Here is a 134602-nt window from a genome sequence, read left to right on the forward strand (position 1 = left end):
ATGTTTTTGTTTATCCATAATTGTGTCCTTGTATGGACTCTTTTAATGTCTTATCCTTTAATAAACTAAAAGATTTTATATAACATGGTCTATATCCCTTTGGTACCGCAATAGTCCTAATATCCCTAGAAAAAGGTAGGACCAGATTGTAGAGGTCCTATTGGTTTTCCCTCCCCTTTTTCAACCAACATTGCCTCCTATAAAGTAAATAAAATACATTTGGGGTTGCGCATTTAATATGTTTGGAAAATGAGCAGTGTAGCCTGGCCATGAGGAAAGAGTAGAATTCTAGGGTGCATCGCTGTATGGTTCACTAGCCTGAGGAAGGAGGTCCTGATTTCTATATAGTTCTTTAGTTAGACCTCACTTAGAATACTGTGTCCAGTTCTGGAGATCTCACTTACGAAAGGATATTATGACAGAATGAGTCCAGGAATGAGCAACAAAAATGGTGAAAGAGCTGACTGATAAAATATATTAGGAGAGACTCCAGCAATTTAATATGTACAGCAGTGGTGGCTGGTGTTTTTTTTTCTTAGGGTGGGGTGGCAAACAACCCCCCATGTTGATGAGGACAAGGACCTCTTCCCAACAACCCTAGCCGGTGGTTGTCAGGGTCTGCTGGCGGGGGGCTATCGGAATCTGGAAACCCCCCATTAACCACTTGCCACCCAATGTCAAATGATGGCAGGGCGGCTCTCGTTCTGGGTGGACGTCATATGACAGCACCCAGAACAGAAACTCTCACACACCCCGGGGCGCACAACACGGCAGCAGCGGCGTGTTGTTAGGACACGGCGCAACCCTGGCCCCTGTAAAGAGCTGCGGCTATTTAACCATGTGATCGGCTGTGTCCAACCACAGCCATTCACATGTAAACACAGAGATGCCGGTAATCGGCTCTCCTCACCTCACGCTGACAGAGTGTGAGGAGAGGAGAGCCAATCAGCGGCATCTCCTCACAGAAGACATATAGGTATGTATTTAGGGCACTGATAATCAGTGCCCTGATTACAATAAAGCACCCACACCAGTGCCAGCAGTGAGTGCCCACCAGTGCCAGCAAACAGAGCCCACAAGTGCCAGCAATCAGTACCCATTAGTGATGCCAGTCAGTGCTGGCTATCACTGCTGCCCATCAATACCGATCAGTGCCGCCTATCTATGCCCACCAGTGCCACCCACCAATGTCCATAAGTGCGGCATATTTGTGCCTCCTCATCAGCACCCATCAGTGAAGGAAAAATACTTATTTACAAAATTTACTGACAGAAACTAAGAAAAACTTTTTTTTTTTTAATTTTCACTTTTTTTTTTAGGAAAGATAAAAAATCCAGAAGTGATTAAATACCACCAAAGAAATCTCTATTTGTGTGACGAAAATTATAAAAATGTCGCATGGTTACAGTGTAGCGTGACCGTGCAATTGTCATTCAAAGTGTGACAGAGTTGAAAGCTGAGAAATGGCCTGAGCAGGAAGGGAGTGTAAGTGCCCTGTATTTAAGTAGTTAAGGGGGGGGGGATCTGGGGGCCCCCCTTCTATGTGAAGTACCCCTACCCATTCACCAAAAAAAGCTGTGAAATGTAATAAAAACACAAGAGCTGTTTTTTGATAGTAGCGCTGTCTTCTTTAGCTTCTTCTCTAGCCGTCTCCTCCTCAAGCTGTCTCTTCCTGCTGTCTGCTCCTTCCCGCCATCTTCTCCTTCCCGCCGTCTTCTCCTTCCCACTGTCTTCTCCTTCCCGTCGTCTTCTCCTCGAGCTGTCTCATCCCTCTGCCACCATCTCTTCCCGCTGCTGTCTTCTTCCTCGTCGCTGGTTACCCACTAAAAAAATATAATAAAGCCGCTCTTGTTCTTGCCCGCTCTCTGGCCATTCTTATATAGCCATGGGCGTGGCCATCTGATGACATCACCCGGAGAGCCCACGCCTTGTGACAAGGGGTGGGCTCTCTCCGGGTGATGTCATCGGATGGCCACGTCCCATTGCTATATAAGAGTCATTAGAGAGTGGGCGACAACAAAACACATGAAGACATCAACAAAACAAGAGCAGCTTTTTTTAAAACCGGCGAGGAAGAAGACAGCAGTGGGAAGAGACAGCTCGAAGAGAAGACGGAGGGAAGAGACAGCTCAAGGAGGAGACGTTGGGAAGAAGAAGACGGGAAGAGACGGCTAGAGAAGCTATTAACAAAGGAATTGTCAAAAACCGGCTCTTGTATTTTTATTACATTTTATTGCTTTGTTTGGTGAATGGGTACCCGATACCCATTCACATAGGGGGGGAGATCTGGGGACCCCTTCTTAAAGGGGTGTTTCCAGATTCCGAGAAGCCCCCTGCCCGAAGACCCTGACAACCAAGGTAAATGGACTGTAGTGCATTTCTGTAAACTTCAAAAGCACTAAAAAACACATAGATGTGAACGTAGGGTAAGGCTTGGCTCACACAGATGTGACTTTTTTGATTAACATTGCAGTCTAAAGCACTCAAGTCGCACAAAAGTAGTGCAGAAACTTTTTTGTTGTTGCCGTGACTTGAGTTGCAGCAATTAGGACAGCACTCATTGAAGTGAATGTGTTTTGACTTGTCATGCGACTTTCTGTGTCGCACGTTGTGGTAGTGTGAACCAGGGCTAAGGCCTCACAGCTGAAGACCAGGAGGCAAGTTTCTTTGGCCATCTGGTTACCTTGTGTCTATGCATAACTCAGGGCTTGACAAATTTGCTTTGAATCTAGGAGCCAGGAAAAAAGTTAGGAGTTCCTTAGGTTTTTAACCTTTTTGCCTACTGGTTACTTTCACTCCCTTCCTACCCAGGCCAATTTTATGCTTTCGGCACTGTCACACTTTGAATGACAATTGCACGGCAATGCAACACTGTACCCAAACTAAATTTTTATCATTTTTTTGAGACAGATAGAACTTTCTTCTGATGGTATTTAATCACCACTGGGGGTTTTATTTTTTTCTAAATACAAGAAGACTGAAAACATTTTTTAAACTTTTCTGAATTTCTGTTATAAAAGTTTTGCACTTAAGTAATTTTTTTCCTTCTAATATGCTGTGATGAGGCTGCACTGATGAAGCTACACCGAAAGGCAGCTCTGATAAGGCAGCATTGATGGGCCCTGATAGGTGACAACACCCGCTATACAGGGGTAGTGTGCTCTTTGGCTGCCCTGAACCGACTCAGAGCCTGTCCAAGGGGGGAAGCGGGGCCAAAAGCAGGGGGATCCCCTGTGAGGTAGTGTCCAGCTCAGGGCCATTGCTGAGCCACCGGTTCCTGCTGCAGAGAGCCATCCTGGACAGCTTGCTCTAGACCTGCACCCAGCGAGAGGGAGGAGAAAGCCACACAGGGAACACTTACTGCTGGGGGCTCTGCTCCGCCCCCACCACTTCACAGCCCCACATCTTCTCTATCCCACCCTTCACAGTCCCACCCCTCTTCTCCATAAAACCCACCCTCACTGCGCTGCCCCTCCCCACCCCTGGGCATTAGAAAATACATGTCATCTGCTGGCTGGCTGGAAATGTTGCGCCTGGCTATGCCCCCCCATGCTTGTCCCTGGGGGCCAAAAACAGCACAGCCCACATTTTCTAGTTGCCATTCTTACCTGGCACCTGGGATTTGTTGAGCTCTGGCATAACTACTGGTAGTCAATGCAATATTCAGAAAACTGCACAATCACAGGGATCACTAGTCCCTAGGTCAGCTTCCACCTTTCTCCGTACACAGTCCTTCTCCAGATCAGATCCCTTGTGGTGAACTCCTGCAACCAGCTTCTAGCAAGATTCATCCAGGCCTCCAGCCCTATTTCCACTGATGCCTTAAGAACTGCTTCACAGTCCATGGGCTGCCTAACGAAGGGTTGAAACCCTCATTGGGAGAGAGAACTCAGGTCTCCAGTCAAACTATTTATCCCCTGTCAAGCCCCCTTCTGGACACTCCTCTCTGGGGATTGACTGAAGCATGATAAATATTCAGGCTGGTTATTTGAATTCTCCCTCCCTAAGCTCTGGAAGCTTTTTCCAGAGGCAGAGGGAAGCAAGTGAACTCCCAGCCTGTAAAAGCCTGAACATACCAAAACAAACAATCACTGCTCCCTTGATTACAGAAGGAGCCAGGAATAAAAATTGACCTAACATCCTATGCTAGGAGGGTGCTACATATCTCCAGCTTATCAGTCCTTAGATGTAGTGTTTTCTTTTTTTCTGGATTTTTGCCCTTTTCACCTGGTGATCCTGCCAGTAACATACATCCTGTCCTAATGTGACACTGCTTACCTTTGTATCTAAGAAAAAGCAGCGTTGTCATTCTAGGACAGAAACTATGTTAGGACTTTAAACTTCCCCTTTTCCTTGTCTCCATAATATGGGGGTTGTAGTCCTGAGAGATTTATGGGAACATTGTAACTAATAAGGATGCAGCACAGGCAGAGAGCACAGGAAGTTATCAGCTTATTGGATTTCTAACAGAATCAACAGGTATTTTTTGCACTCAAATTAATATAGTTGTAAACCCCCAAATATACCCAGTGAAGTGAACAGCCTCAAATGATACACAGAGATGAAACAAACCTCCCTACATACATTTTACTTGTTTATCTGCAGTCTTCACTCTACACAGTTTCAAAAGTGCAGATTGTGTTATAAATCTTTCTTCATCTGTAAGCAGCACAGAGGAGGTGGCAGAGAGACTGCAGTTACATTGTGTCAGAGCTGATTGGAGGAAAGTAACACACCCCCATTCATACAGAAGAACTGTGTTGTGAATAGACAGGCTCCGTTCTGAGACCCCCCACACACTGTTTTATCCCATGTGTCAGGAAAACTTCTCAGAAGTGACTCATGCTAAAAAGAGAGGAACAAAGCACCAGAGAAAAACAACATTCAGAGCTTTGGAGAGAGACAAGTAAACACTACACAGATATATGTGCTTTGCTCAAAATCCATGACTGGGGTTTACAACCACTTTAAATAATTATTATACAACATATATTACAAAACACTTTCAATACCGAAAGGGATATTAAGAAAAGGAAGTTCATTGTAATGCCCTGTACACATGGTCCGATTTTCCGATGGAAAATGTGTGATAGGACCTTGTTGTCGGATATTCCGACCGTGTGTGGGCTCCATCACACATTTTCCATCGGAATTTCCGACATACAAAGTTTTAGAGCTTGCTATTAAATTTTCCGACAACAAAATCAGTTGTCAGAAATTCCGATCGCGTGTACACAAATCTGATGGACAAAGTGCCACGCATGCTCAGAATAAATTAAGAGACGAAAGCTATTGGCTACTGCCCTGTTTATAGTCACGACGTACGTGCCTTACGTCACCGCGTTCAGAACAATTGGATTTTTAGATAGCTTTGTGTGACCGTGTGTATGCAAAACAAGTTTGAGCCAACATCCGTCGGAAAAAATCCATGGACTTTGTTGTCGGAATGTCTAATCAATGTCTGACCATGTGTACGGGGCATTAGAGTTTATATACACAATCATAGACTCAGATTTACAAAATAGTTTGCAGATATATTTTAACTATTTTAGAAAACAATACAATCGCAAATCGCAGAGTCACCTCAAAGGGGCAAGCCAATTTTATTGATAATTTAAATCTTAAAAAAAGTTACATCCCAAAATTCTATTATTTATTGACAATGTCTATAGAGTAAATACAGTCTTATTACTAACATGCCATTTGTTCTCTCATGTGCCTCATATCTTTATCTGATCATTTCAGGTCTCTGTCTGGTGATTAGGACAAATGATTTTTCTTTCAAGTGCTAGATCATTTATTCAATGTATAACTGGGCAATTAGACCACCATAATCTGATACATTACCAATTATTGGATTCCAGTTGACTGAATCACCCAACAATCTCAGGATGTGATTAAGGAGGTTTGGTATGAAGTTTTCTGCTCCCCAACTGATGTGAAGTTTATAGGAATATCATTCTTTGTTTTTATTGTATAATACCAAGAACACAATGGTAATGCTTATATAGTATCAAAAGATCTCTTTAAATTGGACTTTCAATATTGTTTTGTTACTTTTTGGTTGCCCTAAAAGTCCAATTTAAAGAGATCTTTTGATACTATATTAGAGGGATGATGGCAACCCTGACCCAGCACTGATGAATCAAATATTACATCACAATGGTAAGGCCTGATTCACACCTATGCATTTTTTAGTGTGTCTTCAGTTTTGCAGTAACACACTACAGTCCATTTAACATAGTTTCCTATGGATGTAGTTCACATCTCTGCAATTTATGGAAAGGGCCAGGAATTGTTTTCTGGGTTTTGGTTCCATAGACTTCAATGGATCAAAAATATGTATTGAAAAATGAAAAATGCACCTGCAATATGAAAACTGCAACCTGCATAGGTGTGAATCAGGCCTAATGCTAAGCCTTCTGCAGCTGGGAGGCCAGACAGAGTCAATTGAATTTCTGAAAAAAACATTTAGGGCCTATATACATTATAGATTATATTAACACAACATATTACAGTGCATTATGGTCCACTGCCCTAAAAGAGCCCATTTATTTTGAAAGTACGGATAGTGCAGCTTGACTAAAAAAATTGGATTTGCACTTTTTTTTTAAGAACAAATTTGCAACACACACCATGTGCATTGTAATGTGCTGCAGTGCATTTTCCCTACTTTGCAGAGTGTTCAAAACAAATGGCACCACAAAACACTGTGATGCATGCATTGCACTACACAATCAGTTTTTATTTGTTACTTGTATGTGGAATATACATAATTATCAATACCTTTTTCTTTTCTATAAGCAACATTAAAATAAAATAAAAAAACAAAGCATACTAACATTTTCCATCTGGATTCAAGTCATCAATAATCTCTTCTCATATTCCACTAGAATAGTCTGAGTTCATTCATTTATATGCCTGCTTTGATATTGTAACATCAGCGGGTCCATAACATGTGGGTTGTGGACTGTAAAGGCTTTTTCAGACAGGAGATGAATAGTGGTAGGACCTCTGTAAATGGCTTTTATTCTCATACAAGTCTATGGGGTTGATTTACTAAAACTGGAGTGCAAAATCTCATGCAGCTGTGTATAGTAACCAATCAGTGTGTAACTTCAGCTTGTTCAATTAGGCTTTGACAATAAAACCTGGAAGTTAGTTGGTTTCTATGCAGAGATGCACCAGTAAATCAACCCCTATGGGTATGTAAATCTTCATAAAGCAGGTCAGAGGAAAGTCAACTGCAGATCAAATGCACCTGTCAGTGAATTCTGAATGATCTCACAAGTGTCTCAAACTGAAGTCCGATGATACAGCCCTAAGGGAAACACAGCTCAGTGCTCAGCATTTTCTAACACACTTCTTTTATCCCTATGATGTCTGGAGGTTCTCTATGATGTTTGGAGGTCTCATATACACACTGAGAAGTTCAGTGCATTCTGGATATTGGCCCGCACAGTGACAGACTCCTCCAAATTAATGAAAAGGAAATGTCAATGTTGGTCTGACCTTTGCTGTTTGTAGATGACAGCACCATTTATTGTAAAGACAGCTGAAGCCGGCCAGAAACACACGGCCAGAAACACACTGACATACATGAGAAGGGCAGCGGGAGAGATGTATCTATGCCAGTGTTTCTCAACTCCAGTCCTCAAGGCGCCCCAACAGGTCATGTTTTCAGGCTTTCCATTACTCTGCACAGGTGATTTGATCAGTTTCACTGCCTTAGTAATTACCACAGCTGTTTAATCTGAGGGAAATCCTGAAAACATGACCTGTTGGGGCGCCTTGAGGACTGGAGTTGAGAAAAACTGATCTATGCAATGGGTCATCATTCATCTGAAGAAGCCCAGCAGTAAATTCCAGAATATGATAGTGATGTCCATGGTGAAATGAGATGTTAAACAGAGGCATGGTGTAATGTATTTTTAAAAAAAAAAATCAAACTATAAATATACAAATACATATAAAAAATTACAAATATAATAAAAAAGACCCTTCAACTTACTGCAAATATGTAAACCTTATCAAAATAATGCAATGCTACAAATGCAAAATTATGTATAATATGATAATTGCTGTATAAATCTTATTCCTACAGAAAACCTGTCACTGAATATGGCACATTTGGGTTAATTTACTAAAGGCAAATAGACTGTGTACATTGCAAAGTGCAGTTGCTCCAGAGCTTAGTAAATGAGGTAAAGCCTCACTTTGCAAAAAGTACCCAATCATGTGCAAGTGAAAAAAAAACTGCATTTTTGCTTGCACGTGATTGGATGATGGAAGTCAGCAGAGCTCTTTCTCATTTACTAAGCTCTAGAGCAACTGCTCTTCAACTGCAAAGAGCACCAGTCTTTTTGTCTTTAGTAAATCAGCCCCTTTGTGTTACTTCATTAGCTGTGTATCAGGATATCAATGTTCTTCTGACTAATGTACAGAATGTCCAGAGAAACTGTCCCCCTATAACAAAGGAAAGGCGGCTCCATATACATGGCTGGTAATAAATGGAACCTGTGAGGATGGAGTTATGAGAGATGTCACTGTGGATCATTTTTTAGGAGGGCAAGTTTCAAGGCTGTCATCCTGATCCTTGAATTATTACACATGATTCCTGACCTGAAACAAGCACACAGATGAGAGTTCTGACAGCATGCCTGTTCCAGGTCACCGATTCATGATGTACTGCTCCCCACATTGCTTTTATTCTGTGATCACTTTTTATGTATCTTTGGTTTTAATAAACCCAGCCATTTTGATCTGCACCATTGGAGCCTCCCCTCTTTTATTTTTACATACATTGATTACGAGGAGAGTTGCTCTAGTGCCTTCTTTTGGATAATCGTACTTCCAGCTTGGCAGAAGCTTTATGAGGTCGTTTGGACATATCCATTGAGATACTGGACTATCGTCACCAGAGTGAACCACTGACTTGATTATCCAAGCTTTTATGACCCGGTGTCACTGATATCCGGGTCCACAAACTCTGGTAAGAGTACCCCAGCTTATTTCACTTCTCTGGATTCATCACTGTTCAGACTTCATTGGGTTGTTTGCACAAATAGAAGATCTACACTTGTTTGTTGTGTTCATTTTTTGGACTTTTATTCACTTTATTTATTTTGGACTTTTGATTTGAGTATTGTAGTTACAGCTCTTTTTTTTACCTTCATTGGTTTTATTCGTTCTATTGTATTTTTTTTTTGCACTGTATCACAGGGCAGATATTATGTCAAGTTCTACATTCTTTTAAACTCTCCACATGATGTACCCAAGCCAAGATCAGGAACATAGAAATTAGTCTATACCCCTAAAAAGGTCAGCAATGGTATCTCCCAGGATTCTATACTCAAGAGTTTACTTTATAGTACATACATGTACAGGGGTCCAATGTATCTCAGATACAGGGGTCCAGATACAGGAGTCCAATATCATTACTCAGATATTACTGGAGAGACTGGGAAGTTGGATGCAGTGGAGTACTGAATAAGATGATGGTACTATTCAGAAATCCTCAGTACTAATATATACACAGCACTGATCCAATCAGTTAACTCTGCATATGAATATTTATTTTATATATTATTATTATTATACTACAATCCTTTATAGGAGCCACATTGTCAGCCATGATAATTTGATCAATATGGGGAAAATACTTTTATCAATCTTCATACAATCAGTGTACCACCCTGGTTTTACATTAAATTTTCTGCCTTTCATACACCAGTGGATTAGAATACATGACAGGTTCTCTTTAAATGACATGGCATTAGATGTATTAAAGAAATCAGACAGAAGCAAGTGTAATAGGCTGAATCTGAAAGGAAAGAAAATGCATCTCCTCCTCTTCCTGTGATGTCCTCACATAATACTCCATTGTGTACATTTAGGCTTTCGGGTTGCTGGAAGAGTCAGAACTGGCATCTGAAGCTGTAAAAGAAAGTGGAGACATTTAGTCTGTAGGAAGATCATCATAAATGAGGATTATCATATAATATTATATAGAGTACAGAGAGACACTGTGCTTTATATTACAGAGAAAGGTCTGTACAGAGAGACAATAATGGAGAACCAGTTATTTCTATTTGTATCATATAATGTAGGTAATGATAATAAAGTTACTTGTATCATAGAATAGGATTATCTGCAGGACGTCTCATCTTCTCACATATTCTACACACCGCACACTATAATAACACAGAGAACAGGACATGAGGGGATACTTACTGTTTTTTACAGGTAGCTTTGCCTTTTTTACAGGTAGCTTTGCCTCTCTGAAATATATAAATTATTGTGTTAGAAACAAGAAAACATTAAATAAAATCTCATCACAATCTGTCATAGCCAATATCCAAACTTTCAGAATTTTGAGACGAGAAACAGCCATGAGCTCACATACATGGGATATAACATGAGAAAAGACCCAAAACAGACTAATATAATTATAAATGGCAATAAAGAAAGTTACTACAAATGTTTTTTTTCACTGAAGAACTGAACCCTACTTTCTGTAAATGACACACTATGGGTGCTGATAAAAAAAATTAAAATAGAGACTATATCATGAGAGAATACTGGAGGCCGCCATTGCTGCAATCTACCTTTGAGAATGCTCATTCTCTGGCTGTCTTGCTAATGTTTGGCTTCAATGCTGTCTGAGTTGGTGACCCAGAACAGGTATAGTTATGGAATTTGACACTTTTCTGGCATTCATTTACAGCATGCTTGTTCCAGGTCTGTGACTCCCCCTGGATAACCCCTCTATTTTATACTTTATTTATTTTTTCCTTTGCTTGGGTCTTAAGGTTGGTCACATGATGTGCAGGGTCCTCTTCCTCTTCAAATGGTTTTCTGCTAGTGGGTGGTTCTTGATGATACAGATAGCAGTGCTGACATGACATCAGTGCCTCTCCCTGCCCCAATGTACTGAGTACAGGATGCCATAATGATGCCCCCTCAAAAGCAGTCCCATGACACCCTGCATTCACAGTATGTCCTCAGTCTCCCGGATTGAATAATAAGTGTGATTTCACCCAGAATACTTAGTGGGACGGAACCGCTTGGCCCTCGCTTGGGCATTTCTGTCAAACAGTGCTTCCTGCCCCCCAAACTGTTCCAGCAGACCGAGAGCTAATACCAGCCCTTTACCCCAATCACCGTACACAGACAAGATGTTGGGATAAAACCAAAGGAATGATTGTTTGTTGAACAGAAATACAGGTTTTTATATACTTCAAAAGTAGGTCAGTCACCACATGAACAATAAAACCAAACATTTAACCAAAACATCACACAATGGTTTAGATAACGAGGTATAGTTGACACAAGGCTATGGCATCATATAGGCACCTCCAAAAGTCAGCCAAATTAGCCAACAGACAGAAACAATAGGAGACTCAATTAACAATGGGAATGCACACCTAGGAGGCGCCCAATGGGAGAGACATTTAATAAACATAATAACACCTTAATAAACAGACTAGAGTAGGAGACTCTTTAGGTTGCTTAACCACTTGACAACTGGGCACTTAAACCCCCTTCCTAACCAGACCAATTTTCAGCTTTCGGTGCTCTCACATTTTGAATGACAATTACTCAGTCATGCAACACTGTACCCATATGAAATTTTTGTCCTTTTTTTCACACAAATAGAGCTTTCTTTTGGTGGTATTTAATCACCGCTGGGTTCTTTATTTTTTGCGCTATAAAAGAAAAAAGACTGAAAATTCGGTTAAAAATGAAATTTTCTTTGTTTCCGTTATAAAATTTAGCAAATTTAGTAATTTTTCTTCGTAAATTTTGGCCACAATTTATACTGCTACATATCTTTGGTAAAAATAAGTACAAATCGGTGTAAATTATTTGGTCTTTGTGAAAGTTATAGAGTCCAAAAGCTATGGTGCCAATATCTGAAAATTGATCATACCTAAATTACTGACGGACTATCTATATTCTTGAGACCCTAACATGCCAGAAAAGTACAAATACCCCCCAAATGACCCCCTTTTGGAAAGAAGACATTCCAAGGTATTTAGTAAGAGGCAGGGTGAGTTTTTTGAAGTTGGCAATTTTTCCCACGATTCTTTGCAAAATCAAGATTTTTTTTTTCTTTTTTTTTTTTTTCCACAAAAATGTCATATTAGCAGGTTATTTCTCACACACCGCATATGCATACCACAAATTACACCCCAAAACACATTCTGCTATTACTCCCGAGTATGGCAATACTACATGTGTGAGACTTTTACACAGCGTGGCCACATACAGAGGCCCAACATGCACGGAGCACCTCCAGGCGTTCTGGAGCACCCAGGCCAATTCTGACATTTCTCTCCTAAATGTAAAAATCATCATTTATTTGCTAGAAAATGACATAGAACCCCAAAACATTATATATGTTTTTTTTAGCAAAGACCCTAGAGAATACAATGGTGGTTGTTGCAACTTTTTATCTTGCACGGTATTTGCGCAGCAATTTTTTGAACGCTTTTTTTGGGGGAAAACACAGTTTTGTGCTTTAAAAAAAAACAAAAACAGTAAAGTTGGCCCAATGTTTTTGCATAATGTGAAAGATGAAGTTACGCCGAGTAAATAGATACCTAACATGTCATTCTTCAAAATTGCACACGCTCGTGGAATAGCGCCAAACTTCGCTACTTAAAAATCCCCATAGGCGACGCTTTAACATTTTTTACTGGTTACATGTTTTGAGTTACAGAGGAGGTCTAGGGCCAAAATGATTTCTCTCACTCTAACGTTCGCACCGATACCTCACATGTGTGGTTTGAACACCGTTTTCATATGTGGGCGGGACTTACGTGTGCATTCGCTTCTGCATGCGAGCACACGGACAGGGGCACTTTAAAAAATTTTTTTTTTTTTTTATTGTTCATTTTACTTTATTTATTTTAGTTTGACACTTTTAAAAAAAAAAAAAAAAAATTTGATCACTTTTATTCCTATTACAAGGAATGTAAACATCCCTTGTAATAGGAATATGGCATGACAGGTCCTCTTTACAGTGAGATATGGGGTCAATAAGACCCCACATCTCACCTCTAGGCTGGGAAGCCTGAAATAAAAAACAAAAAAAAAACAAAAAAAAAACGATCCTGGCTTCGATCGTAGTGGTGAGACGGTAGAAGCACTGGAGGGCGGCGGGAAGGGGGGGAGGTCCCCTCTCGCCTCCCATAAGAACGATCAAGCAGTGGAATAGCCGCTATGATCATTCCTATGGTGTAGGGAATCGCCGGCTGAAAAAGCTGATATCTGAATGATGCCTGTAGCTGCACCCATCATTCAGATATCCCCACACAAAGTCAAGGACGTCGTATGATGGCCGGTGGGCGGGAAGTGGTTAAAACACATTTTTTTTTTTTAACACAAAGTTGTCCATTTATACAATATTTCGAACACATAACATGTACATACCAAAAATGACACCCCGAAATAGATTCACCTACTCCCCCTGAGTACGGCGATACCACATGTGTGAGACTTCCACAGCCTGGCCACATACAGAGGCCGAGTACAGCCGAATATGGCCGAGCATGGCTGAGCATGGCTGCGCATGGCAGGGTATCACCGAGTATGACTGGGTATGGCTGGGTATTGCAGGGTGTTGCAGAGTATTGCGGGGTGTTGCAGAGTATTGCAGGGTGTTGCGGAGTAGTACAGAGTATTGCGGGGTGTTGCGGAGTAGTGCAGAGTATTGCGGGGTATTGTGGGGTGTTGCAGAGTATTGTGGGGTGTTGCGGAGTATTGTGGGGTGTTGCGGGGTATTGCAGAGTATTGTGGGGTGTTGCAGAGTAGTGTGGGGTATTGTGGGGTGTTGTGGAGTATTGTGGGGTGTTGCGGAGTATTGTGGGGTATTGCGGGGTATTGTGGAGTGTTGCGGAGTATTGTGGGGTGTTGCGGGGTATTGTGGGGTGTTGCGGAGTATTGCGGGGTATTGTGGGGTGTTGCGGAGTATTGCGGGGTATTGTGGGGTGTTGCGGAGTATTGTGGGGTATTGTGGGGTGTTGCGGAGTATTGTGGGGTATTGCTGGTTATTGTGGGGTATTGCGGGGTATTTTGGGGTGTTGCGGGGTATTGTGGGGTGTTGCAGAGTAGTGCAGGGTATTGGGGAGTAGTGCAGAGTATTGCAGAGCATTGTGGGGTGTTGCAGAGTAGTGCAGAGTATTGTGGGGTATTATAGTATGGAGGGATGGCTGAGCATGGAGGGATGGATGGCTGGATGTGACTGTATTTGTCACATAGCAGCGTTGTGGGCACTACAGATGCAGCCCACAACGCTGCTACCAACCGATCCCTCCCCCGCTCCTCCCCCTCTGTACCGATCGGTACACAGAGGGGAGGGAGGAACCGGCGTCATGACATGACGCCGGTTTGTTTACATGTGATCGCTCCGTCATTTGACGGAGCGATCACATGGTAAACGGCCGCGATTAGCGGCCGTTCACCGTGATGCGCCGGGTCCTCTGGACCCGGCGGTCACGGAAGTTCTCGGGTGCGCGCCCCAGGGGGCGCGCGAGAGCAGTATTCTGGGAGGACGTCCATGGACGTCCTCCCAGGATAAGCGGACCGCGCTGTGGCCGTCTTTCGGCTATGGCCCGGTCGGCATGTGGTTAAGCTGATTATTTTAACATCTGCTCTAAATCTCAGTCTGAAGCAGTTGCTGGTTTGGGCATAGAGACCCCAAATATATATATGGGTCCTCCAGTTCCCAGAGTCTGTGTGTTTTGGAGAGACATGGACTTGAATCGGAAGCAAGACCACTCCAAGGGTCCCCCAGGCACACACCTCCCAAAGAGTAGTGTTCCCTTAAATGTCAGGGCCCATAGACAGTGGGTAGGAGGCTTGTCCCTAGTTCCCTACAAAAGCCTCTGTTGCCGTTTCAGCCATCACACCGAGGACATCATTTGGCAGAGAAGAGGTACTGTGGGATTGAGTGACGGGCCAAGTACTGGACCCAGCTCTGAGGGGCGGGCAGCAGCAATGGCGGCTTCCATAATTGTCACTTTAAGCAGACAAATTCATCTGAGCTTCATTCATTTATATTGTGAAAGAAAGGAACATCTGAGAAAAAAAATTAAATCTGTCACTTACTTTTGTAGCAAAAGATTCCAACAAGGATGACTGCGATGATGGCAACAGCACAGGCAATGGCAATAATCATTGTAAATTGGGTGCCATTGTCAGGTTCTGAAAGAGAGAGATGCATGAGATGGTGGGAATACTGAGTGAGAAGTTCAGGTGAAGATACTTTATAATAGAAGACATTTAATAGTCAGACCTCATGTACACAGATGGGAAGAAACTGTATACAGTATATGCCCAGTATAAAATTCTGGGTGTTTTCCCACGTCATACTCTTAAAAATGTTGATGCTTCTGTGCATCACTGTGTACCCCTTCATACACGTATAACATAATTACCGTACACCGAACTTTTGTGTACCCGCATGCACATCTGTGGGTAAATGCTGATACACAGAAGCACCAGTCTTGACAAGCATAAGGCTGCATACAGCCAACCTCTAGAATAGCAGGCTGTACACAACACATGAGGCTTCCTGGGTGCGGGAAAACTCCTGGAATTTTATGCCAGGCTTGTCTTTACCATGCCAATTGAAATCAGTTGACAATTTCTTTGCAAAGGCGGTTTGAGTAGATATACTGTACATCATCTGACAGTAAGACCTTGTTTACACTTGCAGTCAGGGGTGCGGTTGAGCAGCGTTATTGCCCTCCAACTGTATCTATTAAAGCTGCCATGACAGCAAGTGGGGTGTACATTCCGCAGCCATGATGCTTTGCATCGTAGTGCAGCAAAAATGATCCCCCGTTGGGTTCACATGCGGGTCTTTAGACAATAACCCTTTCATAACTAAGCCCATTTCTGACATTTGGTGTTTACAAGTTAAAATCCGTACTTTTTGCTAGAAAATTACAGTATTTATCGGCGTATAACACGCGTCGGCATATAACACGCACCCCAAGTTTAGGAGAGAATTTAAATGGAAAAAAAATTTTAGGAGGGAAGTTTAAGGAAAAAAAAACTTACATTAAAATGCCCATCAATGCAGCCTTATCTGTCCATCTGCAGCCTTTTCAGTGTCAGTGCAGCCTTGTCAGTGCAGCTTTGCCCCAGTGCAGCCTTGTCAGTGCAGCTTTGCCCCAGTGCAGCCTTGTCAGTGCAGCCTTGTCAATGCAGCTTTGCCCCAGTGCAGCCTTGCCCCAGTGCAGCCTTGACTCAGTGCAGCCTTGCCTCAGTGCAGCCTTGCCTCAGTGCAGCCTTGCCTCAGTGCAGCTTTGCCCCAGTACAGGTCTGCCCCAGTCCAGCCATGTCAGTGCAGCTTTGTGCACTTGGTGTAGATTAAAAAAATGGCGCCGAGACTGCAGGGAGCCGAGATACACATACTCGAGTGTTCTCGGCTTTTTCCGGCGCCGCCGTCACGCCCAGTCCCGCCCCTGGACCTGTGTTATGTCCATCATAGGGCGGAACTGGGCGTGACTTTGAGCGGCACCGAAAAAAGCCGAGAACACTCGGGTATGTGTATCTCGGATCCGACAAGAGCCGAGATACACATACCCGAGTGTTCTCTGCTTTTTTCGGCGGGACTGGGCGTGACAGCGGCCCCGGAAAAAGCCGAGAACACTCGAGTATGTATATCTCAGCTCCCTGCAGTCTCGGCGCCATTTTTGAATCTACCCACGGCTGTGTATGTCGGCGGCAACCGCGGCAATTGCCGCGATCGCTCCGATGACACAGAAATCGGCAGGGATCGGCCTATAACACGCACCCACGATTTTCCCCTGATTTTCAGGGGAAAAAAGTGCGTGTTATATGCCGATAAATAGGGTACTTAGAACCCCCAAACATTATATAGATTTTTTTTAGCAGAGAATCTAGAGAATAAAATGGCGATTGTTGCAATATTTTATGTCACACGGTATTTGTGCAGCGGTGTTTTAAACGCAACTTTTTGGGAAAAGGGACACTTTCATGAATTAAAAAAAAATGAAACAGTAAAGTTAGCCCAATTTCTTTGTATAATATGAAAGATGATGTTACGCTGAGTAAATAGATACCAAACATGTCATGCTTTATAATGGCACACACTCGTGGAATGGTGACAAACTACGGTACCTAAAAATCTCCATAGGCAATGCTTTAAATTTGTTTAAGGTTACCAGGTTAGAGATACAGAGGAACTCTAGTGCTAGAATTATTGCTCTCGCTCTGACGATCGAGGCAATACCTCACATGTGTGGTTTGAACACCGTTTACATATGCGGGTGCGACTTCCGTATGCGTTTTCTTTGCTGCGCGAGCTCGCGGGGACAGGGGGCACTTTAAAAAAATGTTTTTTTGTTTCTTATTTATTTTTATATTAATAAATTGTGTTTAAACAAAAAAAAATGATCACTTTTATTGCTGTCACAAGGAATGTAAACATCCCTTGTGGCAGTAATAGGTGGTGACAGGTACTCTTTATAGAGGGATCGGGGGTGAAGACCCCCGATCCCTCCTTTGCACTTCAAAGTATTCAGATCGCCATTTTTGCCAATTCTGAATACTGTATATTTTTTTTAAAACCGGCGCCATTGGCAGCCGAGTAAACAGGAAGTAACGTTGTGAAGTCGCTTCCATGTTTACAAAGGAGACTGGAATAAAGCCATTTCTGGCTTCGTTCCAGTCTGTCACTAGCCGCCGGAAGTGGCAGATGTTCGATCGAGCCTCCAGGTGCGACGGGAGGTCCGGTTAGAGCGGCGTGAGGTGGCGGGAGGGGGGACATCCTCCAGGATAACAGCCGGGCGGCTCTTAGCCGCATTGGTTGTTATCCCTGGAAAGCCGATCGCCGGCTCTAAAAAAAAAGCAGCTGTGGGCATCATCCCGGTATGACCCCCAAAAGCCGAGGCTGCACATCTGCGTACGCTCGGCGGGAAGGGGTTAAAACAAGCAGTAAGGAGGCAGCATAATGCTTCCTCACCCCCTGTCAAATGCCCTTTATAGACTGATCCACTGCAGATCACTCTTTAGAGGGCACCGCTCACAGTCTTATTAATTAGCCACATTGCTCATGTAAAATAAGTATCAACTGATTTTTGGTATCAATCCCCACAGCTGTTTTTATTGGCCAGGCTGAGATATCGTCCCTCCCATGCATGCTCGGGTGTTCAGTCATCTCTGTACTGCTGAAATGATACCCTGAGCTGTGTGTGACTAGTTCAGTGTACAGTGCAGACAGACAGGACAGCAACTTTATTGGTGAAGAGACATAGGGGGGTTATTTACTAAAGACGACTCCACTTTGCACTACAAGTGCACTTGGAAGTGCAGTCACTGTAGATCTGAGGGGGACATGCAAGGAAAATAAACAGCATATTTGCTTGTACATGATTGGATGATAAAACCAGCAGAGCTTCCCCTCATTTCAGATCTTCCCCTCAGATCTACAGCGACTGCACTGCCAAGCGCACTTGCAGTGCAAAGTGGACTTGCCTTTAGTAAATCAACCCCATAGTCAAATAGCTTTTTCACTTTGCAAGTGCAATTGAACTCTGCAAGGACATTTACTTAAGAGCTTAGTAAAATTATTTGAAGCTTCACTATGCACAGAATACCCAATAACAGGCAAGGAAAATAAAAGGAACAGAATTTTTGCTTGCACATGATTAGATAACATAAGTCAGCAGAGCTTCCCCACATTTACTAAGGTCTGGAGTAAACTCCCTTGCAAAGTGCTTAGTCTATTTGGCTTTAGTAAATCAGCCCCAGTATGTATTTTATGTATTCAAAATTCTGCCTGTTCACATTTTTTTTTCACACTGAAGTTAAACTTGAACTTATTTACTCATGGTGGCCGGAGGTCCTGTCTGCATTTCTCCTATAGACAGGACTGTAGCTTCCCCTTGCCTTAATCACAGGGATTGGTCAGTGACTATCTTATGTTCTTTACGTAATGTAATATTTAAAAAAAATGTGACTCAGATAATAGTTCTGGATTATATGAAAAATACAGTGCTCCGCTATTATTAAAAATAGACAGAGTCTGGAAAAATGTAAGGAGAAGTGCAAAACAAATAAAATCAATAATTCACTCCTATTTAAAACCACAGAACGTCATTGCTGAAGAAACGCGTAGGACGGAGTCACAGCGGGTGACGTCATTGCACACCGAATGCAGTGGCCATCTTGAAACTTTCTAATGTGGTTTTCTATTTTTTTTAAATGTAAGGGCCTTATTTTACTTGAAAAAATTGGACTTTTTTTAACAAATACTGCAATATGAGATACCTCTGCCTTTCTTTTTGACTTCTACCCATTGGGAGTTCTGATGGTCACCAGGGTAGGAACAAGTTCTGAATATGTTTACCCAAGGGAGAAGTTGAGAGATGTTCCATTTCTGAAGGAGATGTTTGACTGTGCTTTTTGACTGCAAGGTCAAATTTATTTGGTCAGACATCCTTATGAGCACCATCTACCAGCCATTTAAGGACTTTATGGACTTACCTGATCAATTTTAATTGTTTTGCACTTCTTTGTCCATCCTTTTCCAGTCTCCGTCTATTTTTAATATTAGTGGAGCAATGCCTTTTTTATATAATTGTGTTTATATTGTAGCCTGTAATATTGTGTCAGCTGCTCGTTTCTTGGCAATTAGAGCTTTAGCGCAGGTACTATTTGTGATTTAATAGTTTTGGATTGGCAATTCTATTTTCAAGACATGTTGTGAATATGAACACAGAGGGGTTGATTTACTTAAGGCAAATAGCCTGTGCACTCCGATAGTGCAGTTGCTCGAGATATAAGTAAATGAGATGAAGCTTCACTTTACAAAGAATACCCAATCACATGCAAGGAAAATAAAAAAACAGCATTTTGCTTGCACGTGATTGGATGATGGAAGTCAGCAAAGCGTCTGCTCATTTACAAAGCTCTGGAGTAATTGCCCTTGCAGAGTGCACAGTCTATTTGTCTTTAGTAAATCAAACCCAAACTGTCCTTATCTCTCTCAGAATGTCTCCATCTATACAATGTATGACAGTTCTATTGGTGCAAATGTACAGAGCACATATCAGGAGGAAGGAAAAAAAACACATTTCATGGATATTTTAATGATTTCTCTTGAAAAGGACCTATTGCAATATATATATCTTTATATTCATGACTGCAGACCTCATGTGTATTCATGGTTAGATATTTTATCATCAAACTTTCTTCTTCTACTCACCGTATTTCTTAGTGAGAACCTCCTTCAGACTGCTGTGGTCCACATGACAGGAGTAAGTGTCTGCTTCCTTGGTTGGCACTTCCACACTGACTCTGATCTGATAGGTGCCATCAGGATGGGGGAGAATTGGACTCATTTCATCTGAAGGAAGATGGTCCTTCCCATTCCTCATCCACTTCACCTCCACAGGTCGGGGGTGAAACCCGTACACCAGACACTGAAGTCTTGTCACATCATCCGACTGACGATGACCCCACACCTTCACCTCTGGACGCACTGAGAGGGAGATAAAACAAAGAGAAATATATAAAAAACACTGATGGTATACAGGTACAATGCATCCAGAAAGTATTCATAATGCTTCACTTTTTCCAAATCTTGTTATGTTACAGCCCTATTCTAAAATTGCTTTTTGCTTTGAGGCACTAAAGGGCTAATAATAGCACCTGTAAAAGCGACTGAAAAAGCCTCTCCTGCAGCCCCAGTGTGAAAGCCCGCGTGCTTTCACACTGGATCGGTGTGCTTGTAGGACGTTAGAAAAAGGCCTTCAAGCAGCATCCTTCGGGCAGTGAGAGTGGGGAATACACCGTCCCTGCCATTGGAATCAATGCCGAAGCGCTTTGCAGGCGATTTGGCAACGATGCTTTGCGGGCGCTAACAACCCTTTATTCGGCCACAAGCGGGGGTTAAAAGCACCCTGCTAGCGTCTGAAAAGTGCCGCTATTACAGCGGTAAAGCGCCGCTAATTTTAGAGGCGCTTTACCGCTAACGCTCCTGCCCCAGTGTGAAAGTAGCCTATGTATTCACAGCTTTTGCCATGACACATAGGGGTTGATTTACTAAAGGCAAAAAGACTGTGCACTTTGGAAAGTGCAGTTGCACACGGCAAGAGCAGTTGCTCCAGAGTTTAGTAAATGAGCAGAAGCTCTGCTGACTTTCATCAACCGTTCATGTGCAAGAAAAAATGCTGTTTTTTATTTTCCTTGCATGAGATTGGGTATTCTTTGCAAAGTGAAGCTTTACCTCATTGACTAAGCTCTGGAGCAACTGCACTTGCAGAGTGCAATTGCACTTTCCAAGGTGCACAGTTTATTGGCCTTTAGTAAATCAACCCCTTAAAGTTTCCAATGATCATCCTTGAGATGTTTCTACAGCTTGATTGTAGTCCACCTGTGGTAAATTCAGTGGATTGGACAAGACTTGGAAAGGCACATGCCTGTCTATATAAAGGTCCCACAGTTAACAGTACATGTCAGTAGACCTCTGAGTTTGTATCGAGGCCAAGATCTAGGGAAGGGTATAGAAAAATGTCTGCAGCATTCAAGGTCCCAATGAGCACAGTGGCCTCTATCATCCGTGAATGGATGAAGTTTGGAACCACCAGGACTCTTCCTAGAGCGAGCCGCCCGGTCAAACTGAGTGATCGGGGGAGAAGGGTCTTAGTCAGGGAGGTGACCAAGAACCGATGGCCATTCTGACAGCGCTCCATTGTTTCTCTGTGGAGGGAGGAGAACCTTCCAGAAGAACAACCTTCTCTGCAGTGCTCCACCAATCAGGCCTGTATGGTAGAGTGGCCAGACGGAAGCCACTCCTCAGTAAAAAGTAGGGGTGCAACGGATCAAAAAACTCACGGTTCGGATCGTTCTACAGATCAGGACTCACGGATCAAAAAAAAAAAAAAATTAATTTAATTTACAAAAACCTGTGAAAATTCCACCACCATATAGTCCCCACTGTAATATCCACAATCTCACCACTGTAATATCGTCATCTCCCCTACTGTAATATCCACGTCATCTCCCCCACTGTAATATCCACATCATCTCCCCCACTGTAATATCCATGTCATCTCCCCCACTGTAATGGACATCTCCCCCACTGTAATATCCACATCTCCCCCCACTGTAATATCCACATCTCCCCCACTAATATCCACATCTCCCCACATCTCCCCTACTAATATCCACATCTCCCCCACTAAATATCCACATCTCCCCCACTAATATCCACATCTCCTCACATCTCCCCCACTAATATCCACATCTCCCCCACTAATTTCCACATCTCCCCTACAATTGATTGGAGCTTGCTTGCTTGCAGTTGAGGCGGCTGATGATGACGTCAGTGTGCCGCTCACCTAGGCCGCCGCTGGGTGTACCAAGATGGCCAGCGCTCCAGAGCTAGGCCGAAGCCGCGGCCTTTCCTAAGGCCGAGGTGGCGGAGCGCTCCGCGGATCGCGTGTGTGCCGATCCGAACAGGCTGAACCGCTCGGATCACGGATCGGTGATGATCCGTTGCACCCCTAGTAAAAAGGCACATGACAGCCTGCCTCGAGTTTGCCAAAAGGCACCTGAAGGACTCTCAGACCATGAGAAACAAGATTCTCTGGTATGAGGAGACAAAGATCAAACTCTTTGGCCTGAATGGCAAGCGCCATGTCTGGAGGAAACCAGGCACTGCTTGTCACCTGGCCAATGCCATCTCTACAGTGAAGCATGGTGGTGGCAGCATCATGCTATGGAGATGTTTTTCAGTGGCAGGAACTGGGGGGCTAGTCCGGATCAAGGAAAAGATGAATGCAGCAATGTATGAGATACCCTTGATGAATACAGAGGACTCTGGACCTCAGACTGGTGCGAAGGTTCATTTTCAAACAGGACAACGACCCCAAGCACACAGCTAAGATATCAAAGGAGTGGCTACAGGACAACTCTGTGACTGTCCTTGAGTGGCCCAGCCAGAGTCCAGACTGGAACCCGATTGAACATCTCTGGAGAGGTCTGAAAATGGCTGTGCACCAATGCTACCCATCCAACTGGAGCTTGAGAGGTCCTGTAAAGAAGAATGGGAGAAACTGCCCAAAAATAGGTGTGCCAAGCTTGTAGCATCATACTCCAAAAGACTTGAGGCTGTAATTGGTGCCAAAAGGTGCTTGAGGATTGAGCAAAGGCTGTGAATACTTATGTACATGTGATTTGTTTTGGTTTTTATTTAATACATTTGCAAAGATTTCAAACTTCTTTTAGGTTGTCATTATGGCATATTGTTTGTAGAATTTTAGGGAAAATAATGAATTGAATCCATTTTGGAATAAGGCTGTAACATAACAAAATGTGGAAAAAGTGAGGCGCTGTGAATACTTTCCGGATGCACATTATAAGAGGATCGTACACATACAGAGACAACTGTTCAATCATTTGTCAGGATCTTTCCCCCCTTCCTGCCCAGTCCAAATTTCAGCTTCCAGGGCTATCACATTGAATGGCAATTGCACCATTTTTCCCACAAATATAGTTTTCTTTTGGTGGTATTTGATCACCACTGGGGTTTTTTCTTTTTTTCACTACAAATAAAAAAAAGACCAACATTTTTGAAGAAAAATGGTGGTCATGGGTGGGCATCCTCCGGGGGATGCACTGATAATCAGTACAGACCCCCCTGTCAGGAGAGCAGCTGATCAGCTCTCCTCTACTCGTGTCTGTTCGTGCAAGTAGAGGAAAAGCCGAAACGTGGCTTTTCCTGTTTACACTATGATCAGTTGTGATTGGACACAGCTGATCACATGGTAAAGAGCCTACGTCATAGGGTCTTTACCTAGATTGGAGATGCGGTGTGTCAGAGTGACCCCACAGATCACAGCTAATCCTGCTGGACGTCACATGACACCCAGTCAAGATAATAGAACCACTTTTCAGCTGTCATTTTGCTATATGGCGGGCGGGAGGTGATTAAGAAAGATTACATTTTATGTCTCCAGAGTGAATGATTTTGCAATTTGGCAGATCAATGTTACCCCAAAGATCTTATTCTGGAAGCTGGACTCCAGTAAAACTATACACACAGGTGATACATTATCCATATAAGGGAAAGATTTTACCTGCTAAAGAATTTGCCTCTCTCTCCATCATCCCTGAGATTTATACGACCCCCTGCCTGGGAGATAAGGTACCTGATATTTCTCTGCTTTAGTTATATAACATTTAGGCCCCTTTTACACTGGGGCGGCGTCGGCAGGAAAATGGCGCTATTTTTAGCGCCGCTTTACCGTTGTTTTAGTGGCGGTATTCGCCCGCTAGCGGCTGAAAAAGGGTTAAAACCACTGCAAAGTGCTGCTACAGCAGCGCTATGCCAGCGGTATAGCCACGCTGTCCCATTGATTTCAATGGGCAGGAGCGGTATATACACCGCTCCTTCACTGCTCCAAAGATGCTGCTAGCAGGACTTTTTTCCCATTCTCCAGCGCACCGCTCCAGTGTGAAAGCCCTCGGGGCTTTCACATTGGAGACAAAGCAGTGGCTTTTTCAGGGCGCTTTGCAGGCGCTATTTTTAGTGCTGTAGCGCCTGCAAAGCGCCCCAGTGTGAAAGGGGTCTTGGAGGGCTGATTCCCATCCCCAGCCCAAGACTGGAAAGTGAAAGGAGAGGCAGCAAACTGATGAGCTTCATCTCTATCACTCTGCTCTCTCCTCCTACTAGCACGCTATTTGTTAACACATAAGCATTGTAGCACAGCTGACTGTCTTCTTGTGCTGCTTCTACCTCTCCCAGTCTGAGCTCTTCTTCATGAGGCTGATACCAAGTCAAATTAAGGTACTTGCACTGTTTCAATTAAAAAAACAAACATATTTTAGGTTGTAATTATGAATACATTTCCCATACAGGACAAAGAAACAGGAAACAGGTTCACTTAATCACTTGCCTAACGGGCACTTTCACCCCCTTGCTGCCCAGGCCAATTTTCAGCTTTTAGCGCTCTCACATTTTGAATGACAATTACGGACATGCAACACTGTACACAAATTATTTTTTTTAGCATTTTCTTTACACAAATAGAGCTTTCTTTTGGTGGTATTTAATCACTACTGGGTTTTATTTTTTACAAAAAAAAATAAAATAAAGACCAAACATTAAAAAAAAATATTTTTTTATAAGTTTCTGTCAGTACATTTTGTAAATAAGTAATTTTTCTCCTTAATGGATGTGCGCTGATGGGGCAGCACTGGTGGGCACTGATAGACGGCACAGATAAGCGGCACTGATTGACATCACTAATGGGCACGGATTGTTGTCATTGGTGGGCTTTACTGTAATCAGGACACAGATGACCAGTGCCCTGATTACATGCCTGGGTGTGCCCTGCGAGGAGATACCGCTGATCGGCTCACCACACACTCTGTCAGTGTGAGGCGATGAGAGTCAATCACTGGCACTTCCGTGTTTACATGTGACCACATGTATAAAGAGCTGCGTGATCGGCTCTTTACAGGAGATCGGGGGTCACACCGTGTCCTGGCAACATGGCGTGATCCTGATTGCCAGCGTTCTGGGCGCCATCATATGACGTCCACTCAGAGCGAGAGCCGCATCACTCCTCTGTCTTTTGGCGGTGGGCGGGCAGCAAGCGGTTAAAGCCCAACTCCAGGCAACTAAAAAATGACCCCTTGTGGAGGGATTGTGCCCATGCTGCAAGATTTAGTTGCTTGTTTAAGTCTAGAGGAACAATAAAATAAGATTTTCTTACCTGACCCTCCACTCCTCCCTGCTGTTAAACCAGTCCCTCCAGCGTCTTCAGTCCCATGCTCTAGCAGTCTAGAATCCTGAAGTCATCAGACCAATGCAGGGTCCATAGCTCTGCAATGGGCATGAAGACCCCGAGGTACAGTCCATCGCCAGAGCGTGGGAAAGCACAATCTTCCAGGGAAGCAAATGATTAAGTAAAAATGTTTCTCTTCTTCTCTAGATAAAGCAAGTAACCCTTGCAGATCGTCCACAGCCACACCTCAAGGGATCATTTCACATTTTCCTGGAGTTGGATTCTTTCACACCCCTCAGCCGCCCCAACCTTCTCTCCCGGTAGCAGCAGCTGTTTGCTGGTAAAACCCAATCTAGCTGGTTGTTCTCCATGAAGGAAATCGCTCACCCAGGGTAGTTGAACCTGATTTAAAATGTGTCCATCCACATAAATCTCTTCATATCTGTCAAATCTGTCTGGACTGGGCGATGATTATTTTAGGTTGATGGCACAGAGAGAAATATTGAGGTTGTTATTGCTGAACTCACTTGAAAATGCAAGTTCCCTGGCTGTCATGCTGATCTAATGTTCTAATATGTCCTGAGCTGATGACCCAGAACAATATGCAGATCAGTTTTATTTTCATTCTCACTTCACTTGCTACATGCTTCTTCTGAGTCAATGGTTCTGAAAGTATTAAATCCCAGAAAATCTGAATTTTGGAAAGAGGTCAGCAATGTCAGCCATAATAATTCTCTTACCACAGGTTTCTTTCGAGGTTGGCCATACATACTAGGATGTGATTGTACAGACTTATCCTTTAGATTTCATTAGCCAGACATGAACACTGAATACTTAATGCATGTTGGACCATTTCCCAATTACACCCCATAGAAAGCACAATGCAGCCCCATCTCTGTGGAATCATGATTATCGGGTGAGATTGTAGCACTGCTGCCCAGAGATCCCCTGTATTATACATCAATCCCTATCCATGTATATAGAGAGTAAGGACATATGTAAAATACAGCCACAATTTTCAGCATCATCGGGAGGGTTTTACAAACAATCCCAACTGCTGGAAATGTATGCAAATGTCAAAAGCTGAATGTCGGCTTAAAGACAGAAGTGATCCGGCAGCTTCTATGGACCCCCAATATGTGTGACTCCCCCCCACCATGTTTCCCAGGCTCCACTAATCCACCTCTGGACCTGGAACACACATGGGAGGTGTCACCAAGTAGAGGGGAGGGAGAAAAGAGAGCACATATTTGTTGATATCCTCTAGACAGTAAGAACCCAGAAGCAACATTTTTCACTTCCGGTTTTGGTTGTCACTTTTCCCAGCAGTTCTGGCCACAGAAAAAGCCAATGAAGCACAATATACACTCTGTTAGCTTCAGACGTGCAGGGGAAACATCAGGGGTATAAAAGACTGCTGATGTCTCATTAAAGAGATATACTATCACATAGGGGGCGACTGATTCCCTTTGTGATAGCAATAAGGTTAAGTGAAAAAAAAAAGTGTTGGCAGCCTGGGGTCTGCCAACCACGGACGGAGCCACAGGGCACACTTGGCAGTGACCGCTGAAAGCATAACCCAAGCCAGCAGGCGGATGATGTCAACGGAAGCCTCCCCCAGAAAGGCCGATGCCTGAATGGGTGAACTTCTGGCCACTTCATGTTTCTGAGAGTCTCATCGATGTCGTCCGTCCAGATCTCCATGGCTTTGGACATTGCGGCTAAGGCCAGTGCTGCCTTGCAAGCCTGTTAGGTAGAGCCGCTTAAGTTCAGAGTCGATCTGCCTCTCCAGAGGGGTCTTTAAAAAAAAAAAAAAAAAAAAAAAAGTGTCTTCCAGAGGAAGGGTCACATGCCTGATTATGGCTGCATCCACCAGAGGCGCCAACTCTAGATGCTTAACAACTTCTTCCTTAAAGGGATAAAGCTTTAATATTTTAGATAGCATGGAGTTTTTCTTCACTTTATTCCACTCATCCGAGATGACTTCACCCAATTCAGTGAGGAAAGGGAAGTTTAGACGCTCCTTATTTAGTTGTTTAAAGAATTTCCTCTGCTTAGGAGGGGACACCACCGGTTCCTCCCAATTTAGGGCTTCTCTCAGTGCCCTCACAGGGGGTTAACCAAAGCGAAGTCGAAGCCCACACAAGGATCTTCCACTTCCGACTCACTGTCCAAGGGGACAGCAGATGGGTGACTCGGCTGGGAGGACTCCCACGTGTCCTGGACTTGCGCCTCCCTCGCTGGCGAGCGTAGCAGCTTTGCAGGGGATTTGTGGGTCTGGCCAGCCTTCCTATCTTTCAGGGATTCTTTCACAACCTGCTATACTAAGTACTCTAACTGATGGTCTGTACCTGCTCTCTTACCGCTGCCTTGGTGTAACAGGGGTCACAGAGGAATCTTCCAGCCGGAACCCGGGCCCTACACTCCCAGCAAACATCCTCAGTTGACCTGCTGGGGCGAGACGTGGGGGGTCAAGTCGGGTCTTTACTGCGGTGCCTCGAACTTAGAGAGTGAACTGTGGTGACTGGATCTGGAAGAGTGCCACTGATGCGACTTAGATGAGTCTCTTCCTTTGCGTGTGCTGTGCTGAGGATCAGACCTAAAGGGGTGTATGATTGGAAGAGAGAGGGAGAGAGTGACCCCAAGGCAACATTAGGAGAGACACAAGTGCCGCTGTACCCTTTGTCCCCTTCCCGCAGGCAATACCCAGGGGAGACCCCCCATATATGTACCTGCTGCGAGAGGGTTGGCCACACGAAGGCGGTGATGCATCCATAATCCTGGAGATATCCAACAGGAGGCTGTAATTAAATAACCAGGTCAGTGCCCAAGGAACAAAACATACAGCATTGAAGGGCAGGTAACCCTACTTTGAAGCCTAGGTCCAGTAGCCGTGGATGTCCTCTGTGATGTCACCGCATGCGCGACCACCACCATTTTAATGGAAATGCGGGAACCAAGCCTCACTCTCGTTCCGTGCACCCGTGGAGATGAACCCAGCAAGAGCGGTGGCTGGAACGCAGGGAAGAGCCAGCCATAGCCGGGGGACGCTAGCACCAGGGAAAGGAAGAAAGGGAGAAAGAAACAAATATTACACATGGCTGCCATGAAACAATACTTCTCACCGCTCCTTCCCACGATAGTGCCAGGCCAGAGGTAGGTTGGCCATGCCGGACTTGGGGCAGATAGGGCCACCTGCTATTAGCTAGGCTATGTAGCTGATGAGCCGCTTGTCTGCCAATGGCCAGGCTTTTAGCTCTTCCAGCGATTGCTCTGTTTGCCTACTCCATACCCCGCTAATAGCTAGGGCTTATCAGAGTAATGAGACTCCTCTGTCAGGTCGCAGATCAGCCTGTCCTGATCGCAGGAGATTACTTCAGGTAGGAGAACCACTAACTCGGTCCTTCGGAGGACAAAAAAGGAACGCGGCTTTATTTAGATGTATGGGAGCGGGGTCCTATAGAGTAGTAGTGGAGGCGGGGCTAAACCCACACATATGCTGCCATGGAGTCTGTCAGGAAAGGGATTTTATAGCAAGTAACAAAAAATCCAATTTTCTCTTACGTTCATTGACAGCTGCTTCTTTATTATCCATGACCAAACAGGGATGTCCCCAAGCAGTGCCACAAGGGGCGGGAAAACTGGCCAACAGGGGAGAAAACCCAGGCAAAAAGCCAAACACTCTGCACCACCCCAAGGGATGGCCAAGAGTCTTAAACAGCTGGCTGCATAACCTTGCAACCAAAAGAAAGCATCAGAAGATGCCAACACATTAATACTATAGAACTTAGTAAACCTGCACACAGACGTCCAGTTCGCCACTTGAAAACTGGGAAAGACACCTGATACCGGAATGCCCAGGAGGCGAAAACCGCCCTGGTGGAGTGCACTGTAACAGGGAAGGGAGTTTCTCACCCATTAATGGCTTATGCCTGCAATATCGTCCGCTGAATCCAAATGAGAAATGGTGGAAGAGCCTCTCTTTGGACTGAGAGCATAAAGGGAAATCAGACCTCCGAAAAGCAGCCACCACAGAAGGTATAAGCGAATGCACAGCCAACGGCCAAGGAGTGCAGAGCTACCTCTTTAGGGTGCGACAGCCGAGAACACAGAGAAGGAAGGACAATGTCCTCATTCAAGTGAAAGACCAACACCACCATTGGCAGAAAGGAAGGGAAGGTCAAAGCACAACCCTGTCCTCATGAAAAAAAACAGATAAGGTGGCTTACAGGACAAGCCACCAACTCTGACACCAGCCATTTCACAGCGACAAGGCAGGCAACTGTTTGTGAAAATGTAAGCAAGGGAATATCCCGAATGCTCTCAAAGGGAGGCTGCAGAAGAGCCGACAGCACCAAAATTCAACTCCCATGGAGGTAACAGGGAGCACAGAGGGCACTACGGCATTCCGACCGGCTCACGCCGATATACATTGGCAAAGTGGCACATTCACGCAAATCGCCGTTCGGGTACATCTTTCCCTTTAAGAGCCTCCCACGCCACAGCGAGGGAACCGATGCACGTGGCCAGAGGGCGCGATCGCCCCCTGCAACCCGCGACTGCAGGATCGAGAGCTAGAATGTGGATTTGTGTGTGTAAACACACAAATCCCTGTTCTGTCAGGGGAGAGGAGACATATTGTTTGTTCCTAGTAAGTAGGAGCATTGATATGTCTTCTCCCCCAGTCAGTCTTATCCCCATACAGTTAGAAACACTAACTAGGGAACATATTTAACCCCTTGATCGCCCCCTCGTGTTAACCCCAGTGCATTTTTATAGCACGGATCGCTGTAAAATGTCAATGGTCCCAAAAATGTGTCAAAAGTGTCCGATCTGTCCGCCGCAATGTCGCAGTACCGCTAAAAATCGCAAACCACCGCCATTACTAGATGCTATAATTTTTGCGCAAACCGATCAATATACGCTTATTATTCCTCCAAAAATATGTAGAAGAATATATATCTGCATTATCTGGATAAAGAAATTGGGGATATTTATTATAGCAGAAAGTAAAAAAAATATTGTTTTTTTTTATTTATAGCGCACAAAATAAAAACCGCAGAGGTGATCAAATACCACCAAAAGAAAGCTCTATTTGTCGGAAAAAAGGACGTCAATTTTGTTTGGGTACAGCATTGCACGACTGTGCATTTGTCAGTTAAACTGATGCATTGCCGTATCGCAAAAAATGGACTGGTTAGGAGCCAAGTCTTCCAGTCTGTAAGCAGTAAATGTGGGAGTAAACTCCCATGTATAATTTACAGTGCAGACCAAAGGGACCCTAAAAGAAAACAGCCAGAGCAAAGACTTGACCCTTGATTGTGCGCAACGCAAGCTTCTGATCCATACCACGCTGGAGGAAGGCCAACGCAGGAGCCACGGAGAAGAACGAGGGTGGAACCCAAAGGCTTCACACCAAAGATATAAGCTCTCCAGGTGTGAAGATATATCATCCGGGAGGTAGATTTGCGAGTCATTAACATAGCTGGAATCACCTAGCCAGATTATCCCCATCCTTCAAAACCTGGCTTTCAATAGCAACGCCATCAAGCCAGCGACAGTAAAGCAGAGCAGAACACTGGTACCTGAGAAAGGTCCTGTTGAGGAGGCAGCCGCCAGAGGGCATCCACAACCAACCGCACCACAATGGCATACTACGGACTGCGAGGCCAGTCTGAAGTCACGAGGGTGACCTAGACTCTTCCAGCCCCTATCCTACGTAGTAGATGAGAAACCAGTCTGAGGGGCAGAAAGGTGTAGATGAGAATGCACGGGTCCCACAAAGCCACCTAGTGCATCTGTCACATCCGCCAGAGTATCCAATGAGCTTGCCATGGACCTTGGAACCTTCCCATTGATGCGGAACATCACAAAACCCACATCCAGTGTCCCCCAGCGAAAGGCAGAGCCGATAAAACACCTCCACATTGCCCTAATCCAGCAACCGACAGCTAAGATAATCTTTCAGCTCTCAGAATGTGTACGGCAGACAGAGCCAGAACAAACCTTTCCTGCCCACCGCAGGATGCGAGACACCTCCAGGACCGCTGATGCACTTCTCATGCTCCCTAATGATTGATATACACTACCACGGTGGTGTTGTCTGACTGGATTCCGCTCAGCAGACTATGTATTTGATCTGTCCAATAGGACAGTGAAAACCTGATTGTCCCAAGCTCAAGGACATTGTTAGGCAGATGAGCTTTCTCAGGCATCTAGCGACCATGAGCCTAGTCTGATCCCAAGACTCCGCCCCAGCCCAAAAGGCTGGCACCCGTTAAGACCACAGTTCATCGAAGGGGAAGGAAAGACTTTCCATTCCGTAGAGTCGGATACCGCAGCCACCAGAAAAGAAAGGTCCTCCTCACCTGTTCCAGGTAAATGCGAATTTCTAAGGAAGCAGAAGACCTGTGCTATAGGGATAGGAGTACCGTATATACTCGAGTATAAGTCGTTCCGAGTATAAGTCAAGGCCCTAATTTACCACAAAATAATGGGAAAAACGTATTGACCCGAGTATAAGACGAGGGTGAGAAATGCACATCTACTTAAGTGGAAAAGAGGGTCAACAATGCCCATTTGCAGCCTCACTGTGTCCATTTGCATGCCTCACTGTGCCCATTTTCAGCCATAGGTCCCCCGAACTTCAAACTCGGTAGTTAAGTGTTCCTAGATGCCCCCTAGCTGCAGCCAAAATTTGGGGTCTCTGAACCCAAAGTGTCCCGAAATGACATTGCTGCAGGTGGACACAGTTGACCGATTTTGCGGCCCCGTATCTCAGGGCCACTTAGTGTTAAGAACCCCAAATTTGGTGTGCAAACCCAGTGGAACTAGCACCATAAAATATCCAAAGCTGGGATTTCTAGAACCAAGTGGCCCCAAGATACAGGGCCTCAAAAATCAGTTCAGAAAATGTCAAGCACTTTTCTGCAGCAGAGAATGACAATTTCCGAACCGATTTTGGGGCCCCGTATCTCAGGGCCACTTAGTGCTAGGAACTCCAGCTTTGGATATGTTGTGGTACCAGTTCTACTGGGTTTGCACACCAAATTTGGGCTTCCTAGATCTAAGTGGCCCTGAGATACGGGGCCCCAAATTCGGTTCAGAAAATGAAATTTTTTGCTGCAGAAAAGTGCTTGACTCGAGTATAAGTCGAGGGGGGCACTTTCAGCACAAAAAAATGTGATGAAAAACTCGACTGATACTGGGGTATATATGGTACCTTCTGAAGTGTTCTTGTATGGAACTGGTAATATGAAACCACTCCGAAGGTAGCCACCATTAGACCTAAAACCTACATGCAAACTCACAAAGAGGGGCTCTTCGAAGCCAAGGTTTTGTAGTATGGAACTGAGGTTCTATAGTATGTCCAAACAGTAAAAACACCTTGGCTTGCTCCAAATCGAGGATCAGCCCCAGATACTTCAGGCACTGGGATGAGATCAATCATTTTCTGAGGTTCAGGATCCACCCGAAGTCCTGTAAAGAACGCATAGTGATCTCCACACTGTCCAGCAGGCATGAGCGGGTCTCTGAAAGCAGGAGCAAGTCGACCATGTTGCCGATCACAGCAATCCCTAGTTCCAAGAATCTGGGCCAAGACCTTGGTAAACACCCGGAGAGTGGAAGCCTGACCGAAGAGCAGCATTAAAAATTGGTGAAGCGCGTCCCTGTTAGCAAAGAGTAGGAAATGCTGATGTTTCTTGCAGATGGGAATGTGTAGATAAGTGTCCTTGATGTCTATAGACGCCAGGAAAAATAAAAAAAAAATTTTAAAAATGCCCTGGGGGAGGGGAGGCCACCACTGAACAAACTGATTCCATTTTAAATTTGTGAACTCGCACAAAGGCATTCAGGTCCTTGAGGTCCCGGATTGGACAAATCCTGTCCGTTTTGGAAACAGATTGGAGTACAATACCCGGAAACGCTTTGACTTGGGCACTGGAACAATCACTCCCCGAAGGAGCAGATCCTGCTAAGCCCCATACAGAGGCCGCAGACATGCCGGCGAGCACGACAAATTGGCAAAAAGAAAATACTTCTATTTTGTAGCCCAAAATAATGATTTTGCATGACCCACTTGTCAGGTATGAGAGTCCAAGGGCCCAGAAACCAATGAAGGTGACCCCTCACCCTGGAAATAAATTGGGCCAAATCCTCATGCTGGGGAGGAATTATTTGCGGGCTGAGGCCAGGGGCGCATGGTGCCACCGGCGGGAGTCTTGAATGGCTGGAGCTCTTAGACTAGCACCCAAGGGAACTAAATGTCCGCTTATGTGCCGTGAAGGTCGGCCCAGCCCTCCTATGCGGTTCCTTTCCCTTCTTGGTCTGAGAAAAGGAAGGTACATTTGCCACCCATAGGGTGCTTGATAATATCATCCAGCATAGCCCCAAACAGATGGTCTCCCTAAAAAAGGGCAGGTCCGACAAGGCCTCCTTCAAAGTCTGGTTTGCAGACCAACCTTAGAGCCACAAGACTCGCTGAAGAACCCTGTTGAAACGGAGAGCTTTGAAAGAAATGAAGCACCATCCAGGGAGAGGCATGAATGTATTGGAGCCCCTGGATCAACTGGTCCGCCAGGGCAACATATGCCCGGGGAACTAGACAAGACATCAGATCTGTCACAGACTTTTGGCCTTTGCTTGTGGCCAACACTGGTCACAATGGCAACCCAGCAAAAGGGAGCCTGGCACGCGCGACCAATTCAATTTTGCAGTCCACAGGATCCTTAAAGGATGGACAATTCCTCTCCCAGAATCACCGGGGCTTTATTATACAACGAAACGTGTGGATCCCTCACTGAAGGAGAAATGCACTTACTCAGAAGGGGCTCCTAAAAAGGGAAGAACTGCAAGCTCCTGAGAAGTACCAATGGACGCCCTGGACACTCCCACCCCTTTAGACAGGTCTGTCACAATGTTCGGGGTACGGAAAGATCTCATTAGACCTGTGTCTAAGAGGGACAAGCACCTCATCTGATACCCCACCCAGAGTCTCCAATTTGAAGCATTGGCTGCGATGACAGCACCCACCAAGGGCCCCTCCTGTGCCAAGACAGAGAAAGAGGACCAGTCCACCACAGACCGCAGAACAGTATAATGGCCCTTCAGCTCCAGCCAAGTGTAGTGGACAGCACACCAAGGGTCAGCAGGGGTAAAGCCTATAGGCAAACAGCTGAGCAGCAGCCAGCAATGCAGTGAATAAGCAGTCCGACACCCAGGTAAATCTGCGGTGGTACATCGTGCCCAGCACACCACCCCTACATGGGGCAGAGACTGGGCTGCGGGTAGCATGGCAAGGAAGGCTATGCAGCCAGTAATGTCCCAGATGTTGGCTGGGCTCCAGTAAAATGTCCGCCAGTCATGCCACACAAAAAGGGTGTCACGCAATTGGATCCACCACCAGAAGCCACATCAAGAGGAAGGCGAGTGCTTCCAGCCAATTTACCTCCCCCCAGGAAGCGGCGCTGTGCTGCCCCAGGCAATGTGAGCGGGTGCCCAAAATGAAGATTGTGGGCGATGGAGCCAGCCGAGTAGGGCGCAGCCTAAATTTTTGGAAAGCCTGCCACGGGGGGGCCCAATTTGGAACTCCAGCCCCTGAATCAGGCAAGCTGGGACTCAAACCTGCTACATGCAGGTCGCCAGGAGCTCCAGGCAGCATACAGCATGCTGTCAGGGACCAAGCAAGCCTACACCTTACCCTGCCCCCCCCACAGGACCAGAGGACTCAGACCACCCCACACCTGCAGATTGCCAGGAGACTGCAAGCCCATAGAGGGATCCAGGTAGGACATGCAATACCCATTGTAGGCAGGCAAGGTAGAAGGGGTCTGGGAGGGGAAGGAGTGTGAGACAGACCAGGGCAGAGGGGGAGGAGGTAACTCGAAGGACCGACCATCCCAGGGAGTACCCGCGCCCCACACCGCATCCCCGGAGGGGGCATCTACTTACCATTCCAACTGGAAAGTGGGGGTAAGGCTCCCAAGAAAGATCCTCCTCTCCACTGAAGTGGGGGCTGTTGTCCAGGGGTAACACTGACAAGGGTTATAGGCGCCCGGTCATATGTGTTAAAACACATAGGAGGGAATTCAATAAAGCTGCTGTGCTACTTTACTGGCGTTAATTCCTCTTGTTATTGTATTGCACCAAATTCATGCAGTATTTTGTGATACTTTTGGTTCTGACAGCGACTCATACACCAAATTCAGGTAGTTCTAAAATGTGCCACTTTTACATTGTGTCACATTAAATGTGCCAAATGTAAAAGTGGAGCTAATTAAAACCAACTCTCTTTTGATGTGCAGAGAGAAAAACTGTCTCAGACATATTTTGCGAAAGTGTCTCTTATGCATTCTAAAAGTGGTGCAGCATAAGCCGAATTCAAGTACAAGTTCCAAACAGGTACATGAATTCAGCACATTCTTTACCTCTTGCAGGAGAGACACTTTTGCTAAATCTGTCTGCCCCAGTCTTTATGAATTCCAGGAATAGATTTTAACGGATGCGTCTTAATTGCCATATCTTGAGTCACTGCGACAGAAAACAAAACAAAAGGAAACTTTTGGGTGATTCTTGTTGGCAATCTTACATTGAAGTCTATGGGAGTAGTGTCTCACAAGTCGTACATTTGTCTTAACTACTTGCCGACCGGCTCACGCCGATATACATTGGCTAAGTGGCACATTCCCGTGAATTGCCGTTCGGGTAAGTCTTCCCCTTTAAGAGCTGCCCGCACCACGTGGGGGAACCGATGCGCAAGGCCAGCGGGCGCGATCGCCCTCCAGCCACCCGCGATTGCAGGAACGAGCTAGAATGGGGATTTGTGTGTGTAAACACACAAATCCCTGTTCTGTCAGGGGAGAGGAGACATATTGTTTGTTCCTAGTAAGTAGGAACATTGATATGTCTTCTCCCCCAGTCAGTCTTATCCCCATACAGTTAGAAACACTAACAAGGGAACACATTTAACCCCTTGATCGCCCCCTACTGTTAAACCCAGTGCATTTTTATAGCACTGATCGCTGTATAAATGTCAATGGTCCCAAAAATGTGTCAAAAGTGTCCGATCTGTCCACCGCAATGTTGCAGTACCGCTAAAAATCACAAATCACCGCCATTACTAGTACAAAAAATTAAAAAAAAAATAAAAAGCCATAAAACATTCCCATAGTTTGTAGATGCTATAATTTTTGTGCAAACCAATCAATAAACACCTATTGCGATTTTTTTTTTTACGTATGTAAGAATATGTAGAAGAATATATATCTGCATTATCTGGATAAAGAAATTTGTTTTTTAAAAACATTTTGGGGATATTTATTATAGCAGAAAGTAAAAAAAAAAAATTGTTTTTCTTTTGTTTATAGCACACAAAATAAAAACCGCAGAGGTGATCAAATACCACCAAAAGAAAGCTCTATTTATGGGAAAAAAAGGACGTCAATTTTGTTCGGGTACAGCGTTGCATGACCGCGCATTTGTCAGTTAAACTGATGCATTGCCGTATCGCAAAAAATGGACTGGTTAGGAGCCAAATCTTCCAGTCTGTAAGCGGTAAATGTGGGAGTAAACTCCCATGTATAATTTTTACCTATAGGAAAGCCTTATTATAGACTTACTTGTAGGTACTATAAATATATCTCCTAAATGAGAACTGTTTAGGAGATATTACATTTAGATGCAGCTTTGTTTTCAAGTAAGTCCTGCAAAATGTGCTAATATGTGATGCATTATGCGGTTCTAAAGGCATACCGCTTTTTATTTTAAGGCATTCTGTGTGCAGCAGTCCCCCTAATATTTACCTGAGCCCCATCTCAATCCAGCGATGTTGTACGAGAGACTTGGCTGTCCGGGACTCTCCTGCCAATCAAAGTCAGTGAGCCAATGAGGAGAGAGGGGGTGGGGCCGAGCTGCCGCTCCGTGTCTGAATGGACACACAAAGCGGCTCAGCTTAGGTGCCCCCATAGCAAGCTGCTTGCTGTGGGGAGCAGGAGGGAGGGGCCAGGAACATCGAAGAGGGAACTGAGAAGTGGAGGATCTGAGTTGCTCTGTGCAAAACCATTACACAGAGCGGGTGTGATGGAAATATTGGATATCATATTTATATCAATGAGATTCAAGTGGACCATTGCAAGGACTCCAATTTAAACTGCCTTGCCCCATAGGATGTGTGTGTATATGTATGTATGTATATATATATATATATATCTACGTGTATATGTGGGTATCTATGTGTGGGTATATATATATATATATATATTTTATATATGGGAATATGTTTCTTAATATCATGATAGAACAAAGCTCACCTTAGGAATGTAGTTACCTTGATGTGAACCCGAGAAGCCCTAGAGGTGTTGATTAGATCAAAGGGTATTGACAGACCTTAAGGCATTCATTCTTCAGGGGGCCATTAACATGCTTCCAATACACTGATGGGAATCAGGAAAGGTCCCCTAGGTGGTAATCAACTCACCAGGGGACATTAACATACTACTGTCGGGACTGTTTGGGCTGGGAGATCAAAGGAGATTGTTCATTAATTCATAGACTGGTAGGTACCGAGGGGGTCGCACTGTAACAGCAATGTCCGAGCATGAATTTTGAGACATCTCTTTCATTTGTGGCATCTTCTGATTGGTGGAGAATGCATATAAAAGGAAGTGGGCTAAATGGTTACAGGCAGTCCAGCCCGAGAACATCTGAGGGATATGCTGTCTGTGTAAAGTATCTATGTCTATCTTTCTTTCTAACCTTTTTTAATCCTAGGATTTATCTTATGACTCTGTATATCTTGTATATGTCCATTGAAAACATTTATGAGTTTATGCCTGAATTAACTTTGAATTAACTTTGCAGCCTAGAGCCAACACTATAGAGATATATGATAAATTCTAATCATTCTAACCTTCTTTTTCCTGTGTAAATAAATGTAATTTTTATCTTTTTTCCCTGTTATCACTCGTTTTTATTTTTATATAGACAAAGGTTTAATCAATTATATTTGTATCGTTAATCGTTTAAGTGAGGTATAAATATTTCCGTAACAAATGGTGCCCCGTGTGAGGAAGCTTCACGTTTGAGTGATTTTGCGGGTGGAGGACAAGTCTAACTCCAGGAACGGTAAGCATTTTTAAGTCTCTGTTTGTATGTCTGTCTCCCCTGTATGAACACCCAAACTAGCAAGCTTCTTTGAACATTGTGTATATATATAAACTTTTGTCTGTACTAATACTTTGATGAGACTGATATGAACAGTATAAGTGAAATAAAATTGTACTGAGAGTGTATGAGAAGGCATCCTGCTCGGTTGGGCCAACAATGCAGGAGGGTGTCTGCGTGAATGATAAGGGGTTCTGATTGGACGTTTGAAGGCAGTGGAAAGAAGTAGGATCTGGGCCTTTCTGCCAACAAGCACTTCTGGTTGACCCTTGCATGAGTCTAGGTCAAGACGCTTCCCGGTCTTTAAGATCGAATTGCACCTGTGGGCCTAGTACACACTGAATGATCTTCGATGTATGTATCTATCTTTCTGTGTAAACTACTAACTGGGAATCGTAAGCTTTGTGATTAGATCTGTAATGTTGTAACTGCTACAAATCGTATTGCAATTAAGTGTGCATCAGTTAACTACCTCCTGTACTACAAGCACGCATTAGTAATAACCTTTCGTTAAGCATTTATTTTAGAGTACTTCAGAAAAGTCCACGGGGGGATTAAACTATTATTTAGTTTGGGAAATCTCCAGGCGGATTTTTTGAAGGACTATAGCCAGGACAGGGAATTGGCCTGGCAAGTAGTGAAAAAAAATCGGCAACAGTGACAGGGGCGGTACCTGTCACCCCCATTCTTGGCCAGAGAGTAGCTACCTCTGAAGTAAAGGCAACCTGTAAAAAGGTTGGGGGAATCAGTTCAAGGTCCGGAGTCCGTAAAGGATGGGTAATCTAATCGCTTCAAAGAGGGCGTCTAATCGTGGGAAACCATACCACTTGACCCCGAAGGAAGAGATGATAGATAAATATGGGTCTTGGGTTGTGAAATATTTGCAAGATTGGGATTGCTGGACTGGGAAAAAGTATTCTAAAAGAGGTACTTTCAAGTTAAAAGCTTGGGAATCCCTGTGGTACAATCACTGCGGGAAAATGACACGAACAAATGAAAGAGATGCGTGGAGCGCATGGATGATAGAATCCATGCATAGAACTGATGATATAAACATTTTTACGGTGGGAGTTAAGGAAAAAACACACCAGATGATGCTGCAGAGTAGGAACAAGCAGGGACAGCCACTAGAGCCACATCCCCAGAGTTGTGACAGTGATGAACAGGGGGACGATGAGGAATGGCCATGCTTGGGGCCTGATACAATCGCCCGGTCCTTGTTGGCAAAATACTCAGAAGCTGATAGGAATTGTCATCTATCAACAGATGACAAAAAGGGGAAGCCACAACTGGCTGCCAAGTTTAACCCCCCATTTAAAACCCCCAATGAATCACAGAAAAACTCTTTATGTGAAGAATTGAAACAAAAGGAAAGAGATAGTGCAGCAAGCCAGGGGAAGGGAATGCTGGAATCAAGGGAGAAAAGTCTCCCCATTTCCAGAGACCATATTACTGACTGTGAGCCAGCATTCTCCCCTAGACGGCAGTTAACTAGCCATTCCGCTGCTGTAGGCAATACGGACAGTTCTGCTACAGAGTACACAGCCTATGTACCTTTATACCCCCAAATATCTAGCACCCCACAGCAAGGACCTGTGTGGTGTCACTCAAATGGTGAAAGGATATCACCCAATGTGGGCACACCTGTGTACCATGGGACTGTTAATGCCACCCTTCAGGGCACTTTGCAGTTGTATAAAGTGCCCCCACCTGGCAGCAACAATCTTCCACCGTCTTATTGGGATTCTGTGACAGAATCCCAAGAGACCAATCCACAACTAATATCTTTTTCAGATGACTTATCTGTCTATCCTGTAAGGGAACAAGTGGTTTATGACAACAGTGGGAGATCCACGGGAGAGATGATACATCATGTGCCGTGGACTCCCTCCAAGATGAAGGGATTTCTGAGTGTTAGCCCCCATCCAAGGACAGATCCTATTAATTCTGCCAAAGAGCTGCTGGACATCCAGGCAAGCTACAATGCAAACTGGGGTGCAAAAGGGAAACCGGTTTGCTTCAACTGTCACAAACCCGGTCACTTAAAGAAAGAGTGTAGAGCCCCAAGACAAAGTAGGCCACCATGGCATAAGAGGGGATCTGAGAAAGACCTCAAGTGTTGGGGAGAACTCTCGGTGTTACCTGTAATCCAGGCAAAGAGCGAGGTAAGACTTACAAATACAATTAAATAATTCTGTACTCCAAGAGTTTCAACCTTACCAAACAGATGTTATGGGTTTAAGAAAAAGTACAGGTTATTATAGAAAACATGCTGATATGTGTGATGTCTAGAGGTCATCTTTAACCTAGCCAATTGTGTGTGTGTGTGGAGTATGCAATATATGTTGTGTTGTGTGATGTTTGTTCGCAGCTGCTGACAGCCCACCCAAAGGACCCCCCTTCTTTCTCACCAGGTCTGTGAAAAGGTGCAGCGAACTGTATTGACATGCAAATGACCTGAGCCAAGATAATTATCTGTACTAGTGAATTGAAAGATACATGTACTAAAATGACTTTGTTTTTCAGGAAAACAGTACTGGAGAGGTTCTTTGTGGTGAGTAGGGATGAGCCGAACACCCCCCTGTTCGGTTCGCACCAGAACATGCGAACAGGAAAAAAATTTGTTCGAACACGCGAACACCGTTAAAGTCTATGGGACACGAACATGAATAATCAAAAGTGCTAATTTTAAAGGCTAATATGCAAGTTATTGTCAATAAAAGTGTTTGGGGACCTGGGTCCTGCCCCAGGGGACATGGATCAATGCAAAAAAAAGTTTTAAAAACGGCCGTTTTTTCAGGAGCAGTGATTTTAATAATGCTTAAAGTCAAACAATAAAAGTGTAATATCCCTTTAAATTTCATACCTGGGGGGTGTCTATAGTATGCCTGTAAAGGGGCGCATGTTTCCCGTGTTTAGAACAGTCTGACAGCAAAATGACATTTTGAAGGAAAAAACTCATTTAAAACTACCGCGGCTATTGCATTGCCGACAATACACATAGAAGTTCATTGATAAAAACGGCATGGGAATTCCCCACAGGGCAACCCCGAACCAAAATTAAAAAAAAAAAATGATGTGGGAGTCCCCCTAAATTCCATACAAGGCCCTTCAGGTCTGGTATGGATATTAAGGGGAACCCCAGCCAAAATTTAAAAAAAAAATTGACGTGGGGTTCACCCTAAATTCCATACCAGACCCTTCAGGTCTGGTATGGATTTTAAGGGGAACCCCGCGCCAAAAAAAAAAAAAAAACGGCGTGGGGTCCCCCTAAAAATCCATACCAGACCCTTATCCGAGCACGCAACCTGGCAGGCCGCAGGAAAAGAGGGGGGGACGAGAGTGCGGCCCCCCCCCTCCTGAACCGTACCAGGCCACAAGCCCTCAACATTGGGAGGGTGCTTTGGGGTAGCCCCCCAAAACACCTTGTCCCCATGTTGATGAAGACAAGGGCCTCATCCCCACAACCCTGGCCGGTGGTTGTGGGGGTCTGCGGGCGGGGGGCTTATCGGAATCTGGAAGCCCCCTTTAACAAGGGGACCCCAGATCCCGGCCCCCCCTGTGTGAAATGGTAAGGGGGTACTTACCCCTACCATTTCACTAAAAAACTGTCAAAAATGTTAAAAATGACAAGAGACAGTTTTTGACAATTCCTTTATTTAAATGCTTCTTCTTTCTTCCTTCATCTTCTTCTTCTTCTGGTTCTTCTGGCTCTTCCTCCGGCGTTCTCGTCCAGCATCTCCTCCGCGGCGTCTTCTATCTTCTTCGCCTCGGGCCGCTCTGCACCCATGGCATGAGGGGGGAGGCTCCCGCTCTTCTCTTCATCTTCTTCTTCATCTTCATCTTCTTCTTCATCTTCTCTTCTTCATCTCTTCTTCCTTCTTCATTTCTTCTCCGGGCCGCTCCGCAGCCATGCTGGCATGGTGGGAGGCTCCCGCTGTGTGACGGCGTCTCTTCGTCTGACGGTTCTTAAATAACAGGGGGCGGGGCCACCCGGTGACCCCGCCCCCCTCTGACGCACGGGACATGACGGGACTTCCCTGTGGCATTCCCCGTGACGTCACAGGGAAGTCCCGTCAAGTCACCGTGCGTCAGAGGGGGGCGGGGTTACCGGATGGCCCCGCCCCCCGTTATTTAAGAACCGTCAGACGAAGAGACGCCGTCACACAGTGGGAGCCTCCCACCATGCCAGCATGGCTGCGGAGCGGCCCGGAGAAGAAATGAAGAAGGAAGAAGAGATGAAGAAGAGAAGAAGAAGAAGAAGAAGAAGAAGAAGAAGATGAAGAAGAAGATGAAGATGAAGAAGAAGATGAAGAGAAGAGCGGGAGCCTCCCCCCTCATGCCATGGGTGCGGAGCGGCCCGAGGAGAAGAAGATAGAAGACGCCGCGGAGGAGATGCTGGACGAGAACGCCGGAGGAAGAACCAGAAAAGCCAGAAGAACCAGAAGAAGATGAAGGAAGAAAGAAGAAGCATTTAAATAAAGGAATTGTCAAAAACTGTCTCTTGTCATTTTTAACATTTTTGACAGTTTTTTAGTGAAATGGTAGGGGTAAGTACCCCCTTACCATTTCACACAGGGGGGGGCCGGGATCTGGGGGTCCCCTTGTTAAAGGGGGCTTCCAGATTCCGATAAGCCCCCCGCCCGCAGACCCCCACAACCACCGGCCAGGGTTGTGGGGATGAGGCCCTTGTCTTCATCAACATGGGGACAAGGTGTTTTGGGGGGTTACCCCAAAGCACCCTCCCAATGTTGAGGGCATGTGGCCTGGTACGGTTCAGGAGGGGGGGGGGGCCGCACTCTCATCCCCCCCTCTTTTCCTGCGGCCTGCCAGGTTGCGTGCTCGGATAAGGGTCTGGTATGGATTTTTAGGGGGACCCCACGCCGTTTTTTTTTTTTTTTTTGGCGCGGGGTTCCCCTTAAAATCCATACCAGACCTGAAGGGCCTTGTATGGAATTTAGGGGGACCCCCACATCATTTTTTTTTTTTATTTTGGTTCGGGGTTGCCTTGTGGGGAATTCCCATGCCGTTTTTATCAATGAACTTCTATGTGTATTGTCGGCAATGCAATAGCCGCAGGTAGTTTTAAATGAGTTTTTTCCTTCCAAATGTCATTTTGCTGTCAGACTGTTCTAAACACAGGAAACATGCGCCCCTTTACAGGCATACTATAGACACCCCCCAGGTACGAAATTTAAAGGGATATTACACTTTTATTGTTTGACTTTAAGCATTAATAAAATCACTGCTCCTGAAAAAACGTCCGTTTTTAAAACTTTTTTTTGCATTGATCCATGTCCCCTGGGGCAGGACCCGGGTCCCCAAACACTTTTTATGACAATACCATGCATATAAGCCTTTAAAATTAGCACTTTTGATTTCTCCCATAGACTTTTAAAGGGTGTTCCGCGGCATTCGAATTTGCCGCGAACACCCCAAATTGTTCGCTGTTCGGCGAACTTGCGAACAGCCAATGTTCGAGTAGAACATGAGTTCGACTCGAACTCGAAGCTCATCCCTAGTGGTGAGGTATTATGATCTGTTGACAAATGGTACTGCTAAAAGGTTTTTTTACGGATTGCTAATTTATTTCAACCATGGTGAATACATTTTTTTTTTTTTGGAATTATTGGTATACCATAAAACAAAAAATCCACGTGGTATTAATGTGTATTAAGTAATACATATTAATGATAAGTTGAGCTCAACAATTTTTTGGTATCTTAAAAAAAGTGCACCGTTTATGTAATGTAATGTAATGTATATTTGTGTTTCATATGCTAATGTCTTGTTACAGGTATATAACCATTGGATTATTTTGTTTCCAGGAGGAAAATTGAATATTTATTACTAAATTTTATTGATGTTTTATTTCTCAGATTCGATAATTGGGTTTCCTGGCTTTAAAGGGCACATCGGTCGGCTCGTGTACCCACTACTGTTCAGTGATCCCGGCGCCTCAGTGCTACAAGGGATATTTCTTTGCCCTTTGGCCAGTTGTGTTTGGTAGCAGAAGTTCCTCGAGTTGGATACACATTATGCAATTTTTGTTTTCCAATTTCCTTCAGATTTACCTTCAGATGTGTATGAGGGCCTGCCTGATGGCATACAAGTTGATAGTGTATAGTTTTGGGAGTGCCTGGCGAAGAGTTATGCAGGAAGATTGTGTATATTGCACTCTGTGTTCTGGATGGAGAGGTCATTGCTGGGAAGGAAGCACCTGGGTATTATTTGGGACATAGACGAGTTTGTTTCTGTGTCCTAAGGAATACCAATGTAACGTTAACCAGGGAACTAGAGGGTTCCTTGAACCTAACCATAGGTAGAGGTGCATTGTATACCCTGGGCATGGTCTCTGAAATCCAGGCACAGGGATGGAGTTGTGTGGGCACGCTGTATTCTCCTCAGTGGATACCCATAGGTGTCCTTCCTGTCCTAGACTCCTTGCGTACCTTAACTAGTGGTCTGTGTCCTGCATGACAGGAAGACCAGTGCCCCATAAGGTGTGCAGCCTCTATAAAGAAACTTGTGTACCTGGTGGCAGGTGGTTTTCAATCCGGGTATTCTGACTATTTTCCATCCTTAGGAAAGAGAGGCTTAATGGAGACTGTCTTTGGAGCTGGAGGTGGGGCACTGGGTACCTTAAAACACTATGGAGCTGGAGATATTCAGGATCACATTGGGGGGGGTCTTGTGCTACATATCAGGGAAGGGGTTAGGGAAGCCAACTTGCTCTGTGCAGCATCACTTTGCAGGGACAGACAGGTGGGGGTAGTATCCAGGTTGCCTATGAGTCGTAATAGATTGGTGGATGACTCAGTTCCAGGATCGTCAAAAATATTACTTGCACTGTTCTCATCCCTAATGGCAGGGATGGAACATTGTGCAGATATCACGGTCAATCTGGGTACTATCCTATCAGACTCTACTGGATTACACCCTGGAGTCCATCTTGTTCTGATGGTTTGAGTCTGGACAGCCTCAGATGACTGGTACTGATGAGTGCTAGAGGAAGGTAAGGGTTGTGCTATGGGAAAAGGCAATAATGCTGGCACAGGGGGGGGGGGTCATGTCTAATGGATGCCGGGGTAGTGTCCCAACTGGTCCTAAACAAAGTTAAAACTACTTGAGACTGGAGACCAGGATACTGGTGCTAATATCACATGTCTAATCACGCACTGTTTTCAGTATCAGGTTAAATGGTACTCAGCAGGGTACACTACCTCGGGGGAGTCTATGGTACACCTCCTGTGGCTGGTGGCATGGATATAGCAGGAACACCAGGTTGTACCCCGATCACCCCTGAAGAAAGGTTTTATAGCAAACCTGACATTCCCTTACACCTACAGAAACTTCCTCTGGGATTTGGGGCTGAGTTAAAAGGCTGATGGATTTCAGACAACAGGATGAAATATTAAATGTACTAAGAGATGCTGAAAAACAAGCCACCATACGACTCACCCATGATCAAAATAGACTGATCCAAGTATCCCACGCTTTAGACGCAGACGCTAAGATTTCCTGGTGGGAAAGTTTATTTGGGTATAGTCCGAACGCTACAGCTCTCCTAAACATTTTGCTACACCCTGTTGTTGTCCTAACCTGTGCAGCCTTATTGCTTTTCCTGATGCAGGTAATAATGTGCGTTACTATCAGGAGAATGAATGCCAAAGCTATGAGAATGTGCACCTCAACAAGGTATCTTCTCTCAAGGAACAGAAAGGCCACTAACTCAGAAACAAATCTCTGAGGAAGCCAGATCCAATCCAGACCAGTACTTAGAAGTTGCACATGTAAGAGAGGACCCTAGAACTATATTTTTCTTGTTCCAGGGATAAGCCTCTTCAATTTTTAGTAATAAAGTGCAGTCAGGTTTACCTAAATTCCAAAAGTTTTAATCATTTTTTTATTATTTTTATTTATTTTTTTTTTTTTCTCTCCCTTTTGTTGTTAATATCTGTGTACCTGACCTGCAAAAATACTGTTAATGGGAAAGGAGGGTTTTTTTAAGAAAAACATTTGTTTTGTTTTTTATTTTTTTATTATGTTTTTTTTAACCAATGTATTCATTTTTTTATATACAGATTCAAGGCTCTTTAACAGTCTTGGTTGGAGCAGCGTTCAATCTGTAGTTTTTTTTTCGTTTTTTTTGTTCTTTTTTTCATTTCCACTATTTTTCCTGTTCATTTTCATTACTCACCTCTCTTCCATTCCTTTTTCTTCTTTAATATTATGCTCTCTGAGTTTTTTTTCCTTTGATTTCTATCATCTATCTTCTCAAGATAATGTAACTAAGACATCAGTCATATCATTTTTGTTTAAAAAAAAGACTTTGCCTGCCCGCAAGTATCATATTTTAACTAAAGTATCCCTGGACATCCAGTTTTATGTCTTAATGTAATTTCACCTCCCCTAGTCTACCTACTACTTTAACCTGAGCCCCGTGAGCAGGTGTGGTGAACCCAGGGACCTGGCAATAACAGACAGTATTGTCTATCCCTACCATCAAGGGCCATGGATGATACTGGCTGTTGCTCAGACTCTGTACCCTGTGGGAACCCACTCTACTCATCCACATTACACCCTTTATGAGTATTTAGTCTTAATGGCCAACACTCTGTTCCTGTCCAGCATTTCTCCAATATCTGTACACTAACGTTCTCCTCTCTCTTTTTGTATTCATGCATGACTGTCTGGAGGCCCGCCCGACCCCACCTGAAGAAGCAGCGACCACCAAGTTATTTCTTGAGATAAATGTGTCACGAATAAGACTTTCCTGGACTTTCCTTCACCATGCTGAAAAGTGCTGTCTCACGGTCCGATCCAATCGATGCAACCATTACATGGTCTTACAAAGATACAGGACTAGATATGCCAGGATCCCGCCATCAATGTTGGAGTTCCACTCCTCCAAGGCAGAGGAGTGATGAAACATTGCAATACAGACACTCATGGTTTGGATGTGAAGTCTCCAAAGGTCCAGGATTTCTTTGCTATCTTAAGCCTACTTTGAGGAGTTCCGGCGTGTTCAAGAGAGGAAGAGGAGGCCGCAGTGGTGGTGGGGAAGGGTCGGGGCTTCTGGGCTGTTGTGGGTGGGTGCAAGATCATTGAAGGAGGACATAAGTTCAAGAATGAACTTCAGGGGGAAATGTGATGGAAATATTGGATATCATATTTATATCAATGAGATTCAAGTGGACCATTGCAAGGACTCCAATTTAAACTGCCTTGCCCCATAGGATGTGTGTGTGTATGTATGTATGTATATACGTGTATATGTGGGTATCTATGTGTGGGTATATATATATATTTTATATATGGAAATATGTTTCTTAATATCATAATAGAACAAAGCTCACCTTAGGAATGTAGTTACCTTGATGTGAACCCGAGAAGCCCTAGAGGTGTTGATTAGATCAAAGGGTATTGACAGACCTTAAGGCATTCATCCTTCAGGGGGCCATTAACATGCTTCCAATACACTGATGGGAATCAGGAAAGGTCCCCTAGGTGGTAATCAACTCACCAGGGCCATTAACCACTTGAGCCCCGGACCATTATGCTGCCTAAGGACCAGAGGTCTTTTTCCAATTTGGCACTGCGTCGCTTTAACTGCTAATTGCGCGGTCATGCAATGCTGTACCCAAACAAAATTTGCGTCCTTTTCTTACCACAAATAGAGCTTTCTTTTGATGGTATTTGATCACCTCTGCGGTTTTTATTTTTTGCGCTATAAACGGAAAAAGACCGAAAATTTTGAAAAAAAATGATATTTTCTACTTTTTGTTATAAAAAAAAAACAATAAACTAAATTTTAGTCATACATTTAGGCCAAAATGTATTCGGCCACATGTCTTTGGTAAAAAAAATGTCAATAAGCGTATATTTATTGGTTTGCGCAAAAGTTATAGCGTCTACAAACTAGGGTACATTTTCTGTAATTTACACAGCTTTTAGTTTATGACTGCCTATGTCATTTCTTGAGGTGCTAAAATGGCAGGGCAGTACAAAACCCCCACAAATGACCCCATTTTGGAAAGTAGACACCCCAAGGAAATTGCTGAGAGGCATGTTGAACCCATTGAATATTTATTGTTTTTGTACCAAGTGATTGAAAAATGCCAAAAAAATATGGAATATTTTATATTTTGACACAAGTTGCGGGAATGTGACACTTTTTTTTTTTGCATAAAGTTGTCACTAAATGATATATTGCTCACACAGGCCATGGGCATATGTGGAATTGCACCCCAAAATACATTTAGCTGCTTCTCCTGAGTATGGGAATACCAATTGTGTGGGACTTTTTGGGAGCCTAGCCGCGTACGGGACCCCGAAAACCAATCACCGCCTTCAGGATTTCTAAGGGTGAAAATTTTTGATTTCACTCTTTACTGCCTATCACAGTTTCGGAGGCCATGGAATGCCCAGGTGGCACAAACCCCCCCAAATGACCCCATTTTGGAAAGTAGACACCCCAAGCTATTTGCTGAGAGGCATGGTGAGTATTTTGCAGCTCTCATTTGTTTTTGAAAATGAAGAAAGACAAGAAAAAACATTTTTTTTTTCTTTTTTCAATTTTCAAAACTTTGTGACAAAAAGTGAGGTCTGCAAAATACTCACTATACCTCTCATCAAATAGCTTGGGGTGTCTACTTTCCAAAATGGGGTAATTTGGGGGGGTTTGTGCCACCTGGGCATTCCATGGCCTCCGAAACTGTGATAGGCAGTGAAGAGTGAAATCAAAAATTCACGCCCTTAGAAAGCCTGAAGGCGGTGCTTGGTTTTCGGGGTCCCGTACGCGGCTAGGCTCCCAAAAAGTCTCACACATGTGGTATCCCCGTACTCAGGAGAAGCAGCAGAATGTATTTTGGGGTGTAATTTCACATATTTCCATGGCATGTTTGAGCAATATATCATTTAGTGACAACTTTGTGCAAAAAAAAAAAAAAAAATTGTCTCTTTCCCGCAACTTGTGTCGCAATATAAAATATTCCATGGACTCGACATGCCTCTCAGCAAATAGCTTGGGGTGTCTGCTTTCCAAAATGGGGTCATTTGGGGGGGTTTTGAACTGTCCTGGCATTTTATGCACAACATTTAGAAGCTTATGTCACACATCACCCACTCTTCTAACCACTTGAAGACAAAGCCCTTTCTGACACTTAATGTTTACATAAAAAAGTTATTTTTTTTTGCAAAAAAATTACTTTGAAACCCCAAACATTATATATTTTTTAAAGCAAATGCCCTACAGATTAAAATGGTGGGTGTTTCATTTTTTTTTTCACACAGTAATTGCGCAGCGATTTTTCAAACACATTTTTTGGGGAAAAAACACACTTTTTTAAATTTTAATGCACTAAAACACACTATATTGCCCAAATGTTTGAGGAAATAAAAAAGATGATCTTAGGCCGAGTACATGGATACCAAACATGACATGCTTTAAAATTGCGCACAAACGTGCAGTGGCAACAAAATAAATACATGTTTAAAAGCCTTCAAAAGCCTTTACAGGTTACCACTTTAGATTTACAGAGGAGGTCTACTGGAAAAATTACTGCCCTCGATCTGGCCTTCGCGGTGATACCTCACATGCATGGTGCAATTGCTGTTTACGTTTGACGACAGACCGCTGCTTGCGTTCGCCTTAGCGCGAGAGCAGGGGGCGACAGGGGTGCTTTTTTTTTTTTTTTCTTTATTATTTTTTTGCTTTTTTAATCTTACTTTTAAACTGTTCCATTCATATTTTTTTTTAATCATTTTTATTGTTATCTCGGGGAATTTAAATATCCCCTATGATAGCAATAGGTAGTGACAGGTACTCTTTTTTGAAAAAATTGTGGTCTATTAGACCCTAGATCTCTCCTCTGCCCTCAAAGCATCTGACCACACCAAGATCGGTGTGATAAAATGCTTCCCCAATTTCCCAATGGCGCTATTTACATCCGGCGAAATCTAAGTCATGAAATGCTCGTAGCTTCCGGTTTCTTAGGCCATAGAGATGTTTGGAGCCACTCTGGTCTCTGATCAGCTCTATGGTCAGCTGGCTGAATCACCGGCTGCATTCTCAGGTTCCCTGTTGAGACAGGAGAGCCAGAAAAAAAGGAAGACGGTGGGGGGGGGGCATTCCCTCCCACGGCTTGTAAAAGCAGTCTAGAGGCTAATTAGCCGCTAGGATTGCTTTTACATGAAAGCCGACCGCTGGCTGAAAAGAATGATACCAAGATGATACCTAAACCTGCAGGCATCATTCTGGTATAACCACTCAAAGTCGTGAATGGCGTACCTGAGGATAAAAAAATGGTTAACAATGGTTAACAATAAAGCACAGTAAACAGTAAAGTATAAATAATTACATACCTGAAAAACAAACATGATAAAACATAATAACAATAACAATAACAATAAAACATTGCAGAATAGAATACAGTAAAAAAGAGCAGAACAATAGAGAGAGAGAATAGAGAGAGAGAGAACAATAAAACGACAACTATTTTTTTTTTTTACACTTTTTTTGTAACTAACTTTTATAACTGTAACCGGTTCCAGGTTCGGGTCTCTCAAAATGCGATGGCATCTCGGGAGACCCTGTGAAAGTGTGCCTAGTCTGTGCAATGCTGTACCCTACGCTAATACTCAACTAGTGTATGGTAGCGTTCAAAACATTCACCAATGCAAAGACCAGGATTGTCAGGACAGGAGGGACAATAATAGCGGGTGTCACGCCTATATCCGCGCTTGCTGCAGACACAACATCTTTTTGGGGGGGTTCGTTGGGTAGGGGTACTCGGGAGGACATAAAAATGCCTCTCATGCAGCCGACTGCATTTGGTTGGGGATGTGAATGGGGGAAGTACGGGCGCTGCAGAAGCGGTGGGTTCCCAATTAGGATTGGCGAATGCAGCAGGAAGGGCACTATGGGCACGACGGGCCTGTGTTTGTCTTCTTGGTGGCAGGGGGACACTACTTGTGCTTGCCACCTCACCAGCTTGAACTGCACTTATGGGACTCGCCATGTTACCAAGTGTTACTGCAGTGCTGGTTTGACTATGACCGGGGTGTACTAGGCCGCTGGCGCTTGCCAGTTCCCCAAAATGCTACCAAAAAAACTGTTAGCGATTGCAGGGATCAGGCCTGACTCTGCGAACGCTGCAGTTATGCGTTTAGTGTTTTGTAAGTGACAGTGATCGATCGATACTGCACTTGGGTGGGCTGGACTGGGCTGGGCCGGGCGGAGGGGCAAAACGCAGGTGCTAGCAGGTATCTGGGCTGATCCCGCTAACACTGCGTTTGTGGGAACCCTAAACTGCTGGTGACGCTAGTATAGATCTGATCAGATCAGATATTGATCCGTTCAGATACTATACCACTAAGGGAGGTGTACGGTGCGTGCGTGGGTGTTAGCGGTACTGGCGCTAACCTGACGCTGCCTGGGGCTGGTGCTTGCCAGTTCACCAAAATGCTGCCAAAAAAACTGTTAGCGATCGCAGGGATCAGGCCTGACTCTGCGAACGCTGCAGTTATGCGTTTAGTGTTTTGTAAGTGGCAGTGATCGATTGATACTGCACTTGGGTGGGCTGGGCTCGCCTGGGCGGAGGGGCAAAACGCAGGTGCTAGCGGGTATCTGGGCTGATCCCACTAACACTGCGTTTTTGGGAACCCTAAACTGCTGGTGATGCTAGTATAGATCTGATCGGATCAGATATTGATCCGTTCAGATACTATACCACTAAGGGAGGTGTACGGTGCGTGCGTGGGTGTTAGCGGTACTGGCGCTAATCTGACGCTGCCTGGGGCTGGTGCTTGCCAGTTCACCAAAACGTTACCAAAAAAACTGTTAGCAATCGCAGGGATCAGGCCTGACTCTGCGAACGCTGCAGTTATGCATTTAGTGTTTTGTAAGTGACAGTGATCGATCGATACTGCACTTGGGTGGGCTGGGTGGAGGCGCAAAACGCAGGTGCTAGCGGGTATCTGGTCTGATCCCGCTAACACTGCGTTTTTGGGAACCCTAAACTGCTGGGGACGCTAGTATAGATCTGATCGGATCAGATATTGATCCGTACAGATACTATACCACTAAGGGAGGCGCATGCTGCGTGCGTGTGTGTTAGCGGTAATGGCGCTATTCTGACGCTGCCTGGGGCGACGCATATCACCGCCAGGCAATCGGGGGGCTAAACCTTTATTCGGTAATAAACGGCGGGTGCCCTGACACTATAAAAAATAAACGAACTAACCAGCGTCAACCGTAACACTTATACGGTGATCAGTGGTGAAAGGGTTAACTAGGGGGCAATCAAGGGGTTAAAACATTTATTAGGTAGTATATGGGGGTTCCTGTCGCTATAAAACGCTGACGGCGAACCTAAATATTTACCTCACTAACTAGAGTCACCAGCGACACTAATACAGCGATCAGAAAAATGATCGCTTAGCGACACTGGTGACGGGGGGTGATCAAGGGGTTAAAACTTTATTAGGGGGGGTTAGGGGGGTACCCTAGACCTACAGGGGGGTAACAGTAACTGTGCTAACACAGTAACTGTCACAAACTGACACCAATGCAGTAATCAGAAAAAAAAAAAAACTGCTGGTGTCAGTTTGTGACGGGGGGGGGAGGTGGTGATTGGGGGGGATCGGGGGGCGATCGGGGTGTTTTGTATGCCTGGCATGTTCTACTGTGTGTGTGTGTGTTGGTGCACTCACATACCTGTCTTCTCTCCTCGGGCCGGAATGGAAACTACCGACCCGAGGGGAGATGACATCACCTCCTCTGCTGCTGTTTAGCATACAGCAGCAAAGGAGTGTTCCCATTGGCCGGCGGCGATCGCGAGGGGGGGGCCATGAACGGATGGCCTCCCCCTTGTCTCTGATCACCGGGGGACAGAACGGGACCGCCTCGGGCGGCGGGGGGGTCCGATCGGACCCCCCACCCGTGGGAGGCAAATCACGTACATGTACGTGATTTTGCCTGCCCGTGCCGCCTTGCCGACGTACATCGGCGTGAGGCGGTCCTTAAGTGGTTAACATACTACTGTCGGGACTGTTTGGGCTGGGAGATCAAAGGAGATTGTTCATTAATTCATAGACTGGTAGGTACCGAGGGGGTCGCACTGTAACAGCAATGTCCGAGCATGAATTTGAGACATCTCTTTCATTTGTGGCATCTTCTGATTGGTGGAGAATGCATATAAAAGGAAGTGGGCTAAATGGTTACAGGCAGTCCAGCCCGAGAACATCTGAGGGATATGCTGTCTGTGTAAAGTATCTATGTCTATCTTTCTTTCTAACCTTTTTTAATCCTAGGATTTATCTTATGACTCTGTATACCTTGTATATGTCCATTGAAAACATTTATGAGTTTATGCCTGAATTAACTTTGAATTAACTTTGCAGCCTAGAGCCAACACTATAGAGATATATGATAAATTCTAATCATTCTAACCTTCTTTTTCCTGTGTAAATAAATGTAATTTTTATCTCTTTTCCCTGTTATCACTCATTTTTATTTTTATATAGACAAAGGTTTAATCAATTATATTTGTATCGTTAATCGTTTAAGTGAGGTATAAATATTTCCGTAACACGGGTAAGTATGATATAATTGGTATTTTAAACAAAAAAACCTGAGATTTTATTATCACTTTAACCGCTTCAGCCCCGGAAGATTTACCCCCTTTCTGAACAGAGCACTTTTTACGATTCGGCACTGCGTCGCTTTAACTGACAATTGTGCGGTCGTGCAACGTTGCACCCAAACAAAATTGACGTCCTTTTATTCTCACAAAAAGAGCTTTCTTTTGGTGGTATTTGATCACCTTTGTGGTTTTTATTTTTTGCGCTATAAACAAAAAAAGAGCGACAATTTTGAAAAAAAAAACCACAACATTTTGTACTTTTTGCTATAATATCCCCACTTTTCTTTTTAAAAAAACTTTTTTTTCCTCAGTTTAGGCTGATATGTATTCTTCTACATATTTTTGTTAAAAAAAATCGCAATAAGCGTATATTGATTGGTTTGCGCAAAAGTTATAGCATCTACAAAATAGGGGATAGATTTATAGCATTTTTATTATTTGTTTTTTACTACTAATGGCTGCGATCTGTGATTTTTATCATGACTGCAAAATTATGGTGGACACATCGGACAATTTTGCCAAATTTTTGGGACCATTGGCATTAATACAGAGATCAGTGCTATAAAAATGCATTGATTACTGTGAAAATGTCACTGGCAGTGAAGAGGTTAACACTAGAGGGCGATCAAGGGGTTAATTGTGTTTGCTAGTGTGTGTTCTAACTGAAGGGGGGAGGGGACTGCGTAGGGGAGATGACAGATCGCTGTTCATACTCTGTATGAAGACGATCTGTCACTTCTCCCCTCGCCGTGTTACGAGCGATCGCGGGAGCCTGTCGATCATTGAGACAGATGGGCACTCGCATCGGCTCCGGGGGCGAGCAGCGGGCGGCCTAGTGGCTGCCTTTGGAGCCGACGTAACATGACGGCGATTCGCCTGCCCGTGCCATTCTGCCGCAGTATAACTGAGGCGGCTGGTCGGCAAGCGGTTAAACTGCCCGGGACCTGATTTTTTTTCTTTTCCGATGCGGTTTATCTATCGCTTTAATTGCAGTGACTTCTTAGGCAGCATTTATTTACCCCTCACCTCCCTGGTCATTCTTGTTCCCTAAAAACTTCCTCCCTAGGACATCCCAAACAGACTTTTGCGTAGCAGAAACGCACATTCCTGCTCATGTTTTTTTTTTTTTGCCTGTTTTCCACATGTAAACACATATCACGTATAGGGCAGCTGATTTACTTGAATGGCTTCCCTACGTGCGACAAATTCCCCAAAGTAACTCAAGAACTTTTTCAGTCGTGGTACTTCGCGCATTTTAGCAGCAAAACACAAATCTGCCAACCGTGATTGTGGTGTCATTAACAGTTACCCTGAATTCACATCTGTACATTTCTGAACAGGCAGCAACCGACGTTTAGGAAACTCACAGGAAACGCACATCCCGCTTGCATTGCCATTTAGGCAGCATTACTCTGATTGCACGCAACCTGCACTGAAAATGTACGGCAGCGTCCACCAAATACATGTCATGCTTACAGTGCCATATAGGCTGCATCCACATCTGCGTGTTTCCGAACGCATGGCAACCCACATAGAAAATGCTTTGCTGTGCGTTTTGAAAACATGAGGCAAAGTGCGTTGAGCTTGCGGTAGGGTACATGCACACTGGACGCCGAGAACAGCTGCCCTGGATGTTTCTTCTGGCAGCAAAAAAATAAAAAATGCTGGTAAAGGTGTGTACCACAATTAGATGCATTTACCGTGTCAAGTACTTTGGGTGTTTATTCATTTCATTGGCCAGAATATTTATTCCATCCATTGAAATAAAAAATTGCTGAAGTGCTAAACGCTCCTAACATTTAGGTGCAATTTTGCTGCGTTTGGCATTTTTCTGTCAAAACACTCCTCTCCTGAATTTGAATTTAGTCTTTGTGTACTGCTCCTAAACGTGAGTTTTCCAAACGCACAACTCGGAAGAAAACGCACGATTTGCTGAACGTCTCTGAAACACACTGCAATGCGTGTCGCGTTACCATAAGTTTCCACCTGCACCTTTCCAAATGTGTGGCAACCCACAAGAAAACGAATGCTTTGCCCTGCGTTTCAAAAAACTCGGCAGTATCCGTCATGCTTTCGTTACCATTTAGGCTGCGTTCTCATTGTGCGTTTCCAAACTTGTCACAACCCGCACAGAAAACACGTGGCAATGCGCTTGTGTTACCAATTGTTTGCATCTGCCCAATTTTCAAGTGCATGGCAACCAGCAAGAAAACGCACGCTTTGCTGCACATTTTAAAAGCATGCGGCAACGCATGTTGCGCTTGCTTTCTGATTCTTACACACATGCGTTTCCAAATGCATGGCAACTTGGAAGAAAATGCATTTTTAAAAACGGATATCAATATGCGTCAGCTTTGCCTTACCATCTAGGCTGCATTCTCATCTGTGAATTTCCAAACCCACAGCAACCCGCACAGAAAATGTGTGCTTTGCCTTGCGTTTTGAAAACACAAAGCAATGCTCATCATGCTTGCGATACCATTTGTTCACATCTGCACATTTCTGAATGCATGACAACTCGCAAGTAAAACGCATGCTTTGCCATACATTACAAAAACACGTGACAACCCGCACAGAAAACACGCACTTTGCCTTGCATTTTAAAAACACGTGGAAATGTGTGTCATGCTTGTGTTACCATTCATTTTCTTCTGTCTGTTTATAATCGCATGACAACCCGCATGGCAATGTGTGTCACACTTGCAGTACCATTTAGGCTGCGTTCTCATCTGCGCATTTCAAAACACGTGACAACCCGCACAGAAAACACATGGCAATGCGCTTATGTTACCATTAGTTTTCATCTGTGTGTTTCCAAATGCACGGCAACCAGCCAGAAAATGCATGCTTTGCAGTGCGTTTCACATGCGTTGCACTTGTGTTATGATTTGTTTGCATCTACGTGTTTACGAATGCATGGCAACAAGAAAATACATGCTTTGCCGTTCATTTATTTTGAAAACGTGTGGTAATGTGCGTCATGCTTGCGTTACCATTTAGGCTCTACTTGTATCTGCAGAGCAACCAGCACAGAAGATGCACTTTGCAGCACATTTCGGGAAGATGCATTGCACTTGTCCTCCTATTATGGTGACACAAGCATGATGTGCGTTTGGAGGACATTCCTGGAATGTGCGGTAAATCATGCGGTTTCTGTGCGGGTTGCCACACATTGGGAAACACACAGATGTAAATACAGCCTCATTGTTAATGACACCCCAATCACGGTTATCAGATGTGCGTTTTGCTGGGTGACAAAATTTGCTACAAATGCAATAAAACATTCACTGAACAAAACCCGACACTCCAAGACTGAAATGTTCTGGAGATACTTTGGGACGTTTGTTGTGTGTGGGGCGGCCTGTTCAAGTGACTGGGAAGACCGATATGTGACGCATGTTTATGATTGAAGAATGTGACATCGATCCATCAAAGTGATAGGAATGTTGATCAGTAAAGTCTCTGATAACTTTGATGACTTTGATGAGTGGGAAGTTGCGGTCGTGTGATCCGGGGATTAGTTCTCCTTCTAGGGAGGAACAATTGATAAATCTTTTATTTTAGACACAATTCAGTGTTGGGTGGAGAGACACTTGTTGGACATTTCTAGGTTTGGATTGTTGTGTATTGTATGGTGTGTAGATCGCACACATTCCATGGTGTATTATACACTCAGTGTTGGGTGGAGAGACACTTGTTGGACATTTCTATGTGTGGATTGTTGTGTATTGTATGGTGTGTAGATCGCACACATTGTATGGTGTATTATACACTCAGTGTTGGAGGTTCTCCTATGACATGTAGAAATCCTGATAACTCTCCCAGTATGGGGGTGCAGGGAGCGGATTATACTGGGGGGATGAACACTCGGGGGGACATGTGTGATGGAAGCAGTCACAGGAAGAGAAGATGTATAGAGGTGACTGATCTCTGGGGAGATCCTGGAGGAGTCATTGTGGGGGAGGGGAGATTATTCTCACATCACCCCAATACTTACCGATGTGACCGGACAGATCCCGACATCTACAGACTGGAAGACATGAATGGACACAGACTGGGAGGGACAGACAGATCATCACTGACAGACAGACCCAGCCAGAGTCTCAGGATGAGTCCCTATTGGTGGGATGAGAAGACACGCCCACTTTATTAAACCCCACCCACTTCTGGGCCTAGGATTATCCAGGCTGTATTGGGTCTTATTTAGGAGTGGGCGTGGTTTCCGGTGTCAGCGGGTGTGGTTTATCAGAGAAGTGGGAGGAGTGTGTGATGCTGTAGGACAGGGGTGCCCAAACTTTTTTCAAAGAGGGCCAGATTTGATGAAGTGAACATGTGTGAGGGCCGACCATTTTGCCTGACATTCTTTGAACCATTAAAATTTGGTCTAAGTGTGTTCGTTCGAGCACTAATACACTGCCCAATAAGAATTCTCTTGCCTTTGTCGCGCTCGTTCCCGACACGCAGACGAATGCTCGGCTCTTTAGGGGTACCATTAATTCTTAATGGTACCCCACACATTGGAAAACGTGGGGTGCTTTTGGTGCAGTGCAATTTAAAAAAAAAAAAAAGGTCAGGGACTTCTTTCCCTGCATTTTTGTGGGTAGGGAAGCCCATTTAAATGAATGGGCTGCCCTATATGCAGCATGCAGCTACACAGATGTGAACCAAGGGCTTGTTCACATGTCAGGCTGGAGGGGCAGTAAAACCACATGGTTAAGCTGTTTTTACCACCCCCAACTTCTCCCCCTTTAGCTGCAGAGGGAGCAGCTGGGGGTGTACACATGCTGTGGCTGCAGCTGGAGGTATACCCAGGCTGAATGGGGCTGCACTGCAACTATCCCGCAACTGTGTGAATTGCATGGTTGTGGTATAGTGATGCTGCATTTACGGGCTTAAAACAGGTGGTGAGGAGGCAACATAATGCCTCTTTACCACCTGTCAAATGCCTCTGAAAAGCGACACATGTACACACACACACACATACATACAGACACACGCACATGCACACACACATACATACATACACACACATAGAGACGCAGGCACACACAGACACATGTACACACACATGTACACACACACACACAGACACATGTATAAAGCCCTTTTAAAATGACTCTAGCTTCTAGCACAGTACTGTACCTTTCCAGCTTCCTCATTCAGCCAGGTACTGCACTGTAGGGGGAAGCAGAGAGCACAGCACACTCCCCTGCACTTTACTTTCACTTTTGATGCTGCCGGAGCTTCTCACAGGTCCGATGTACAGTTCTGTAGATCGGGAGATCGGGAGATCGGGAGACCGGGCTCATCTGACAGCCCTGATCCCGCGGCACACTGGCTGAGAAAGGCTGGTTTAGATAACCAGACTTTGGACATGCCTGCTGTAGGAGGTGCTGTGTATACAGATAGAATGTATAGAGAGTATACAGAGGATGTATATAATACAATGTATATATATATAGTGTGCGCTCACCTCTCCTCTCCAGATCTTCTCTCCCGTACTCTATGTATCTCTTCAGTGCTGGAATACAGATATTCTCCAGATAATTCTTCTGTATCTCCCCCACTCTCTCCTCCGGACTGTTCCATCTCTGTGTTGTGATCTGAGCCTCATTCATGGTTGGGATATAGATCCCTCTCTGTGTGTCCAGAGATATGAATTCTCTCCCATCATATCCATACTGATCATACCCCTCAGTGGTGCCGTCATCTCTCAGCTCACAGCCGTACATATACTGGAAGGAATGGATCCCTGCAGAGAGAAGAGGAAGATGTGACCTGGGATCAGAGGAAGTGATGTGTGTAATATGTGATGGGCGGGGTGTGTGATCACATGACATGTATAGTGTATTATAGTACAGACACTGAGCATCACTCTGTATATTTCTACACTCACCATCCCCCTAATCATCTGTAGAACGGGGTGAACTACAAGTCCCAGCAATCCCCCCTCAGACACATCATGAGAAGCAGAGTAAGAGGGATCTGCCATCCTGCTCCCCCTACCGCTGTGTACAATCACCCCGGGATGGAGCGCTAATCCGCCTGAGAAAACCGGGTCACATGACTGGAAGAACCAATAGGAATGGAGACAAAACACATCATGGAAGAAATCTGTACAGCTAGGAGATCGCTGAGAAGCTGCTGATCACTGATTGGACGCTCTGAGCTGTCAATCACCCCAACATCCAATCCGATGAAAGGTCTTCATCCAGCTTATTGGCTAATGTTTCCCCTCAACCAAACAACAAGTCTGTCAGAGAGACGAGGAACGTTCCATCCTATAGGGGGGGGGGGGGATGAATCCATTGTACAACACTGAGGAATGATATTATACAGATACACCATCAGCACAGCTCTGGGGTGCATTACAGTGTGAATGAGGTTCACAGGCAACAATTGTGGTGTCTGGTATTTTACAATGCAGAAAAACGCCGATCACTGCACTGTGTGAGTTCAGCCTAAAGATCAGAAATGCCGACATATTTCTTATTGTAAATATCAGATATTGAAGCCTTAGGCTCGGGTAATAGCTGCTGATTTAACATGTGAAATCTCATGAATGTGAACCAGGACTGAAGAGCATCTAATGAATCCATCTGTGAGATGTCTGATGTCCGTCTGTCTACCTTCTCTTCATAGATCAGAATCCTGATTTCCATCCATATCATCCGGGGGGACAAGGAGGGGGAGGGGCCCGGGGAAGCTCTATTATAGGGCCCCATTCACATCTGAATTACTGGCAGTCCTACAATTCTGATACACTGGAAAATCGCACAAAAATGTGCAACATGCGTTTGGGAGCCATTATTCTTAATGACACCCCAGATACTCAACACATTGGGCATTTTATCATGTGAAATATTCTCCAAAAAAGATACAGAAGATACTTTGTCAGAACACAATAGCTCAGCGGGGAGATCACTGTACTAACATTAGATTGTTAGTACAGGATCTCCTCCTCAGCTCTTGAGGTTTTTTTTCCTTTATCCCGCTGGGTTTAACAAGAAAACTGATGGTGTGTACTTGTCTTTATACTCGATGTGAGTGATATCTCACTAATTATACCGATTTATACAGATTGAGTTTGTACTAAGTCTGGGTTCACACTATGAAATCGCACAGGAATCACCTATGAATCGCACAGGAATCATCTATGAAAACGCACAGGAATCCCCTATGAAATCGCACAGGAATCCCCTATGAATCACACAGGAATCCCCTATGAATCGCACAGGAATCACCTATGAATCGCACAGGAATCCCCTATGAATCGCACAGGAATCACCTATGAATCGCACAGGAATCCCCTATGAATCGCACAGGAATCACCTATGAATCGCACAGGAATCCCCTATGAAATCGCACAGGAATCACCTATGAATCGCACAGGAATCCCCTATGAAATCGCACAGGAATCACCTATGAATCGCACAGGAATCACCTATGAAATCGCACAGGAATCACCTATGAATCACACAGGGATGCACACTAAATTCCTGTGCAATTCACATGCGATTCAGTGCAGTGCGATTTGAGTCGATTCATTTTCAATAGGCTCAAATTTCACTACATCGCACCAAAGTACTGCATGCACTACTTCTGGAAACGCACTGCAACCGGATCACATAGTAGTTTTATTGTGTGATCTGATGCAGACAAATGCTCTGCGTTTGTGACCTGTATTTGGGGTGTCATTATCAGAGCACTGACACCCGCTGCAGATCACAAGGGCAGTGCAATCTGAACACAGTGCAGGAAACACAAACAGATTGCAGGTTTCCTGAGCCACATTGTGGTGTGAACCCGGAGCTTATCATCTCCTTACTGAAAGCTGCACTAATATTCTTCATCAACTACCAAGAAATAGTTATACATTGTCATTTCTCCAAATCCATCCATTCCCGATCCATGCACAAGAAGCTATTATACAATTAGAAGATATAGTTTTATTATTAAAAAAAATTGCTGTACGAATGTCACAACCACAACCAGCAAAGAATCCCTAATATGTGTTTTATGATCATCAGCTCCACCTAGTGGCCATAATATAGCATTTTCCTGTTTGAGGTATTTCAGGAAAATACTGCATATTATGGACACTAAATGGAGCCGATGATCATAGAAACTAAACATATTAGACACAATAATGAGGGATTATTTGTGATGGTTGTGCAAATGTTTGTGACATTTGGACAGCAGTTTAAAAAAAAATAAATGTAAATGTTTAGGAAAAACATTATAAATTACAGAATATTTTTAACCAACTCTGGAGTGTTTTGCAGATACATTTGTCACATTTGTCATATTAAGAAAAAAAAAATCCTAATGTTTTATCTTGTATGGTCCACCTTATATAAAAAGTCTGGGTTCACACTATGAAATCGCACAGGAATCCCCTATGAATCACACAGGAATCCCCTATGAATCGCACAGGAATCCCCTATGAATCGCACAGGAATCCCCTATGAATCGCACAGGAATCACCTATGAATCGCACAGGAATCCCCTATGAAATCGCACAGGAATCCCCTATGAATCGCACAGGAATCCCCTATGAATCGCACAGGAATCCCCTATGAATCGCACAGGAATCACCTATGAATCACACAGGAATCCCCTATGAATCGCACAGGAATCACCTATGAATCGCACAGGAATCCCCTATGAAATCGCACAGGAATCCCCTATGAATCGCACAGGAATCCCCTATGAAATCGCACAGGAATCCCCTATGAATCGCACAGGAATCCCCTATGAATCGCACAGGAATCCCCTATGAATCGCACAGGAATCCCCTATGAATCGCACAGGAATCCCCTATGAATCGCACAGGAATCACCTATGAAATCGCACAGGAATCACCTATGAATCACACAGGAATCCCCTATGAATCGCACAGGAATCCCCTATGAATCGCACAGGAATCCCCTATGAATCGCACAGGAATCACCTATGAATCACACAGGAATCCCCTATGAATCGCACAGGAATCACCTATGAATCGCACAGGAATCCCCTATGAAATCGCACAGGAATCACCTATGAATCGCACAGGAATCCCCTATGAAATCGCACAGGAATCCCCTATGAATCGCACAGGAATCCCCTATGAAATCGCACAGGAATCCCCTATGAATCGCACAGGAATCCCCTATGAATCGCACAGGAATCCCCTATGAATCGCACAGGAATCCCCTATGAATCGCACAGGAATCCCCTATGAATCGCACAGGAATCACCTATGAAATCGCACAGGAATCACCTATGAATCGCACAGGAATCCCCTATGAAATCGCACAGGAATCCCCTATGAATCGCACAGGAATCCCCTATGAATCGCACAGGAATCCCCTATGAATCGCACAGGAATCCCCTATGAAATCGCACAGGAATCCCCTATGAATCGCACAGGAATCCCCTATGAATCGCACAGGAATCCCCTATGAATCGCACAGGAATCACCTATGAATCGCACAGGAATCCCCTATGAAATCGCACAGGAATCACCTATGAATCGCACAGGAATCCCCTATGAAATCGCACAGGAATCACCTATGAATCGCACAGGAATCCCCTATGAAATCGCACAGGAATCACCTATGAAATCGCACAGGAATCACCTATGAATCGCACAGGAATCCCCTATGAAATCGCACAGGAATCACCTATGAATCGCACAGGAATCACCTATGAATCGCACAGGAATCCCCTATGAATCACACAGGGATGCACACTAAATTCCTGTGCAATTCACATGCGATTCAGTGCAGTGCGATTTGAGTCGATTCATTTTCAATAGGCTCAAATTTCCCTACATCGCACCAAAGTACTGCATGCACTACTTCTGGAAACACACTGCAACCGGATCACATAGTAGTCTTATATCGTGTGATCAGATGCAGGCGAATGCACTGCGTTTGTGACCTGTATTTGGGGTGTCATTATCAGAGCACTGACACCCTCTGCAGATCACAAGGGCAGTGCAATCTGAACACAGTGCAGGAAACACAAACAGATTGCAGGTTTCCTGAGCCACATTCTGGTGTGAACCCGGAGCTTATCATCTCCTTACTGAAAGCTGCACTAATATTCTTCATCAACTACCAAGAAATAGTAACATTGTCATTTCTCCAAATCCATCCATTCCCAATACATGCACAAGAAGCTATTATACAATTAGAAGATATAGTTTTATTATTAAAAAAATTGCTGTACGAATGTCACAACCACAACCAGCAAAGAATCCCTAATATGTGTGTTTTATGATCACCAGCTCCACCTGGTGGCCATAATATAGCATTTTTCTGTTTGAGGTATTTCAGGAAAATACTACATATCATGGACACTAAATGGAGCCGATGATCATAGAAACTAAACATATTAGACACAATAATGAGGGATTATTTGTGATGGTTGTGCAAATGTTTGTGACATTTGGACAGCAGTTTAAAAAAAAATAAATGTAAAGTGTGTAGGAAAAACATTATAAATTACAGAATATTTTTAACCAACTCTGGAGTGTTTTGCAGATACATTTGTCACATTTGTCATATTAAGAAAAAAAAAATCCTAATGTTTTATCTTGTATGGTCCACCTAATATAAAAAAATAAAAATAAGGCTAAACCCCCCACAGTCTTCAGATAAGAGATATTATACAATATGAAGATTCATAAGTATTATAAATCAGGATGCAGATATGATGATCATCACAAATGGGATTCTTAAAGAGGTTGTGAACAAAAAAAAAAAAATCTGCCCCCTTCAGGTTTTTTGTCATAATGCCCTAGTATGCACCACAAACGTACCTTAGAAATGACGCCCTCTGGTGGCGCTCTGTCACCACTGCAGAGGCTTCCATCTTGATCCCGTCTTTCTTCCGGGTTTGCGGGCTCCGACCATTGAATGTCTGGGCTGTGATGACGTCACTCCTGCGCATGCGTGTGGTGCTCTACATTCCGCACCAAACTGTGTGTCTGTGAATGCGGAGTGTCACTGCACATGTGTAGATGATGTCATTGTGAATTGTGAATATCTCCTAAAGGGGGAACGTTTAGGAGACATTCAATGTACCTACAGGTAAGCTTGATTGTAAGCTCTGCGCACTCACAGGGGTACCTACCACTTTATCTGTAAGTGTTCCCCTACAATATGTAGTCACCAGGTGCTGTCTCCCCTCCCCCATACTATATACTGTATATACAATGCTCATGTCACCTGAGTGCACATTACAGAGCTGGGAAAAGTATTTTCTCCTGATTTTTCATTTTTTTTTCACATATTTGTAACACTTAAATGATTGAAACAAATGTTAATAGTATACAAAGATAACCCGAGTAAATACAAAATGCAGTTTATAAATAATAATTTCATTTATTAAGGAAAAAAGCTGTTCAAACCTGCCTGGCTCTATGTGAAAAAGTAATTGCCCCCTAAACCTAATACCTGGTTGTGACACCCTTGGCGGCAACAACTGCAATCAAGCGTCTGTGATAACTGGCAATGAGTCTTTCACATCGCTGTGGAGGAATTTTGGCCGCTCTTCTTTGCAGAATTGTTTTAATCCACATTGGAGGGTTTTCCAGCATGAACGACCTGTTTAAGGTCATGTCACAGCATCTCAATGGGATTTAAGTCCGGACTTTCACTAGGCCACTCCTATACACACCTTGTCTGCGTCCAGCAGTAATCACCGCAGGTAATCGCTGGCTGTGTAGGGAGCCGGGAATAGGTGCGGCTGCCGGTGACCTTTCATTATAGTGAACGGGGTCAGCAGCCGCACCTCCCCGCTGAGAGCCGCAGGAGGAACTCCTCATCATCTCTCCTTATTGATTGTATATTTTATGTGCGGCCCGAGACTATTCCTCTTCTTCCAATGTGACCCAGGAAGGTGAAAAGGTCGGACCCCCCTGATCTACCTCTATAACACATTATTATTATTATCTGTGCTCAGAATCCACTGCAGTATTACTTCCAGATTTTATATTCTGTATTTGTATGTTTAGTATTATTTATGCTGTATACTGCCTGACTTCTTATAATAAAGAATGTATAAAAACCTCCATATACTATATAGAGGAAAGGCTGGTAATGTACACAATATGTTCTACATCACACTATGATATAAACCTGGATGATTATTTATAATCCCTCTTCATTTATACCCATAACAAGTATATAACATTCATGTGTAGATATCAGACATTTCTCCATTGATCTTCACTTGTAAACACATTTTCCTCCCCCATGGAGTATATATGAGATATAATGTACATTTTATATACTGGAGGAACTTGATGTATAGATGTGAGGACATCAGATCTTCCTTTATGAGGACATTCCTGATCTGAGTGAATAAACAGATCACATATCTCATGTATATGAGGTGCCGAGTCTTTAGAAGGACATCTACTGATTGGGAGGAATATTGGAAGCACATTTATATCTCATACAGAAATAGGAGGATATGATTTATGGAAGGCCGGGATCACACAATAACACAGAGCTGTCAGAGCGATTCACCTCTCCTGCATCTCTCCCTTCCTGTTCTGTCAAAATAGACAATTCATCAAGATCTCCAATCACATCACTTCCGGTTACTGTAAACCATCAGTAATTGGAGATTTCAATGACTTGCCGTTTTGACACAACACCGGCAATCGTATACACCCCGATACACAAAGACTTTGCTGTTTTGACACGACAACTGGTAATGAGGAAAAAGTTGTCGCCGCCAACGGCCATTTTGTTGGTTAGTATCGGAGCGGACTAACAATATCCACTCATAATACAATGTACCGGACTGTATGCGGTTGTCGGTGTTGTGTCAAAACAGCAAGTCATCAAAATCTCCAATTAGTGACGGTTTACAGTAACCGGAAGTGACGTAATTGGGAGATCTTGATGAATTGGCTATTTTGCCGGAACACCGGCTGTGGTAGGTTGCAGTGTGGTACGCGATTCAGCGCATCACACTATTGATTTTTTTTTTGTATAAACTTTATGTGAAGTGTACAAAAGGTACACTTCATTCACAGCAATGTACATAGTGTGATGCGCTGCGTTGTTGCACATTGTCGTGCGATTCAGCAAAGTGCGCTGCAATAAAATGTAGTATGTCTGCATTTATCTCCTAACACCCTGCAGTACAGTCATGTGCTGCATTGAAGTGTGAAAGAACGGAACACATAGGAAACAATGGCTTCCTGTGTGTCCTGTCACTGCATATAGTGTGAATGAGCCCTAAAATCGCACCAGAAGATGGACACGGGATCCCATGAAGTAAATCTGCCTATATGAATTTCCCTGACTTTTTTAGAATCCATATATAGAGTAATATGACATTTATAGAGGGGCCAGCATCAGATCTTACAGTATATGAGGACATCGTTATATGTCAGAATTACATCCTATGGAGCAGTGTAAAATACTCACATATTTTGTTCCTCAGGTATGACATCATATATTATAGTTACTGGCCCCATCAATAGAGTTAACCTGGGTTCACATATCTGCGGTGCGACAAATCGCATGTAATTCACACGGGAATCACACCACATTCCTGTACAAATCACATGTGATGTGTGTGCGGTGCAATTTGAGCTATTCATTTGTATGGCTCACATCACACCAAATCTGCACAAAAATAGGTGTAGGGCCCTTTTTCCCCCGCACTGAATTCGGAACGCATGGGAGTTCACATCCATGCGATCCAATTGTGTTTGCGTTTTGCAAACCATTTTAGGGTGTCATTTAATTAACATTGACACCCCCTGTTGATCGCATGAACACAGTGTAATTTCAATGCGGTGCAGAAAACACACATTTGCTGCATTTTCTTTCTGCACTGCATACATTTGAACCGAGCCTTATGGTAATTGGGATCCTTGGAGGGGTCATTTTTGGACCTTATACACACATAGCACAACCTTTTTTGCTGCTATTGCAGATACAAATCTCCTTTTTTTGAAACATGTAACAGAAGAGACGGATCTCAATCTATATAGAAGTCTGTATGGGGTAGGTAATGTCAAGTACTATGGGCAATGTTATTACCTGCCTATATACTGTATACACATGTATATATTGTATATACAGTATATTGTACTTACCTTTGTAGACGGCTTCACGAAGCTGTTGGATAACACCGGTCTACACATTTTGGAAAATTATTGACCTCTGAGATAAAATGTGTGAATTCTTACATATTTTATTCGATTAATTTTTACAACAGGTGATAAAGTTGCTGGTTTGGTAAAGTTTTTAAGATATTTCACAATAAAGATTTATAGACAGGAGAGTATATCTGTCTACAATGGAGGGAGGGGTCTGATGATCTGATGCCTCATAACGGGAGAACAATGAAAATGGAACCACATGGAAGTTTATAAATGTATCTTCACTTTGAGCCTACAGATTACCGAACTGTAATTTATTGTTCTTTTATTGCAAGGTACATTTGTCTTGGTCAGATCTACACATCATACAGTTCTATCTGGTGACTTGTGATCAGATCATTGCCCAACATATCCAAGGAACAGTTGTGTGATATTTTCTTTCAGAAGCCGAGATGTCTCAAAACTGTAAATAACTCAGATAACTTCTCCTACATTTGTGGTGAGGTCACATTTGTCTCCCCAAAGTGCAGTATGACGGTGATGGTAAAAAAAGGCAAACCACCTATATTTTGGATGCAAAATAGGGGATCAGGACAGGAGTTGGGCTCCTCATTATTGCTTTACATGTGTGACTTATCTCCATCATTGGCTAAACAAGAAGAAAAGTCCATGCCTTCCGCAGCCCCAATGGTGTGGAGGGAACCACCAATCATAGTGGTGATGGATATTTTTACACTGTTCCCTCAATTGCAAGAGAGATCTCAGGATCCTACTGCAGTTCACAGGAAGAAAGCCAAAAAGCGCAGTTTAGATACCGAATAAAAATGGAACCTTATCATTTAATCTGATAGTTTTTCATGCAAAAAGCATTAAAATTTTACATAGAAAAAACAATGAATGGAAAGTTATATTATTGGTATCAATAAAGAGATACATTTATAATGATTGGGGTGGCACCATTCTCATTGCTTTATCACATTTTACAGGAAAAGTTATGAAGTATAATCGCACATCCCCCTCGTCATTTGGAATTATTTTGTTGCAATTTTGACCTGAAGATTTATCTTAGAAAGTGGAGCCAATTCTCAGGACTTCATTTTCCTTTATTAGTGACCCAATTCTGGTAAAATTTAGTTACTTTCCTTTCCAAGGCATTCTCCTTGTATATCAGTGTAATTATTAAACACATCTTGGCAGGATTGGGGGTAATACCCCATGTGACTTGTACACAGCAGCTCCATATGAGGGATGTCCAACAATCATTTTATATGTGTGTTTGCTGGTCTTGTTGTATACGTTTGTGTAAGTAATGAATATTAATCATACATGGATTATACATTGTAATATACTTTATCATGTATTAATAGTTGTTACTAGGGATGCACCGAAATTTCGGCCACCGAAACATATCGGCTGAAAATGGCCTTTTTGGCAATTTGCCGAAAGAGAAAAACGGCTGATAATGGAGCCGAAAATGAGGCGGGGCCAGGGTGGGGCTCCGCCCCTGGTGCCACCCATCATGGGGCTGTCCTATAGCTCAGAAGAGAGGAGAGCCGCCGCTGCCTTGTTGATTTGAGCGCTGGGAACATCACAGCTTTCATTTCAATAGCTGTGTGTTCCCCGCTGCGCTGTCACATAAGCTCCTCCCCCTTGTCCAGGGAACTTTGATAGACAGATCACCTGTCCCAGGATTGGACGGGTGATCTGTCTATCAAAGTGCACGGACAAGGGGGAGGGGCTTATGTGATGGCGCGCAGCGGGGAACACACAGCTATTGAAATGAAAGCTGTGATGTTCCCGGCGCTCAAACCAACAAGGCGGTGGCAGCTCTCCTCTCCCTTCCCCTGCACAGGCAGGCTGCAATGTGGACACTGGTTGCAATGGGGACACTGGCTGGGGACACAGGCTGCAATGGGGACACTGGCTGGCTGCACTGGGGACACTGGCTGGCTGCACTGGGGACACATGCAGGCTGCATCTGACAGGCACTGGTGAGGCTGCATTGATCTCCTGTACCATGTCCCCAGTCTCTGACCATCTCCTGTACCATGTCCACAGTCTCTGACCATCTCATGCACCACGTCCCCAGTCTCTGACCATCTCCTGCACCACGTCCCCAGTCTCTGACCATCTCCTGTATAAAAATATTTTTTTTAAAATAAGTTTCATTTTCGGTATCGGTTTCGGCACCAAAAAACCCATTCGGTGCACCCCTAGTTGTTAACTGTATCATTTTAGATTCTCTGCAAATATACTCTGAAGAAGTGAACCTTGTTCATGAAACATATAGAGAGCTAACAGCAATGGGAAGATTTATGGATATCTGCGCTAACAATGTATAAACTTGTTATGGGTAGGAGTTAAATGCGATGGAAAAAAAAAGAAATCACACAGACTTGCGTCATAGTTTCATTTAGCAATCATATTGTGTATACTGTACATTACCAGCCTTCATTTGGTAGTAAACTCCGCTTTTCCACTTGTACCTACACTTACACGTCTATAATAAATCTTACCACAGTCTCTGACCATCTAGGTGATATTCACATTTGTTGCGGCCGGTGACATCTTTGCACGTGTGTGCGGTGCTGAAAATGGACAGCTGTCCCCTCAGAGCACTGTACCACAATTGTGAATCACAGGAGTGACATCATCACCGCCCAGTCATTCAAACGGCCAGAGCACGTGAACCCGGAAGGAAGACCGGGTGAAGATGGAAGCTCTGTCAGCGATGACCGTGTACTGCTGGAGGGATCTGCTTTAAAAGTACTGCAAATCTGTCATAATGTGCTATATGGTGTATACTATCACACGGACATTTATTTGCAGGGGGACCAGTTATTATACAGGATTTATATAGCGCCAACAGATTGCGCAGCGCTGTACAACATGGGGGCAGACAGTACACCTTTAATACAGGAGGAATCAGAGGGCCCTACTCATTAGAGCTTACAATCTAGTAGGGAGGGTCAAGTGGAACAAAAGGTAATAACTGTGGGGGTGAGCTGATGGAGAAAATGAAAATACAGTTGTTAGGTGTGGGTAGGATAGGCTTCTCTGAGAAGAAGGGTTTTCACGGATTGTCTAAAAGCTAATAGAGTAGGATATAATCGGACAGATTGGGGTAAGGTGTTCCATAGGATTGGAGAGGCTCTGGAAAAGTCCTGGAGGCGAGCATGGGAGGAGGTGATGAGGGAACTAGAGAGCAGGAGGTCTTGAGAAGAACGAAGAGAACGATTAGGTTGGTATTTAGAGACTAGGTCAGTGATGTATCTGGGGCCAAGTTGTGGATGGCTTTGTAAGTTGTTGTCAGTATTTTGAATTGAATTAGTTGGGTGAGTGGAAGCCAGTGGAGGGATTGACACAGAGGAGTAGCAGACACAAAGCGATTGGTAAGGTGGATGAGTCTGGCAGCAAAATGTATGATAGATTGAAGGGGTGATAGACTATGTAGAGGTAAACCAATGAGGGGAGTTGCAGTAGTCATGGCGAGAGATGACCAGCGAGTGAATTAAAGGGATTGAAAAGCTTTGTTTTTTTAAAAAATAACAAACATGTCACTTACCTCCACTGTTCAGTTTGTTTTGCACAGAGTGGCCCCGATCCTCCTCTTCTGGGGTCCCTCAGCGGCGCTCCTGGCTCCTCCCCACATTGGAGAAGCGCTCTCCTTGGTGGACACCCGTGCGGGCGCGCTCCTGAGTCCTGCATCTGTGTTCATTAACACAGAATGCAGGACTTGGCCCCGCCCCCCAGCGGTGCGTCATTGGATTTGATTGAGAGCAGCGGGAGCCAATGGCTGCGCTGCTATCAATTTATCCAATCAGGACATGAGACACCAGCTAGAGCTGGTATGCTTGTTTCCGGCCGAAGAATGACAGCGTTCAGGTAAGAAAAATGGGGGGGGGCTGCAGCACCACAGAAGGTTTTTCACCTTAATGCATAGAATGAAGGTGAACAACCATGAGGGTTTACAACCCCTTTAAGAGCTTTGTTGTGTCATTGGTTAGAAAGGGGCGTATTTTGGAGATGTTGCGGAGGTTGAAGCAGCAAGATTTGGACAGTGATTGGACGTGGGGCTTAAAGGAGAGTTCACAGTCCAGGACTATACCTAGGACCTTGGCATACGCTTATAGTTGTGCTATCAATTTTGACACAGAGATCAGGGGAAGGGGAACATGGAGGAGGAAGAATTCTAAGTTCAGTTTGAAGAAGTGGTGTGACATCCAGACTGATATGTCTGATAGTAAATTAGTGATACGTGAGGAGACGGAGGGAGTGAGCTGAGGGGTAGAGAAATAGAGTTATGCCGCGTACACACGACCGGACTTTCCAGCAGACTAGGTCTGACAGTCTTCCCGACGGACTTTCGACGGAGTTACGGTGGACTTTCTGAATTAACGGACTTCCCCACACACGTACAAGTCCGTTCATTTTGAACGTGACTCAGGTACGACGGGACTAGAAAAGGAAGTCAATCTCGCCACTTGTATCGGCAAGATTGACACCTTGCGAGCCCCGTCGTGGGGCATACCAGGCCCTTAGGTCTGGTATGTGTTTTCAGGGGAACCCCCCCATGCCGAAAAAACGGCGTGGGGTCCCCCCGAAATCCATACGAGACCCCTATCCGAGCACGCAGCCCAGCCGGTCAGAAAAAGGGGTGGGGACGAGTGAGCGCCCCCCCCCTCCTGAACCGTACCAGGCCGCATGCCCTCAACATGGGGTGGTGGGTGCTTTGGGGGAGAGGGGCGCCCTGCGGCCCCCCACCCCAAAGTACCTTGTCCCCATGTTGATGAGGACAAGGGCCTCTTCCCGACAACCCTGGCCGTTGGTTGCCAGGGTCTGTGGGCAGGGGGCTTATCGGAATCCGGGAGCCCCCTTTAATAAGAGTGCCCCCAGATCCCGGCCCCCCACCCTATGTGAATGAGTATGGGGTACATCATACCCCTACCCATTCACCTAGGGGAAAAGTGTCAATAAAAAAAACACACTACATCAGGTCCGTTGGATCAGCATACAGACGAACGGGCTATCCGTCAGGAACTGAGTCTACCAGCGAAGAGTAGAGTCAGAGACCAAAGGTGTGGAGCTTTTTTGAGGAGGAAGGCGTGGTCATTTGATGTCAAAGAGATTTTACTATCGCTTTAACTGTATAATACATGGAGTTTTTCAAGCTGGTCTCTGAAATAAATTATGTTTTTATAAGAAACATTTGTGTACTCTTAGTGCCGCTTCACACTGGGGCGGCTTCAAAGTCGTCCGACTCTGAAGCTGTCCCGCACAGCGTGACCTCATTGTGGCTCGCAAATGACTTCTTTAATAGAAGTCAATGCAAGCCGCTCCGAAGTCATCCCCAAGTAGTACAGGAACCTTTTTCTAAGTCGGAGCGACTTGAGTAGCTCCCATTAGAACAGTTCCATTGCACTGCATGAAGCGCGACTTGTCAGGCGGCTAAGTCGCCTAACATGTAATAAGAATATTCCTGCGCTACCCAATTGGAAAAAGAAAAGAAAACAAGAACTCAGAAAAATAGTAAAAACGCATGTATGCGACTGGACAGCTGCATGCACCGAAGCTAGGGTCAGACATAAGCCCAAAATCAAACTGAGGTATAGGGGGGAGGTGCTGCGCTAACCAGAAGAAAGCTGTAAATCTCTGTCTGTGGTCAATTAATAAAATGACATAAAATCGCATAATAAATCACATAAATAAGTGTTGACACTAAAAAACATTCAAGTCTTAATAATCAGCATCATGTGTATGTGAAAAAAAGTGCATAAAAAATCCTTTTCAATTGGTATATACTAAATGACAAAAAAAATCGCATGGTAAATCGCATAAATAAGTGTTGAGACTAAAAACATATAAATCTAGATAATCATGTGTTGGTGCACAAAGGGACATAAACACTACTTCATGTGAATAATTCTAAATAAAAATACATAGAATAAATCAGAAATAACCATCAAAAACATATCCTTATAAATGGTGCAAAACGTACAAAGTGCCAGTGCTTAAAGGTGATCTAGATATCGCAAATAAAACACATCAATCCAACGCATAAATAATATAAATAAATGTCCCAATAATAGTGATATAAAATATATTGTGCTGGCCTGCGAAACAAATGACCAATGACATGCCAGTAAGTGCAGCAAACTTAAAGTGCCAGTGTAAAAGTCATTGAAGGTGCAAAAGCAAGTTCTGGTGTATTCAACAAAACAACAGTGGGGTGTCTGGGATGCAATTCACTCAGTGTCCTCTTCGTGCATAAAACACTAATGTAAGCAGTGGCCCCTTACCTAGCGGTGCTAGGTCAACCGCATGAATTGTAGCTAAACGCCAGGTCCTGAGCCTCCATCGCATCCCTATATCCACGCTTGCCGGTGTTGGGTTATCCTAATGGCAGCTGATTACAAGTGGCTATGGTCCTATCAGGGGTCCTGGACCAGCGCGGATCCTAGCTCAGCCTCCACATCTCAGGTATGTATATACAGGAATATGCAGGACAAAGGTACTTGATAGTGAAGTATGTCTTAACCAGGTAATGCTTTATTAAAAATCTTTAAGTAGATGTACTCACATAAAAACAATGCAGAGGAAACCTCTCTCCTACGAGCAGCGAACTCGTTCTGTGTCTAGCAATGTGAAACAGCCTATTCTGTCCCTACGCGTGTCATCACCGATCACGTGACTTCTTCAGGGGATGAAGATCAGTGTCCGTGATGTCCGCCGGGCACTCGCGATCGCTCGTTACAGAGCAGGACCGTGGATCTGTGTGTAAACACACAGATCCACGTCCTGTCAGGGGAGAGGAGACAGATTTGTGCTCCTAGTATATAGGGACACCAATAGGTCTCCTCACCCAGGCAGTCCCCTCCCCCTACAGTTAGAATCACTCCCTAGGTAACACATATAACCCCATGATTGCCCCCTAGTGTTAAATCCTTCCCTGCCAGTGACATTTATACAGTAATCAGTGCATATTTATAGCACTGATCGCTGTATAAATGTCAATGGTGCCAAAATATTGTCAAAAGTGTCCGATATGTCTGCCGCAATGTCAGTTACAATAAAAAAAATTGCAGATTGCCACCATTACTAGTAAAAAAAAAATAATAAAAATGCCATAAATCTATCGCCTATTTTGTAGGCGCTATAACTTTTGTGCAAACCAATCAATATACGCTTATTGCAATTTTTTTTACCAAAAATATGTAGAAGAATACATATCGGCCTAAACTGAGGAAAAAATGTGTGTGTTTTTTTAAACAAATTTGGGATATTTATTATAGCAAAAAGTAAAACAGATGTGTGTTTTTTTCAAACTTGTCGCTCTTTTTTTTTTTTCAAAGCGCAAAAAATAAAAAACTACAGAGGTGATCAAATACCACCAAAAGAAAGCTCTATTTGTGGGGAAAAAGAATGATAAAAATTAATTTGTGTACAGTGTTGCATGACCGCGCAATTGTCATTCAAAATGTTACAGCGCTGAAAAATTTAAATTGGCCTGGGCAGGAAGGAGGTGAAAATGCCCGGTATTGAAGTGGTTAAATGCAAAACTGTGCTTTTTTTTGCATATCTGGTTTAGTAGACTGCAATGGAGAAGCTGCAGAAAAGCATGTAGTGTGTTTTTGCCATGATTTGCGTTTAATTTGCCCCCCCCCCAAAAAATGCATAAAACTGCAAAACACAAATTGCGGCCAAGACGTGGTAAAATTGCACGTGCAAAAATGCACAGCAAAAAGCTCTGCAGAAATGAATTAAAGGAAACTGCATAGGTGAGAACCGAGCCTAGAGCTGTAAGGCCAAATTTTCTTTTTAGCTAAACTTCAGCTTTAGTTGTGCGCAGTGATAACGGTAAACAAAGGGCGGAACCAAATATTGATTTGACGTTTTACCGTTTTTGCCCTTTGTAGGTGTGTTTGGCCCCTTTTGGACTGTTTTTCATCCATCATAGTCCTATTTTTCTTCCATTAAAAAAACGGATCAGATGAAAAACAGTTTGTAAAACGGACAAACAGTCCATTTTTGCATGAAAACATTTCTCTGGAAGACACGTGGTTAAAGTGATTGTAAAGGTTTGTTTTTTTTTTTAAACAACAAACATGTCATACTTACCTGCTCTGTACAAGGGTTTTGTGGCCCCGAGCCTCCTTTTCTGGGGTCCCCCGGTGGCGCTCCTGGCCCCTCCTCCTCATCCAGTGCCCCCACAGAGAGCCACATTCGTTAGATTAGGCGACCCGTTCAGAATGTGTAACGGAAGTGACGTTTTATCGCCGCCATCTTGATACACCCCGCACTCCTCCATAGTAAGGATACACTGAGAAGGTGGCAGGCGGACATCTTGTTACACCCACCGGAGTTTTGCATTTTACACGTATTTTTAACAGTAAAGTGAGTTCATATAGTGAAATACAGTACTTAGAACTCCGTCTGACTGGTTAGATGTTGAATTTTAAAAGCAGCACGAAGCCCGTTGATCTCACAGGTTTGCTAATCGGACATAAGTTCGCGGTTTTTAAAATTCACAAAATTTACACAAAGTTCTAAGTTCTGTATTTCACTATATAAACTCAATTTACTGGTAAAAAAGTGTACAATGCAAAACTCCGGTGGGTGTAACAAGATGTCCGCTTGCCCCCTTCTCAGTGTATCCTTATTGTGGAGGAGTGCGGGTGTAACAAGATGGCGGTGATGAAATGTCACTTCCGTTACACATTCTGACGGGTCACCTAATCTGACAAAACACCGGCACTGACTGTTGTCCCATAAAACAATGTAACAGTACAGATACTTACTGTCTCCAATCATTCTGGCAGAGGAGAATAATCCATACATTCCTCTCACCCGGTCCTACTATTGTCCTAATAATCATTACCTAGACATAGTGATGGGCCCCTGTGCTGCGGGGCCCCATGGGAGTCACATGGATTGTTATTCCTGTAGAATTATTTATATGGATTTTATACCTGGAAATGGTTTTAAAAGTGACAGCTTAAAGTAATATTAAACTCCGTTTTTTTAATGTAACAAATTGGACACAGTAAAATAAACATTCCCCAGTAAACTATTTGGTAGTATTTTCCCCCCAGTGCATGCAGGTTACAACTTTCAATGCTGCTGGCTCCTGCTCTCTTAGTGCTGCTTCCCTGAACCTCTGGTCTTTACAGGAAAGTTAGCAGTGGGCAGGGCAGTCTCCAGTCAGTCTTTTAGCTTGGAGAAGGGAGAGGGAAGGGGGCCAAGGATTCCCTTTGCCATCCTAGGATATGAGGGTGTGTGTTTATATTGATGCACACAGTGTAGGGAGACACAACTCCAATTTGACTCCATAGAATGCTGCAAGAGAAAGGAGCCACCCTGACACAGGAAACCTGGGGCAGAGGTCATGGCACCAACTTATACTGGCAGGGATTAAAGGATAAAGAAGCTGCATACACAGTAAGTGATTAAATCAGCTGCTGAAAGTGTTTAACCGGTTCCCGACCGGCACACGGCGACGTATGTTGGTAGAATGGCACGGCTGGGCAAATGGGCGTACAGGTACGTCCATTTGAACTCCCTGCCATGCCATTGCGTGCGCGCTGGCTGGGAGCTCCGTGAGTCGGGTCGCTGGTCCCGCGGACTCAATCGCTGCGGAGATACCCGCGATCGCCTCACGGAGAGGACGAACGGGGAGATGCTAATGTAAACAGCATCTCCCCGTTCTGGCTAGTGACAAGTGTCACTGATCTCTGCTCCCTGTCATCGGGAGCTGTGATCAGTCTAGTGAAAAATACAGCCCCTCCCCCTACAGTTAGAAAACACTCCCCTAGTACTGATTAACCCCTCCCCGCCCCCTAGTGGTTAACCCCTTCACTGCCAGTGTCATTTACATATTAATCAGTGCATTTTTAATCGCACTGATCGCTGTATAAATGCAATGGTCCCAAAAATGTGTCAAAAATGTCCGACATGTCCACCATAACGTCGCAGTCACAATTAAAAAAAAAAAAAAAAATCGCTGATCGCTGCCATTACTAGTAAAAAAATTATTAATAAAAATGCCATAAAACTATCCCCTATTTAGTAAACTATAACTTTTGCGCAAACCAATATTTTTATTTATTATAGCAAAATTTAAAAAATAAAATGCGTTTTTTTTTAAAATTGTCGCTCTTATTTTGTTTATAGCGCAAAAAATTAAAATCGCAGGGGTGATTAAATACCACCAAAAGAAAGCTCTATTTGTGGGGAAAAAAAGGACGACAATTTTGTTTGAGAGGCACGAAACAAGACCGCGCAATTGTCAGTTAAAGTGACACAGTGCCGAATCGCAAAAAACGCTCTGGTCAGGAAGGGGGTAAATTCTTCCGGGGCTGAAGCGGTTAAAGTGGTTGTAAACCTCAGACATGAAATATGAACAAAGCACATCCCTCTATAGTGTGTACTTGTCTAACTCAAGAGCACTAAGTGTCATTTCTGCCTGTGGTCTTCCTTCTCTGCCATCAGCATGAATCACTTCTGACAAGTTTTACTGACAGATAAAAGATAACAAAAACATACGGAATAAATTGTTTAAAAAAGGCGGACTTTACCGCCACAATATGAGGCAGAGGAGATTATATATATATATATATATATATATATATATATATATATATATATATATATATATATATATATATATATATATATATATATATATATATAAGCATAAAGTTTATTACAATCAATAAAAGAACGTCACATTTATAAAAACATAACCCCCAATAAAGGGGCTGTATATTGGCGGAATTATACACAATGGAATGGGAGTACGGCACCATTAATAATTATACAAATCTTAATCCACAATTCTTTATACTGGTGCCCAATTACTTCTCCAAATCCAGATCATCAACGCGTTTCGCAAAGGATTTCGCTTTTTCTGGACAGTTGGGTTAGTACTGTAAGAGTACTGCACCATAAGGCTTTGCTTTGAAGCTGTGAGAACCAGGAGATATGTTTTTGCAAAGGTGTATGGGGGGGGGAGGGGTTGGATAAATCTGACCAGATTGAGACCCCCCCGGGCACCACTGTAAGTAGACTTCTCTTGTATTTATCTCTATGGCCCCAGAGTCTCTCCTCTGACATGGAGCAGAAGTATCTGAGGACGGGATGTAACCATGACGGGTGCAGGAGAAGGATGTACAGGGAGGGGGGTCCGCACTTCATTGGAGGGATTTGTGGGGCATTTTTTACCTATGAGGGGAATATTATTATTGTTTTATCTTCTATTTATTAAAATATGGAGTCACTACAAAGACAATCTAGTTGTGTGGAACCTCTTTATATAGTAACAGAGCTGAGCAGATGAAGAGTTTTGTAGAAGCCGTTCTCTCAGATCACACAGATTACTATCTGATAATAATCTCCATATTGTTGCCGGTCTATGAAATATATTGGAAGTCACTTCATCTAAACTGTCAGACTTGAAGAGTCTCTGGTGGGTTAGGAGTGACAAGGAATGTGGTGAAGGAATCCGCAGCAGAGAAGCCGGACTATGAAGAGAACCTGTTACTTCATCCTGAACAAGCATAGTACAGGTAAACTTTAACCACTTCAGCTCCAGGAGATTTACCCCCTTCCTGACCAGGCCATTTTTTGTGACACAGCACTGCATTACTTTAACTGACAGTTGCGCGGTTGTGCGATGCTGTCCCAAATAAAATTGGTGTTCTTTTTTTCCCACAAATAGAGCTTTCTTTTTGGTGGTATTTGATCACCTCTGCATTTTTTGAACTACTACTAATAATAAAAGACCGACAATTTTGAAAAAAAAAAAACAATATTTTTTTGCTTTCTGCTATAAAACATACCCAATAAAAAAAAATGAATATCTAATTTCTTCATCAATTTAGGCCAATATGTATTCTGCTACATATTTTTGGTAAATAAAATCCCAATAAGCGTATATTGATTGTAAATGCTATAAATTTTACGCAAACCAAACTATGGGATATATTTATGGATTTTTTCCCCTAGTAGTAATGGCAGCGATTAGCGACTTATAGCAGGACTGCAATATTGCGGCGGACAGACACTGACACTTTTGACACCTTTTTTGGGGACCAGTGATACTAATACAGTGATCAGTGCTAAAAATATGCACTGTCACTGTACTAATGACACTAGTAGGGAAGGGGTTAACATCAGGGGCGATCAAAGGGTTAACTGTGTGCCTAGCTGGTATGTTACTACTGTGGGGGAGGAGCTTTGACTAGAAGAAGGCATAGATCTGTTTCTCTGCTTTGCAGGAACACAGGATTAATGCTTCCCTTACTGACAGAATGGCAATCTGCCCGGACCTGCTGATCAGCTCCCGCTGTGTAGAATACACACACTATACACACACTATACACACACTATATACACACACTATACACACACACTATACACACACTATACACACACTATATACACACACACATGTCTGCCCTGTAGCAGTAAAACAAATATAGGGCGGTCAGTGATTGGATAAAGCAGCCCTCCAACACTTCACATTACATTTCACACTATAGCAGCTGTGGAGTCAGGTAGCAGACCAAGGAACACATCCACTGATGGAGGACTGAAAAGACCCCAAATATACCAAAGATGCCATAAAATATGTATAAATGCCGTATTACATGGACTTCCTTCTCCCATTCCAATTCTTACCCTTTGTCTGCTGGGTGGGTAAACCACTTCAATTACTTTAATCCCCCCCAAGTAGGGATGAGCTCAGTGTTCACAAAGAGGGGAGTGAGGACCCCAAGGTGAGGGGTGTATTTACTCCCCCCTTACATCAGTGACCCCAAAACAGAGTAATGACTGCCCCACAGACTCTGGGGGAGGAGAGTAGCCACTCTGGGGGAGGTCAGTCATACAATGTGCTAACTGATCCGATGATGATAGATTTTATGGCTTATATACGATATGTTTAGGGGTGTTCATAGGACCCGTGTATGTGCTCCCATACTCGCCCAGAAGTGGTGGCCCTGATGCCCTGCCATATGCCAGCCTTGATCTGATTTCTGAGGTAAATGCTCTCATACCTTTCCAGTGTTTTCAGTATTTTTGTATTAATCATATAAAGAAGAATGTTCTCTTTCTCCGTTTACCTGTATTTAGAAAAAATGTCTTTATTATCTTTAGTGTAGGTCCTTCCCTCTATTCTGCTTGTGTTTTCCTCTCCTGAAGAAGCGGATAAATGTCAAACATGTCGAGAATGTGATATCTGTACATTGGAGGAACCCCTGAGATGAGCGACTTCCATTGAGGTGTGTTGAATACAATAGAAGAACTACCATTTATATGTCCTTTGTACACAATTTTAATTTAATACCAAATAAAAAATAGATTTTAGGGAAAATGTTGTAATGTCCTAAGACGGTACCAGTAAAATCCCACTTGCCCCAATTCTCCTTTTTCTTCAGCCAATTTGGGGATGTAGGTACCAAATATTCTATTATATATTCCTTCTGAGCAGATATACTCTTTTTCTCAATAAATTTCATTTGTGTAAAGTGTTGCATAACCGCACAATTACCAGTTAAAGTAGAACAGTGCTGAATAGCAAAAAGACTGCCTGGTCATGAAGGGGGTAAAGCCTTCCAGAGGCCAAGTGGTTAAAGAGAAGAATAGAACTTGGATTATCTGTTTATTGCGGTCCTTGGAGTTTTTCCCACACATCATGTCAAGCAGACTACAGTAACACCAGAACAGGAAGTGAGGAGAAATTTCCCCAGCAAGGCGTTAGACCCGTATTGCTCATGATCTCCCTGTAGCTGATCCTGTCCTCATTACTGACTTTCCTTGCCTTGTTCTGTGCGGGTTCTTTGTATGGAGGCAGCCTGGGATAGACAGAGCTTTGCTTTCTGATATCTGTGATCCTCCAGCAAGGAGAACAGTAAGCGGCTCATAGAGACTTTACCAAGTTTCACTCCAAATCTGGAGAAACTCACAGCCAGAGGCAGTCCATTGTCCATCTTCCAGAAGACGCATTGAAAGCGAGGCTGTAGATGTTAGACACAGGAGCGATCTCCTCCACCCCCAGCTGAGATGTATGCCGTGATTCCTGATTTCACATTCTAGTGACGGATCGGCCCCTCTGCCTCATCCCACAGCTGAGCTGTCATCTGCTGGACGTTTTAAGGCATGTAAGTCCTCTGACAATAAAAACAGTATTACACTATATTTCCGTTTTTTGGCTCATTCTTGGGAGAGCCAATCTTTACAGATCTAAGATAAGGATAAGGAGCATTTGGGATTTGCATTGAGTGTAAATCAGAGGATCACCATTCACCATCTATGATTGTATGAGGTTTGATCAATATTGGAGATGCTCGATTGAAGTTCTAATTGGCTTGGAGGATCCTGGTTTGCTGAGGAAGTTTTCCATACTTTATGCCTGGTGGTCACCTTGTGGCCAGAGACATCTGGTGAGCAGATTTATTTGTCACTTCGGGTGAAGCATTTTTTTCACAAGAAACTATCACACTGCACTTTATGAAGGCACGGTGCTGGAGATTTCACCCACACAGAAGAAATACACCCATTTATATTTGTTTCACAGATATAATTATATTTGTTTCACATTTCTCTATATTGGACTGGTTTTATATATTTTATGGTATATGTGTTGATTATTATGTCACACCTATGTGGGTCTGGTTGACATTCATATGTATATATGGTTTTGCGCCCAATTTTTCACTATTTTTATTATTCACTGCCAGAGGCAGCCGTGCCTGAGATCTCACTCTGCAGATATGAAGATGGAGAACAGAACCCCCCCAATCCACCCTCACATACCAGGTGATCTGCAATGTATGGGAAGAATATACAGTATTTCACAAAATTGAGTACACCCCTCACATAAATATTTTATTATATCTTTTCATGTGACAACACTGAAGAAATGTCACTTTGCTACAATGTAAAGTAGTGAGTGTACAGGTTGTATAACAGTGTAAATTTGCTGTCCCCTCAAAATAACTCAACACACAGCCATTAATGTCTAAACCGCTGTCAAAAGTGAGTAAACCCCTAAGTGAAAATGTCCAAATTGGGCTCAATTAGCCATTTTCCCTCCACGGTGTCATGTGATTTATTAGTGCTACAAGGTCTCAGGTGTGAATGGGGAGCAGGTGTGTTAAATTTGGTGTTATCGCTCTCACTCTCTCATACTGGTCACTGGAAGTTCAACATGGCACCTCATGGCAAAGAACTCTCTGAGGATCTGAAAAAAAAAGAATTGTTGCTCTACATAAAGATGGTCAAGGCTATAAGAAGATTGCCAAGACCCTGAAACTGAGCTGCAGCACTGTGGCCAAGACCATACAGCGGTTTAACCGGACAGGTTCCACTTAGAACAGGCCTCGCCATGGTCCACCAAAGAAGCTGATTGCACGTGCTCAGCATCATATCCAGAGGTTGTCTTTGTTAGTGCTTAGAACATACGCCTCACACCGCATCAAATTGGTCTGCATGCCTGTTGTTCCAGAAGGAAGCCTCTTCTAAAGACGATACACAAGAAAGCCTGCAAACAGTTTGCTTAAGACAAGCAGACTAAGGACATGGATTACTGGAACCATGTCCTGTGGTCTGATGAGACCAAGATAAACTTATTTGGTTCAGATGGTGTCGAGCGTGTGTGGGGGCAATCAGGTGAGGAGTACAAAGACAAGTGTGTCTTGCCTACAGTCAAGCATGGTGGTGGGAGTGTCATGGTCTGGGGCTGCATGAGTGCTTCCGGCACTGGGGAGCTACAGTTCATTGAGGGAACCATGAATGCCAACATGTACTGTGACATAATGAAGCAGAGTATGATCCCCTCCCTTCGGAGACTGGGCTGCAGGGCAGTATTTCAACATGATAACTGCCCCAAACACACCTCCAAGACGACCACTGCCTTGCTAAAGAAGCTGAGGGTAAAGATGATGGACTGGCCAAACATGTCTCCAGACCTAAACCCTATTGAGCATCTGTGGGGCATCTTCAAAGGGAAGGCGGAGCAGCGCAAGGTCTCTAACATCCACCAGCTCCGTGATGTCATCATGGAGGAGTGGAAGAGGACTACAGTGGCAACCTGTGAAGCTCTGGTGAACTCCATGCCCAAGAGGGTTAAGGCAGTGCTGGAAAATAATGGTGGCCACACAAAATATTGACACTTTGGGTCCAATATGGACATTATCACTTAGGGGTGTACTCACTTTTGTTGCCAGCAGTTTAGACATTAATGACTGTGTGTTGAGTTATTTTGAGGGGACAGCAAATTTACACTGTTATACAAGCTGTACACTCACTACTTTACATTGTAGCAAAGTGTCATTTCTTCAGTGTTGTCACATGAAAGATATAATAAAATATTTACAAAAATGTGAGGGGTGTACTCACTTTTGTGAGATACTGTATGTGTTTCTAATGGCATAGTTCACACCAGTGCGTTCAGTTCCAGGAAAAAAATAGTACATCTGCACTGAACTGGAACATGGTAAAACGCATCAAAAATGCACCGGAACGCACCTAAATACATTGAAGGTGAAGAAAAACAAGGGGGAAAAAAAATGCACTGGAACACATTAAAAATGCACATGCAGAAAAACATCCGGACTACGTTTCTATTGTGTGAACTGGCCCTTAACCACTTAAGGGGGAGTCGTTGCAATACTTTGTGCCACACCATATTTGCGCAGCGGTCTTACAAGCGCACTTTTTTTGGAAAAAAATAACATTTTTTGAATAAAAAAATAGGACAACAGTAAAGTTAGCCGTTAGTTAATGTTATGCTGAGTAAATTGATACCCAACATGTCATGCTTCAAAAATGGCACCCGCTCGTGGAATGGCGACAAACTTTTACTCTTAAAAATCTCCATAGGCGACATTTAAAAAAAATTCTACAGGTTGCATGTTTTAAGTTACAAAGGAGGTCTAGGGCTAGAATTATCGCTCTCGCTCTACCGATCACAGAAAAACCTCACATGTGTGGTTTGAACACCGTTTTCATATGCAGGCGTTTGCTTCTGCATGCGAGCTCGTCGGGGCGTGTTTAAATTTTTTTTTCTTGTTTATTTTAGCTCTTATTTTTTATTTTTACACTGTTCTTTTAAAAAAATAAAAATAAATTGTGGCACATCCTATTACAAGGGATGTAAACAGGATAACAGGACCAGCATAATAGGACTTCTTAAATATGAGATCTGGGGTCAAAAAGACCCCAGATCTCATATTTACACTAACATGCAATAAAAATAAATAATTTTGTCAAAAAAAAATGGCCCTTTAAGAGCTATGGGTGGAACGGACGTTTTGACGTCGCTTCCGCCCTGCTATGATATGGAGACGATGATATGGAGACGTCCCCTCACTGGTTTCCATGTCACACAAGGGACAACATCCGATCGCCTCCGCTGCTGCTGACGGATCCGGAGCGCGGCGGGATGGGGGCCCTCACCTGCCACTGATAAAAGTGATAATGCGGCAAATCCGCCTCAGAGACCACTTTTATCTCGAAGTGGACCGCCCACCGAAGAAGAGAATATCGGGGTTATGGCAGCTAGCTGCTACCATAATAACGATATTCCTCTTCAAAGTAGCAACATAAAACTGTGGCGGGCGGTCCGTAAGTGTTAAGTGTATCAAACCACAAACAAACACGGTTTCTACTTTTGGACAAAGTGGGAAGTATTGGTACGCCTATCATGTTTTCCTATTATACAGGCCTAATTTAGGGAGATTTATCCTCACTTTCTTTCCTTCTGACAGACAAACAGGAAGTGAAAGATAATCTGCAACAAGGACACAAATAAAAACCTGACTGGTTTACTAAAGAAAATCATGTTATTTTCAGCATTGCTTTTAGAGAGTTACTCCCACTTCCTGTCTAGTGAAACTTGTCACCAGGAAAAGAAATGAGGGGAAATCCCTCTAAGGGCCACTTCACACCACAAAAATGCACTCCAGATTTCTGCATGCGCGTTAACGTGTTTTTGATGAGTTTTTGGATGCATTCCAGATACTTTTTTCTTTTTTCCTGCTTTGTTTTTCACTGTACTGGAGTCTGGTGTGTTTTTGATGCATTCCAGTACGTTTTACCGCATTCCAGTACAGTCCAGTGGAGAAAAAATGCAGCATGTTTTACTTTTTTTCTGGAACTGGAATGCCCTGGAACAGACCACACTGGGGTGAACTATGCCATTTGAAACCATATAATCTACTATCCATGCGTTTTTGATGCAGAAAAAAATGCACTGGTCTGCATGTGGTGTGAACTGGTCCTAATATCTGTGTTCATTAGTAAGCAGCAGACCCATAGCACTTTTTTAAATAACATGTTATACTTAGGCCTCATGCACACAGGACTCTACTAGAAGCCAGCACTGTTTTTGCAGAAAAAATGGCTGACGCTGGTAAAAGTGTCTAAAGCTTTTACAGGCGTCGAGCTCTTGGACGTTAATTCATTTCATTGGCCAGAATAATAAATTTATTCTGGTCATTGAAATGAATTAATGCTCAAGCATTAACGTTTAGCAGCTGTTAGTAGCTTCAAGTGGTTTTTCTCCCCAAACTTTGCTGCTCCTGAACGCACTAGCTGTTTTTTTTTTTCCTACCTCTAAAAGCTCCTGCCACTAAACGCTGCTAAAAGCCTGTGTGTGCATGGACAGACTAACATGGAGGGGAGTTTAGAGGCAGCGAAAAAAAAAAAGTCAGACGCCCAAAGAAGCAGCTGTAAAACATCCTGTGTGCATGAGACCTTACCTGCACTGTGTAATGGTGCAGGTAAGAGCAGCCCGGATCCTCCTCTTCTGGGGTTCCCCTGCCAGCGCTCCAGGCTCGTGCCCCCATAGCAAACCCCCTCCTGAGCCGGGCTCTGGAGGGGGAGAAAGAGGAGGAACTGCTCTCATGCACAGTGTTGAATTAAGATCAGGCTCAAGTAAGTATAAAGGGGCTGGAGGGAGCTGCACACAGATTTTTGCTTTAATGCAGAGAATGTGTTCAGGTTAAGAAACTTCAGCCTTTAGAATCACTTTAAGATTGAATATTACCACAATGCATGGGTCACAGCGGGCCCTTTACCACGTGATCAACTGTCAGTCAATGACAGCTGATCACGGAAGTCAACAGAAGCCGGTTACCAGCTTTTTTTTCTCTTCACGCAGACAGCTTGAAGAAAAGAAGAAAGCTGCTAACCAGCTTCTGTTAGACCCCCTTCACACTGGGGCGGTTTGCAGGCGCTATTGCGCTAAAAATAGCGCCTGCAAACTGACCTGAAAGAGCCGCTGCTGTCTCTTCAGTGTGAAAGCCCCGAAGGCTTTCACACTGGAGCGGTGCGCTGGCAGGACGGGAAAAAAAAGTCCTGCTAGCAGCATCTTTGGAGTGGTGAAGGAGTGGAGTGTATACCGCACCTCCACCGCTCCTGCCCATTAAAATGAATGGAACACTGCGGCTATACCGCCCGCAAAGCGCGTGGTGGTTTTTAACCCTTTCTCGGCTGCTAGCAGGGGGTAAAACTGCCCCGTTAGCGGCCGAATGCCGCCGCTATATCGGCGCTTTACCGCCGACGCACCTCCTGCCCCAGTGTGAAAGGGGCCTTAGGGGGACATCAGTCCCCTTACTGTCCACCAGTGTCACCTATCAGTGAAGAAAAATGACCTGTTTGCAAAATTTTAAAATATAAAAAACATTTTGCTTCCCCCCCCCCTAAATTTTCTGTTTTTGTTTAGCAAAAAAAAAATAAACCCAGAGGTGATTAAATACCACCAAAAGAAATCTCCATTTGTGTGAAAAAAAAAAATGATAAAAATATCATATGAGTACAGTGTTGTATGACCGCGCAATTCTCATTCAAAGTGTGACAGCGCTGAAAGCTGAACATTGGCTTCGTCAGGACGGGGTATAAGTGTCTAGTAAGCAAGTGGTTAAAATATTTATTAATGCAACACAATTTTTATCTTATAGATTTAGTATGAATTTTGTAAGTTATGTTTGTGTGCACCAATAATGATTTCTATAACCATTTGTGTAACTATCATGGGGTCTAAGAATCAGTAGCCCTATTGTTTTATTCTATCAGTCCTATGCTTCCGGAAATACATGGTGGTGGGGAGGAAGGTTTAAAAGCTATGAATACTGTAATGAATAAGTGAAAGTTGCATAAATAGTTTTACCTGAGGGTAAAAGTTGAGTGCAAGGCCTGGCAGTGAAAGGGTAAAATCACACCTAAATATTAATTTACCATCTTCAGTATTCTCACCAATGTGAGCCACTGAACATGTTTTTCCAATGTACCCCCCAGGATGTCTCAGATCAGTCCGGCTCACGTTTTAATGCATTTTTTTACTTTAATTGGCCAGGCAGATGACTTGCTATGGATATTGTCAATGTTTACATATTGTTTATTCACTTTAACCACCTGGCGACCTCCCTATAGCAGATTTATTGCTACAGCAACTTGGGCTCGATTCACACTTGTGTGATGCAGGAACCAGCGCAATTCCTGTACGGGTTCCCTCATCCCACCTGAATCACCAGCGGTTCACACTGACATCTGCAAACCGCTGTGCGTGTCAATGTAAAATTAATGACACCCCCAGCTCTGATCGCAGTGCAAGAATGGTTCAGGAATAAGATTGCATAGGTGTGAACACCCATGTGATCCAATTCCAGTGCGGACCAAAAAAAAGCCTCCTGCACCATTCTGGTGCGAATGCGATGCAATTTCAGCCATACAGTTTGTGTGGCTGAATTTGCATCGCACAGACATCGCATGTAATCTGCACAGCAATGCGGTGCGAATCAATGCGATGTCTGTGATCACCCAAGTGTGAACCCAGCCTTATAGTGGGACGGCAATTTTGCATTGGACAATCTGACACTTTGTGGGAATCAGTGACAGTAATAGTGTTCAGTGTTAAAAATATGCACTGTCACTGTACTAATGACACTGGCTGGGAAGGGGTTAAACATCTAAGGCGATCAAAGGGTTAAATGTGTGTCTAACCAATGTATGTGTACTGTGAGGTGCTTTTACTAAGGGATGTGCTGTCCTCCTCCTCCCCGATCAGCGGGTGCTGGCGGTCATCCATTGGCTGACACTTGCTGATTGGCTTGTACAGTGACCAATCACAGCACAGCCTGGGTGCTGGCAGCCCAGCTCTAAGGTGGATGCAGAGGACAGAGACTCACCACACAGGGCGAGTCTCAGCCCATCTGAATGAGCCCTTAACTGACCTATCAATCAGTTTTGGGTGGGATTACACTGACCACAGACATATAATGGTGGTGAGACATCATTTCCTGCATCAACAATCCGCCATCCTGCACCCCCTGACCGCTGTGTACAATCACCCCTGGAAACTAATTCTACTGAGGAAGCCGGGTCACATGACTGGAAGACCCAATAGGAACAAAGACAATCACATGGGAGAAGTCTGTACAGCCGGCATCATCAAATGGCAAACTGAGTAACAGTTCTATCCGGACCGCAGCATCAAATACATGGCTGAGTGTCTTCTAAGTCATTCCTCCCGGTGACTCCTCTGCCATCCTGTATCATCACTGTAATTGGGCAGTTGCAAGGATGCTGGGGGAGGGGGAGAGGGGAGATGCCATATGAGCCTGTGCATGTAGCACACAGTGGGAGTGGGTGTCGGCTTGGAGTGGGAGGAGCTGAGGAGTGTACAGAAGAATCAGCAGTTACTGTATATAGCCCCATTACATTACATTATAACATCTTACCTCCGGTTTGGTTGAAACGGCTCATCGCTGTCCTGACATTGTGTCTGAATACAGGCTCATTGCCTTTTGCGCCCTGTGTCTGTCTCTCCCAGTACTCAGGTCCTTCATTCTTCTCCATCCATTGAGTCACAGGACGAAATAGATGAGAGTCGCTATTGTAATTTATGAATTCATGTTCATCTACATATCCAACGATGGAGAACTCCGGAAAATCTGATCCTTTATCTGAGACCGCCGTGTAATAATACCGCAGAGTGTGTCCATCTGTGAGAGAAATACAGATTATACATACATATACACACACATATACATCGAGAGAGACACATACAGACCTTACATATCTCCGCACAGTGTGACGGTCATAGTAAAATTCCAGATAAAGCCTAACCAGTCTTAAAAATGCCCCCCTCCCCCCCCATTACATATGTCGACTAACCTGTGTAATAAAGATGTACATACCTACCTATGTTCAGCACACTCCAGCCCAGTCTTGTGTCAGAGCCCCCCGGTAATAGCCATTTCTATGATACATAATCCTCATGTGCACAATAAAATCTTTAAAAAAAATAAAATCATTGATCAATTATTAGGGATGCGGAAATCACATCACCTGATGCCCAGGACATGCAGATCCAGGCAGGTGGAGTTATTTTTTTTTTTACATTTAGCCCAAAAGTGATCCAAGCGGCTGATTATCCGTTCAATCTATTTTAGAAGCAGTGGAGGGTCTCCCACCGCTTGCTGGTGTTTCTTGGGGTTACCGTTCTCACCGGCGAGCGCAGGAAATGATCCAAAGCTGACCATAGTGGTGAGGGGAGACCAAACATTTCCAGTTTAGACTGGATGTAAACATTTTTTATGTTGGAAAGCATCAGATCAACTTTTTTTTTTAATCTGATGCTTTCAAGGGTAGAGAAATCCAGGATCTGCCAGACCCCAGATGTCTCCATAAAGAGGACCTGTCTATGCTTTATTGCTATCGCAAGGGATGTTTACATCTTGTGACAGCAATAAAAGAGTCATCCAAAAAAAATAAATAAATGAACGGACAGTGTAAAAATATTTTTAAATAAAATATAAAAAAAAAAAAATTAAAGTGCCCCTGTCCCCGTGTGCTTATGCGTAGAGGCGAATGCATACGTAGGCTGCACACACATATGTAAACAGTGTTCATACCACACATGTGAGCTATTACCGCAAACATCATGGCGAGAGCAATACTTCTAGTACTAGACCTCCTCTGTAGTTCCAAACTGGTAACCTGAAAAAATGTTTAAAGCTTCGCCAATGGAGATTTTTAAGTATTGTAGTTTGTTGATATTCCACGAGAGTACACAATTTTGAAGCGTGATGTGTTATGCTGTGTACGCACAACCGGAGTTTGACTGAACAAATCTGTGTGGGCTTCATCGGACCTTCAGCGGACCTTTTCTGTCGAAAATCAGACAGACTTTGGATTTGGAACATGTTTCAAATCTTTCCGACGGATTCAAGTCCGGTCTAAAAATCTGTTCGTCTGTATGCTAGTCCGACGGACGAAAGACAACGCTAGGGCAGCTATTGGCTACTAGCTATGACCTTCCTTATTCTAGTCCAGTCGAAGCTCATCACGTTCGAATCTGTCGGACTTTGGTGTGATCGTGTGTAGACATGTCCGATTCGTTGGAACTCCGTCGGAACTCCGTTGAAAGTCCATCAAAAAGTCCTTCGGAGTTCAGTCCATCGAAAGTCCGGTCGTGTGTACACAGCATTAGGTGTCTATTTACTTGGTGTAACATCTTTTATACATTTTACCAGTTTTGGATATTTATTACATTTTATTCTCTAGGGCAGTGATGGAGAACGTTGGCACCCCAGATGTTTTGGAACTACATTTCCCATGATGCTCAACTACACTGCAGAGTGCATGAGCATCATGGGAAATGTAGTTTCAAAACATCTGGGGTGCCAACGTTTGCCATCACTGCCCTAGGGTCTCTGCTACAAGAACATATATAATATTTGGAGGTTTTAAGCAATATTCTAGCAAAATAAATGCTAATTTTAACTTGTAAACAAAAAATGTCAGGAGGCCTGGTCTTAAAGTTGTTAACGGAGTGGGCACCTGAGCTTTATTTGGATGCTTAGGCCCCTTTCGCACTGCCACGACTTGAAAGTCACAGCAATTTTGCAGGCACGATTTTGCTGCGATTTCAGGGAATGCCTGTGTAAACTTGAGGCCTTTGGTCCTCAACTCACATCAAAGTCGGACCAAAGTAGTACAGGGACTACTTTGAAGTCGTGCGACATTAAGTTGCAGATATAAATGGTTATCATTGGGAATCATTTGTCATGCGACTCTGATGTCCAAAGTCGCAGGAAAAGTCACACAAGCATGAAAGGGGCTTTAGCATGACTACCCAAGTGCTTTCATGTGTAAGGGTAACCTGAAGGAATAAAGTTTTTTTTCCCCTCACTGGGGCCGACGCCTCAATTTACTTACTAGGCAGATCTGCTTCTGCTGAGCATTAAAGCCTCGTACACACGATCAGATTGTTGGCCAACAAAACCGTGGACTTTTGTCTGAAGGACGTTGGCCCAAACTTGTCTTGCATACAAACGGCAAGGAATTCTCGGCCAACAAACACGAGCGTAGTGACGCACTACGTGTTTTCTCAGCTCTTTAGCGCCACGCTTTGGGTTCCTTCTGCTAATTTTGTGTTAGTAGAAGTTTGGTGAGTGTTAATTTGCGCTTTTCTTTCATGATTTTCAGTTTGTTTCTGAATGATCGTTCGTCAACCAGCCATGTTGCGGAATCGGAGGAGATAACGTGTTATTTATTATTGGCCTTGGAGTTACTGCTTTGACCCAAGTCCAGTCCAGGAACAGGAGGAGGAGGATTTCTTAGACCAAAAATTTGTTGCTTTATTAAGCGTGACCAATTATGTTACATGTCTTTGCTGCGGGAGCTCCAGGAGAATAATCCGGATGATTTTCGGAATGATCTACGGATGACGGACCCCTGCTTTCACCAACTCTTAGCATTCTTGACCCCTTATATTAAGAAGCAGGACACATGCATGAGGCTTTTATTTTATTTTTTGGTTGCATAATTATTTGATTTGGTATATTTTCTATATTTTTGGATGCATAGAATGCACTTTTTGGTTAAGTTCTATTGGAAAATAGCATGTCTAATTTTATTTGTTTTCTTTTTTTAATGCACAATAAACAAAATTGTGTAGAATAATACTTGGCTATGTGTTTTACTTCAAATGACAGTTTGGGAGTAGGCAGTTACAAAAAAATACAATATAAAATTGACAAGAAACACCAACATAGTTGTATCTTTGTTCTTAAAAACTACGGGATAATGGTGTTGTGGTAACTTGAAAAAAAAAAAAAAAATACCGTATATACTCGAGTATAAGCCGACCCGAATATAAGCCGAGGCACCTAATTTTACCACAAAAAAACTGGGAAAACTTATTGACTCGAGTATAAGCCTAGGGTGAGAAGTGCACAGCTACTGTAAGTGAAAAAGAGGGTCAACAATGCCCATTTGCAGCCTCATTGTGCCCATTTGCAGCCATAGGTCCCCCAAATGTGAAACTTGGTAGTTAAGGGTTCCTAGATGCCCCCTGGCTGCAGCCAAAATTTTGGGTCTCTGGACCCAAAGGGTCCCGAAATGACATTGCTGCAGATGGACACAGTTGACGGAATTTGGGGCCCCAAATCTCAGGGCCACTTGGTGCTAGGAACCCCAAATGTGGTGTGCAAACCCAGTGGAACTAGCACTACAATATATCCAAAGCTGGGGTTCCTAGCACCAAGTGGCCCCGAGATACGGGGCCTCAAAGTCCGTTCGGAAAATGTCAAGCACATTTCTGCAGCAGAGAATGACATTTTCCAAACCGACTTTGGGGCCCCGTATATCGGGGCCACTTGGTGCTAGGAACCCCAGCAGTGCTAGTTCCACTGGGTTTGCACACATAATTTGGGGTTCCTAGCACTAAGTGGCCCCGAGATACGGAGAAAAAATAGAAAACGTAATTCTCTGCTGCAGAAAAGTGCTTGACTCGAGTAAAGCCGAGGAGGGGGGGGGGCATTTTCAGCACAAAAAATGTGCTGAAAAATTCGGCTTATACTCGAGTATATACGGTAATATTATTCTTGATATTACTAGAAAAAAAAATGCGCTTTTAAATACGTTTGGCAGAACTCCATCAGTATCACCAGCAAAGCAGCTTCATTATTATCCTATTAAAGAAGAGAATTGTGCGCTGCATTTTGAGATTTCATAATTTACCGCGTCACGAATTTGAATTCTCCATTACGAATGCTAGTTTACAAGACCGACCGCTTACGGCTCGTCCTTGGTTCCGAGCATGCGTGTTTGTACTTTGGACTTTTGTCCGACGGACTTGTGTACACACGCTCGGAAAATCCGACAACACACATTTGTCCACGGAAAATTTTAAACCTGCCATCCAACATTTGTCCATGGAAAATTCGACAATCGGAGCATACACATGGTCGGATTTTCCGCCAACAGCCTGTCATCCAACATTTCCCGTCGGAAAATCCAATTGTGTGTATGAGGCTTAAGACAGCCCGACACCCAATCAGTGCTCGTCACACTGCAAGGTCTCACCCCTCCCTGCTAGTCCTCAGGTCAGTGCTGGAGATAGGCAGGTGAGAAAGAGATAAACAGCACATACTGTATAAAAAAAAAATAAAAAAACATAAAAACTTAGTCACCTTAAATCCCTTTTCGTTTTTAAAAGTCCCAGACAATCCGAAAAACACCTCTGCCTAATAAAAAAACAAAACATATCAACCCTTCACCCTATTTAAATACAGTCTTTGTTAAAATTTTTCACTGCAGCTGCTAATTGAATTTGCGAATATACACATTATATATTTTGTTATATCTTTGGCTATATATATATATATATATTTTTTTTTTTTTTAAGTATGGGGGGACTGCTGCACACAGGTTTTTTTTTTTTTTTTTTAATGCATAGAATGCATTATTATAAAAAAAACCTTCTGACTTTACAACCACTTTAAGTTGCCATTTAGAAGGTGTTCGCATTGTGCATTTCCCAACATGCGGAAACTCACTTAGTAAATATGTGCTGTCAGGCATTTGAAAAACATGTGTCCCTCCATTGCGTTACCATTGGTTTGTATCTGCGCCTTTCTGAACGCAAGGCAACCCATAAGAAAATGCATACTTTGCTGTGCATTTCAAAAGCGCGTGGAAATGCATGTCGCACTTGCATTACCATTCATTTGCATCGGCAACCTTTCTGAACATCTGGCAACCCGCAAGAAAACACACGGCAAAGTGTATCACGCTTGCATTACCCATTCGTTTGCATCTGTACATTTAGAAAATGATCAATGTGCATCACACTTGCATTACCATTTAGGCCGTATTCTCATCTGCACATTTCCAAATGCATGGCAACCTGTGAGAAAATGCACAGCAATGTAGGTCACGCTTATGTTACCATATAGGCTACATTTGCATCTGCACATTTTCATGCATGGCAACCTGTATATAAAATGCGTGCTGTTGCGTGCATTTCAAAAACATGCGGCAACACATGTTGCGCTTGCACTGCTATTTGTTCGCATCTACGTATTTCTGAATGCAACCCACAAAAAAAAAAAGCACACTTTGTTGTGCATTTTAAAAACATGCAGCAATGTGCAGCATGCTGGTGTCACCATTTAGGCTTTATTTACATCTGCACGTTTCCGATTGCATGGTAACCTGCAGAAAAAAAAAAACGCACGCTGCACCGATTCCCAAAAGTAGTTTCTGTACTACTTTTAGCAACTTCTGGGGAGATTTGAATAGACATCTGTGCACAAACCTGTACAAATGTCTGTCAATTCACCCCTGAAGTCGGACTGCATTGCAGGTTTGAAATTTGGGCGAGTTCATCTGAATTTCGCACAATTTCTCACCTGCAGCAGTGTGAACCTTGGCTGAAGTTGTTTTGAAGTAGCAGGGAAGTGGCATAGCAAAGTCAAGCTGAAAGTGGTGCTACTTCCATATGAGAAGTGTGAACAAGGGCTTACTATCTTTGACAATCGCACTGAAAACCGACATGAAAATCGCACCGCAGAAAGTAAATCCTGCTGCTTGCCTACAGCAGAGCTAAAATGTAAAAACCACACAACACTTCCCCGGCGCCCAGAAATGGATGTCCTGTGCATTGGGCGATATGATTTGTGCATTACCTGCACTCAACCACTAACATTTACTAACATTTATAGGTAAAGTTGATCCAGGGAATATCCGATTGCCTCTCTGGGATCAGGAAGGATTTTTTTCCCCTGTTGTAGCAAAGTGGATCATACTTTGCTGGGGTTTTTCACCTTCCTCTGAATCAACTATGGGTATAGAATTGTGTAAATGGCATTGTATGATATTATTTATTTATTTATTTTTATGGTTGAACTAGATGGACTTGTGTCTTTTTTCAGTCCAATTAACTATGTAACCACACCTCAGTCTGAGCAAAATCGAAACAGTTTTTATACAACCAACACAGAAAATGGTTCCCAGGGCTGTATGCATATGAAGGAGTCCATCCAAATCAAGATTAACAAATGCCCAACCTGGGCTAGGGGCTCTCATACATAGGACTATCAGGGTCTCCTTTTTACATAAACATTGAATCCCAAGAAATACAAAAAGGCAGAATCAACATTAAAGAGGGAGTCCCGCGAAAAAAAAAAAAAAAGTAAAAGTCAGCAGCTACAAATACTGCAGCTGCTGACTTTTAAAATAAGGACACTCACCTGTCCCGGGGTCCAGCAATGTCGGAACCCGAGACCGAATCGTCCCTCGGTCCTTGGGTGCTGCCGCCGCCATCTTCTGTAAGGGAGTCAGGAAATGAAGCGCTGCGGCTTCACTTCCTGGTTCCCTACTGCGCATGCGCAAGTCATGCTGCGCTTCCTAACTGGTCCCCGCTGTCTCTGGGACCCATGTGTGTCCCAGCAGACAGCGCGGTGGGGACGGGAAGAGGCATAGACTCCTGTGGGAGTCTATGCCGGAAGTGGGTGCAAATACCTGTCTTAGACAGGTATCTGCACCCCCCTGAAAGGTGCCAAATGTGACACCGGAGAGGGGGAGGGTTCCGAAAAGCGGAGGTTTAATTTTTGTGTGGAACTCCGCTTTAACACATTTGTATCCCCCCTCCCAACTTTCTGAGATGATGAGAAGGGACACCTTTAGGCTGGGTTCCCCAGCATCCAATTCTCAGGTCAGGAGACTGTGACCGCCTCTCTATGGAGCTGGTTCACATATCTCCAGGGCGGCTGGGAAGTGAATTGCACAGGGGTCCTGTCTGTCTTTGGCTCCATTTCAGGTCCATATTCAGGCAAAAATCTGTCCCTGAAACGGAGAACAGGGACACCCCAGACCCCTGCTGTCAGCTGCATGCGAATCAAGTGTGAACCCAGCCTTAAAGCTAGTTTCACATCTGTGTCTGAATGTTCATGTGCTTCTAGTGAAGTCTATAGGGCCAAAAATGGCACACTATAGAAGTACCTACTCCTTCTACCAAGTTACATGTATGTGCATTGCATAGGAATGAGCGGGCCATATAGACTATAATGGAATTGGTTTAGTCGCAGATTGTCACATAATGGCGAAACATGTCAGACAACATAGGTGTGAACGGGAACCTAACAAAATGTATGGAGACAAAGGACACCCCACTGCCACACATCTATTTACAAGGACTACAAAGTATTACTATAAAATAAAATGTTAAACCCAAAAGTACTTCTTTTCAGCAATACTTTTCATTTAAACTTTTGTTTTTTAACCACTTGCCAACCAGCCGCCGCAGTTTTACTGAGGCAGAATGGCACGGCTGGGTGAAACGGCGTTACGTCGCTTCACCCTGTGGCCACAAGGGGCGCCCACTGCTCACACTGCAGCAGTTCTCTCACACAGATCCCAGTTCTCTGTGGGGAGAAGAGACTGATCTTGTGTTCATACAAAGTATGAAAACTGATCTCTCTCTTCCCCTAGCAAGTCCCCTCCCCCCTACAGTTAGAACACACACTGAGGGAACACACCTAACCCCTTGATCGCCCCCTAGTGTTATCCCCTTCCCTGCCAGTGACATTTTTACAGTAACCAGTGCATTTTTATAGCACTGATCACTGTATAATTGTCAATGGTCCCAAAAATGTGTCAAAAGTGTCCAATTTGTCCGCCGCAATATTGCAGTCCCGTTAAAAATCACAGATCGCCACCATTACTAGTAGAAAAATAAAGAATAATAAAAATGCCATAAATCTATCCCCTTATTGTGATTTTTTTTACCAAAAATATGTAGAAGAATACAAAATCAGCCTGAACTGAGGAAAAAATACATTTAAAAAAAAAAAATGTGGAATATTTATTATAGCAAAAAGTAAAAGATATTGTGTTTTTTTCAAAATTGTCGCTATTTTTTTGTTTATAGCGCAAAACATAAAAACCGCAGAGGTGATCAAATACCATCAAAAGAACGCTCTATTTGTGGGAAAAAAGGACGCAAATTTTGTTTGGATACAGCATCGCATGGCTGCGCAATTGTCAGTTAAAGCGATGCAGTGCACAAATTGTAAAAAGTACTCTGGCCAGAAAGGGGGTAAAATCTACTGGGGCTGAAGCGGTTAAAGAAATGTATTTTGGATGGAATGTTTCATGAACTATAACATATTTGGTTGTTAAATAGTACATTTTTATAGAGGTATCAGACCAATCATTTTGTCTCAAATGAGGGACAGCTGGAGATATAGTACCTTGAAAAAGTATTCATACCTCTTGAAATTTTCCACATTTTGTCATGTTACACCCAAAAAAGTAAATGTATTATTGGGATTTTATGTGATAGACCAACACAAAGTGGCACATAAATGTGAAGTGAAACAAAAATGATAAATGGTTTTCAAAATGTTTTACAAATAAATATGTGAAAAGTGTGGGATGCATTTGTATTCAGCCCCCTTCACTCTGATACCCCTAACTAAAATCTAGTGCAACCAATTGTCTTCAGAAGTCACCTAATTATTAAATAGAGACCACCTGTGTGAAATTTAATTTCAGTATAAATACAGCTGTTCTGCAAAGCCCTCAGAGGTTTGTTAGAGAACCTTAGAGATCAAACAGCATCATGAAGGCCAAGGAACACACCAGACAGGTCAGGGATAAAGTTGTGGATAAAGTTAAAGCAGGGTTAGGTTATAAATAAAGATTCCAAGCTTTGAACATCTCACAGAGCACTGAGATGAGACCAAAATTGAACTTTTTAGCCAAAAAGCAAAACGCTATGTGTGGCAGAAAACACTGCACATCCCCCTGAACACGCCATCCCCACTGTGAAACATGGTGGTGGCAGCATTATGTTGTGGGCATGCTTTTCTTCAGCAGGGACAGGGAAGCTGGTCAGAGATGATGGGAAGATGGATGGAGCCAAATTCAGTGCAGTCTTAGAAGAAAACCTGTTACACACGGTCGGACTTTTCGACCGGACTTGTCCAACGGACGCCGACGGACCAAATCCGGAGGACAATCCGATCGTGTGTGGGCTTCACCGGACCTTCAGCTGACTTTTCCAGTCACAAATCTGACAGACTTTAGACTTGGAACATGCTTCAAATCTTTACGTCATAACTCCGCCAGACCCAGAAATCCGCTCGTCTGTATGCTAGTCCGATGGACAAAAACTGACGCTAGGGCAGCTATTGGCTACTGGCTATCAACTTCCTTATTTTAGTCCGGTGCACGTCATCACGTACGTATCCGTCGGACTTTGGTGTGATCGTGTGTAGGCAAGTCCGGTCGTTAGAAAGTCTGTTGAAAGTCCGCCAAAAGTCCGTCGAAAGTCTGTCGGACGGGCTGCTGGACTTTTGTAGCTGAAAAGTCTGACCGTGTGTACGCGGCATTAGAGTCTGCAAAAGACTTCTGACCGTGGTGAAGGTTCACTTTCCAGCAGGACAAGAACCCTAAACATACAGCCAGAGCTACAATGGAATGGTTTTGATCAAAGCATTTTCATTTGTTAGAAAGGCCCAGTCACAGTCCAGACCTAAATCCAATTGAGAACCTGTGGAAAGACTTGAAAATTGCTGTTCAAACGCTCTCCATCCAATCTGACAGAGCTTGAGCTATTTTGCAAAGACAAATGGGCAAAAATGTCACTCTCCGGATATGCAAAGCTGGTAGAGACATCCCCAAAAAGACTTGCAGCTGTAATTGCAGTGAAAGGTGGCTCTACAAAGTATTGACTCTTCAGGAGGGCTGAATACAAATGCACTCCACACTGTTGAGAACCATTTATCATTTTCCTTCCATTTCACAACGGTGCCACTTTGTGTTGGTCTATCACATAAAATCCCAATAAAATACATTTACATTTTTGGTTGTAACGTGACAAAAAGTTGAACATTTCAAGAGGTATAAATACTTTTTCAAGGCACTGTATACATATGTCACACATATTCAGAAAGTTCTCTTATGAATAGTACTGTGCGGAGAGAGTACTGCTAATATGACAGATACAGGGGCGTACCTAAAGCATTTGGCACCCGGGGTGGATCCTATATCTGGCACTCCACCAGGTGGGCAGGCGGCGAACCGCACGTCGACGTGCTGATGACAACGTCAAGTGACGTCACTTGTAGCGCCTGCGCACACTGTAGCCCAGAAGAATCCTCCTCCCTCTGCTCATACGGGCGACCAAGCCCCTTCTCCTCTGCAAAAAGGTGCCGACCAACCCGTGGATTGTCATTTTTGGGAGGCCGGTGCTAGACAGAAATACATTTAACTGGCAGTGGCACACTTACTATATGCTACTGCCAGTGGCATCACTAGGGTTGGTGTCACCTGGTGCGGTAAAATTTTTCTGAAAGCGTGCAGCAAAAGTTGCAGCATGTGGGAATTTTGGTGCGCTTTCAGAAAATGCAGAAAAAAATAAAATGCTCAACCTAATAGAAATCTATAGGACTGCAGTTATAACTGCGTGTAAAATGTAGGAAGACCCCCTTTACATTATACAGCCCCCCACACCTTTGGACCCCTTTACAATACACTGCCCCCACACCTCTGGACCCCTTTACAATACACTGCCCCCGACACCTCTGGACCCCTTTACATTACACGGCCCCCCACACCTATGGATCCCTTTACATTACACTGCCCCCCACTCCTCTGGATCCCTTTACATTACACTGCCCCCCACTCCTCTGGACACCTTTACATTACACAGCCCCCCCACACACACACACTTCTAGACCCCTTTACATTACACAGCCCCCCACACACCTCTGGACCCCATTAAATTACACAGTTCCCTCCCCCCACACACACACCTCTGGACCCCTTTACATTACAGAGCCCCCCACACACACACCTCTGGACCCCATTAAATTACACAGCCCCCCACACCTCTGGACCCCTTAGCATTACACAGCCCTCCCACCACAGCTCTGCCCCTTCTTACCTTTTTCAGGAATGCAGAGCGGAGCAGAATGGGAGAGAGAAACAGCAGCGCTGAATAGGCAGTGGGAGCTGCCAGCTAACCAGCAGGTGATTGGTTGCAAGGTGGCCCTAGCAACCAATCACCTGCTGGTTAACTTGGAATGTTAACTCCGGCAGCTCCCACTGCCTATTGAGCGCTGCGGTTTCTCCCTCCTTCTCCACTCTTCTGTGTTAGTGAGCAGCGGAGGAAATCCAGCGGCTGGCCCTGGGTGTCACTCCTCTGGCGGGTGTCACCCAGGTATGGCCCACTGGCTACTGCCCCCATTGAATATGTGGCACCAGTCTGACACCCCCCAATGTGTGGCACCCAGGGTGGACAGCCCCCTGTTGGTACACCACTAGATAGATAGACAAAAGCTAGCCATAGCAAGGGACCAGCTGAATTATGATTATTATGTGGCTGTTCCCACTCCACAGAAGTCAATCTAAAACCTCATACACACGATCAGACTTTGTACAAACTTTACCGTGGATTTCTGTACAAAGGGCGTTGTCCGTGAACTTGTATTGCATACACACGATCAGCCTTTTAGGCAACAAACACGAACGTAGTGACGTTTCAATGTACTGATGACACTTCAAAAAGAGGAAGTTCAATTCTCCGGCGCCACCCTTTGGTCAACTTCTGTATTGTTGTCTGATCTTTTGCATTGGTTCTGAGCATGCGTGTTTTTAGTTTGTACAAAAGTCCGATGGTTTTGTGTACTCACGATCGGACTTTGCTCCATCGGACTTTTGTTGCCGGAAAGTTTGTCCGTTCACACAGCCAACAAAAGTCCGATGAAAACTGAAAAAGTTTGTCCGATGGAGCGTACACACGGTCGGATGTTGCCTTAAAACAGCTAATTTGCATGTTTGTTGTCAAAAAGTCCAATCGTGTTTACGGGCCTTAACAATAACCTTCTGTAGAACAGGGTTTTGGAAATAATTGATCGATAGATGCAGCCACTGATCAGTTTATTCTGACAGCAGATGGAGGGATCCATTTGTTTTGTATTTTTTATATAGCCAACCACAAACCCTCCACAAGCCCCCCCATCCCATCCCATATACTGACACTCTACTCACCAGAATGGACCCCTATGACAGCCATAGCAATGAGTGTGATCACACAGCACTCCATCTCCTCCTGTGTACAGACCCCGACCTGTTCTCTCACCTCACCCACTTCTACTTATATTCCGTGTAGGAGGAGGTGGAGACTCTGTACACAGGACACTGCTGATTGGGTGATAATTACCTCCCATCCAATAGGAAAATTTATACATGATAGTCAGCAGTTGCTGAGCAGAGGCCGTGTGAAAAGGTTGGCTAGTTGAGGAATATAATGGGAGAAAGTGAAAGTAAAATGCTTTTAACAAAGGAGATGGCAGAAGAGCTCAGTGTGGGGGAATTCCAGATCCTGAGCCATGATCACTGAGCGGGGAGATGTGATTGGTTGGCACAGGAACTGAAGTGCAGTTCAGAATAGAAAATATAATTTTTTTATCAGATTGCGATGAGCCCCCTGCCTGCAGACCCCCACAACCACCAGCCAGGGTTGTGGGGAAGGGGTCCTTGTCCCTCCCCAGAAATGACATGGAAGAGGCAGGAGGGTACCTCTCCCGCCGCCTCTTAAAGTGATCCCCCGGCAAATCCACCCGCGGGACCATTTAAATTCGATGTAGAATTGGCCACAGTAAAAAAAATATACTGTGCTAGCTGCTGCATAATACTGGTATTTAACTGCAAAGTAATGATATATATTTACTGTGGGTAGTCATCAAGTGGTTTTTCAAGTTCAACTTTTTTTTTTCTAAAATCCAGCTCCCCTATGTAGCAATATACCATTATTATAACTCTGTTGCAGAAAAATAAAGCTTTATATTAATGAGGGAATGTGAGTTCCCACTACACAGAGATGTGAACGGGGCCTGACAGCTTAGTGTCTCCATGCACTCCCTCCTATGTACTTGTATAAATCTGGCCATACACTATGCAATCTGCTTGTACCATTTCCTTTAGATCTACCATCATCTTTGTAGTGCATGGGCCTGTCTGATTTTCATACATAGTGAATGGATAGATAGATAGGTCTTCCTATTCCATACTTTTGGTAAATATAAAAGAAATTATACAGAGATTGTACAATCAGGTTACATAGTGTATGGCCAGCTTTATACAAGTACATAGGAGGGAGTGCATGGAGACACTAAGCTGTCAGGCACTGTTCACATTTCTGCGAAGTGGGAACTCACATTCCTGCATTTATTTTTTGGGGCATTTTTGTTCGTCATACATAGGGAATGTCTATTTACTTGAATGGGCTGCCCTACTCACAACAAGAACCTCCAGAACTTTTTTTAGAGCGAAGAGTGGTGCGTTTTTTATCGTGATTTTTGGTGTGTTTACACCAAGGAATAAGAAAAGGAAGAAGGGGGATAAAGGGAAGGAAAAACAAGAATAGGAATAATTGAAAAGCAGGGGGAGGAAAAAATGGGAGGAAGAGGGGGAATAGAGGAAAAAGGAAGGGGGAGAGGAAAAAAAAGTGCCCCTCCCCCTCCTGTTTTTTCCTCCCCCCTGCTTTTCAATTATTCCTATCCTTTTTTCCTTCCCTCCTTCTTCCTTTTCCTCTTCATTTCCCCTCCCTTTCCTTTTCTCTCCCCCCTCTTCCTTTGTACATCCCCACCGTTTGTTGTGTCCATAGTTTCTAGCACTGATCCATTGTCACCTTACCATTTTTCAACTATGGTCTTCTGTGCTCATAGCGTCTCCCATGTCCGCCCCGGGGGAATAACCCTTATTGGCGCCTCTCTTGGTACTGTGGCGCCTCCAGGGCCGTCTTTGGTAAGCTACTTATAATTCTATAGATTCTCCAAGATTAATCTACTATTTATTGTTACCCAAGTGTCCGTTACACTCAAACTTACTAATCTTGAAATTTGTTTAACTATGAAACTTTATTTACTCTTGTAGATATTTTTGACTGACCCTTCCTGAAGAAGCGGTGGATACCACGAAACATGTAGAAGACTCCGTCAGGATATACATCCAAGTTTTGTTGTATTAGGACCTCTGTGTCTATTACCTGTTTTCATTACCGTGCACGGTACTATGTGCACAGTGTATGTACCTCTGTACCAACTGTTTTTAACTCTGTCTATTTTCTAATAAATTGTTTAAATTTTCTTTTTAATTGGTTCAATCCCTGGGTACTGAGATATTCCTCGACTTTTTTAGTGTTATAGAGTATGTTTGGAGCAGCTCCAGGCACTTCCCCACTTTCCAAAGATAATGTTATGCCGCGAGAATCGTGATCTTTATTCTAAGCAAAAAAATTGTGATTCTCATTTTAGTAGGAATCGTGCAGCTCTAGTACATATAGGTAAACCTATAATAAGGCATACCTGTAGGTACTGAAAATATCTCCTAAACCTGCACTGTTTAGGAGATATTTACATTGCATGCAGCCACTAACATCACTGACGCATGCGCTCTGAAGGAACGGCCACGGGTGCCATTCCTTCCAAGCCCAGTGCTGTGAATGGCAGCTCCCGCGCACATGCGTGGGAGTGACATCATCGCAGGTCTGGCCAATCACAGCGCCGGAGCCAGCGAACCTGGAGGAAGCTCCGGAGAAAATGTCAGCCGTGTCAGCGGTGTGCGTGCGCCACTGGAACACCTTCGCTCTAAGGTAAGCATTTCATAATGAGCTAGTATGCAAAGAATACTCATTATGCCTTTGTCTTACAATGTTTTTTTTGCTGTTTTTTTTTCTGAGGTTTACAACCTCTTTAAAGCCCCATACACACTATCAGATTTTCTGCTGATTTTTTCCTTCAGATTTACCAAGGATTAGTATAAAAGTTTCAGAGTGGGCCTGTGTTAGGATTACAAAGAGGATTAGTGTTAGGGTTCCAGGGAGGACTAGTGTGAAGATTACAGGGAGAGTCAGTGTTAGATTAGTATTAGGATTACAGGGAGGGATACAGAAAGGAATATGGTTAGGATTATAAGGAGGGTTATTGTGAGAGTTTCAGGAAGGGTTAGGAGGAGAAAGACCCACCAAAGACACACTTATACTGTGTACACACGGTCGGATTTTCCGACAACAAATGTTGGATGTCAGCTTGTTGTCGGAAAATCCGACCGTGTGTATGCTCCATCGGACATTTGTTGTCGGACTTTCCGCCAACAAATGTTGGCTAGCAGGTTTTCAAATTTTCCACTAACAAATGTGTTTTGACAGATTTTCTGAGCGTGTGTACACAAGACCATCAGACAAAAGTCCACGCATGCCCGGAAGCAAGGACGAGCCAGAAGCGGTTGGTTTTGTAAACTAGCGCTCATAATGGAGAATTAACATTCGTGACGCGGCAAATTATGAAATGTCAAAATGCAGTGCATAATTCTCTTCTTCTTTAATGGGATAATAATGAAGCTGCTTTGCTGGTGATACTGATGGAGTTATTGCAAACTAATTTTCAAAGGCTTTTTATTTCTAGTGATATCAAGAATAATATATATATTTTTTTTTTTGGGCAAGTTACGACTACACCATTATCCCATAGTCTCTTGTCAATTTTACATTGTATTTTTTTAAATGTACCTGCCTACTCCCAAACTGTCATTTGAAGTAAAACACATAGCCAAGTATTATTCTACACAATTTTTTTATTGTGCATTAAAAAAAGTGAAAAGCGTGAATCAACACTCATGGAACTTCTACTAACACAAAATTAGCAGAAGGAGCCCAAAGGGTGGCGCTAAAGAGCTGAAAAAATATGTAGTATGTCTAGTATGTTACTACGTTTGTAATTGTTGGCCAACATTTGTGTGACCGTGTGTATGCAAGACAAGTTTGAGTCAACAACCTTCGGACAAAAATCCGCGGTTTTGTTGGCGGAAAGTCCGATCGTGTGTACGGGGCATAAGATACATGCACACTGGCTTAAAAAAACGTTGCTTCTACAGGGGTTTTATGTTCTGCCTATAGAAGCAGCTCAGTGTTATCATCCATATACATTAGGACGTTAAGAGGCATATTTTGAGTTTAACGTTTAGAGGTTGAAAAAAAAACCCTTCTAGTTCGTGTTTCTAAATGGAGCTTGGAGGCATAAAAAACCTTAAAGCTCTCCTAAACGCATCTAAACTTTGTACAAAAATGCTCTATGTGAGCGTATTTTACTCCTAAGAGAACAGACATTTTTTTAAGCCCAGTGTGCATGGAGCCTTGGCAGGAATTTTAATGCAATGAATTAAATGGTGTAGGATTCTATGTATACATAAACATACAGTAGGTGACCGCGATATTGTGTCAATCTTGACACTGTTATCGGCGAGATTTGACACCTGTGAGCCCCGTCGCGGGAGCCAGCGCAGAGCTGGCTCGCTCATCGGGAAAGGAAAACAGTTTTTTCCTTCCGCGATGAGCAACAGGCAGTGCTGACAGCTGTCTAGTATGAATCGTGTCTGGGAACGCCTCGTCAAATTTTAAATAAAAAACTGGCATGGGTTCCCCCAGGGGCATACCAGGCCCTTAGGTCTGGTTTAGATTTTAAGGGGAACCCCTATGCCGAAAAAATGGTGTGGGGTCCCCCCAAAATCCATACCAGACCCTTATCCGAGCACACAGCCCGGCCGGTCAGGAAAGGGGGTGGGGACAAGCGAGCGCCCCCCCTCCTGAACCGTACCAGGCCGCATGCCCTCAACATGGGGGGTGGGCACTTTGGGGCAGGGGGGCGCCCTGCGGCCCCCCACCCCAAAGCACCTTGTCCCCATGTTGATGAGGACAAGGGCCTCTTCCCGACAACCCTGGCCGTTGGTTGTCGGGGTCTGCGGGCGGAGAGCTTATCAGAATCTGGGAGCCCCCTTTAATAAGGGGGCCCCCAGATTCCGGCCCCCACCCTATGTGAATGAGTATGGGGTACATCGTACCCCTACCCATTCACCTGGGGGAAAAAGTGTCAATAAAAAACACACTACACAGGTTTTTAAAGTAATTTATTAGGCACCTCCGGGGGTCTTCTTCCGACTTCAGGGGGCTTCTTCTGACTTCTCCCGCTCTCTGACCTCTTCCCCCGGTGTCCGATTCTTCTCCTGCTCTTCGGCCTCTTCTCCTGCTCTTCGGCCTCTTCTCCCAGTGTCCGGCCTCTTCTCTCGCTCTCCGGATCTTCTGCCAGGCTCCTCCGATATCTTCTGCTCTTTTGCTAGCGGTGGCCCGGTCTTCTCCGCCATCTTGTTCCTTCTTCTCTTCTTCCGATGTTGACACAACGCTCTCTCCCGCTGTAATGCTGTGTGAGCGGTGCACAATGACTTACATAGGCATGGGGCTTGGTCACTGGGTGATGTCCCCCGGTGACCCCGCCCCCTTATGATGTCCCGTGGCATGATGGGACTGTGACAGAAGATAGCGGAGGAGCCCGGCAGAAGAGGCCGGAGAGCGGGAGAAGAACCGGACACTGGGAAAAGAGGCCGGAGAGAGCGGAGAAGTCGAAAAAAGACCCCCGGAGCTGCCTAATAAATTACTTTAAAAACCTGTGTAGTGTTTTAGTGTTTTTTTTATTGACAATTTTCCCCCAGGTGAATGGGTAGGAGTACGATGTACCCCATACTCATTCACATAGGGTGGGGGGCCGGGATCTGGGGGCTCCCGGATTTCGATAAGCCCTCTGCCCGCAGACCTCGACAACCAATGGCCAGGGTTGTCGAGAAGAGGCCCTTGTCCTCATCAACATAGGGACAAGCGCCCACCCCCCATGTTGAGGGCATGCGGCCTGGTACGGTTTGGGGGGGGGCACTCGCTGGTAGCCCTTAGGGTCTGGTATGGATTTTAGGGGGGACCCCCACACCTTTTTTTGGCGTAGAGGTTCTCCTTAGAATCCATACCAGACCTAAGGGCTTGGTATGCCCCTGGGGGGAACCCATGCCAGCTTTCCTTTCCCGATGAGCGAGCCAGTGTGAGATGCACAGTACCCTGTCGCTGAGAACCAGTGCGTTGGGATCGCGCTGGAAACACATTCTCGCGGTCAGGTAATGTATATAGAAAATATATATATATAAATATAAACATATACATATATAGAACCTGAAGACCACGTCACACTATTTATTCTGAAGCTTTTCACAACCCGCCTATAAAACAATCGTTAAGCATCAATTTACCTTCTATGGCGTTACCTGAACCAGTACAATGTCTCATTGCTTCTCTCTCACTGGTGATTTCTGTCCTCCATTATTTCATTCAGTGATGAAGAGACATCCATGAGACAAAGTGGCAGTTATACTAATTCTGCTACTAGTGTGAGATTCGGTTTTTATAAAACCAAAATTAATTTAAATTCTTAATCTAGACAAAGTTTTGTTGCTGGTTTAGATATATTGGGGACGGTTCTAAGCACTGTGTCTTCCTTTAGGGATTTTTTTCTCAGAGAATAGGTGAAGGTACCCCCCCTCCAAGTCACCCCTTGTCTCCATCCCTTACCCACCTCCGAGCATTGTCCCTTGGCTCCACTCCCTACTCACCTCCCAGTACCACCCTTTAGAGCAGGGATATGCAATTAGCGGACCTCCAGCTGTTGCAAAACTACAAGTCCCATCATGCCTCTGGGTGTCATGCTTGTGGCTGTCAGAGTCTTGTTATGCCTCATGGGACTTGTAGTTCTGCAACAGCTAGAGGTCCACTAATTGCATATCCCTGCTTTAGAGGATACAGAATCAAGTATCATTGTAATCTGTAGGAACGTGTTAATGATAACAAGAAAAGCAGTAAAATAGATCTCCTGAAGTCAGAAACAATAGACCCCCCCACAACAATAATCCCCCATCAGCAACAAATCCCTCCAGACACAATAGATTCCCCCAACACTGGAGCCTCAGCAACAATATAGCCCCACAGCAACAATAGATCCCCAGCAGCCTGCATAAGTAGACTCCTCCCTCAACAGTAGATCCCTCCCAGCAACAACCCGCCCAACAACATAACACACCCCCAGCAACAACAGACCCCCATCAGCAACAATAGACCCCCATCAACAGTACACAACAACAATAGATCTCCCAGCAGCCTGCATCAGTAGACTCCCCCCTCAACAGTAGATCCCTACCAGGAACAATTGATCCCCAGCAACATAAGACCCCATGCAATAATATATCCCCCACCAGCTAAAACAGACCCCCAGCAACAATAAATCCCCCAGTAGCCAGCATCAATAGACCCTCCAGAACCCATTGCAATTACATACATTTAGCACTGCGTTCCCACTGAAAAAAAGCCCTGGTCTTTCTGTACGGAGATGCCCATCCCCATCCCAGTGTCTGCAGTACAGAGAGTGAGGAGAAATCACCCCAATGGGGTCATAGAAAGAAATAAATACCTCAAAACATTCTAATCCCTCCCTTGAATCTCAATCCCCAATAACCCCCCTACAGTTCTCACTGATAAATTCAACCACACCTTAATCTGAGTAAAAGCGAAACTGTTTTTACACGATCAACACACAAAATGGTTCCCTCGGTTATATTCATATGAAAGACTTCCTTTAATTCAAGATGAACAAATATCTAAACTGGACTAGAGACGCTCCATACATAGAATGATCAGAGACTTTTTATATATAAACAATCTGATCTAAGAAGTCCTAATAGGTAGAATCACCATAAACTCATATTTGTGTTCTGCCTCCTAACTCTCTGTGATGAGGAAGGACAGCTTTAGACTGGACTCACCTGTGTCTGTATTTTCATCTGTGTCCATAGTCTATGGGGCCACAAATGTCACACCAAACAAAGAGCCTGCTCCTTTATTCAAGTTGCATAAGAAGAAGCCCATTACATAAATACGAGCAAGGCCTATAACCTAAGGTGACCAGATTTTTAAAATGAAATCCGGGGACATATTTTTTTTTTACTTGTAATGGCAGCAATCGACGACTCTTTGCCCGTCTCCGCCGCCGTCGCCCGCCTCACAGCCTGTCAAGTCTAAAGCCCCATACACACTATCAGATTTTCTGCTGATTTTTTCCTTCAGATTTACCAAAACCACATAATATGAGGTCAAACCTTAGGAGTTTCAATTTGTATGCAATCAGGCAGGCCCTTGCACTACATGGTTTTGGTAAATCTGAAGACAAAAATCAGCAGAAAATCTGATAGTGTGTATGGGACTTTATTCTTCGAGCTCTGGCTACTACTTTGTGGGGAGCAGAGGAAGATCACTCCACCAGGGAAGGCAAGGAGATAAGCAGGCAGGCGGCTGGCCGGGACTTGAGCCAAGGCAGTAGAACATGCGAGTGGAGCTGAATGGGCATGCGCCCGAAACTGAAGAAATGGTCCCTCCGCTCCGACCAGCACATGATCATCAGAAAGGGGCACAGATAATGGAAAAAAATAAACCCCCATAAGCTAGTAGGAGCGGCAGAGGAGGGGGGGGTTCAGATTTTTTTCTTTTTATTCTGCATGGGCTGTCTTTGAAATTGCCCCAGCCCCTGTTCAAATCCAATCCGGGGACAAAACTGGGGACAGACTTGGTCCGGGGACAGTGTCCTCAATCCGGGGACTGTCCCCAAAAACCGGGGATGTCTGGTCACCCTACTATAACCTATAATGGGATTCCTCTAGTAGTGAATTGTCACATAGGTGTGAATGGAGACTTCACAAGAACTGCATATAGAGCACACTCCAGTCACGCACCCATTTATATGAGCCACAAAGTATTAATACTCAAACATAAAATTATTGGTTAAACCCGGGGTCTCCAACTATTTCAAAGAGCCAGTTTACTGTCCTTCAGATTTTAGGGGTCGGATTGTGGCCATTGAGGGTAAAAAATGTCCCAGGCCCAGCACCAATGAGAATAAACATGGCCTCGGTCTTGGTGGTCAGCAGGAGTAATGCCCTATCATTGGTATTGGGGGAGGAATAGTGCCCCATTGTCGTGGAAGGAATAGTGCCTCGTTGTTGATGTCGGTGGAAGGAATAGTGCCTCATAACATTAGGATGAATAGTGCCCCCAGGACCGGATAAAATCTAGCAAAGGTCTACAGGTTGGAGAGCACTGGGTTAAACCAACAAATCCTACTGTTAATCACTACTTTCCATTTTTATACTATTTTTTAAAAATGTGGACATTTAAAGGTTGTATGGAATGTTTAGTGCACTATTACATATTTGATTGGTAAATCGTACATTTTATTAGAGGTGTGTACATCAGACCACATAGAGGACACATTGAGGAGGAAAGGAGGACCGAGGAGATAAAGCTGGCCAGAGACAAATGGAAATTCGTCTGGTTTATCAGCGATCGCTCACATTTCGATCAGTGTGTGGACGTCCCAGTTCAACAGAATGTGATCGTTTGTTTGACAGAAGTTGATCAAACAAGTTGAAGAACATTTGTTGATCAGTCTACTGTCAGTGGGGAGTCTCGCTGTCAGAATACGATGTCCTGTGTGGATGGAGGAATCTGTCTGTTGTTTCTTATTTTGTCCAGACCGCTGGCTGAATAAAAAGAAGTCCCCCGTCTATGGCCAGATATAGTCCCATATGAAGGACTGCTGGAAGCTCTGCATTTGTCACCTATTATTTGTATAGTAGTGTGTGCAGTACTGATAGATAGATAGATAGATAGATAGATAGATAGATAGATAGATAGATAGATAGATAGATAGATAGATAGATAGATAGATTATAACTCATACACGACATAACACAGACCCTCCACAGCCCCCCATATACCGGCACTGGACTCACCGGAATGGACTCCGATGACAGACACACAGAGGAGTGCGGCCACAAAGAGCCTCATTTTCTGCTTTGTACGGAACCCGAACTGTCCTCTCACTTCACTAACTTCTACTTATACTCTGCGTAGGAGGAGGTGGAGACGCTGTACATAGGACACTGCTGATTGGGTGATAATTATCTCCTATCCAATAGAAAAATTCATACACAGATGATCACCTGTTGCTGGGCAGAGGCAGTGTAAAAAGGTTGGCTAGTTGAGGAATATAATGGGAGAAAGTGAAAGTAAAATGCTTTCAACAAACATAATGACAGAGGAGCTCAGGGTGGGGGAATTCCAGATCCTAAGCCATGATCACTGATCGGGGAGATGTGATTGGTTGGCACAGGAACTGAAGCCTTGTTTCTAGCAGCCATTTTGTCATTCGCAGTTCAGAATAGAAAAGATGATTTTTTTTCCATTATAATAACATATAGAGACGCCTGAAACCCAACTCCACACACTTCTTTTTTTAACCACTTAAGGACCGAGCCTCTTTCTGAGATTTGGTGATTTGCTAAAAAATTATATATATATATATATGTAGCGCTGGTAGATTTTCAATCTACTGCTTATAGGTAAATTTAGTCGGTTATCCATTCATGCATAGTCAGATTTGCCTCTGTTCCAACTTGACTGAGTTGCGTGTAGTTTCACACTGTGCCTGTGGGTGTTGTTGTCACCATCGGCTGGTGTTGGAAAGGCAACATGTTGAAGTGTATAAGTGCTCCTCTGTCCCGGAGATAACTAAGTGGAGGTGGTTCTCCGAGTTGCATTCTGGGAGAGGGTATTTATGGGACAAATGCCATGTTTTGGGGTTCGTCTTTCGTTCCACCTGCTGGCTCCCTGGCCGACAGGTATGTGTTAGGAGTACTACCGTGTGGTCCTCCAATCGGGAGGCCCACATTGCTGCGGCGTGTGGGTGGGCCCAGAAGCCTGTCTGGGGCCTACTACAGCGGCAGGGGAATGGTCCTGAGCTGTCTGTCCTACGGGAAGAAGCTGGACAACTGAGAAGATCCCAGGGGAGGACCCGTCATGGAAGGATCATGCAGAGTGCTGGTCTGGAGAGGGGACTGGTGACTCAGTTGGAGGACGTATCCTAAAGTTATCCTACCACATAGTACTGCTGGGTCGGCTTAAAGGTTCTAGTGCTGTGTTTGTTATCCATCGTAAACCATTACATCCTGTGGCAGAGGATCGTACGGATTCTGTTCTATTCAAGTCTGTGGCAGAGACTTTTGTTTGTGCTGCGTACTGGCTGCTAGGTTGGTGAGAGAAACCTATCCAGGCGAGCAAAGATTCAACTCTAAGAGGAAAGTACATTCACTTACAAGATTTCAATTCCTAATAATCCACTAAGAAAAGGTATTTGAACTTCCCTGCAACTCTTCTTCTACCTCTTTCCTGCTACTTCCTACAGTTACGTTTATTAAAGCATTGGAAAAGATACTCAAGTGTCCGGTGCCTACATTGTCTGGTATTAAACTCAACAGAACCCTAGACCCGGTTCTGGTGAAATAGAGGTAACGAAGGTGACGGTAACAGCCCGCTTTAAACCAGCAGCTCCACAGAGAGTTATTGCTACATATATATATATATATTATAATATAATTTTTTTTTTCGAACACCCTAGAGAATAAAATGGCAGTCATTGCAATACTTTCTGTCACACCGTATTTGCGCAGCGGTCTTACAAGTGCACTTTTTTTGGACAAAATACACTTTTTTTAATTAATAAAATAATACAGCAGTAAAGTTAGCCAATTTTTTTTATATTGTGAAAGATAGTTACTCTGAGTAAATTGATACCCAACGTCACGCTTTAAAATTGCACCCGATCGTGGAATGGCGACAAACTTTTACCCTTAAAAATCTCCATAGGCGATGTTTAAAAAATTCTACAGGTTGCATGTTTTGAGTTACAGAGGAGGTCTAGGGCTAGAATTATTGCACTCGCACTACCGATCGCGGCAATACCTCACATGTGTGGTTTGAAAACCGTTTTCATATGCAGGCTCTACTCACGCATGCGTTTGGTTCTGCATGCGAGCTCGGCGGGACGGGCGCATTTAAAAAAAAATTTTCTTATTTATTTTACCTTTTATTTTTTAATTTTTACACTGTTCTTAAAAAAAAAATGATGTCACTTTTATTGCTATTACAAGGAATGTAAACATCCCTTGTAATAGAAAAAAAAGCATGACAGGACCTCTTAAATATGAGATGTGGGGTCAAAAAGTCCTCAGATCTCATATTTACACTAAATTCGTCATTTGTAAAAAAATAGCCCTTTAAGAGCTATGGGCGGAAGTGATGTTTTGATGTCACTTCTGCCATGCAACGATATGGAGATGGGTGGGGGCCATCTTCCCCTCACACGACTCCATGTCAGGCTAGAGAGAGGATCCGATCGCCTCCGCTCTGCTACCGACGGTTGGCACCGGAGCGCGACGGGAGGAGGGCCCTCTCCCGCCGCTGATAAAAGTGATCTCACGGCAAATCCGCCGCAGAGACCACTTTTATCTTGAAGCTGGCTGCCCACTGAAGAAGAGGATACCGGGGTTATGGTACCTAGCTGCTGCCATAACAATGATATTCCTCTTCAAAGTTCCGATGTATAACGATGGTGGGCGGTCTGAAATTGGTTAAAGTACTGGATAGGGAAAGGAAGTCATATTTAGATTAGAATTGCTCTCTGTGAGGTTGATTTACTAAAGGCAAATATATTGTGCACTAGAAGTGCACTGCAAGTAAAGGGACTCTAGATCTGAGGTGAAGCTCTGCTCATTTCTATCATCCAATCATGTGCAAGCAAAAATGCAGTTTTTAATTTTCTTTGCATGTCCCCCTCATATCTAGAGGACCTGTATTTGCAATGCACAGACCATTTACCTTTAGTAAATCAACCCCCGTGTCTCTCTACAGGTGAAAGTGAAGTAAAATCTCCTGCTGGGGCTCTCAAGTGTCCCCATGGAACTTGTCACCCCTCCTTTGCTTCCTATATCCCAGATAGGAAGGATAACTGGACACAAATGTGTGGCAGTGTTGAATTGTAAGTCTTGATAACTTGCTGCACATTCACTGGCAAGTTGTACACTTGCAGAGCACTTGAAGCACAAGTTTTAGTTGACACTTTTTAAATTTGTAGCAAATTTGCATGGCAAGTCTCTAGCAAAGTTGCAGTGGTGAGTCTACAGCAAGAGCTCTGTAAGTCACAGTGACCCCCTGTGGTGGGATGAATATTACACAACATAACTGACCCAAAAGAACATAGCTTTAGGTGGACTAAAGAACTAAAGTACTTAGGAATAAAGCTGGCTAGCTCAATCAAGAAAACATTCACAATAAACTATTTACCTATGTTAGATACAGTCAGAATTGACTGTAAAAACTACGCCCGTAAAGCCCTATCATGGATAGGCCGTATAAATGTCATTAAGATGTTCCTACTCCCCAAGATCACATATCTGTTCCAGATGGTACCGCTTCCACTCCCCCTGTACTATTTGAGAAAGTTAAAAAAAATTATAATGAGTTTTATATGGAAAAATAAAAAACCGAGGGTTCCCTTCAGGATCTTAAAACAAAAGAAAACACAGGGAGGTCTAGCGGTTCCAGATATCCAGAATTATTACAAAGCCGTAGTACTGTCTAGAATGGCTGAATGGGCAAAGCGAGAAAATGAAAAACGTTGGGTAAGAATAGAGGAATTTTTAAGCAAAGCACCATTAGGAAGTGTTATTTGGAATCCTCCACACGCTAGAATTTTAGATAAAGACACACATGTAATAACACGTAATGTATTCAAAATTTGGGACAGGGTATATAAGAAAGTGAATGGAAACCACAATTCACCTTTAATTTCACTAACGGATAACAATTTTTTTCCACCAGGATTAGAAACTATAGGAGGAAAAGATGCACGTTGGGGAAAGACACAATTAGGACACATTATTAGGGGGGTAAAATCATGACATTGCAGGAAATCAGAGCTGGGAGGGAGCCACGAGGGTTAGATGAATGGCGGTACCTCCAGCTGTGTCATTTTGTGAGCAAACTGCCAGGTCCGATTAGGGCGGGGGATAAACTTACGGACTTTGAGAGGTTATGCGATACAGAAGATCTAAGAAATACAGTCTCAAAAATGTACAAAGTCCTGATGAAGATGGATCAGCTGGAGATGCCCCCATTCATAAATAAATGGGAGAGGGAACTAGGCACAAAAAAGATGATAATACAATTAAGAGAATTTTGGAAATGATTTGCAATTCAGCATTAGACGCACGGACGGCAGAAATGAACTATAAATGCATAAGTAGAAGCTATCTTACCCCAGAGATAACAAGCAAATATCAAAATAGAACGGCGTACTGCTGTCGAGGATGCCAGGAGATAGGAACAACGGCGCACCTATGGTGGACATGCCCTAAAATAAAAAAATTTCTGGGGGAAGATACTCGTGTTAATTAAGGAAATAACGGGAAAAGAAGTAGCAGAAGAGCCCTGGGAGGTTTTGTTTCATGGGGGAGGCGGAGACATTAAAAAGTATAAGCAATCATTAGTACTTCACCTCCTGAATGCTGCAAAGCGAATAATCCCGAAGAACTGGCAGAGGAAGGAGAGTCCTGAGATATGGGAATGGATAGATGCTGTGGAGGAAACATACAATATGGAGAGCAAGGCTCGCGCAATAGAGGAAATAGGAACTACGGGCTCAGAGGAGTGGGAACGCTGGGTAAAATTTAAAAAAACGTGGTGTAGAATATAGAACTGAAGTCTAGAATAATGAAGGAGAGACGGGTGAATTAGACCTTGGAGAGATAGGGCCCGGGAGGGATGGTGGGATGGGAGGGGGGAGGGAAAATGTAAACTTATTAATTTATGTATTACTTTATATTAAAAAATTGAAACTTTATTCTAGTTTGACTTCTGCTCCCGTGTGCCTCACTCAAAGTCCCACATCCTTAAAAGAAAGAAAAAAAAAAAACATAACTGAACCAGAACTTGCAGCAGACTTGCAGAATGTTTGCAAAGAAAGAGAGGCCCAGAGTAAGGCAAAAAAAGCAATAGACAGCATGACAGGGGTTAAACGGGCTTGGGAATAGGAGGAGTAATGAAAGTTTGGCTGTGCAAAATAAGCAAGTAAAGTTTATCTGATTGGGGGAAGGTCGGGGATGGGTGGAGTTTTGGGGGATGTGGTTTGTTAGCCGGGTGGGGTGGTCTTCAGTTGGAGGTCTGCCAACAGGGAACAACTTCCTGTCCTCCCACCCTGTATTTTGTTGGTTTTCCATGTTGGGTAACTTGGTTGTTGTGAGAAGCCTGGTATGGCGACTGGCGAAGTGTAAAGTCCTTTTATGGTTGATATGGGCACAAAAGGTACGGTGTGCCCATATGGGACCCGTCTGAGGTACGGCTCTCTGTTGGTGGGATGTATATCTGTGAGTTTCAGAGTCGGTGGTTTTGCGGCTGGAGGCCTTAGAAGTGACATGCAGGTACTGTCCTTTGTTTTGGTACCTATTAGGATCTTGTGGCTCCATTCTTTATGCACTGTGTGTTCATGTTAATATGTTATTGATCAGTTATTCATTTGTTATTTATGTTTTGGTTAATAAAAGGCTGCTATGGCCAATTAACTCCAATCTGTTGTGGTGTGGTTATTATACTGACGGGGTGGGGGTATTGGCATAGCAGTCCAGCACAAGCCCTATTTAACCATTTGCCTACAGGGCACTTATACCCACTTCCTGCATAGGCCATTTTTCAGCTTCCAGCGCTGTCACACTTTGAATGACAATTGCGGTCATGCAACACTGTACCCAGAAGAAATTTTTATCATTTTCTTCATACAAATAGAGCTTTCTTTTGGTTGTATTTATTCACTGCTGGATTTTTATTTTTTACTAAAAGACAAAAAAAGACCAAAAAATTTGAATTTATTTTTTACTGAGTTTTTTTCTTTTTTTTTTAAAATTGAATGCTTTTTTTCATATTCATATAAAATACATCACAATATACAGTATACATATGTCATCATAATAATAAAACCACCTAATTCACTACGAGATGTATATATCTACCCTGCAAGGAGTGCTCTTCTAGTTTTCTCCCATTTTAACCCGTATTGCCCCGGTCCATAGACCCAGTATTACTGAGTTTCTTTAATTAATTTTTCTCTTTCACTGATGTGCGCTGATGAGGCAGCACTGATGGGCACTGATAGGCTGAACTGGAGGGGCATTGATGAGGTGGCACTTAAGGGCACTGATTAGGTGGTACTGATGAGGAGGCACTAATATGCTGCACTTATGGGCACTGATATGTGGCACTGATAGGCACTGTTAGGTGGCACTAATAGGTGGCACTGATGGGCACTAATAGGTGGCACTGGTGGGCACTGATAGGCAGCACTGGTGGGCACTGGTAGGCAGCACGGTTAGGCGGTACTGATGGGCATTGATGGGTGGCACTGATGGACAACACTGATGGGCATTAATGTACAGCAGTGATGGACATTGATGGGCAGCACTGATAGGCAGGACTGATAGCCAGCACGGACTGGCATCACTAATGGGCACTGATTGGTGGCACTTATGGGCAGTGGTGGGCACTGATTGCTGGCAGTTGTGGGCACTCATTACTGTCACTGGTGGGCACTCATCGCTGGCACTGATTTGTGGCACTGAGGTCGCTATGGTAATCAGGGCACTGATGATCAGTGATCAGGGCGATCAAGGGGTTAACTGTGTTCCCTATGTGTGTGTTCTAACTGGGGAATGGGACTAACTATAGGAGATGAGAGATTGTGGTTCCCAGCTCGTAGGAACTCACGATCTCTCGCTCCTCTCCTCACAGAACAGGGATGTGTGTGTTTATACACACGCGTCCCTGTTCTGCCTCTTGTGCCTGCGATCGTGGCAGGCAGTCATCGTGACCGCCGGTCACGAGCATTGGCACCCCCACTGTGCAGCTGGTGCGTGCGACGTATAGCTACGACGGTTCACGGGATCAGGCCGACCTGCCACAGTATAATGACCGTAGCTGGTTGGCAAGTGGTTAACAAAGGAAAAAGTTACTGTATACTGCACAATGATAGTTTTTTGGAAAGTGAAGAGACTTCACACTGTACCTGGTAGATGCTACTAAGAAAAAGGTGTGCTGTTGAAACATTTGGAGGAATCCAGAAGAGGCAAAAGGCCTATTAACCCCTTGGTGCTGGCTCCCTCCAGCCCTTTAAGGGGTTTGGACTGGGAGACGGGGCGGGGCTTATGGCCATGTGACCGCCGTGATTGGCTGTCATGGTGGTTACATGCGCTCTCAGCACAGCTCTATTGGTGCTAATGCACGCAAATATGCAGCCTCTTGGCGCCAACAGGTAAAGGGCAAGGCGCACATTACAGTATAGGTTAATGCCCATAGGTAAGCGGATGGTGTGTCAGGCGACAGAGCACAAATGGTGTAAATTGGTTAAAGTGGTTGTTAAGCCACTCTAACATTTATATAGAATCCGCTCTGACTCCTAATGCAGTGTCCTCCTGTGTGTGTGATTTATAAAAAGAAAAATGCTGTAAATAGCTAATTTCAAAACGGCGATCTGCGATTACATGACTGGTTGGCTCTCCTTTCCCCGGCTGACAGATGTGGCAGGCGGGGCCGAGATTCCCCCACTGATGTCAGTCTGGAGGGGAGGAGGAGAGAGACAGCTGGTTACGTTATTGCCGAGCTCCACTCTGAAATATGATATATACAGCTTTTTTTTTTTTAAATCACACTCAGAGGGGAACACTGCATTAGGAGTCAGCATGGATTCTATATAAATGTTAGTTAAATGTTAGTTATTCCAGCAGTGGGGGGGGGCAGGTGACAGGAGGGGAGGGGAGGGGGGAGAGCAGAGAGCAGGGCTGCGGATGGCGGAGACACGTAAGCTGACCACGGTGTCAGGGCTCAGCTTACAGGGGGAGGGCAGAAACTGGCAGGATCAGCCAGGTATTTTTTTTTGGGTTAACAAATGCTTTAAGAATCACACAGACCCAAAGCAGAAGATTTGTGCACTTTATAATGAACGTTAGAATAATGGATTTTACACATTGTTTACATAAATGTATGACTCAGAGGGTTGGCCGTGTCATTGCCAACATCCCTTGTAATTTTTAGAACTAGATGTGTACCTCAAAATGGGATTTTAAGGGCAATGCAGAAATTGGCAGTGTTGAATTATAGTTAAAAAGAAGTTTATTGATACAAAAACGAATAGGATATACATGAACATACACATTGATCTAGTTAAGAATAATTATAAAAACATCAGATATATGGAAACATATGATGCATCCTACTGCTAGTTACAAGTACCACCCCCGATAGGTGTGATGGCGTCCTGATAGCAGATTTCCAACGCGTTTCAACTTATTGTAGAAATAAAGTCTTCCTCAGGGAGGGACTGCATCACATTCTAAAATTTTAAGTAACAGCATGATTATTGGTATATACTTAAATATTTGTTTGTTACCTATATCTACAGAAATCGCATTACAACAGAAAAGTATTATATGCGACTTACATTTGCGACTACAGAAATCGCATTACAACAGAAAAGTATTATATGCGACTTACATTTGCGACTACAGAAAATCGCATTACAACAGAAAAGTATTATATGCGACTTACATTTGCGACTACAGAAATCGCATTACAACAGAAAAGTATTATATGCGACTTACATTTGCATTTAACTGTGAAAAATCGCTTTCCCAGTGCTGGCAGGGGTCCTAACACGTGATTGTCAATGCTGCTCAAATATCCTCTACGGGATGGCCTGGTATATTGTGAAGAAACCAGTATTTGGCAGTCGTGATAATTAAACAACTGAAAAACATGAAGGTATAAGGGAAATGCTAAGAAATTGAACATCAAAGAGGTCAAAGAATGGAAATAATGGTGATTCGTAGGGGAAATAAGGTTCCCCAGGGCCATCATAGAGTAAGGTAGATTTTACACATTAACTTATATGAAGATTTTTTAGTGGAATTTTTGGTATAGCATGGCATGTACAATTATTTCAGGGAAATTTGAGTATGTATTTCAGTTAGATGTGTTTATTTCAGTTGATCACAGTGGAAAATAGATATTTTAAGTCAAAATCATCAAAAAAACTGATGAGAAGTCACAGAAAATAGATATTCCCAGATAATCCCCCACTGCTCTGATCCTGGGCAGCCTTTAAACAAATGATGATTGGAAACTGAAGTTTGAATATATGGCAGTCAATAGATTTGTAGTTTTTCTTTTATAGGTTCCAAAATCTGCTGTGTTGTACAGCAGTTTGGATCTTCAATCAAGCTGTGGTCTCTACTCCCTTCCTTTGTTGTGGCTCTAACTTTATTGGGACATTGTTGCCAGTGGCGGTGTGTCCATAAGACCACACGGGCGCCGCCCCCTCTCTCCAGCCACCCCCTCTATGACCAATAGATAGATCCATGCATAGCATGAATCTATCCAGGGCCACCGCTGCCACCACCTATTCAGGCGCCTGGCCCCTTTTCGGGCGCCTGAAGTGCAGCGGCGGGGGTGTTTTTGAAGCACCTGATTAGAGCCATAGGGTCTAATAGGTGTCAAAAAAGGTGCACTGCGAGCGCCATGCTTGGCACTCGCAGTTCACACAGGTGTGTTAGAACAGTGAATGAATATTCGCTTTCCTAACACTGAACCGCCTCTCCACCAATCAGGTGCTCGGGTCTGTTACCCATCACCTGATAGGCATCCAATAGCGGCACCTGTCATTTCAGCCAATCAGGAGGAGAGGACAGGAGGAGAGGATGGGAGGAGATGCATGGAGGACTCCACTCATCACCGTCACCCGCTGCCCCACCGAGACAGGGTGAGTGCCGGGCAGACGGCGGGCGGGCGGTCACAGTGGCGGTATTCGATGGCACAGTAGCAGCATTTAATGGGGACACTGGCAGCATTTGATGGGCACAGTGGCAGCACTTGATGGGCACACTGGGGGCATTTGATGGCACAGTGGCAGCATTTGATGGCACAGTGGCTGCGTTTGATGGCACAGTGGCTGCGTTTGATGGGCACAGTGGTAGCGTTTGATGGGCACAGTGGCAGCGTTTGATGGCACAGTGGCTGCATTTGATGGGCACAGTGGTAGCGTTTGATGGGCACAGTGGCAGCGTTTGATGGCACAGTGGCTGCATTTGATGGGCACAGTGGCTGCGTTTGATGGGCACAGTGGTAGCGTTTGATGGGCACAGTGGCAGCGTTTGATGGCACAGTGGCTGCATTTGATGGGCACAGTGGCTGCGTTTGATGGCACAGTGGTTGCATTTGATGGCACAGTGGCTGCATTTGATGGCACAGTGGCAGCGTTTGATGGGCACAGTGGCTGTGTTTGATGGGCACAGTGGCTGTGTTTGATGGGCACAGTGAGGCTGCAATTTATATTGTTTTTTCCAGAATTTTTCAGTTTGTTTACACCTCCCCAAAAATTTTGAGCACCAGCCGCCACTGATTGTTGCCCTCATTTGTGGGTGCACAGTGTTTATGGTGGTACCTGTTAATTGGTACAGTTACTTGGTGCTCGAGTCCTGAAAGACTGAGCAGGTGGTTTGGTTAAAGTTTTTTAACTGTGGTAATGGTCTCCTATCAGCTCTTCAGCTGCCGTGGAACTACAAGAGCCAACATTTTTCTAAACTTACCAGAGCAGAGTCAAGCAAATCCCATCCCCAGCTGCCGAGTACAACACCAATCAGGAGATCCTATGATGGACAGAACACATTGTGCTGTGTAGCCCGCTTTTGGGGGGTTATGAAAAATGGCCCTCCCAAACAGGATATTGTGCTAAACCTGCAGATAAATAAGAGAACTGGAACCTGCGCTAAGTGGAAAATGGGTTTGATAAAGTTGTCAGTCCCAGGGAATCTTCACCATATATGGCCTAATGTTGGATACATCAGTTAAAGTGGTATTAAAGGCAAGGTTTTTTTTGTTTTAAAATAACAAACATGTTATACTGCTCTGTGTAATGGTTTTGTACAGAGCAGCACCAATCCTCCTCTTCTCAGGTCCCCAGCTGGCGCTTCTGACCCCTCCCTCTTGCCGAGTAGCTGTTTGCTGTGGGGGCACCCAACCAGGCTCACTTCCATGCCACTGATCTGCATGTCTATTCACAAACAGACCTGCAGCTTGGCCCCACCCCCTCTCACTGGCTGTGATTGACAGCAGCAGGAGCCAATGGTCATGCACATCACTAGATCGAGTTCAGACTCAGGTAAGTATTCGGGGGGCTGCTGTATAGAATGCATGAAGGTAAAAAACCTTGAGCCTTTAGAAACACTTTAAGCTTCCGTTCCATATATGTCTTCCTTGGAGGCCGATTTGAGCTTAGAAAGAACTATGGATAATTAGCATTTTTTTAATTAAGTTCCTATAAGGGCATCCTAAATGTATCATTGATCGAAGCCAATGGTAAAAAAAGACGCAGTGGTATCTGGTTCCCACCCAGTTAGCAAAATTGTACCCAGGGACCTCTTTGCTCTGTTTCAAGGGTTATCATTATTATTATTATTATACAGGATTTATATAGCGCCAACAGTTTACGTAGCGCTTTACAACTTGAGGGTAGACAGTACAAATACAATACAGTTTAATACAGTAGGAATCAGAGGGCCCTGCTCCTTAGCGCTTACAATCTAAGGGGGAAGGTCAAGAGATACAAGAGGTAATAACTATGGTTGATGTGCTGATTGAGAAGATAAATGTACAGTTGTTAGGTGGGGGCCAGATAGGCTTCTCTGAAGAGATGAGTTTTCAGGGATCATATGCCTATCATATGCTAGGCTTCATGCTTAACGTCTGGTGGTAATGCCCCCAATTCTGGGGCTTTTGGAATAAGGTTTTTCCCTTCAGAGTCAGGTGACAGAAGTCTCTGTTCCTAAATCCCTGGAGATTGCCTTACTGAATGAGCCTATTGCTCAAGTTCCTAGAGCCAAACAAAGGTTGGCATTCTTTATTCTCCCCACAGGCAAATTGACTATTGCTAGGCATCAGATGAGGACTTCTGTCCTGGTGTCACAGGTGCAGCAAAAAGTCTCCTGGATAATGTGTCCTGAACAATGGACACAAAAGGTATGGAACCCTTGGGTGCGCTATATGCATATTGAATTGTAAGGGTTTGGGATTGTTTTAGTATATGGCACTTGTCTTGCATCCGCCTTGGGACTCCAATAGTTCTTTCTTCGATCTTTACCTTCTTTTCTCACTCTCACTCTTTGACTTGGTTGTCTTTGTACTCGTTTCTGTATCTGTTTACTTGGCTTGCCTGGAGATCAGGGTATGTTGGTTTGGTCTATATGTATATGTCATACTTCATGCCACCAGCTCAAGAACAGCATGTAATTTCATAGTGAATTTTTTTGACCATCTCTTATGTTATGTACTTCTATGTAGGACATTTTGCAGTCTTGTTGGACTGTCATGTAAAAGTATGTTGTAATCTATGACACTCCAGGACAAATGTGCTTACTGTTTGATATGTATGTTTAAACCTTTATTAAAAATTATTGAAAGAAAAAAAGGACAGGGCCTCTGTGAACAGAGGGGATTTCCTTTCTGGAGAATGAATCAGTAATCTAATCAAAGTAATTGGAAGCAGAAGAACTATTGCAACCAGCATATAACATTAACCATAATTATATAGATACACACCAGTATAGAAATACAAGGTACTACAAGCTTTAGGCTCCTTTCACATGGGTCCGATCTGGTCCGCCTGTCAGTTGCCCTCTATGGAGCGGTGGTTGTCAACGTACATGTGTCTGTTCCAATCCTATCTGGCAAAAACAGACGGGGGTTCCGTTCCCTATTCATCTAAGAGAACGAATGGCCGTCATTTACATCTGGATCGGATGGCCATTTACATCCAACCGCTCAAAGAGGACAGCGGGCTGTGTCTGTTTTGCATAAGTGGAGCAGACACGGACAAGTAGTCCTCCAGCTCAGCGGAGATCAGGGGACAGATTTCCAACTGAACAGGCTCCCACTGCTGTCAATCAAAGCCAGTAACAAGGGAGTGTACATGGACACACAGAGCCAGCTCGGGAGCGATCACGAATGAGTTCAGCCCATAGCAAGTGGATTGCTATGGGGGCACTCAGCGGGGGGTGGAGCCATGATTTCTGGCTGAGGACCTGCGAAGGGAAGGATTGGGGCTGCTCTGTGCATAACCATTGCACAGAGCAGGTAAGTATAACAAGTTTGTTATTTAAATAAATATGTAAATATAATTTACAATCACTTTACATTTTTGTGTCTATTTGTGTCCCCACTGGAGAGATTTGTTTTGGTGACCATTGTTACCAAAACAAAATGAAATGCAAAATCCAAAAGATGCCATCAAAGCAAATGAGATAGGAAAAATCCTCCTACTGGGACACCTGTTCCTATGACAGCTTTCTAAGATAGGCCTTACTTTCACTTTGGAGAGGTTTCCTCCCATTTCCTGTTGTATCCCCGTGACAGGAAGTGAAAGGAAACCTCCCCAGATTTACAGTCAGCAAAAAAAACAAAAAAAACTTGATGGGACATCATCTTCCATCCTTTGTTTTAAACTGAAAAATAATTTTTGGCTTAATACACAATTTAAGCTCTATAGGAAGCACATACAAAGACTATCAGATAAGGTGATGAGGAATCCCACGTTAAAGTGATTGTAAATGATCACCTTGTAAAACAATCCATTCAGTTTAAAATAGAAATGGAAGGCAAAACATTTGTGTATAGATATAAAAAACACATTATAAATACTTTTTTTTAACTCTTTGTTTTTATAAGTGATCACATTCCTTCTGTTTTCAGCTGCATAAGAGCTGGGGAGGTGAAGAAACAGTACATTGATCTTCCCAGTGAATGGCTGTTTTCGAGGGGGGATGTGTCAGGACAAGTCTGATCATCGGAGAGCAGGATGAGTTCTCAGCATAGCTAGAGAACGGACTAAGGTGTGTTCTACTGCCTAGTGTGGTCAGTTTTTAATAATAAAGCAGAGGGACTGACAGGAACAACAGGGGTTTCACACAAAGGAAGCGATACAAAGAGAACAGGATACATTCTCATACAAGTACATGGTACAGCAGGCACATATCAGGAATATGAAGTGTTGGGGTAACAAATGCTTTAATTGGAAAGGAACCTGAACCTTTACCTGCTGGCTGAATATAAAATACACAATATTCATATGAAATACAAGTCAAAAATATTTTGACAAATTATAGGTCCTTACCATAAAAACTTCATATGTGTTGTAAATATGTTGACAACATCAAAAAATGTTTAAACATTCCACTGCTCTATATCCATATATGTACTATTTTTAGTGATCATGTTTAATCATTAATAAATATTTTTGTACTATAAATACTCTGCACACTCTTTTAACTATACCTCTATGTGCCTTTAAAGTCCACCCTAGGGGATATTTTCTTTTTGCCTGCATCATGAGATCAGACAATATAGAACGTTCATCCACAAAGGCCAATAACTATGTAAACTCTCATATAAGCCATAGCATGTTAATATAGTTTCAAAATAAATTTTCAATTTTTAATTAAAATAATACTTGCTGATCTTGCCATGAAATGTCCTGTTCAGGTGTTTCCTGTTATAGGGTGACAACAGCTGTCAGCTGTACCCCTACATTGTCACCTTGTCACATGGGCTTCTGTCAGAGTACAGGTGGCCATTTTAACACACATTAAAGAATATGTCAACCCAACATTTCATGTCTCAGATATGTGCCTCAGATATGTATGAAAAAGTATCCTGTTCTCTTTGTATTGTTTCCTTTGTGTGAGATCCCTGATGCTCCTGCTAGTCTCTCTGCTTTCCTATCAAAAACTGACCACACTAGGCATGAGGGCACAGTGTGGCCAGTTTTCTAGTTGTGCTGAAACTCAGCCTGGTGTCGTCCAATGATCAGATGTGTCCTGGCAACCCCCCTTCCCCGCACAGCCATTCACTGGGAACACCACTGTGCTGCTGTTTCTCATCCCTGAGCTTCCTATGCTTTTGAGAACGGGGAATGTGATCACTTATAAAAAAAAGGGGGGGGGGGAGTATTTATAATGTTTTTCATATTCAAATATTTTATTGAGTAACACAAAAGCCATCACATGCAAAGTACCGTCTATCGCAAGGAAGGATTGGATTCAGTTATTTATAATGTTTTTTCATATCTACCCCCATCAAATCATTCTTTGCAGCTATTACCTTTTTGTACCACCACCCCTTCCCTTTAGAATGTAAGCTCTACGAGCCGGGCCCTCCTATACCTTTTGTATTGTACTGTAATTGTGTTGTCCCCCTTATACATTGTAAAGCGCTGTGTAAACTGTTGGCGCTATATAAATCTCATATAATAATAATAATAATAATAATAATAATAATAATAATAATATCTATACACAAATGGTTTGCCTTTCATTTCTATTTTAAACTGAATGGATTTTTTTACAAGGTGAGGGTTCACATACAGTGCCTTGAAAAAGTATTCATACCCCTTGAAATTTTCCACATTTTGTCATGTTACAACAAAAAATGGAAATGTATTTTATTGGGATTTTATGTGATAGATCAACACAAAGTGGCACATAATTGTGAAGTGGAAGGAAAATGATAAATGGTTTTCAATTTTTTTTACAAATAAATATGTGAAAAGTGTGGGGTGCATTTGTATTCAGCCCCCCTGAGTCAATACATTGTAGAACCTCCTTTCACTGCAATTACAGCTGCAAGTCTTTTTGGGGATGTCTCCACCAGCTTTGCTCATCTAGAGAGTGACATTTTTGCCCATTCTTCTTTGCAAAATAGCTCAAGCTCTGTCAGATTGGATGGAGAGCCTCTGTGACCAGCAATTTTCACGTCTTGTCACAGATTCTCAATTGGATTTAGGTCTGGACTTTGACTGGTCCATTCTAACACATGAATATGCTTTGATATAAACCATTCCATTGTAGCTCTGGCTGTATGTTTAGGGTCTTTGTCCTGCTGGAAGGTGATCCTCCACCCCAGTCTCAAGTCTTTTGCAGACTCTAACAGGTTTTCTTCTAAGATTGACCTGTATTTGCCTCCATCCATCTTCCCATCAACTCTGACCAGCTTCCCTGTCCCTACTGAAGAAATGCATCCCTACAATATGATGCTGCCACCACCATGTTTCACGGTGGGGATGGCGTGTTCAGGGTGATGTGCAGTGTTAGTTTTCTGCCACACATAGCGTTTTGCTTTTTGGCCAAAAAGTTCAATTTTAGTCTCATCTGACCAGAGCACCTTCTTCCATATGTTTGCTGTGTCCCCCACATGGCTTCTCGCAGACCGAAGACAGGACTTTTTATGACTTTCTTTCAAGAATGACTTTCTTCTTGCCACTCCTCCATAAAGACCAGATTTGTGGAGTGTACGACTAATAGTTGTCCTGTGGACAGATTCTCCCACCTGAGCTGTGGATCTCTGCAGCTCCTCCAGAGTTACCATGAGCCTCTTGGCTGCTTCTCTGATTAATGCTCTCCTTGCCCGGCCTGTCAGTTTAGGTGGACGGACATGTCTTGGTAGGTTTGCAGTTGTGCCATACTTATTCCATTTTCGGATGATGGATTGAACAGTGCTCCGTGAGATGTTCAAAGCTTTTGATATCATTTTTATAACCTAACCCCACTTTAAACTGATCCACAACTTTATCCCTGACCTGTCTCATGTGTTACTTGGCCTCCATGATGCTGTTTGTTCACTAAAGTTGTCTAACAAACCTCTGAGGGCTTCACAGAACATCCGTATTTATACAGAGATTCAATTACACACAGGTGGATTCTATTTAATTAATTAGGTGACTTCTGAAGGCAATTGGTTCCATTAGATTTTAGTTAGGGGTATCAGAGTAAAGAGGGCTGAATACAAATGCACCCCACACTTTTTAGATATTTATTTGTAAAAAATATTGAAAACCATTTATCATTTTCCTTCCACTTCAGAATTTTGTGCCATATCCTGTTGGTCTATTACATAAAATACATTTAAATTTTTGATTGTCACATGACAAAATGTTGAAAATTTCAAGGGGTATGAATACTTTTTCAAGGCACTGTATACTTTAAGTAAGCATGGTCCACAGTTGGTACCATCAATACCATGCAGCTGTCACTGGAGTGCATGTAGACAGGACGTGGCTGCAATGAGGTTGCAGGAGATCAGCAGCACTGAGTTGTAACACAAAATGAAATAGGTGAAAACAAGTATTTTACTTAAAAAAGGCAATTGTTTGATAAATAGTGGTCAATTTAACCATTGTTGCATGCAATATCTGTTTGTATTTTTCCCTATGCAATGGCAAACGAGCCAATTAAAATAAAATATCAAATTTGGGGTAGATATCACACATTTGGTAAATATGTAAGGTAAATCCCACAAATTAATAAAGTTAATAAAAAAAGATAAAACATTTGTTATTTATCCCATGGTTTAGGCCCCTGGTTCCCAACACGCAACTGGCAAGCTATTGGGCACCAGTTACACAGCAGAGTGGCAGCAGGGTTCTAGGTGATGGAATGTTTTGTGTTCCAGCACCCAGCACTGAAAGAGATTGTACTGTGAGTCTGGGTTCTCTCCACCTACAGTACAACTAAAGTCCTGGCCTAGGGAGAGAGAGCAGAGCAGAGCAGGAGCTTGTGATCAGGTAAGTGATACATGGGGGTTATCTTTCATTGCCACTGACCACCAATGCAGGGGAGTAATAGCACTGACACCATAGTGCTAAGGGCTATTATTGAGGCCACTGACCACCAATGCAGGGGAGTAATAGCACTGACACCATAGTGCTAAGGTAGTGGATACATAGAGTCTAGGAATGGGACTTTGAAGGCACAACAATATTAAACTACAAAAAGGTAAATGTGTTTAGGGGTTTTTTATTTATAAAGTATAAAAAGACAATGGACAAACATAAATGTTTAAAAACACATCAGACTAGGCATAGGACCTAATATTGGTATGCCGTGTGGAACCTATCCTGCAAGCTTGTATAGTAATAGAAAGATTATGAGTACGTAAACAAATCACTTAATCAAGGTGGAGGGGAGATACTTCCCCAGGTGTTACACAGTAGGTAGTCATAAAGCTAACACAAGCAGAATACTGCAGGTTTGGTGATCCACGGTGGGTAATCTCTGGTTGCTCTATATGTTTTGCATTTCACAGAACGCTTCCACAGGAGCTAGTGCTAAGGGCTATTATTGAGGCCACTGACACCAATGTTGTTTTTTTTTTATTAAGGCCAGTGACGCCAATGCTGGGGGCTATTATTGACTCCATCAACATCAATGTTGGGGGTTACTATAGAAGCCACTGACACCAATGTTGGGGGCTATTATTGAGTCGACTGACACCAATTTTGGGAGTTATTATTGTGGCCAATAACACCAATGTTGGGGGTTATTGCATGCCCTGGTACCAGTATAGGGCATAGTACTGGACTTGATACCAGTGTTGGGGGTTATTATTGCATCCACTGACAATGACGTTGGGAGTTATTGTTTCATCCAATGGCACAAACGCTAGGCCAGTAATGCTATGACCGCCAGCCACGAGCGATCGTAGGCACGAGAGGCAGAACACGGAAGTGTGTGTGTAAACACACAAATCCCTGTTCTGTTCTCTGAGGAGTTACAGATTGTGTGTTCCTAATAGATGGAACCACGATCTGTCACTTCCTCTAGGTCAGTCCCCTCCCCCTACATTTAGAAACACACTGAGAGAACACAGTTAACCCCTTGATCGCCCCCTAGTGTTAACCCCTTCTCTGCCAGTGACATTTTTACAGTAATCAGTGCATTTTTATAGCACTGATCGCTGTATAAATGCCAATGGTCCCAAAAATGTGCCAAAAGTGTCTGATGTGTCCGCCATAATGTTGCAGTCCCGATAAAAATTGCAGATCACCGCCATTACTAGTAAAAAAATTAAAAAAAATAAAAATGCTATAAATCTATCCCCTATTTTGTAGATGCTATAATTTTTGCACAAACCAATCAATAAACGCTTATTGCAATTTTTTTTACCAAAAATATGTAGAAGAATATATATCGGCCTAAACTGAGAAAAAATTGGCTTTTTTAAAAATGAAAATGGGGATATTTGTTATAGCAAAAAGTACAAAATATTGTGTTTTTTTTTTTAAATTGTCGCTCTTTTTTTGTTTAAAAGCGCAAAAAATAAAAACCGCAGAGATGATCAAATACCACCAAAAGAAAGCTCTATTTGTGGGAAAAAAAGGACGTCAATTTTGTTTGCGTGCAGCGTCGCAGGACCGCACAATTGTCAGTTAAAGCGGCGAAGTGCCGAATCGCAAAAAATGGCCTGGTCATTCAGTGGCCAAATCTTCTGGGGCTGAAGTGGTTAAAACAATTCTACACAATCTGAGGAGTTCATAGAGTGTGTCATAGGCAATCTTTAGAACTCATCTAGACAAAAAATGTCAGTGCGGGAGACATATTTATGTATACATACTGAACAGGTACATGAATCTCTCACATGGAATGTGGCATCACTAAGGCTACAGCGTCCATATTGTGGAAACCCGGTCATCAGTGCATGTTCAGCCCCATGTTATCTAGGACACTATCGGCTATGCAGTCAATATCATCATAGCAATGGATAATCCATATTCAGCCATGGATCAGGAGATTCCCAAGCCAACAGATGAAAGTAAACAAAGGGATGGGGATGCTGGTGATATCATTGTTCAAATATGGCTGTTGTCATGGACATCTTTGGACACTGTCATATTAGGACAGTGATATCACCATCTCCCAGCCAGAAGATGGATGGGACTGGAGATGAGTCATTGGTTGCTAGGAAGCCTGCATTTGCTGGCGTCCTAGCAACCACATTCCCTATACAGGAAGCTTTCACATTAATGATAGTTTCCCAGCATATATATCCAACTCAGAGCACTGATTGTACTTACACCACACCGTGCACTGTACACAACTCAGAGTTGGTCTTGCAGTGTAAGTTACCGTAAATTTTTCCTATGTGTGTATTTTATAAATCATAGTCTACCCTCTATCATTTTCATGTACTTCTTCCATCTGAAGTACCTGGTTAACCCTACCTGTCATTTTCCTTCCTTGTTCTAAACTGACCACACAAAGCAAAGAAGCTGATCTATGTTTGTGTGGTCAGTTTCCACCCTTTGTCTGGTCATTCAAAGATATGGGACACTGTGCAGACACATTGCATGCCTATTGAGTTGTTTGTCCAGCCACCACACCCCCCAACCAATCACATCCTGCCTCTAGCACTACCTGAATCTTGCCTCAAGTTGAACAGGCTATGCAATACAGGCATTGTCTGTGCCTGCACAGTGTCCTGTAACCCCGCCCCCCACCATCAGGAAAAAGAGATGCACGGTCACATGACAACTTTTTAACCTTGTTAAAAAGATAAGAAAGCTCATTTCTGGAACTAAGCAAAACAGTTTTGGTGACTGCATAGTTATAACTGTATTAGAAAGTGTCTATAACATTGTATATTCACAACTACGTCTTTTAGAAATTTTCACAACTTTAGTGATAGACTCTAAAAGTGATAGTAAAAACTACCTGATAACGGTGCATGTGTCGGTACTGGCACTGAGACTGGCTAACAATTTTCATTAAATTGTGCTGGTCAAGTGGTCATGTTAAAGGCTTCAAACCAGCAAAAACTTGTCTGTATTACTTACTGAATTCCCCCAGAATAAGTGTAATACTTCTATAGATTACAGAAACAGATCTATCTGATTCATTTACTTTGGATGCATTCCTAAAAACAATGACATGTTGCTGCTCACAATTTTAAAGTGTAACATAAAAAACAGTGATCTGTATTGTTGCAGAGTGCTACCATTTTCTGTGCTGAAGACAAAGCTGTACATTTCATTATGTCCTTTCTAGACTGATTCCTAAATGGGATGGTCATTGTTTAGTATAATGACCAGTTCACACTCAGTATTTTGATGAGGAAAGATGCAGTGTCTGTATCCCTTTAGAAGTAGTTAATCCTTAGAGAGTATCTCGCTCAAAATTAAATTCCTATTGCAGAGGATGCCTAAAACTTGACCTAGTGCAGACTTTTGAGAATATCACATTCCATACACCAACACTGTGCAGAACAACTCCAGGTTGTTATGCTGCATTGAATTTTTTTAAATAGATATTTTTTTACCACTTGCCGCACGCCCACCATCAAATGACGGTGTGGCTCTCGTTCTGGGTGGACACCATATGACGGCCTCCTAGAACAACTGCTCTTGCGCGCCCCCGGGGCGCGCTGTGTTGCTAGGACACTGCGTGGCCCCGATCTGCTGCTCCTTAACCATGTGATCGACTGTGTCCAATCACAGTCTGTCACATATTAACACAGAGATGCCGGTAATCGGTCCTCCTCGCCTCACACTGACAGTGTGAGGAGAGGAGAGCTGATCAGCGGCATCTCCTCACAGGGGACAGCTAGGTATGTAATTATGGCACTGATCATCAGTGCCCTGATTACAATTGCCCACCAGTGCCAGCAATGATTGCCCACCACTGCCAGCAATCAGTGCCAACCAGTGCCCGCAATTGCCACCAATCTGTGCCAGCAAGTGCCAGAAATCAGTGCCCACAAGTGCCAGAAATCAGTGGCCATTAGTGATGCCAGTCAGTGCTGGCTATCAGTGCTGCCCATCAATGCTCATCACTGCTGCCCATCAATGCCACCTATCAATGCCCATCAGTGCCGCCCATCATTGCTGCCTATCTGTGCCCACCAGTGCCGCCTATCTGTGCCCACCAGT

At 43.8% G+C, this 134602-nt stretch overlaps 1 protein-coding gene across 3 annotated transcripts; it reads right to left on the minus strand.

Moving 5' to 3' along the window:
• Nucleotides 1-5586: 5586 nt before the first annotated feature.
• LOC141107526 (class I histocompatibility antigen, F10 alpha chain-like) lies at nt 5587-112846 on the minus strand. Of its 3 annotated transcripts, none has more exons than XM_073598317.1 (7): nt 112710-112846; nt 90443-90706; nt 60057-60335; nt 20246-20521; nt 15115-15210; nt 10234-10280; nt 5587-9936 (listed from the first exon to the last, which is right to left on the minus strand). In XM_073598317.1, exons 1-6 carry the CDS (start codon nt 112762-112764, stop codon nt 10261-10263), a joined length of 990 nt encoding a protein of 329 aa, XP_073454418.1. In that variant the 5' UTR covers nt 112765-112846; the 3' UTR covers nt 5587-9936; nt 10234-10260. The 3 variants fall into 3 exon arrangements, with proteins under 3 accessions (XP_073454418.1, XP_073454420.1, XP_073454421.1); XM_073598319.1 differs by lacking the exon at nt 112710-112846 and adding an exon at nt 103050-103208; XM_073598320.1 differs by lacking the exons at nt 5587-9936; nt 10234-10280; nt 15115-15210 and having other exon boundaries at nt 20238-20521.
• Between the last annotated feature and the right edge of the window lie 21756 nt (nt 112847-134602).

The sequence above is a fragment of the Aquarana catesbeiana genome, linkage group LG09 (assembly GCF_042186555.1).
Source record: "Aquarana catesbeiana isolate 2022-GZ linkage group LG09, ASM4218655v1, whole genome shotgun sequence".
NCBI classification, from domain to species: domain Eukaryota; kingdom Metazoa; phylum Chordata; class Amphibia; order Anura; family Ranidae; genus Aquarana; species Aquarana catesbeiana.

Excerpts from the sequence above, each read along its gene's own strand:
- LOC141107526 (XM_073598317.1), bottom strand. The coding sequence starts at position 112,764 with ATGAGGCTCTTTGTGGCCGCACTCCTCTGTGTGTCTGTCATCGGAGTC. Across the intron at positions 60,336-90,442 it reads CCGTTTCAACCAAACCGGAG|GGATCCATTCCTTCCAGTAT; the intron begins GTAAGATGTTAT and ends TTCTCTCTGCAG. Across the intron at positions 15,211-20,245 it reads GGTTCTCACTAAGAAATACG|AACCTGACAATGGCACCCAA; the intron begins GTGAGTAGAAGA and ends TCTCTCTTTCAG.